The sequence below is a fragment of the Coffea arabica genome, chromosome 2e, assembly GCF_036785885.1.
Source record: "Coffea arabica cultivar ET-39 chromosome 2e, Coffea Arabica ET-39 HiFi, whole genome shotgun sequence".
Lineage (NCBI taxonomy): Eukaryota > Viridiplantae > Streptophyta > Magnoliopsida > Gentianales > Rubiaceae > Coffea > Coffea arabica.
The window spans coordinates 3917936-4057035 of record NC_092313.1 but is presented as its reverse complement, the minus strand read 5'-3'; the positions used below and the strand labels follow the sequence as shown (position 1 = coordinate 4057035).

The 139100-nt window shown below is 38.7% G+C and overlaps 14 protein-coding genes and 4 non-coding genes across 34 annotated transcripts; 14 read left to right on the top strand and 4 right to left on the bottom strand.

Annotated features, from left to right (window-relative positions):
- Positions 1–55903: 55903 nt before the first annotated feature.
- LOC113721067 (pectinesterase 1-like) lies at positions 55904–57662 on the top strand. The gene is made up of 4 exons (XM_027245523.2): positions 55904–56527; positions 56633–56839; positions 56957–57198; positions 57384–57662. Exons 1-4 carry the CDS (start codon positions 56042–56044, stop codon positions 57550–57552), a joined length of 1104 nt encoding a protein of 367 aa, XP_027101324.2. The 5' UTR covers positions 55904–56041; the 3' UTR covers positions 57553–57662.
- A 6999-nt stretch (positions 57663–64661) lies between these two features.
- Positions 64662–67938, top strand: LOC113727355 (uncharacterized). Its single transcript, XM_027251479.2, has 3 exons — positions 64662–64928; positions 65077–66277; positions 67179–67938. The coding sequence occupies exons 2-3, from the start codon at positions 65082–65084 to the stop codon at positions 67291–67293; spliced, it is 1311 nt and encodes a 436-aa protein (XP_027107280.1). The 5' UTR covers positions 64662–64928; positions 65077–65081; the 3' UTR covers positions 67294–67938.
- Positions 67939–70143: 2205 nt separating this feature from the next.
- On the top strand, positions 70144–74239 carry LOC113727356 (polyadenylate-binding protein 1). Its single transcript, XM_027251480.2, has 6 exons — positions 70144–70409; positions 70618–70723; positions 72015–72097; positions 73209–73400; positions 73480–73589; positions 73742–74239. The coding sequence occupies exons 1-6, from the start codon at positions 70284–70286 to the stop codon at positions 73785–73787; spliced, it is 663 nt and encodes a 220-aa protein (XP_027107281.1). The 5' UTR covers positions 70144–70283; the 3' UTR covers positions 73788–74239.
- A 937-nt stretch (positions 74240–75176) lies between these two features.
- LOC113727334 (mediator of RNA polymerase II transcription subunit 31-like) lies at positions 75177–79387 on the top strand. Of its 5 annotated transcripts, none has more exons than XM_027251432.2 (8): positions 75190–75486; positions 75609–75709; positions 76026–76122; positions 76231–76309; positions 77641–77924; positions 78072–78136; positions 78415–78644; positions 79111–79387. In XM_027251432.2, exons 1-6 carry the CDS (start codon positions 75440–75442, stop codon positions 78082–78084), a joined length of 621 nt encoding a protein of 206 aa, XP_027107233.1. In that variant the 5' UTR covers positions 75190–75439; the 3' UTR covers positions 78085–78136; positions 78415–78644; positions 79111–79387. The 5 variants fall into 5 exon arrangements, with proteins under 5 accessions (XP_027107230.1, XP_027107233.1, XP_071934343.1 ...); XM_072078242.1 differs by having other exon boundaries at positions 78401–78644; XM_027251429.2 differs by lacking the exon at positions 78415–78644 and having other exon boundaries at positions 75177–75486.
- A 2735-nt stretch (positions 79388–82122) lies between these two features.
- On the top strand, positions 82123–86223 carry LOC113727351 (glutamate dehydrogenase A). Its single transcript, XM_027251473.2, has 9 exons — positions 82123–82342; positions 82451–82564; positions 83630–83851; positions 84029–84103; positions 84219–84335; positions 84437–84687; positions 85176–85251; positions 85333–85419; positions 85831–86223. The coding sequence occupies exons 1-9, from the start codon at positions 82235–82237 to the stop codon at positions 86014–86016; spliced, it is 1236 nt and encodes a 411-aa protein (XP_027107274.1). The 5' UTR covers positions 82123–82234; the 3' UTR covers positions 86017–86223.
- Positions 86224–86458: 235 nt separating this feature from the next.
- On the top strand, positions 86459–87240 carry LOC140037394 (uncharacterized). Its single transcript, XM_072081526.1, has 2 exons — positions 86459–86960; positions 87068–87240. The coding sequence occupies exons 1-2, from the start codon at positions 86459–86461 to the stop codon at positions 87238–87240; spliced, it is 675 nt and encodes a 224-aa protein (XP_071937627.1).
- Positions 87241–88320: 1080 nt separating this feature from the next.
- Positions 88321–93966, top strand: LOC113727350 (uncharacterized). Its single transcript, XM_027251472.2, has 8 exons — positions 88321–88953; positions 90588–90727; positions 90894–90993; positions 91274–91372; positions 91724–92071; positions 92511–92603; positions 92686–92892; positions 93326–93966. Exons 1-8 carry the CDS (start codon positions 88615–88617, stop codon positions 93605–93607), a joined length of 1608 nt encoding a protein of 535 aa, XP_027107273.1. The 5' UTR covers positions 88321–88614; the 3' UTR covers positions 93608–93966.
- A 2802-nt stretch (positions 93967–96768) lies between these two features.
- On the bottom strand, positions 96769–98832 carry LOC113727349 (uncharacterized). Of its 6 annotated transcripts, XM_027251471.2 has the most exons (7): positions 98429–98832; positions 98214–98306; positions 98039–98119; positions 97839–97941; positions 97645–97746; positions 97213–97315; positions 96769–97081 (listed from the first exon to the last, which is right to left on the bottom strand). In XM_027251471.2, the coding sequence occupies exons 1-7, from the start codon at positions 98598–98600 to the stop codon at positions 96881–96883; spliced, it is 855 nt and encodes a 284-aa protein (XP_027107272.1). In that variant the 5' UTR covers positions 98601–98832; the 3' UTR covers positions 96769–96880. The 6 variants fall into 6 exon arrangements, 5 of the variants coding, with proteins under 5 accessions (XP_027107272.1, XP_027107267.1, XP_027107269.1 ...); XM_027251466.2 differs by having other exon boundaries at positions 97839–98119; positions 98429–98829; XM_027251468.2 differs by having other exon boundaries at positions 97213–97278; positions 97650–97746; positions 97839–98119; positions 98429–98826.
- Positions 98833–100007: 1175 nt separating this feature from the next.
- On the top strand, positions 100008–114251 carry LOC113727346 (ATP-dependent DNA helicase SRS2-like protein At4g25120). Of its 4 annotated transcripts, XM_027251462.2 has the most exons (29): positions 100008–100429; positions 100795–101566; positions 101645–101686; positions 101827–101990; positions 102944–103139; positions 103765–103821; positions 103923–104028; positions 104108–104241; positions 104367–104441; positions 104591–104716; positions 104795–104926; positions 105005–105088; positions 105473–105586; positions 105691–105791; positions 106404–106470; positions 106787–106837; positions 108300–108377; positions 108538–108747; positions 108876–108914; positions 109567–109638; positions 109728–109814; positions 109892–109948; positions 110880–111085; positions 111184–111277; positions 112305–112355; positions 112890–112952; positions 113057–113116; positions 113721–113783; positions 113866–114251. In XM_027251462.2, the coding sequence occupies exons 1-29, from the start codon at positions 100263–100265 to the stop codon at positions 113953–113955; spliced, it is 3558 nt and encodes a 1185-aa protein (XP_027107263.1). In that variant the 5' UTR covers positions 100008–100262; the 3' UTR covers positions 113956–114251. The 4 variants fall into 4 exon arrangements, with proteins under 4 accessions (XP_027107263.1, XP_027107265.1, XP_071934340.1 ...); XM_027251464.2 differs by lacking the exon at positions 105005–105088; XM_072078239.1 differs by lacking the exon at positions 108300–108377.
- A 56-nt stretch (positions 114252–114307) lies between these two features.
- On the bottom strand, positions 114308–118102 carry LOC113727348 (protein ORANGE, chloroplastic). 2 transcript variants are annotated; one of them, XM_027251465.2, is made up of 8 exons: positions 117687–118099; positions 117491–117605; positions 117081–117197; positions 116790–116876; positions 116440–116516; positions 116197–116324; positions 115577–115713; positions 114308–114679 (listed from the first exon to the last, which is right to left on the bottom strand). In XM_027251465.2, the coding sequence occupies exons 1-8, from the start codon at positions 117905–117907 to the stop codon at positions 114602–114604; spliced, it is 960 nt and encodes a 319-aa protein (XP_027107266.1). In that variant the 5' UTR covers positions 117908–118099; the 3' UTR covers positions 114308–114601. The 2 variants fall into 2 exon arrangements, with proteins under 2 accessions (XP_027107266.1, XP_071934341.1); XM_072078240.1 differs by lacking the exon at positions 116790–116876 and having other exon boundaries at positions 117687–118102.
- A 1598-nt stretch (positions 118103–119700) lies between these two features.
- LOC113727345 (uncharacterized) lies at positions 119701–123602 on the top strand. The gene has a single exon (XM_027251461.2). It carries the CDS (start codon positions 122913–122915, stop codon positions 123408–123410), a length of 498 nt encoding a protein of 165 aa, XP_027107262.1. The 5' UTR covers positions 119701–122912; the 3' UTR covers positions 123411–123602.
- On the top strand, positions 119991–120100 carry LOC113728311 (small nucleolar RNA Z107/R87). Its single transcript, XR_003458039.1, has one exon. It is a non-coding gene; the product is annotated as a small nucleolar RNA Z107/R87 (small nucleolar RNA).
- Positions 120177–120278, top strand: LOC113728336 (small nucleolar RNA R30/Z108). Its single transcript, XR_003458060.1, has one exon. It is a non-coding gene; the product is annotated as a small nucleolar RNA R30/Z108 (small nucleolar RNA).
- LOC113728322 (small nucleolar RNA snoR31) lies at positions 120395–120489 on the top strand. Its single transcript, XR_003458050.1, has one exon. It is a non-coding gene; the product is annotated as a small nucleolar RNA snoR31 (small nucleolar RNA).
- LOC113728309 (small nucleolar RNA snoR31/Z110/Z27) lies at positions 120717–120811 on the top strand. The gene has a single exon (XR_003458037.1). It is a non-coding gene; the product is annotated as a small nucleolar RNA snoR31/Z110/Z27 (small nucleolar RNA).
- Positions 123603–125409: 1807 nt separating the features above from the next.
- Positions 125410–127785, bottom strand: LOC113723376 (cyclin-U4-1-like). Its single transcript, XM_027246486.2, has 2 exons — positions 127311–127785; positions 125410–125950 (listed from the first exon to the last, which is right to left on the bottom strand). The coding sequence occupies exons 1-2, from the start codon at positions 127643–127645 to the stop codon at positions 125680–125682; spliced, it is 606 nt and encodes a 201-aa protein (XP_027102287.1). The 5' UTR covers positions 127646–127785; the 3' UTR covers positions 125410–125679.
- Positions 127786–130093: 2308 nt separating this feature from the next.
- On the top strand, positions 130094–133644 carry LOC113727342 (GCN5-related N-acetyltransferase 3, chloroplastic-like). 4 transcript variants are annotated; one of them, XM_027251455.2, is made up of 5 exons: positions 130095–130729; positions 130838–130896; positions 131342–131398; positions 131621–132862; positions 133105–133644. In XM_027251455.2, exons 1-4 carry the CDS (start codon positions 130271–130273, stop codon positions 131766–131768), a joined length of 723 nt encoding a protein of 240 aa, XP_027107256.2. In that variant the 5' UTR covers positions 130095–130270; the 3' UTR covers positions 131769–132862; positions 133105–133644. The 4 variants fall into 4 exon arrangements, with proteins under 4 accessions (XP_071934338.1, XP_071934337.1, XP_027107256.2 ...); XM_072078237.1 differs by lacking the exon at positions 133105–133644 and having other exon boundaries at positions 130094–130729; positions 131342–131539; positions 131621–131651; XM_072078236.1 differs by lacking the exon at positions 133105–133644 and having other exon boundaries at positions 130094–130729; positions 131342–131543; positions 131621–131651.
- Positions 133645–133850: 206 nt separating this feature from the next.
- On the bottom strand, positions 133851–137933 carry LOC113727341 (uncharacterized). The gene is made up of 6 exons (XM_027251448.2): positions 137746–137933; positions 136176–136668; positions 135425–135764; positions 134911–135009; positions 134661–134781; positions 133851–134205 (listed from the first exon to the last, which is right to left on the bottom strand). The coding sequence occupies exons 1-6, from the start codon at positions 137837–137839 to the stop codon at positions 133991–133993; spliced, it is 1362 nt and encodes a 453-aa protein (XP_027107249.1). The 5' UTR covers positions 137840–137933; the 3' UTR covers positions 133851–133990.
- Positions 137934–139100: the final 1167 nt, after the last annotated feature.

Here is a 139100-nt window from a genome sequence, read left to right as displayed (position 1 = left end):
TCTGTTTACATGTATGACAACCGAGAGAGAAATTGGATGAATTCATAGTAAGATGGTGATTTTTGATGGCATTCGAACTTAGTTATGGACCCAATTTGCTAAATAGCCTTTTATTTGGTGTTGCATGTGAACCTTATGGCCAAGATTTCGATTGCATGGCTGGAAATTTCTACTAGAAGTTGCTGGACTGCTTAATCAATTTTCCAGTTTGCCGATGGAATTGTTTTGGGAGTTGTATGGATATTTTAGTATGAATTTACTGGAAAATGCTTGATCCTCACTTGGTTGTGTGTTTAGCTAACTAAATACTGGATGATTAAGCCCTGCATGAGATTAATTGGCTGTGTGTAAACCAGAAATTTGAGTGAAACAAAAATCTGCTGCATGCATGTCATCTGCGAATAGTTGAATTAATTCTGGAATTTTGGGATCAATGTTGCTGGTGTCTGACCCCGTTTTGGACTAGAATTGATAATAACTTCATTTAGTAGCTATGCATGTTACCTTTGAGTACATAACTCAGTGATTTGGCCGAGGAAAACCCGGATAAATGATTGACCAAAGCTGCTGGAATTTTTCCAGTGTAGCCGAGTGAAGAAGAAAAGAATTTTCCAGATTGCTTTTGCGAATTCTGGGTTCTTATTCATGTTTGGATGTCGAATTCCTGCGTTTTGATTGCTAGAATAGAGTTTGATGCTTGCTTGGAGCTTGGTTCCCTCTGTTTGACATGAAACCCAGAAATTTGCAGCTTAAGAAACCAGCGAAAGAAAAGGAGGTTTCTGCTAAGAATGTATGAACTGCCGAACCTTTTGCCTAGAATTCTCCAGCCTTTGCATGATTTTTCTTCTATGTTTTGGTTGGTTTGAATGATAAAATGGTTGTTATGAGGCTTGGATTGGTTTTGAGTGTTTGTGTCTAAACATACTTGAGCTGGAATTGAATCTTGCTAGCCAAAAGTTTCTTGGAGCTGCAAAAGTTGTCGAATGAAAAGTGCAGCAGAAAACAAGAAAATTCTGAATTTTCTTTGTATGTAGCATTGCCGGAACTTGTAGGATTGCATTTTAGTTATGGGCCTTGTTGCTTAGTTTCACGACATTATTTTGATCAAAAATTGTGTTTTCAGAGCAAGCTGCGTTTGAAATTTGTTTTGGCTGCTGAAATCTTAAGGGCAAAGTGTTGAAGAAATCTGTTTTTCTTTGTGGATAGCATGAAGTTGCATTAGCTTTCATGTCTTTGATTCATGTAACAGGCCACAAGAACCTGGTTTTTATTCATCCAATTTGCTAGTTAAATCTTGTGCAAAATGATTGATGAAGTTGCATGTTTTGATCCAAAGCATCAAGGAAAATGGCGGCAAAGCTGCAACTGGAAAATTGCGGCACTTTATTCCTTTCTTTGGTTGATATTTCTTGTATCTCTGGTAGCCACCGATCCAGATTTTCTGTTTTGGTCTTGTAATGAAACTGTCACTCGAATTGGTTGATGATTAGGAGTGATGTTTTGTGGTTGTTGATGTTTGTTTGGTGATGCATTTGGTTAATAATGAAATACAGCATATCATATAGGAAAGGAAACCAGAATTGCAGAAGGCCTTCTACGTGGTTGCATGGTTTTTGCATGAAGCTAACTTCAAAAATTGCACTTTGACCCCCTAAGTTCCCCTTTGTTGCACTGTGACCCAATTATGCTTTAATTTCTTGCAATTGAGTCCTAAAGTATTTGCAATCTGAACCATGACTTGACCTTTTCATCACTCTTGAACCTTTAAAGTTCTTAAATGTTCTAATTGGGCTCACATGACTGATTAACGTTTGCAATTGGATCCCTTTTATGTGATTTTACCTTGATATTTTTTTTTTACATAAATTGTGAACAATCTTAATAGATTTCTAGGATAAAATCATGAAAGCTTAATAACTTGGAGGCATTTATGGTCTTGGTTTCGTTTGATTTAAGTTTTTGCTTAGATAATATTGTTTTTTAACTTTGATAAATAATTTGCCATTTCTTTTTTTCATGATTTTTGCATTTTGACTGTGAGGAATTCCACCTTAGACCATCCATTTTAGCACTCCACTTCAGATTCTTGGGACTTTTTTTTATTTGAGATCGAGTTTTGCTTGCACGTGCATGATCTATTCCATACTTGATTTTCGTTTCGTGATTAATTTTCATTTTTGTGTTTAATGGTTGTTTCATGTGATCATTTGATAATTTAAGTGGTACCTTGACCCGTTTATTATTTTGGAGGGTAAATTAGTAATTTCACTTCATTAGGGCGTCAATTCAAGGGAGGTACACTCTATCCCTCATTTGCACTTCATTTGACCCTACGTGCTCCTACGTGTTATGTGAATATGCATGTCTATTTCGCTTTTCCTTCTTTTTCCTTAATTCCTTGCATTTATTTCGTTTACTTTTACTTTTATTCAAGTATTCTTTTAATGGGGTATGTGTACACCTCTTGGCTTGTAATAGTTAGGGATTTAATCATTTTATTCCTTTTCCCCCTTTTAGATTGTAGTAGGGTTTCCCTAATGTAATAGATAAGTCTTGGAGGAGCATTCAATGAAGATCTATCGAAGACATGTGCCTAGCTAGCAAATGTAATAGTTAGGGCTTTAATTGTCTCATTTGTCTTGCATGCTTACGTGCTACGTGTTAATTTACTTTATTAGGGCCTTGCATCTAGTCGAGCATGCTAAGTGTTATGTGCTATGTGTTTACGAGTGTTTGGCATGTCTACTCGCTTTCCATGGCCATGAACGAATGTGATGGATGAATGTACGTTTCCACTAGTCCAACGCTAGTCGGAATTCATAGAATGGGCTAGTCCAACGCTAGACCCTTAGGGATTTCCCCTCGTTTGTACATGTTTGCATGTTCATTACATGTCATGCATTTTTCTTAGTTTTATCATTTTGCATGCCCCTCTAATCCCTTCCCTCTCAATTTAGGTTTTTGCATTTCATGCTAGTTTATAGGGGTTCATTTGCTTGAGAGTCCCCTTAAATATGGGATATAGACGAGTGTGGCTTTTTATAAGCCTTAGCAAGCTTGTATTCCCTCTATAAAAGGGCAAATTGAGTCATGATTTAGGTCTCTCCGTACCCAATGTGCATGAATTCCCTAGGCTCATGCATTTTTAAATCCACTCTACCATTTTATACCCTCATCACACTTTCATTTTTCCTCCCATTTTGCACACGAGCACCTTTGTGTTTCTTCACTTGCACACGAACACTTTTATCATCACTTGCACACATGCACTTCATATTATCATTTCACATACCGTACCTTGCCCACTCACGTGCACATTTTCCTTTACATTTTTATTGTTTATTATTACTTTTTCAAACTCATGTCCTCACATTGCATACATGCATTCCATTCATTTGCATCCCACTCGCATTATTCGTGACTTCTTCAAAGGATCGTTATTGGGCTTCACAATTAATGTGATTGGTACCACTCAACCTTTGAAGAGAAATTTCCCCCAATACCCCTAGGTCTAGGGTTTGCATTCATGTAGTGCATCTAAATGTAATAAATTCTTTGGTTAAAACAGAAAAATCTTTGATTAAATCATGCAACTAGCCTTGGTTAGGTCAAAGGGGTGCCTTGGATTTTATCCTTGCCTTCCCCTTTGTCAAATGTGACTCCCGAACCTTTTTCTTTGGTTTACGTAGACTAGGAGTCGTTTAAAAAGGGTTTCTCACTACTTTTTCCTATTTTTTTAAAAATACATTTTTTAGGTGACTTGGTACACCTTAACTCATTACCAAGTGGCGACTCCGTATTTAGTTTTAATAACCCTTTTTAAACTATAATTTTGGGTCAAATCGTCGCATTCTCAAACCCCCATTTAGACCCATTTTTCTTTTAAATCACAATTCATTTTCCAATCACAAATTGCCTCGAAAAATACATTTTTTAAATCATTTATTCATTTTATCAAAAAATGGGGCGCGACAGTTGGCGACTCCACTGGGGACATTCGAGAGTCCGAGCAAATTTGATTTAATCAACCTTTTTCTTCTTTTAATCTTTTCATATATCACATTTGGGTGTTTAGGATTGCATTTTTTCTTTTATTAGGATTTTTGCATTTCACGCGTATCCAACTACTCCCTCGCTCGTGAATGTATGATTGGTTGATTGGATGTATGTTTATTTACTTATCTCGCGCTTTGCATTGCATTTGGGTGGGGGGACATACCCTAGAGCCTCGCGTTGGTTCTTGATCCCTCCCCTCCAAACGAGCACTAGCATACGTGCATACGCTTTATTTACTTATCCCTCCTTTATTTTTCTTTTAGTGGCTTGTCACGCCACTCCACCCTATTAGGATTTTAGGCGACCCACTTGGACGTGTGATCGTGACACGACGTGTGCGTAGCACGATCCGAGGGGTCACTCAATCTTCCACTTTAGATTTTGGGTTGATAGCCTTTAGCTTCTAGTCGAAGGTTGAGGATTTTGTATAGATTCACTCAGACATGTAGCCGTGACACGACGTGTGCGTAGCAATGTCTGGGGAATCGCTCGAGCCACCGACAAGGAACCTTGGGATTGATGACCCTTGGTTTCCAAGTCTGAAGGCTCGGGGACCTAAAACCTATTGAGTCTAGCTGCATTAGTGAGCCAATACCTCATGCATCCATGATAGTTTACCTAAGGTAGAGTCTGCCTTACCCTGTTAGGGACACGATTCACGAGGGGAGGGATCCAACCCCTCTTTCCCTTTTATTGCTTTATTTCTTTGTATTGATTTCGTTGCTACAATGTGTTATGTGTATTTATCTGGCTGAACTAACTTTTCTTGGTTTTTGTCTCCATTGCATTCATTAGCCCTAGGAAATAAGAGTCCTGGCATGGCACTCTCTAGAAATCTACCCCGTTTGATGTGACACGTTTAAATTTAATGTTTCGCATGCGTAATATGAACACATTTCATTTTAGGCTCACCCCGGCATACAAAAGGGGGTCCTTTAGGTCATCTTTCTTTTCAATTGCATATTTTACCGCTTTAATAAACTGGCATCACGCATAAACCATAGAAAGGGAATGCCATTTAGGGAATCCTACATTAGGGATAAGCCAACCCTGTGTTCCCGTGGGTATCTAACCCTATCTTGGGAATTGCACGTTTAAATTCATGATTAACCAGAGAAATGGGACCCGTAGGTAAGGTATTTGACACCGGGTTTTGTTTCTAGATGGAAAGTCCTCGCCGAGTCCAACAGATGTTAGTAGTACCGCCGGAGGTACAAAGATGGCCCACATTGCTTTCACCCAGTGAGATTAACCAAGTAGCCATTCGATTAGGGCACATCGGGGATTTCGGGAACATTAAGTCCGACGGTTACTTGGTGGAAGCTTTGGTGCATCTATGGGACCCCGCTTGTTCTGTTTTTGGACTAGGAAAGAGGGAAATGATCATAACAATTGAGGAGATCGCTGGATTTCTCAATTTGCCGATTCAAGGAACTGCCGTGATATTTCCATTAGTGTCTGACAAGGCCGAATTCTGTCGCTTCACCGGTTTAAAAGAGTCAGCAATACGAGGGTCGGATCAAAATATAGAGGCAAAGTTCTTATTTGACCGATTCGCGTTAAGGGATGGGTTTGAGATGCACCTAGGAGATTTCTCGTTCACCTCCAAGGAAATTTGGGAACGAAAGAGAGTATGGGTGTACAGTTTGGTTATGGCTGGAACTTATTTTTTCCCTAGAAAAGACAAAAAGATAGCCTTTAATCTCACTAAAACCTTGTACGACCTGTTCCTAGGAGTGAAAGACAAACAGTATTCTATTGTACCGACCGTTTTGGCAGATATCTTCATAGCCTGCACTACTTGTCAGAGAGGGAGAAAGTTCTTTTGTGGTTCAAACTGGATTTTACATGTATGGGGTATGGAGCACTTCATGAGACGACCGTCTATCCCCGAGAGTCTACCCATGACTGCGTACGACTGGATAGCCACACATTATAAGAGGGTCAAGAGAGAGGATCTGCCATGTGATGCATCCGAGTTTGTGGATTTCTTGAAGAATATGACTGATCAAAGTATTAGATGGGTATTGGATTGGACCAATTGTATGAAACCCGTTCTTCGCACCCAAACATCCGAGTTTGTTCTCTTACTGGGCACCCAAGGAGTCACCGCATACGTACCAAAGAGGTTTCTTAGACAGTTAGGACGTACCCAAGAAGTGCCGCCTGCATTTGATGTGAGTGAGTTTACCATCATTTTCAATGGAGAAACGTGCCCAAGCCAACTCCTTATGAAAGATCGGGTTATTGAGGCCTGGGTGACGCTATCTGATGACGAGAGCTTTAGATACATCCCGGAGCTTAAGCAGGGGGGATTGACCACTCCGCAATACGAAGACTGGGTAAGAGGATCCGCTGCGCAAGAAATTCAAGATGAGCCATCTGAGGAGGTGAAAAGGTTGAAAGCCATTGTCGAAGCAAAGGATAGGGAAATTCTGCAGTTAAGTAAGTCTGCCGAAGCATACAAAGGGATGGCGGAGCAAAACAAGCAATTGTATGAAAATGAACGAGAAAAGCGTCAGGAGCTGAAAAGGAAGTGCGGAGAATTATATGATCAAGCTGAACGCGTTAGAATTCCATATGCTAGAGAAACAAAGGACTCTGTATTAGATAGGCTTAGAAGTTTTGGCAATCTTGTACGGAGTCGTCTTCGTGACATGATGTAAATATTGGCAAGTTTATCAATGAAAGCGATTTTCCTTTTGAACTCATTTGGTATTATTGTCAAAAACAGGTTTGTGGTACGGGTCCCATTTCGAAGGTGTTGCATCATGCTAGGCCTACCCTTGGCACAAAAGGGCCCCCCGATAGGACATGCATCCGAATTTTTGGAATATCTACTAACTCTTGTCTTTTTCTTTCTCTTTGTTTTATTTTTGTTAAAAAAGCTAAGCCAGGGGTAAATCTAAAAGCGAGCCATTTCATGTTTTCAGGTAATATTTAAACATAGCTTCTCGTCGAAGCCCCATTATCACGCGATCCCGAAGTAAAGCCCAAAGGAATCGTGTAGACATGAGTACTCAACCGGAATCGTCTGACAAGACCGCTGCAACTATCCAGCCGGAAGTCACAAGTCCCGGGGTTCAGTTGACTGAATTGTTTACAAAATTTGGGGAAATGGCATCTGAAATGGCCGCTCAAAAGAAGTTGATCGACGAGCTCGTTAGTAGCGGAGTGCAACCTGAACCTGTGCCTGCCACACAACCACAATCCGAACCATTTGTTATTCCGCCAATTCAAACCACGTTACCATTTGTTATTCCTCCAATTCAAACCACGTTTGAGGGAATTGTCAACCCGCAATATGCTTATACTCAAAATCCTCCGTTCTATCCTCTCTATGGACAGGGATTTCATCCTCAGGGTGGTCAAGGTGGTCCAAGCATGCCTCCAGATCCACACATTTTTTATCAGACTACTGCAGAGCCTTTTGTGCCGGAGAACATTGTTCAAACCAAGCCGGAAGTGGGGGAGTCATCTGTCCCAATTGATCTAAAGTTACTTAAGCGGTTGGACCGTTTCGATGAGTTCATCCGGAAAAGCCAAGGTTTAAGCAAGCAAGGGGTGCTAGACTACGATGATTTGTGCCTGTTTCCAAATGTACAGCTGCCAGTGGGATTCAAGACCCCGAAGTTCAACAAATATGATTGTACGGGCAACCTGAAGACACACTTGCGTTTGTTTGCCAACAAGTTGGGTAGACCAGTGGATGACGAGAACTTGCCGTTAAGGTTATTCCCGGAAAGTCTAGAAGGCGACGCCCTTGATTGGTATTCGAATTTAAAGCCGGAGGAGGTGAAGACCTGGGTTGATCTGTCCAATGCTTTCATCAGGCAGTACGAGTATAACTGCGAGTTGGCTCCGACACGAACTACGTTGGAAGGGACGAAAAGAAAACCCTCCGAGGATCACAAGACTTATGCCAAGAGGTGGAGAAAAGTAGCTGCAAAAGTCGAGCCACCAATGACCGAGGACGAAATCATACGTACTTTCATAAAAGCACATGATCCGCCGTACTTTGAAGAGATTTTCCGTATGACCGGATGTTCGTTTGCTGCAATTGTAAATAAACTTGAGGAGTTTGATGACTTCGTAAGAGCTGGGAAGATTGTTAATGTCTCTGCTCTCAAATCCCAGTTGGATGCTTTACAAGGGCAAGGAAGCAATGTGAAAAAACCACAGTTCAAAAAGAAGGAGGGGGATGCAGCCTTTATCTGGAACCAAAACCCTTCACCCCGACCCCGATACCAACACAATCCAACCTACCAACCACATTACCCTTACTACTCAGACCCGCACCATGTATATACTACCAATATCCACCACCCTCGACCTCGCCCGAGCTATCTTAACTCACCTGTAGCCCCTTTTCAAATCACTCAACCAAGTCCACCCCAAAATCGACCTCGCCCTCCATATAACCCAAGATTTCCTCCCCCAAATAGACCTGTTTACAACCATACTCAACCTCCTGAACCTTACAACCGACCCCCTAGCCGTACATTTACCAATTTAGGCAGGCCTTTAGACCAACTGTATGACCAGTTAAAGGCCGCCGGGAAAATTGGTATGGTACCCCCTCCTACCTATCCATATGGTATGCCCGCTTGGTATAACCCGCAAGCTGTCTGTGCTTATCACTCGGGGGCACCCGGACATTCCACTTTGGACTGCAAGGCTCTTAAGCATAAAGTTCAAGATATGATTGAATCTGGAGAAATTGTAATTAGAAAGAGGGAGGCACAAGGGCCGAATGTAAATAGGAACCCCTTGCCGGAACACGTTAATACCATTGGGGTCATTCTGGATGACACGGAGTACGTGGAACAAGTCAAAGAGATGGCTAGGGAAGCTGAGGTGTTTGGGATCACAGACCAGCCATTTGTCATAGAGTTGCCATCCGAAGAAGATAAAAAGCCTTTTATCTTGGATCTCACACCAACTGAGAGTGAGGCTTTAGAGCCAGTATTCATCGAATTCCCGAAGCAAGAACCTGTTTTAAGTCTGCAGCAAGTGCCATGGAATTACGATGAACCTGTCATACAGATTGGGGAGAAGTCAATTGCAAAGAAGGAAGTGTCAGTGGTTACCAGATCGGGGAAGACTGCCAGTCCGTTTGAAACTGCCATTCCGATTCCAGCAAATAACTCCGAGCCGCCCGTTAAACCAACAATCACCGAGAGAGAAGCCTTGGATTTCCTTAAGAGACTTCAGAGAAGTGAGTACAATGTAGTTGAAAAGCTGAGCAAGTCGCCTGCCCAGATATCCATGTTAGATTTACTCTTTTCTTCAGATAGGCATAGAGACGCGCTGATCGAGGTGTTGACCAAAGCTCAAATCCCTAAGGACATTTCAGTTGATAATTTCTCACATGTGGTTGGGAACGTATTATTCACCAAACAAATCACTTTCTCTGACGAGGAATTGCCGGCGGAAGGCATTGGACATAACAAGGCCCTGTACATAGTTGTGAGGTGCAACGGAAAAATGCTGCCGAAGGTATTGATTGACAATGGATCCGCTCTTAATATCTGTCCCTGGAGCACCTTGGAAAAGCTAGGATTGCAAGACGTCAAGCTGAGGCCTTCAGGGACCATAGTCCGAGGTTTTGATGGAGCGCAAAGAGAGCCAATAGGAGAAATTGATTTAGTAGTTGAAATGGGGCCCGCCCAGTTTCAAATAACCTGCCAAGTCATGCACTTTCTTAGTGTTTACAATGTTCTACTTGGAAGGCCGTGGATTCATAAGTCTGGGGCTGTGCCTTCTTCATTACATCAGTTGCTGAAGTTTGTAGTAAATGACAAGCTGATAACTATATTTGCCGAAGAGGATTGCCTTGTAATCACCGATTCTGGGTCAAAAGAGGATGGAAGCCGCAATGTCACCATGACTCCTCATAGCACGGCTGACATCGTCTCTGTAAGTTGGATCACAAACGAGGAGCGAGCTTTACCAAAGGCCAGTGTCATGATGGCCAAAGAAATGATCCGTGGAGGCTATGAATTTGACAAAGGGCTGGGACGAGATTTGCAAGGAATTCTGAAGCCAGTGGAGATTGTGGAGAAAAAGGATTCATTTGGTTTGGGTTTCCGACCGACTGCCAAGGACATCAGAGAGATGAAGGAACGCAAGAAAGCGGAGAAAGAAGGAAGGCAAGGGGCTCTTGACATTCCACCACTGCATTATACTTTCCCACGACCAGCCGAGGTGATCATGTCGGAAATTAACCCAGTTGATGAAATTGAAGCTAGTTTGGCCCAATTGTTCGTTGGGGCAACATTTGAAGATAGTTTTCCAGACAAAGCTGAATTTCCTGACATCCCCGAAGGGTCAATTCCCAATTGGACAGCCGAGTTTCTGCCCGTTCGGAAGGAGTTTCGGTAAACTGAAAGGGGTTTATCATTCATGTGAATTCATGAAAATACTTTTGCATCTGTAAATAGCCAATGAAAACAATTTTACTTTTGACTAACATTTGCACATGTAAATATTGTTAAGTTTTCATTTCCATTTGCTTTCAATCAAAGGCTTTATAGAAAGTGCACAAGTTTTTCTTGTCATGTTGTGTTGTTTATTCGCTTGTTTATATTTATATTGCTTGTTCATTTGTTTGTTGTATACTTATCTGCTTATTATCCCACATTCGTTAATTCTTTCAGAAGGCCAAAAATAAAATTATTTGACCCTTTGGATATCACAATTCTGGAATTCAATAACGGCCATCTCTATATCACTCATGACTTGGAGGTCTGTGAATCCGAACTCCAAAGCGAGAGTGATAATGAGGAGGTATTCGATTCTTTTGCAAAGGACCTTGAACAATATGAGGAAAAACCAAAACCGAACCTGGAAGAAACAGAAAAGGTTAACATTGGCACTGAGGATGAAGTTAAGGAGGTGCAAATTAGTATTCATTTGAGTGAAAGACAGAAAAATGAGATGCTTGAATTCTTGACCATGTTCCAGGATGTATTTGCGTGGTCCTATGATGATATGACTGGCATTTCAACTGATGTGGTAGTGCATAGGTTACCCACAGACCCTTCTTTTCCACCCGTAAAGCAAAAACCCAGAAAATTCAAACCAGATATGAGTCTCAAAATAAAAGAGCAAATTGAAAAACAACTCAAAACCAACATTATCATTGTTTCCCATTACCCAATTTGGCTTTCGAATCCAGTCCCTGTTCCAAAAAAGAATGGAGAGGTGCGAGTTTGCGTTGATTATAGAGACCTTAATAAAGCCAGTCCTAAAGATGATTTCCCTCTACCAAACATTCACATTCTCTTAGACAATACTGCCGGACATGAGATTGAATCCTTTTGCGATTGTTTTGCTGGCTACCACCAAATTTTGATGGCAGAAGAGGATAGGGAGAAAACTGCTTTCATTACCCCTTGGGGTACCTTTTGCTACCGAGTCATGCCTTTCGGTTTAAAGAATGCAGGAGCAACGTATCAGAGGACCATGACAACCTTATTTCATGATATGATCCACCGGGAGATGGAGGTCTACGTGGATGACATCATAATCAAGTCTAAAAGGACGGAGGACCACTTGGATGATTTGAGGAAGCTATTTGAAAGGCTGCGAAAATACAATTTGAAGTTAAATCCTGCGAAATGCGCCTTTGGGGCACCAGCTGGTAAATTGTTGGGTTTCATCGTGAGCAAGAGAGGCATAGAGATAGATCCAGCAAAAATCAAGGCGATTCGAGATATGCCAGTGCCAAAGACTCAGAAAGACGTGAAAAGCTTCTTAGGAAAGATCAACTTTATTGGGAGGTTCATTGCCCAATTAACGGCCACATGTGAGTCGTTGTTCAAATTATTAAGAAAGAATGTGCCGTTGTACTGGAATGAGGAGTGTCAACAGGCTTTCGACAAGATTAAAGATTATTTGCTGCAGCCTCCGGTCCTGGTGCCACCCAAACCGGGCCGACCATTGATCATGTACTTGTCTGTACTCGATGGAGCAGTAGGGTGTGTTCTAGGTCAGCACGATGACTTTGGAAGGAAAGAACAAGCCATTTACTATCTAAGCAAGAAGTTCACGTAGTATGAGGCTAATTATTCATTCATTGAGAAAAGCTGTTGTGCATTGGCCTGGGCATCCCAAAAATTGAGACACTACCTGTTGAGCCATACCATTTATCTTATTTCCCGATCTGATCCTTTGAAGTATCTTTTGGAGAAACCGATGTTAACCGGACGCCTGGCCAAATGGCAGATAATTCTCTCAGAGTTTGATATTGTTTTCACTTCATAAAAGGCGGTCAAGGGGCAAGCTATAGCGGATCATTTGGCGGAAAATCCAAGGGATGATGATTATCAGCCACTTCATACGTATTTCCCTGATGAGAAAGTTTTATTCGTAGGCGCTACAGATGATATAAGTGAACAAAGCCCTGAATGGAGGCTTTTCTTCGATGGAGCTTCGAATTCCCTCGGAGCTGGAATTGGAGCCGTTCTGGTTTCACCCGAAGGGAAGCACTATCCTGCCGCTGCCAAATTGCAATTTGCTTGCACAAACAACATGACTGAGTATGAAGCTTGCATTTTTTGTCTCAAAATGGCTTTAGAAATGGAAATCAAAGAGTTGATAGCTTTTAGTGACTCAGATTTGCTCGTGCACCAAACCTTGAAGCAGTGGATAACCAAAGATTCAAAAATTCTGCCCTACCATTGTAGTCTGCTCACTCTGGCCAAACAATTTCAAAACTTGGAGTTCAGACATCTCCCGCGAGCCCGAAACGCATTTGCTGACGCTTTGGCCACCTTGGCTTCTATGATCCAGTATCCAGATGAGTTGAAGATCGAACCGATCCAGATTCAATTTCAAGACAAGCCTGCCCACTGTTGGGTTGTAGACAAGTCCTCGGACAATATTCCTTGGTATAATGATATTAAGGAATTTCTTAAAACTGGGTCTTACCCTCTGCATGCTAGTACCAAGGACAAGAGCTTTCTGCGTAGAATGGTTTCAAAATTCTTCTTGAGTGGAGAAGTTTTGTATAAAAGAACCTCAGATTTGAACCTTTTAAGGTGCATCGATGAAGATGAAGCTCAGTATATGATGAAAGAAGTGCATAGTGGCGTCTGTGGACCTCACATGAATGGCCATTTGCTAGCGAAGAAAATCATGAGAACCGAATATTTCTGGCTTACTATGGAGCATGATTGTATAGACTTTGTCCGGAGATGTATAAAATGTCAAATGCACGGTGATGTAATACACACTCCACCCACTGAGTTGCATAGTATGATCGCCCCGTGGCCCTGTTCAATGTGGGGTATGGACGTGATTGGTACAATCGATCCACCCGCTTCAAATGGACATCGATTTATATTGGTGGCAATTGAGTACTTTACCAAATGGATTGAAGCGGAGTCGTTTAAACATGTGACGAAGAAGGTAGTTGCCAATTTCTTGAGAGATCACATCATCTGTCGCTTTGGAGTGCCCGAAACGCTTATTACAGACAATGCCAAGAATCTGAACAATGACATGGTGGATGGATTATGCGAGCAGTTCAAGATCAGACACCGTAACTCCGCCATTTATAGGCCCCAGATGAATGGAGCTGTAGAAGCCGCAAATAAGAATCTGAAGAAAATTATCCGCAAAATGACAGAAAAGCATCGCGATTGGCATGAAAAGTTGCCTTATGCATTGATGGCATACCGGACTTCTATTCGGACATCGACTGGGGCAACGCCATATTCACTTATGTATGGGATGGAAGCTGTATTACCAGCTGAGGTTGAAATTCCGTCGCTACGAATCCTTATGGAAGTTAAATTGGAGGAGGCCGATTGGATCAAGCAGCGCCATGAGCAATTGACTTTGATAGATGAGAAGCGATTCAATGCTATCTGTCATGTGCAATGCTATCAAAAACGTGTGGCCCGAGCTTACAACAAAAAAGTCCATCGGCGGGCATTTGAAGAAGGTGATAAGGTACTGAAGCGAATTTTGTCAATGCAAGATGAAGCTAAAGGCAAGTTCGCTCCAAATTGGCAAGGGCCGTTCATTATCCAAAAGGTATTACCTGGCGGAGCTCTTATTTTGGCGGAAATGGATGGACGGGTTTTCCCTCAACCCATCAACTCAGATATGTGCAAAAAGTTTTTCATTTGATCATGCAAATTTTCTTTAGAAATTCATGCAAATGGCGAAATGCAAGTCAGGCCATCTTCTTTTACACTAAAAAAACATTTTATCTCTACTTGTCCCCTTTGAGCCATCAGAATTGACAAATTTCGTTTGATAACCCTTGAGAATTGCAAACCCCACACTGGGGCAAATTTGTTTCGAAAAAAAAAAAAAACCCTACACTGGGGCAAATTTAGTTTTCAAAGAAAAATGCAAAAAGTGAGGAAAATACAATGAAAAATGCAAAGAGAGAAAATTTGATCAAACTGGGGCAAATTTTCCTCAGTTTCGGAGTTGTTCTCAAAAGGGTGCAATCTCAAGTTATTTCACCCCCCGTATCAAATCTGCTTTCAAGCCTCAACCTTTCTTGAAAAACATCCCACCGGACCTCATTACAAAAGCCCAAAGTCCTGATTTTCGTCACTTGCTGCATTTCTATTAGGAAATTTGTTAATCAACTGGCAGGTGATGTCTATAATGCTTTCGCCTAATCTCACAAGGGAAATGCATTCTACTGATGCCAGAAATCTTCAATTCATATTTCTGAGTCGATAATGGTCGAGATATTTCATGGTTCTCTAGGTGAAAACCCGAAAGGGCGCCTCGAAAAAAAAAAAAAAGAAAAAAAAACACCAAAAAGGGTGGGGGCAACCTTGGTGAAAACCCGAAAGGGCGCCAAGATAGGTTTTCTCAACAGACAAGCTCAAGAAGGAACAGCCGGTGACCTGGTTCATTTGGGGTTTTCCTCATATTTGTGATACTTCTGCCAATATCGGATTCCGAAGAGAAAATATCCAAAGTTTTGAATATGATATTCGTTGGTTAAATTTGTATTTGTTCTTTACAAATATTCTTTTGCAAAATGTATCTTTATAAACCTCTTGGTTATTCTCAAATTATTTGTGTATGAATGCTTATGATTGTCTACATTCTTTTGCATGCTCATCTTTGCCTAACATAGGAAATCATCTTGCATATACATTGATTTTTATATGACTAATTTTCATGCATCATTCTTTCACCATTAAATTCAAATGAATGATAAACCCTGAGGTTTGTGCAAAGATAGGGGATTCAATCATCAGTTACAGGGAGTAACATACAACAAAGCTACCACCTGGATTGGGTGACGTGGTAAATCTGCATTTTATCAGTCTCAGAAATTGAAAGGTTTAAGGCAGACGCCGCCGAGCCGAAATAAAAGCATCATAAGACTCATGTTTACACGACTCTCAAGGCAAACCGGATCAAATAATGGTGGCAAGCCCATTATTTCTTCTTTTCTTGCAGGAATGTTGCATTTACAAACAAAAGCAGCCACTCTCTTTTTGGCACCTAAACCGATGTCAGACAAAGCTTCCCAGTAAACAAGGATCGATGTTATTTGCAAGACTCGATCATAAGAAACAGCATCAGCTATCGTTTCAGTCACAGAAATCCAAATTTCCCTCTTGGTACAAAAGTTGAACTATTCTCAGGTAAAAAAAAAAAAAAAAAAAAAAACTTAATTCATTGTTTAAACTTCCCCAGTGAAATTCCGTTTTAAATTCCTGTTCGGGTCAGTCCCGTTTTAAATTCCTGTTCGGGCCAGTCCCGTTTTAAATCCTTATTCGGGTCAGTCCCGTTTTAAATTCCTGTTCGGGTCAGTCCCGTTTTAAATTCCTGTTCGGGCCAGTCCCGTTTTAAATTTCTGTTCGGGCCAGTCCTGTTTTAAATTCCTGTTCGGGCCAGTCCCGTTTTAAATTCCGTTTTAAATTCCTGTTCGGGCCAGTCCCGTTTTAAATCCTTATTCGGGTCAGTCCCGTTTTAAATTCCTGTTCGGGTCAGTCCCGTTTTAAATCCTTATTCGGGTCAGTCCCGTTTTAAATTCCTGTTCGGGCCAGTCCCGTTTTAAATTCCGTTTTAAATTCCTGTTCGGGTCAGTCCCGTTTTAAATTCCTTGTTCGGGTCAGTCCCGTTTTTAAAATTCCTGTCCGTTCAAATCATTTTGCAGCCGAATAACACAGGTAAGTATCTGGTGTCTACTTCTTTGTCCCAAGTTTTTTCAAAACTCAAACAAAGAGGGGCAAACTGTAGACACCAAATTTTTAAATAATTTGTATGTTGCATCTAATTCATGATTTTGTTTTAGATTGTCTGCATTTTAGTTGTTACCTTTTTATTTGTCTTTTATTTGCTAATTATTTGTCATTTTAATTTTGTTCACGTTTTAGTTTTAGTTTTAGTTTTAAGTTTTAATGTAAAATTTGTAAAAAAAAAAAAAGAGAAAAGAGGAAATTGATGAAAAATGGAAAATTGTGCTTTGTTGTTTTTGTTGTTCGTTATCTATTTTTATTATCAGTTTTATTTAATTAATTTCAAAAAAAAAAAAAAAAAAAACATCTCCATTTCTGCCGGAGTGCCGACCAGCTCCACTCACAACACCTCAATATATACATTTCACCTCCCTCATCCGAGCTGAGCTTTCCATTTCAGCAACCCCAACACTCCACAACATCATTCCGTTTCACTTCACTTTCTGCCTTGGTATCATCGACGAGAGAAATCAGAGAGAGAGCCGTGCGAGCTTCGGTACTTGAACTGTCCGAGGGAGGGTGAGAGCAGGAGACAATTGCGTGAGCTTCATCACTTTCTCCATCATCCGAGAGCTGCCATTTTATTCTTCACCTCAACCAGCCGTGCTCAATTCAACCACAATCACTACAACTGCAACCACTGAACTCAGACCAACCAACCCTGCGTGCGTGAGCAGAGCCGAGAGGAGGAAAATTTTGCAGCTGTTTGTCGTGTGAGCTAAGTCTTAAGCTGAGGTAAATTTCTGGACTTAAACTAGTTGAATATGGGTTGATAAAGCTGATCAGAGGCATGCATGAGAGGGTTGTGTGGTTAGATGATGAACTAAGTTACAAGAAAATCTGATTTTGAAGGAATTGGGTCTGTCCGAGAGCTTGAGCTGGAAATTTCAGCCTTAAATTGCTAACTTGTGATGATCTGAGCTCAGTTGTATGTTTAGCTAATTAGCAGCTGGATGATTGAGCTTTGCATGAAGTTAATCAACATGTTTAAGCAAGAAAATTGAGGGAATATAAAATCTGTTTACATGTATGACAACCGAGAGAGAAATTGGATGAATTCATAGTAAGATGGTGATTTTTGATGGCATTCGAACTTAGTTATGGACCCAATTTGCTAAATAGCCTTTTATTTGGTGTTGCATGTGAACCTTATGGCCAAGATTTCGATTGCATGGCTGGAAATTTCTACTAGAAGTTGCTGGACTGCTTAATCAATTTTCCAGTTTGCCGATGGAATTGTTTTGGGAGTTGTATGGATATTTTAGTATGAATTTACTGGAAAATGCTTGATCCTCACTTGGTTGTGTGTTTAGCTAACTAAATACTGGATGATTAAGCCCTGCATGAGATTAATTGGCTGTGTGTAAACCAGAAATTTGAGTGAAACAAAAATCTGCTGCATGCATGTCATCTGCGAATAGTTGAATTAATTCTGGAATTTTGGGATCAATGTTGCTGGTGTCTGACCCCGTTTTGGACTAGAATTGATAATAACTTCATTTAGTAGCTATGCATGTTACCTTTGAGTACATAACTCAGTGATTTGGCCGAGGAAAACCCGGATAAATGATTGACCAAAGCTGCTGGAATTTTTCCAGTGTAGCCGAGTGAAGAAGAAAAGAATTTTCCAGATTGCTTTTGCGAATTCTGGGTTCTTATTCATGTTTGGATGTCGAATTCCTGCGTTTTGATTGCTAGAATAGAGTTTGATGCTTGCTTGGAGCTTGGTTCCCTCTGTTTGACATGAAACCCAGAAATTTGCAGCTTAAGAAACCAGCGAAAGAAAAGGAGGTTTCTGCTAAGAATGTATGAACTGCCGAACCTTTTGCCTAGAATTCTCCAGCCTTTGCATGATTTTTCTTCTATGTTTTGGTTGGTTTGAATGATAAAATGGTTGTTATGAGGCTTGGATTGGTTTTGAGTGTTTGTGTCTAAACATACTTGAGCTGGAATTGAATCTTGCTAGCCAAAAGTTTCTTGGAGCTGCAAAAGTTGTCGAATGAAAAGTGCAGCAGAAAACAAGAAAATTCTGAATTTTCTTTGTATGTAGCATTGCCGGAACTTGTAGGATTGCATTTTAGTTATGGGCCTTGTTGCTTAGTTTCACGACATTATTTTGATCAAAAATTGTGTTTTCAGAGCAAGCTGCGTTTGAAATTTGTTTTGGCTGCTGAAATCTTAAGGGCAAAGTGTTGAAGAAATCTGTTTTTCTTTGTGGATAGCATGAAGTTGCATTAGCTTTCATGTCTTTGATTCATGTAACAGGCCACAAGAACCTGGTTTTTATTCATCCAATTTGCTAGTTAAATCTTGTGCAAAATGATTGATGAAGTTGCATGTTTTGATCCAAAGCATCAAGGAAAATGGCGGCAAAGCTGCAACTGGAAAATTGCGGCACTTTATTCCTTTCTTTGGTTGATATTTCTTGTATCTCTGGTAGCCACCGATCCAGATTTTCTGTTTTGGTCTTGTAATGAAACTGTCACTCGAATTGGTTGATGATTAGGAGTGATGTTTTGTGGTTGTTGATGTTTGTTTGGTGATGCATTTGGTTAATAATGAAATACAGCATATCATATAGGAAAGGAAACCAGAATTGCAGAAGGCCTTCTACGTGGTTGCATGGTTTTTGCATGAAGCTAACTTCAAAAATTGCACTTTGACCCCCTAAGTTCCCCTTTGTTGCACTGTGACCCAATTATGCTTTAATTTCTTGCAATTGAGTCCTAAAGTATTTGCAATCTGAACCATGACTTGACCTTTTCATCACTCTTGAACCTTTAAAGTTCTTAAATGTTCTAATTGGGCTCACATGACTGATTAACGTTTGCAATTGGATCCCTTTTATGTGATTTTACCTTGATATTTTTTTTTTACATAAATTGTGAACAATCTTAATAGATTTCTAGGATAAAATCATGAAAGCTTAATAACTTGGAGGCATTTATGGTCTTGGTTTCGTTTGATTTAAGTTTTTGCTTAGATAATATTGTTTTTTAACTTTGATAAATAATTTGCCATTTCTTTTTTTCATGATTTTTGCATTTTGACTGTGAGGAATTCCACCTTAGACCATCCATTTTAGCACTCCACTTCAGATTCTTGGGACTTTTTTTTATTTGAGATCGAGTTTTGCTTGCACGTGCATGATCTATTCCATACTTGATTTTCGTTTCGTGATTAATTTTCATTTTTGTGTTTAATGGTTGTTTCATGTGATCATTTGATAATTTAAGTGGTACCTTGACCCGTTTATTATTTTGGAGGGTAAATTAGTAATTTCACTTCATTAGGGCGTCAATTCAAGGGAGGTACACTCTATCCCTCATTTGCACTTCATTTGACCCTACGTGCTCCTACGTGTTATGTGAATATGCATGTCTATTTCGCTTTTCCTTCTTTTTCCTTAATTCCTTGCATTTATTTCGTTTACTTTTACTTTTATTCAAGTATTCTTTTAATGGGGTATGTGTACACCTCTTGGCTTGTAATAGTTAGGGATTTAATCATTTTATTCCTTTTCCCCCTTTTAGATTGTAGTAGGGTTTCCCTAATGTAATAGATAAGTCTTGGAGGAGCATTCAATGAAGATCTATCGAAGACATGTGCCTAGCTAGCAAATGTAATAGTTAGGGCTTTAATTGTCTCATTTGTCTTGCATGCTTACGTGCTACGTGTTAATTTACTTTATTAGGGCCTTGCATCTAGTCGAGCATGCTAAGTGTTATGTGCTATGTGTTTACGAGTGTTTGGCATGTCTACTCGCTTTCCATGGCCATGAACGAATGTGATGGATGAATGTACGTTTCCACTAGTCCAACGCTAGTCGGAATTCATAGAATGGGCTAGTCCAACGCTAGACCCTTAGGGATTTCCCCTCGTTTGTACATGTTTGCATGTTCATTACATGTCATGCATTTTTCTTAGTTTTATCATTTTGCATGCCCCTCTAATCCCTTCCCTCTCAATTTAGGTTTTTGCATTTCATGCTAGTTTATAGGGGTTCATTTGCTTGAGAGTCCCCTTAAATATGGGATATAGACGAGTGTGGCTTTTTATAAGCCTTAGCAAGCTTGTATTCCCTCTATAAAAGGGCAAATTGAGTCATGATTTAGGTCTCTCCGTACCCAATGTGCATGAATTCCCTAGGCTCATGCATTTTTAAATCCACTCTACCATTTTATACCCTCATCACACTTTCATTTTTCCTCCCATTTTGCACACGAGCACCTTTGTGTTTCTTCACTTGCACACGAACACTTTTATCATCACTTGCACACATGCACTTCATATTATCATTTCACATACCGTACCTTGCCCACTCACGTGCACATTTTCCTTTACATTTTTATTGTTTATTATTACTTTTTCAAACTCATGTCCTCACATTGCATACATGCATTCCATTCATTTGCATCCCACTCGCATTATTCGTGACTTCTTCAAAGGATCGTTATTGGGCTTCACAATTAATGTGATTGGTACCACTCAACCTTTGAAGAGAAATTTCCCCCAATACCCCTAGGTCTAGGGTTTGCATTCATGTAGTGCATCTAAATGTAATAAATTCTTTGGTTAAAACAGAAAAATCTTTGATTAAATCATGCAACTAGCCTTGGTTAGGTCAAAGGGGTGCCTTGGATTTTATCCTTGCCTTCCCCTTTGTCAAATGTGACTCCCGAACCTTTTTCTTTGGTTTACGTAGACTAGGAGTCGTTTAAAAAGGGTTTCTCACTACTTTTTCCTATTTTTTTAAAAATACATTTTTTAGGTGACTTGGTACACCTTAACTCATTACCAAGTGGCGACTCCGTATTTAGTTTTAATAACCCTTTTTAAACTATAATTTTGGGTCAAATCGTCGCATTCTCAAACCCCCATTTAGACCCATTTTTCTTTTAAATCACAATTCATTTTCCAATCACAAATTGCCTCGAAAAATACATTTTTTAAATCATTTATTCATTTTATCAAAAAATGGGGCGCGACAGTTGGCGACTCCACTGGGGACATTCGAGAGTCCGAGCAAATTTGATTTAATCAACCTTTTTCTTCTTTTAATCTTTTCATATATCACATTTGGGTGTTTAGGATTGCATTTTTTCTTTTATTAGGATTTTTGCATTTCACGCGTATCCAACTACTCCCTCGCTCGTGAATGTATGATTGGTTGATTGGATGTATGTTTATTTACTTATCTCGCGCTTTGCATTGCATTTGGGTGGGGGGACATACCCTAGAGCCTCGCGTTGGTTCTTGATCCCTCCCCTCCAAACGAGCACTAGCATACGTGCATACGCTTTATTTACTTATCCCTCCTTTATTTTTCTTTTAGTGGCTTGTCACGCCACTCCACCCTATTAGGATTTTAGGCGACCCACTTGGACGTGTGATCGTGACACGACGTGTGCGTAGCACGATCCGAGGGGTCACTCAATCTTCCACTTTAGATTTTGGGTTGATAGCCTTTAGCTTCTAGTCGAAGGTTGAGGATTTTGTATAGATTCACTCAGACATGTAGCCGTGACACGACGTGTGCGTAGCAATGTCTGGGGAATCGCTCGAGCCACCGACAAGGAACCTTGGGATTGATGACCCTTGGTTTCCAAGTCTGAAGGCTCGGGGACCTAAAACCTATTGAGTCTAGCTGCATTAGTGAGCCAATACCTCATGCATCCATGATAGTTTACCTAAGGTAGAGTCTGCCTTACCCTGTTAGGGACACGATTCACGAGGGGAGGGATCCAACCCCTCTTTCCCTTTTATTGCTTTATTTCTTTGTATTGATTTCGTTGCTACAATGTGTTATGTGTATTTATCTGGCTGAACTAACTTTTCTTGGTTTTTGTCTCCATTGCATTCATTAGCCCTAGGAAATAAGAGTCCTGGCATGGCACTCTCTAGAAATCTACCCCGTTTGATGTGACACGTTTAAATTTAATGTTTCGCATGCGTAATATGAACACATTTCATTTTAGTCTCACCCCGGCATACAAAAGGGGGTCCTTTAGGTCATCTTTCTTTTCAATTGCATATTTTACCGCTTTAATAAACTGGCATCACGCATAAACCATAGAAAGGGAATGCCATTTAGGGAATCCTACATTAGGGATAAGCCAACCCTGTGTTCCCGTGGGTATCTAACCCTATCTTGGGAATTGCACGTTTAAATTCATGATTAACCAGAGAAATGGGACCCGTAGGTAAGGTATTTGACACCGGGTTTTGTTTCTAGATGGAAAGTCCTCGCCGAGTCCAACAGATGTTAGTAGTACCGCCGGAGGTACAAAGATGGCCCACATTGCTTTCACCCAGTGAGATTAACCAAGTAGCCATTCGATTAGGGCACATCGGGGATTTCGGGAACATTAAGTCCGACGGTTACTTGGTGGAAGCTTTGGTGCATCTATGGGACCCCGCTTGTTCTGTTTTTGGACTAGGAAAGAGGGAAATGATCATAACAATTGAGGAGATCGCTGGATTTCTCAATTTGCCGATTCAAGGAACTGCCGTGATATTTCCATTAGTGTCTGACAAGGCCGAATTCTGTCGCTTCACCGGTTTAAAAGAGTCAGCAATACGAGGGTCGGATCAAAATATAGAGGCAAAGTTCTTATTTGACCGATTCGCGTTAAGGGATGGGTTTGAGATGCACATAGGAGATTTCTCGTTCACCTCCAAGGAAATTTGGGAACGAAAGAGAGTATGGGTGTACAGTTTGGTTATGGCTGGAACTTATTTTTTCCCTAGAAAAGACAAAAAGATAGCCTTTAATCTCACTAAAACCTTGTACGACCTGTTCCTAGGAGTGAAAGACAAACAGTATTCTATTGTACCGACCGTTTTGGCAGATATCTTCATAGCCTGCACTACTTGTCAGAGAGGGAGAAAGTTCTTTTGTGGTTCAAACTGGATTTTACATGTATGGGGTATGGAGCACTTCATGAGACGACCGTCTATCCCCGAGAGTCTACCCATGACTGCGTACGACTGGATAGCCACACATTATAAGAGGGTCAAGAGAGAGGATCTGCCATGTGATGCATCCGAGTTTGTGGATTTCTTGAAGAATATGACTGATCAAAGTATTAGATGGGTATTGGATTGGACCAATTGTATGAAACCCGTTCTTCGCACCCAAACATCCGAGTTTGTTCTCTTACTGGGCACCCAAGGAGTCACCGCATACGTACCAAAGAGGTTTCTTAGACAGTTAGGACGTACCCAAGAAGTGCCGCCTGCATTTGATGTGAGTGAGTTTACCATCATTTTCAATGGAGAAACGTGCCCAAGCCAACTCCTTATGAAAGATCGGGTTATTGAGGCCTGGGTGACGCTATCTGATGACGAGAGCTTTAGATACATCCCGGAGCTTAAGCAGGGGGGATTGACCACTCCGCAATACGAAGACTGGGTAAGAGGATCCGCTGCGCAAGAAATTCAAGATGAGCCATCTGAGGAGGTGAAAAGGTTGAAAGCCATTGTCGAAGCAAAGGATAGGGAAATTCTGCAGTTAAGTAAGTCTGCCGAAGCATACAAAGGGATGGCGGAGCAAAACAAGCAATTGTATGAAAATGAACGAGAAAAGCGTCAGGAGCTGAAAAGGAAGTGCGGAGAATTATATGATCAAGCTGAACGCGTTAGAATTCCATATGCTAGAGAAACAAAGGACTCTGTATTAGATAGGCTTAGAAGTTTTGGCAATCTTGTACGGAGTCGTCTTCGTGACATGATGTAAATATTGGCAAGTTTATCAATGAAAGCGATTTTCCTTTTGAACTCATTTGGTATTATTGTCAAAAACAGGTTTGTGGTACGGGTCCCATTTCGAAGGTGTTGCATCATGCTAGGCCTACCCTTGGCACAAAAGGGCCCCCCGATAGGACATGCATCCGAATTTTTGGAATATCTACTAACTCTTGTCTTTTTCTTTCTCTTTGTTTTATTTTTGTTAAAAAAGCTAAGCCAGGGGTAAATCTAAAAGCGAGCCATTTCATGTTTTCAGGTAATATTTAAACATAGCTTCTCGTCGAAGCCCCATTATCACGCGATCCCGAAGTAAAGCCCAAAGGAATCGTGTAGACATGAGTACTCAACCGGAATCGTCTGACAAGACCGCTGCAACTATCCAGCCGGAAGTCACAAGTCCCGGGGTTCAGTTGACTGAATTGTTTACAAAATTTGGGGAAATGGCATCTGAAATGGCCGCTCAAAAGAAGTTGATCGACGAGCTCGTTAGTAGCGGAGTGCAACCTGAACCTGTGCCTGCCACACAACCACAATCCGAACCATTTGTTATTCCGCCAATTCAAACCACGTTACCATTTGTTATTCCTCCAATTCAAACCACGTTTGAGGGAATTGTCAACCCGCAATATGCTTATACTCAAAATCCTCCGTTCTATCCTCTCTATGGACAGGGATTTCATCCTCAGGGTGGTCAAGGTGGTCCAAGCATGCCTCCAGATCCACACATTTTTTATCAGACTACTGCAGAGCCTTTTGTGCCGGAGAACATTGTTCAAACCAAGCCGGAAGTGGGGGAGTCATCTGTCCCAATTGATCTAAAGTTACTTAAGCGGTTGGACCGTTTCGATGAGTTCATCCGGAAAAGCCAAGGTTTAAGCAAGCAAGGGGTGCTAGACTACGATGATTTGTGCCTGTTTCCAAATGTACAGCTGCCAGTGGGATTCAAGACCCCGAAGTTCAACAAATATGATTGTACGGGCAACCTGAAGACACACTTGCGTTTGTTTGCCAACAAGTTGGGTAGACCAGTGGATGACGAGAACTTGCCGTTAAGGTTATTCCCGGAAAGTCTAGAAGGCGACGCCCTTGATTGGTATTCGAATTTAAAGCCGGAGGAGGTGAAGACCTGGGTTGATCTGTCCAATGCTTTCATCAGGCAGTACGAGTATAACTGCGAGTTGGCTCCGACACGAACTACGTTGGAAGGGACGAAAAGAAAACCCTCCGAGGATCACAAGACTTATGCCAAGAGGTGGAGAAAAGTAGCTGCAAAAGTCGAGCCACCAATGACCGAGGACGAAATCATACGTACTTTCATAAAAGCACATGATCCGCCGTACTTTGAAGAGATTTTCCGTATGACCGGATGTTCGTTTGCTGCAATTGTAAATAAACTTGAGGAGTTTGATGACTTCGTAAGAGCTGGGAAGATTGTTAATGTCTCTGCTCTCAAATCCCAGTTGGATGCTTTACAAGGGCAAGGAAGCAATGTGAAAAAACCACAGTTCAAAAAGAAGGAGGGGGATGCAGCCTTTATCTGGAACCAAAACCCTTCACCCCGACCCCGATACCAACACAATCCAACCTACCAACCACATTACCCTTACTACTCAGACCCGCACCATGTATATACTACCAATATCCACCACCCTCGACCTCGCCCGAGCTATCTTAACTCACCTGTAGCCCCTTTTCAAATCACTCAACCAAGTCCACCCCAAAATCGACCTCGCCCTCCATATAACCCAAGATTTCCTCCCCCAAATAGACCTGTTTACAACCATACTCAACCTCCTGAACCTTACAACCGACCCCCTAGCCGTACATTTACCAATTTAGGCAGGCCTTTAGACCAACTGTATGACCAGTTAAAGGCCGCCGGGAAAATTGGTATGGTACCCCCTCCTACCTATCCATATGGTATGCCCGCTTGGTATAACCCGCAAGCTGTCTGTGCTTATCACTCGGGGGCACCCGGACATTCCACTTTGGACTGCAAGGCTCTTAAGCATAAAGTTCAAGATATGATTGAATCTGGAGAAATTGTAATTAGAAAGAGGGAGGCACAAGGGCCGAATGTAAATAGGAACCCCTTGCCGGAACACGTTAATACCATTGGGGTCATTCTGGATGACACGGAGTACGTGGAACAAGTCAAAGAGATGGCTAGGGAAGCTGAGGTGTTTGGGATCACAGACCAGCCATTTGTCATAGAGTTGCCATCCGAAGAAGATAAAAAGCCTTTTATCTTGGATCTCACACCAACTGAGAGTGAGGCTTTAGAGCCAGTATTCATCGAATTCCCGAAGCAAGAACCTGTTTTAAGTCTGCAGCAAGTGCCATGGAATTACGATGAACCTGTCATACAGATTGGGGAGAAGTCAATTGCAAAGAAGGAAGTGTCAGTGGTTACCAGATCGGGGAAGACTGCCAGTCCGTTTGAAACTGCCATTCCGATTCCAGCAAATAACTCCGAGCCGCCCGTTAAACCAACAATCACCGAGAGAGAAGCCTTGGATTTCCTTAAGAGACTTCAGAGAAGTGAGTACAATGTAGTTGAAAAGCTGAGCAAGTCGCCTGCCCAGATATCCATGTTAGATTTACTCTTTTCTTCAGATAGGCATAGAGACGCGCTGATCGAGGTGTTGACCAAAGCTCAAATCCCTAAGGACATTTCAGTTGATAATTTCTCACATGTGGTTGGGAACGTATTATTCACCAAACAAATCACTTTCTCTGACGAGGAATTGCCGGCGGAAGGCATTGGACATAACAAGGCCCTGTACATAGTTGTGAGGTGCAACGGAAAAATGCTGCCGAAGGTATTGATTGACAATGGATCCGCTCTTAATATCTGTCCCTGGAGCACCTTGGAAAAGCTAGGATTGCAAGACGTCAAGCTGAGGCCTTCAGGGACCATAGTCCGAGGTTTTGATGGAGCGCAAAGAGAGCCAATAGGAGAAATTGATTTAGTAGTTGAAATGGGGCCCGCCCAGTTTCAAATAACCTGCCAAGTCATGCACTTTCTTAGTGTTTACAATGTTCTACTTGGAAGGCCGTGGATTCATAAGTCTGGGGCTGTGCCTTCTTCATTACATCAGTTGCTGAAGTTTGTAGTAAATGACAAGCTGATAACTATATTTGCCGAAGAGGATTGCCTTGTAATCACCGATTCTGGGTCAAAAGAGGATGGAAGCCGCAATGTCACCATGACTCCTCATAGCACGGCTGACATCGTCTCTGTAAGTTGGATCACAAACGAGGAGCGAGCTTTACCAAAGGCCAGTGTCATGATGGCCAAAGAAATGATCCGTGGAGGCTATGAATTTGACAAAGGGCTGGGACGAGATTTGCAAGGAATTCTGAAGCCAGTGGAGATTGTGGAGAAAAAGGATTCATTTGGTTTGGGTTTCCGACCGACTGCCAAGGACATCAGAGAGATGAAGGAACGCAAGAAAGCGGAGAAAGAAGGAAGGCAAGGGGCTCTTGACATTCCACCACTGCATTATACTTTCCCACGACCAGCCGAGGTGATCATGTCGGAAATTAACCCAGTTGATGAAATTGAAGCTAGTTTGGCCCAATTGTTCGTTGGGGCAACATTTGAAGATAGTTTTCCAGACAAAGCTGAATTTCCTGACATCCCCGAAGGGTCAATTCCCAATTGGACAGCCGAGTTTCTGCCCGTTCGGAAGGAGTTTCGGTAAACTGAAAGGGGTTTATCATTCATGTGAATTCATGAAAATACTTTTGCATCTGTAAATAGCCAATGAAAACAATTTTACTTTTGACTAACATTTGCACATGTAAATATTGTTAAGTTTTCATTTCCATTTGCTTTCAATCAAAGGCTTTATAGAAAGTGCACAAGTTTTTCTTGTCATGTTGTGTTGTTTATTCGCTTGTTTATATTTATATTGCTTGTTCATTTGTTTGTTGTATACTTATCTGCTTATTATCCCACATTCGTTAATTCTTTCAGAAGGCCAAAAATAAAATTATTTGACCCTTTGGATATCACAATTCTGGAATTCAATAACGGCCATCTCTATATCACTCATGACTTGGAGGTCTGTGAATCCGAACTCCAAAGCGAGAGTGATAATGAGGAGGTATTCGATTCTTTTGCAAAGGACCTTGAACAATATGAGGAAAAACCAAAACCGAACCTGGAAGAAACAGAAAAGGTTAACATTGGCACTGAGGATGAAGTTAAGGAGGTGCAAATTAGTATTCATTTGAGTGAAAGACAGAAAAATGAGATGCTTGAATTCTTGACCATGTTCCAGGATGTATTTGCGTGGTCCTATGATGATATGACTGGCATTTCAACTGATGTGGTAGTGCATAGGTTACCCACAGACCCTTCTTTTCCACCCGTAAAGCAAAAACCCAGAAAATTCAAACCAGATATGAGTCTCAAAATAAAAGAGCAAATTGAAAAACAACTCAAAACCAACATTATCATTGTTTCCCATTACCCAATTTGGCTTTCGAATCCAGTCCCTGTTCCAAAAAAGAATGGAGAGGTGCGAGTTTGCGTTGATTATAGAGACCTTAATAAAGCCAGTCCTAAAGATGATTTCCCTCTACCAAACATTCACATTCTCTTAGACAATACTGCCGGACATGAGATTGAATCCTTTTGCGATTGTTTTGCTGGCTACCACCAAATTTTGATGGCAGAAGAGGATAGGGAGAAAACTGCTTTCATTACCCCTTGGGGTACCTTTTGCTACCGAGTCATGCCTTTCGGTTTAAAGAATGCAGGAGCAACGTATCAGAGGACCATGACAACCTTATTTCATGATATGATCCACCGGGAGATGGAGGTCTACGTGGATGACATCATAATCAAGTCTAAAAGGACGGAGGACCACTTGGATGATTTGAGGAAGCTATTTGAAAGGCTGCGAAAATACAATTTGAAGTTAAATCCTGCGAAATGCGCCTTTGGGGCACCAGCTGGTAAATTGTTGGGTTTCATCGTGAGCAAGAGAGGCATAGAGATAGATCCAGCAAAAATCAAGGCGATTCGAGATATGCCAGTGCCAAAGACTCAGAAAGACGTGAAAAGCTTCTTAGGAAAGATCAACTTTATTGGGAGGTTCATTGCCCAATTAACGGCCACATGTGAGTCGTTGTTCAAATTATTAAGAAAGAATGTGCCGTTGTACTGGAATGAGGAGTGTCAACAGGCTTTCGACAAGATTAAAGATTATTTGCTGCAGCCTCCGGTCCTGGTGCCACCCAAACCGGGCCGACCATTGATCATGTACTTGTCTGTACTCGATGGAGCAGTAGGGTGTGTTCTAGGTCAGCACGATGACTTTGGAAGGAAAGAACAAGCCATTTACTATCTAAGCAAGAAGTTCACGTAGTATGAGGCTAATTATTCATTCATTGAGAAAAGCTGTTGTGCATTGGCCTGGGCATCCCAAAAATTGAGACACTACCTGTTGAGCCATACCATTTATCTTATTTCCCGATCTGATCCTTTGAAGTATCTTTTGGAGAAACCGATGTTAACCGGACGCCTGGCCAAATGGCAGATAATTCTCTCAGAGTTTGATATTGTTTTCACTTCATAAAAGGCGGTCAAGGGGCAAGCTATAGCGGATCATTTGGCGGAAAATCCAAGGGATGATGATTATCAGCCACTTCATACGTATTTCCCTGATGAGAAAGTTTTATTCGTAGGCGCTACAGATGATATAAGTGAACAAAGCCCTGAATGGAGGCTTTTCTTCGATGGAGCTTCGAATTCCCTCGGAGCTGGAATTGGAGCCGTTCTGGTTTCACCCGAAGGGAAGCACTATCCTGCCGCTGCCAAATTGCAATTTGCTTGCACAAACAACATGACTGAGTATGAAGCTTGCATTTTTTGTCTCAAAATGGCTTTAGAAATGGAAATCAAAGAGTTGATAGCTTTTAGTGACTCAGATTTGCTCGTGCACCAAACCTTGAAGCAGTGGATAACCAAAGATTCAAAAATTCTGCCCTACCATTGTAGTCTGCTCACTCTGGCCAAACAATTTCAAAACTTGGAGTTCAGACATCTCCCGCGAGCCCGAAACGCATTTGCTGACGCTTTGGCCACCTTGGCTTCTATGATCCAGTATCCAGATGAGTTGAAGATCGAACCGATCCAGATTCAATTTCAAGACAAGCCTGCCCACTGTTGGGTTGTAGACAAGTCCTCGGACAATATTCCTTGGTATAATGATATTAAGGAATTTCTTAAAACTGGGTCTTACCCTCTGCATGCTAGTACCAAGGACAAGAGCTTTCTGCGTAGAATGGTTTCAAAATTCTTCTTGAGTGGAGAAGTTTTGTATAAAAGAACCTCAGATTTGAACCTTTTAAGGTGCATCGATGAAGATGAAGCTCAGTATATGATGAAAGAAGTGCATAGTGGCGTCTGTGGACCTCACATGAATGGCCATTTGCTAGCGAAGAAAATCATGAGAACCGAATATTTCTGGCTTACTATGGAGCATGATTGTATAGACTTTGTCCGGAGATGTATAAAATGTCAAATGCACGGTGATGTAATACACACTCCACCCACTGAGTTGCATAGTATGATCGCCCCGTGGCCCTGTTCAATGTGGGGTATGGACGTGATTGGTACAATCGATCCACCCGCTTCAAATGGACATCGATTTATATTGGTGGCAATTGAGTACTTTACCAAATGGATTGAAGCGGAGTCGTTTAAACATGTGACGAAGAAGGTAGTTGCCAATTTCTTGAGAGATCACATCATCTGTCGCTTTGGAGTGCCCGAAACGCTTATTACAGACAATGCCAAGAATCTGAACAATGACATGGTGGATGGATTATGCGAGCAGTTCAAGATCAGACACCGTAACTCCGCCATTTATAGGCCCCAGATGAATGGAGCTGTAGAAGCCGCAAATAAGAATCTGAAGAAAATTATCCGCAAAATGACAGAAAAGCATCGCGATTGGCATGAAAAGTTGCCTTATGCATTGATGGCATACCGGACTTCTATTCGGACATCGACTGGGGCAACGCCATATTCACTTATGTATGGGATGGAAGCTGTATTACCAGCTGAGGTTGAAATTCCGTCGCTACGAATCCTTATGGAAGTTAAATTGGAGGAGGCCGATTGGATCAAGCAGCGCCATGAGCAATTGACTTTGATAGATGAGAAGCGATTCAATGCTATCTGTCATGTGCAATGCTATCAAAAACGTGTGGCCCGAGCTTACAACAAAAAAGTCCATCGGCGGGCATTTGAAGAAGGTGATAAGGTACTGAAGCGAATTTTGTCAATGCAAGATGAAGCTAAAGGCAAGTTCGCTCCAAATTGGCAAGGGCCGTTCATTATCCAAAAGGTATTACCTGGCGGAGCTCTTATTTTGGCGGAAATGGATGGACGGGTTTTCCCTCAACCCATCAACTCAGATATGTGCAAAAAGTTTTTCATTTGATCATGCAAATTTTCTTTAGAAATTCATGCAAATGGCGAAATGCAAGTCAGGCCATCTTCTTTTACACTAAAAAAACATTTTATCTCTACTTGTCCCCTTTGAGCCATCAGAATTGACAAATTTCGTTTGATAACCCTTGAGAATTGCAAACCCCACACTGGGGCAAATTTGTTTCGAAAAAAAAAAAAAACCCTACACTGGGGCAAATTTAGTTTTCAAAGAAAAATGCAAAAAGTGAGGAAAATACAATGAAAAATGCAAAGAGAGAAAATTTGATCAAACTGGGGCAAATTTTCCTCAGTTTCGGAGTTGTTCTCAAAAGGGTGCAATCTCAAGTTATTTCACCCCCCGTATCAAATCTGCTTTCAAGCCTCAACCTTTCTTGAAAAACATCCCACCGGACCTCATTACAAAAGCCCAAAGTCCTGATTTTCGTCACTTGCTGCATTTCTATTAGGAAATTTGTTAATCAACTGGCAGGTGATGTCTATAATGCTTTCGCCTAATCTCACAAGGGAAATGCATTCTACTGATGCCAGAAATCTTCAATTCATATTTCTGAGTCGATAATGGTCGAGATATTTCATGGTTCTCTAGGTGAAAACCCGAAAGGGCGCCTCGAAAAAAAAAAAAAAGAAAAAAAAACACCAAAAAGGGTGGGGGCAACCTTGGTGAAAACCCGAAAGGGCGCCAAGATAGGTTTTCTCAACAGACAAGCTCAAGAAGGAACAGCCGGTGACCTGGTTCATTTGGGGTTTTCCTCATATTTGTGATACTTCTGCCAATATCGGATTCCGAAGAGAAAATATCCAAAGTTTTGAATATGATATTCGTTGGTTAAATTTGTATTTGTTCTTTACAAATATTCTTTTGCAAAATGTATCTTTATAAACCTCTTGGTTATTCTCAAATTATTTGTGTATGAATGCTTATGATTGTCTACATTCTTTTGCATGCTCATCTTTGCCTAACATAGGAAATCATCTTGCATATACATTGATTTTTATATGACTAATTTTCATGCATCATTCTTTCACCATTAAATTCAAATGAATGATAAACCCTGAGGTTTGTGCAAAGATAGGGGATTCAATCATCAGTTACAGGGAGTAACATACAACAAAGCTACCACCTGGATTGGGTGACGTGGTAAATCTGCATTTTATCAGTCTCAGAAATTGAAAGGTTTAAGGCAGACGCCGCCGAGCCGAAATAAAAGCATCATAAGACTCATGTTTACACGACTCTCAAGGCAAACCGGATCAAATAATGGTGGCAAGCCCATTATTTCTTCTTTTCTTGCAGGAATGTTGCATTTACAAACAAAAGCAGCCACTCTCTTTTTGGCACCTAAACCGATGTCAGACAAAGCTTCCCAGTAAACAAGGATCGATGTTATTTGCAAGACTCGATCATAAGAAACAGCATCAGCTATCGTTTCAGTCACAGAAATCCAAATTTCCCTCTTGGTACAAAAGTTGAACTATTCAAAAAAAAAAAAAAAAAAAAAAAAAACTTAATTCATTGTTTAAACTTCCCCAGTGAAATTCCGTTTTAAATTCCTGTTCGGGTCAGTCCCGTTTTAAATTCCTGTTCGGGCCAGTCCCGTTTTAAATCCTTATTCGGGTCAGTCCCGTTTTAAATTCCTGTTCGGGTCAGTCCCGTTTTAAATTCCTGTTCGGGCCAGTCCCGTTTTAAATTTCTGTTCGGGCCAGTCCTGTTTTAAATTCCTGTTCGGGCCAGTCCCGTTTTAAATTCCGTTTTAAATTCCTGTTCGGGCCAGTCCCGTTTTAAATCCTTATTCGGGTCAGTCCCGTTTTAAATTCCTGTTCGGGTCAGTCCCGTTTTAAATCCTTATTCGGGTCAGTCCCGTTTTAAATTCCTGTTCGGGCCAGTCCCGTTTTAAATTCCGTTTTAAATTCCTGTTCGGGTCAGTCCCGTTTTAAATTCCTTGTTCGGGTCAGTCCCGTTTTTAAAATTCCTGTCCGTTCAAATCATTTTGCAGCCGAATAACACAGGTAAGTATCTGGTGTCTACTTCTTTGTCTCAAGTTTTTTCAAAACTCAAACAAAGAGGGGCAAACTGTAGACACCAAATTTTTAAATAATTTGTATGTTGCATCTAATTCATGATTTTGTTTTAGATTGTCTGCATTTTAGTTGTTACCTTTTTATTTGTCTTTTATTTGCTAATTATTTGTCATTTTAATTTTGTTCACGTTTTAGTTTTAGTTTTAGTTTTAAGTTTTAATGTAAAATTTGTAAAAAAAAAAAAAGAGAAAAGAGGAAATTGATGAAAAATGGAAAATTGTGCTTTGTTGTTTTTGTTGTTCGTTATCTATTTTTATTATCAGTTTTATTTAATTAATTTCAAAAAAAAAAAAAAAAAAAACATCTCCATTTCTGCCGGAGTGCCGACCAGCTCCACTCACAACACCTCAATATATACATTTCACCTCCCTCATCCGAGCTGAGCTTTCCATTTCAGCAACCCCAACACTCCACAACATCATTCCGTTTCACTTCACTTTCTGCCTTGGTATCATCGACGAGAGAAATCAGAGAGAGAGCCGTGCGAGCTTCGGTACTTGAACTGTCCGAGGGAGGGTGAGAGCAGGAGACAATTGCGTGAGCTTCATCACTTTCTCCATCATCCGAGAGCTGCCATTTTATTCTTCACCTCAACCAGCCGTGCTCAATTCAACCACAATCACTACAACTGCAACCACTGAACTCAGACCAACCAACCCTGCGTGCGTGAGCAGAGCCGAGAGGAGGAAAATTTTGCAGCTGTTTGTCGTGTGAGCTAAGTCTTAAGCTGAGGTAAATTTCTGGACTTAAACTAGTTGAATATGGGTTGATAAAGCTGATCAGAGGCATGCATGAGAGGGTTGTGTGGTTAGATGATGAACTAAGTTACAAGAAAATCTGATTTTGAAGGAATTGGGTCTGTCCGAGAGCTTGAGCTGGAAATTTCAGCCTTAAATTGCTAACTTGTGATGATCTGAGCTCAGTTGTATGTTTAGCTAATTAGCAGCTGGATGATTGAGCTTTGCATGAAGTTAATCAACATGTTTAAGCAAGAAAATTGAGGGAATATAAAATCTGTTTACATGTATGACAACCGAGAGAGAAATTGGATGAATTCATAGTAAGATGGTGATTTTTGATGGCATTCGAACTTAGTTATGGACCCAATTTGCTAAATAGCCTTTTATTTGGTGTTGCATGTGAACCTTATGGCCAAGATTTCGATTGCATGGCTGGAAATTTCTACTAGAAGTTGCTGGACTGCTTAATCAATTTTCCAGTTTGCCGATGGAATTGTTTTGGGAGTTGTATGGATATTTTAGTATGAATTTACTGGAAAATGCTTGATCCTCACTTGGTTGTGTGTTTAGCTAACTAAATACTGGATGATTAAGCCCTGCATGAGATTAATTGGCTGTGTGTAAACCAGAAATTTGAGTGAAACAAAAATCTGCTGCATGCATGTCATCTGCGAATAGTTGAATTAATTCTGGAATTTTGGGATCAATGTTGCTGGTGTCTGACCCCGTTTTGGACTAGAATTGATAATAACTTCATTTAGTAGCTATGCATGTTACCTTTGAGTACATAACTCAGTGATTTGGCCGAGGAAAACCCGGATAAATGATTGACCAAAGCTGCTGGAATTTTTCCAGTGTAGCCGAGTGAAGAAGAAAAGAATTTTCCAGATTGCTTTTGCGAATTCTGGGTTCTTATTCATGTTTGGATGTCGAATTCCTGCGTTTTGATTGCTAGAATAGAGTTTGATGCTTGCTTGGAGCTTGGTTCCCTCTGTTTGACATGAAACCCAGAAATTTGCAGCTTAAGAAACCAGCGAAAGAAAAGGAGGTTTCTGCTAAGAATGTATGAACTGCCGAACCTTTTGCCTAGAATTCTCCAGCCTTTGCATGATTTTTCTTCTATGTTTTGGTTGGTTTGAATGATAAAATGGTTGTTATGAGGCTTGGATTGGTTTTGAGTGTTTGTGTCTAAACATACTTGAGCTGGAATTGAATCTTGCTAGCCAAAAGTTTCTTGGAGCTGCAAAAGTTGTCGAATGAAAAGTGCAGCAGAAAACAAGAAAATTCTGAATTTTCTTTGTATGTAGCATTGCCGGAACTTGTAGGATTGCATTTTAGTTATGGGCCTTGTTGCTTAGTTTCACGACATTATTTTGATCAAAAATTGTGTTTTCAGAGCAAGCTGCGTTTGAAATTTGTTTTGGCTGCTGAAATCTTAAGGGCAAAGTGTTGAAGAAATCTGTTTTTCTTTGTGGATAGCATGAAGTTGCATTAGCTTTCATGTCTTTGATTCATGTAACAGGCCACAAGAACCTGGTTTTTATTCATCCAATTTGCTAGTTAAATCTTGTGCAAAATGATTGATGAAGTTGCATGTTTTGATCCAAAGCATCAAGGAAAATGGCGGCAAAGCTGCAACTGGAAAATTGCGGCACTTTATTCCTTTCTTTGGTTGATATTTCTTGTATCTCTGGTAGCCACCGATCCAGATTTTCTGTTTTGGTCTTGTAATGAAACTGTCACTCGAATTGGTTGATGATTAGGAGTGATGTTTTGTGGTTGTTGATGTTTGTTTGGTGATGCATTTGGTTAATAATGAAATACAGCATATCATATAGGAAAGGAAACCAGAATTGCAGAAGGCCTTCTACGTGGTTGCATGGTTTTTGCATGAAGCTAACTTCAAAAATTGCACTTTGACCCCCTAAGTTCCCCTTTGTTGCACTGTGACCCAATTATGCTTTAATTTCTTGCAATTGAGTCCTAAAGTATTTGCAATCTGAACCATGACTTGACCTTTTCATCACTCTTGAACCTTTAAAGTTCTTAAATGTTCTAATTGGGCTCACATGACTGATTAACGTTTGCAATTGGATCCCTTTTATGTGATTTTACCTTGATATTTTTTTTTTACATAAATTGTGAACAATCTTAATAGATTTCTAGGATAAAATCATGAAAGCTTAATAACTTGGAGGCATTTATGGTCTTGGTTTCGTTTGATTTAAGTTTTTGCTTAGATAATATTGTTTTTTAACTTTGATAAATAATTTGCCATTTCTTTTTTTCATGATTTTTGCATTTTGACTGTGAGGAATTCCACCTTAGACCATCCATTTTAGCACTCCACTTCAGATTCTTGGGACTTTTTTTTATTTGAGATCGAGTTTTGCTTGCACGTGCATGATCTATTCCATACTTGATTTTCGTTTCGTGATTAATTTTCATTTTTGTGTTTAATGGTTGTTTCATGTGATCATTTGATAATTTAAGTGGTACCTTGACCCGTTTATTATTTTGGAGGGTAAATTAGTAATTTCACTTCATTAGGGCGTCAATTCAAGGGAGGTACACTCTATCCCTCATTTGCACTTCATTTGACCCTACGTGCTCCTACGTGTTATGTGAATATGCATGTCTATTTCGCTTTTCCTTCTTTTTCCTTAATTCCTTGCATTTATTTCGTTTACTTTTACTTTTATTCAAGTATTCTTTTAATGGGGTATGTGTACACCTCTTGGCTTGTAATAGTTAGGGATTTAATCATTTTATTCCTTTTCCCCCTTTTAGATTGTAGTAGGGTTTCCCTAATGTAATAGATAAGTCTTGGAGGAGCATTCAATGAAGATCTATCGAAGACATGTGCCTAGCTAGCAAATGTAATAGTTAGGGCTTTAATTGTCTCATTTGTCTTGCATGCTTACGTGCTACGTGTTAATTTACTTTATTAGGGCCTTGCATCTAGTCGAGCATGCTAAGTGTTATGTGCTATGTGTTTACGAGTGTTTGGCATGTCTACTCGCTTTCCATGGCCATGAACGAATGTGATGGATGAATGTACGTTTCCACTAGTCCAACGCTAGTCGGAATTCATAGAATGGGCTAGTCCAACGCTAGACCCTTAGGGATTTCCCCTCGTTTGTACATGTTTGCATGTTCATTACATGTCATGCATTTTTCTTAGTTTTATCATTTTGCATGCCCCTCTAATCCCTTCCCTCTCAATTTAGGTTTTTGCATTTCATGCTAGTTTATAGGGGTTCATTTGCTTGAGAGTCCCCTTAAATATGGGATATAGACGAGTGTGGCTTTTTATAAGCCTTAGCAAGCTTGTATTCCCTCTATAAAAGGGCAAATTGAGTCATGATTTAGGTCTCTCCGTACCCAATGTGCATGAATTCCCTAGGCTCATGCATTTTTAAATCCACTCTACCATTTTATACCCTCATCACACTTTCATTTTTCCTCCCATTTTGCACACGAGCACCTTTGTGTTTCTTCACTTGCACACGAACACTTTTATCATCACTTGCACACATGCACTTCATATTATCATTTCACATACCGTACCTTGCCCACTCACGTGCACATTTTCCTTTACATTTTTATTGTTTATTATTACTTTTTCAAACTCATGTCCTCACATTGCATACATGCATTCCATTCATTTGCATCCCACTCGCATTATTCGTGACTTCTTCAAAGGATCGTTATTGGGCTTCACAATTAATGTGATTGGTACCACTCAACCTTTGAAGAGAAATTTCCCCCAATACCCCTAGGTCTAGGGTTTGCATTCATGTAGTGCATCTAAATGTAATAAATTCTTTGGTTAAAACAGAAAAATCTTTGATTAAATCATGCAACTAGCCTTGGTTAGGTCAAAGGGGTGCCTTGGATTTTATCCTTGCCTTCCCCTTTGTCAAATGTGACTCCCGAACCTTTTTCTTTGGTTTACGTAGACTAGGAGTCGTTTAAAAAGGGTTTCTCACTACTTTTTCCTATTTTTTTAAAAATACATTTTTTAGGTGACTTGGTACACCTTAACTCATTACCAAGTGGCGACTCCGTATTTAGTTTTAATAACCCTTTTTAAACTATAATTTTGGGTCAAATCGTCGCATTCTCAAACCCCCATTTAGACCCATTTTTCTTTTAAATCACAATTCATTTTCCAATCACAAATTGCCTCGAAAAATACATTTTTTAAATCATTTATTCATTTTATCAAAAAATGGGGCGCGACAGTTGGCGACTCCACTGGGGACATTCGAGAGTCCGAGCAAATTTGATTTAATCAACCTTTTTCTTCTTTTAATCTTTTCATATATCACATTTGGGTGTTTAGGATTGCATTTTTTCTTTTATTAGGATTTTTGCATTTCACGCGTATCCAACTACTCCCTCGCTCGTGAATGTATGATTGGTTGATTGGATGTATGTTTATTTACTTATCTCGCGCTTTGCATTGCATTTGGGTGGGGGGACATACCCTAGAGCCTCGCGTTGGTTCTTGATCCCTCCCCTCCAAACGAGCACTAGCATACGTGCATACGCTTTATTTACTTATCCCTCCTTTATTTTTCTTTTAGTGGCTTGTCACGCCACTCCACCCTATTAGGATTTTAGGCGACCCACTTGGACGTGTGATCGTGACACGACGTGTGCGTAGCACGATCCGAGGGGTCACTCAATCTTCCACTTTAGATTTTGGGTTGATAGCCTTTAGCTTCTAGTCGAAGGTTGAGGATTTTGTATAGATTCACTCAGACATGTAGCCGTGACACGACGTGTGCGTAGCAATGTCTGGGGAATCGCTCGAGCCACCGACAAGGAACCTTGGGATTGATGACCCTTGGTTTCCAAGTCTGAAGGCTCGGGGACCTAAAACCTATTGAGTCTAGCTGCATTAGTGAGCCAATACCTCATGCATCCATGATAGTTTACCTAAGGTAGAGTCTGCCTTACCCTGTTAGGGACACGATTCACGAGGGGAGGGATCCAACCCCTCTTTCCCTTTTATTGCTTTATTTCTTTGTATTGATTTCGTTGCTACAATGTGTTATGTGTATTTATCTGGCTGAACTAACTTTTCTTGGTTTTTGTCTCCATTGCATTCATTAGCCCTAGGAAATAAGAGTCCTGGCATGGCACTCTCTAGAAATCTACCCCGTTTGATGTGACACGTTTAAATTTAATGTTTCGCATGCGTAATATGAACACATTTCATTTTAGTCTCACCCCGGCATACAAAAGGGGGTCCTTTAGGTCATCTTTCTTTTCAATTGCATATTTTACCGCTTTAATAAACTGGCATCACGCATAAACCATAGAAAGGGAATGCCATTTAGGGAATCCTACATTAGGGATAAGCCAACCCTGTGTTCCCGTGGGTATCTAACCCTATCTTGGGAATTGCACGTTTAAATTCATGATTAACCAGAGAAATGGGACCCGTAGGTAAGGTATTTGACACCGGGTTTTGTTTCTAGATGGAAAGTCCTCGCCGAGTCCAACAGATGTTAGTAGTACCGCCGGAGGTACAAAGATGGCCCACATTGCTTTCACCCAGTGAGATTAACCAAGTAGCCATTCGATTAGGGCACATCGGGGATTTCGGGAACATTAAGTCCGACGGTTACTTGGTGGAAGCTTTGGTGCATCTATGGGACCCCGCTTGTTCTGTTTTTGGACTAGGAAAGAGGGAAATGATCATAACAATTGAGGAGATCGCTGGATTTCTCAATTTGCCGATTCAAGGAACTGCCGTGATATTTCCATTAGTGTCTGACAAGGCCGAATTCTGTCGCTTCACCGGTTTAAAAGAGTCAGCAATACGAGGGTCGGATCAAAATATAGAGGCAAAGTTCTTATTTGACCGATTCGCGTTAAGGGATGGGTTTGAGATGCACATAGGAGATTTCTCGTTCACCTCCAAGGAAATTTGGGAACGAAAGAGAGTATGGGTGTACAGTTTGGTTATGGCTGGAACTTATTTTTTCCCTAGAAAAGACAAAAAGATAGCCTTTAATCTCACTAAAACCTTGTACGACCTGTTCCTAGGAGTGAAAGACAAACAGTATTCTATTGTACCGACCGTTTTGGCAGATATCTTCATAGCCTGCACTACTTGTCAGAGAGGGAGAAAGTTCTTTTGTGGTTCAAACTGGATTTTACATGTATGGGGTATGGAGCACTTCATGAGACGACCGTCTATCCCCGAGAGTCTACCCATGACTGCGTACGACTGGATAGCCACACATTATAAGAGGGTCAAGAGAGAGGATCTGCCATGTGATGCATCCGAGTTTGTGGATTTCTTGAAGAATATGACTGATCAAAGTATTAGATGGGTATTGGATTGGACCAATTGTATGAAACCCGTTCTTCGCACCCAAACATCCGAGTTTGTTCTCTTACTGGGCACCCAAGGAGTCACCGCATACGTACCAAAGAGGTTTCTTAGACAGTTAGGACGTACCCAAGAAGTGCCGCCTGCATTTGATGTGAGTGAGTTTACCATCATTTTCAATGGAGAAACGTGCCCAAGCCAACTCCTTATGAAAGATCGGGTTATTGAGGCCTGGGTGACGCTATCTGATGACGAGAGCTTTAGATACATCCCGGAGCTTAAGCAGGGGGGATTGACCACTCCGCAATACGAAGACTGGGTAAGAGGATCCGCTGCGCAAGAAATTCAAGATGAGCCATCTGAGGAGGTGAAAAGGTTGAAAGCCATTGTCGAAGCAAAGGATAGGGAAATTCTGCAGTTAAGTAAGTCTGCCGAAGCATACAAAGGGATGGCGGAGCAAAACAAGCAATTGTATGAAAATGAACGAGAAAAGCGTCAGGAGCTGAAAAGGAAGTGCGGAGAATTATATGATCAAGCTGAACGCGTTAGAATTCCATATGCTAGAGAAACAAAGGACTCTGTATTAGATAGGCTTAGAAGTTTTGGCAATCTTGTACGGAGTCGTCTTCGTGACATGATGTAAATATTGGCAAGTTTATCAATGAAAGCGATTTTCCTTTTGAACTCATTTGGTATTATTGTCAAAAACAGGTTTGTGGTACGGGTCCCATTTCGAAGGTGTTGCATCATGCTAGGCCTACCCTTGGCACAAAAGGGCCCCCCGATAGGACATGCATCCGAATTTTTGGAATATCTACTAACTCTTGTCTTTTTCTTTCTCTTTGTTTTATTTTTGTTAAAAAAGCTAAGCCAGGGGTAAATCTAAAAGCGAGCCATTTCATGTTTTCAGGTAATATTTAAACATAGCTTCTCGTCGAAGCCCCATTATCACGCGATCCCGAAGTAAAGCCCAAAGGAATCGTGTAGACATGAGTACTCAACCGGAATCGTCTGACAAGACCGCTGCAACTATCCAGCCGGAAGTCACAAGTCCCGGGGTTCAGTTGACTGAATTGTTTACAAAATTTGGGGAAATGGCATCTGAAATGGCCGCTCAAAAGAAGTTGATCGACGAGCTCGTTAGTAGCGGAGTGCAACCTGAACCTGTGCCTGCCACACAACCACAATCCGAACCATTTGTTATTCCGCCAATTCAAACCACGTTACCATTTGTTATTCCTCCAATTCAAACCACGTTTGAGGGAATTGTCAACCCGCAATATGCTTATACTCAAAATCCTCCGTTCTATCCTCTCTATGGACAGGGATTTCATCCTCAGGGTGGTCAAGGTGGTCCAAGCATGCCTCCAGATCCACACATTTTTTATCAGACTACTGCAGAGCCTTTTGTGCCGGAGAACATTGTTCAAACCAAGCCGGAAGTGGGGGAGTCATCTGTCCCAATTGATCTAAAGTTACTTAAGCGGTTGGACCGTTTCGATGAGTTCATCCGGAAAAGCCAAGGTTTAAGCAAGCAAGGGGTGCTAGACTACGATGATTTGTGCCTGTTTCCAAATGTACAGCTGCCAGTGGGATTCAAGACCCCGAAGTTCAACAAATATGATTGTACGGGCAACCTGAAGACACACTTGCGTTTGTTTGCCAACAAGTTGGGTAGACCAGTGGATGACGAGAACTTGCCGTTAAGGTTATTCCCGGAAAGTCTAGAAGGCGACGCCCTTGATTGGTATTCGAATTTAAAGCCGGAGGAGGTGAAGACCTGGGTTGATCTGTCCAATGCTTTCATCAGGCAGTACGAGTATAACTGCGAGTTGGCTCCGACACGAACTACGTTGGAAGGGACGAAAAGAAAACCCTCCGAGGATCACAAGACTTATGCCAAGAGGTGGAGAAAAGTAGCTGCAAAAGTCGAGCCACCAATGACCGAGGACGAAATCATACGTACTTTCATAAAAGCACATGATCCGCCGTACTTTGAAGAGATTTTCCGTATGACCGGATGTTCGTTTGCTGCAATTGTAAATAAACTTGAGGAGTTTGATGACTTCGTAAGAGCTGGGAAGATTGTTAATGTCTCTGCTCTCAAATCCCAGTTGGATGCTTTACAAGGGCAAGGAAGCAATGTGAAAAAACCACAGTTCAAAAAGAAGGAGGGGGATGCAGCCTTTATCTGGAACCAAAACCCTTCACCCCGACCCCGATACCAACACAATCCAACCTACCAACCACATTACCCTTACTACTCAGACCCGCACCATGTATATACTACCAATATCCACCACCCTCGACCTCGCCCGAGCTATCTTAACTCACCTGTAGCCCCTTTTCAAATCACTCAACCAAGTCCACCCCAAAATCGACCTCGCCCTCCATATAACCCAAGATTTCCTCCCCCAAATAGACCTGTTTACAACCATACTCAACCTCCTGAACCTTACAACCGACCCCCTAGCCGTACATTTACCAATTTAGGCAGGCCTTTAGACCAACTGTATGACCAGTTAAAGGCCGCCGGGAAAATTGGTATGGTACCCCCTCCTACCTATCCATATGGTATGCCCGCTTGGTATAACCCGCAAGCTGTCTGTGCTTATCACTCGGGGGCACCCGGACATTCCACTTTGGACTGCAAGGCTCTTAAGCATAAAGTTCAAGATATGATTGAATCTGGAGAAATTGTAATTAGAAAGAGGGAGGCACAAGGGCCGAATGTAAATAGGAACCCCTTGCCGGAACACGTTAATACCATTGGGGTCATTCTGGATGACACGGAGTACGTGGAACAAGTCAAAGAGATGGCTAGGGAAGCTGAGGTGTTTGGGATCACAGACCAGCCATTTGTCATAGAGTTGCCATCCGAAGAAGATAAAAAGCCTTTTATCTTGGATCTCACACCAACTGAGAGTGAGGCTTTAGAGCCAGTATTCATCGAATTCCCGAAGCAAGAACCTGTTTTAAGTCTGCAGCAAGTGCCATGGAATTACGATGAACCTGTCATACAGATTGGGGAGAAGTCAATTGCAAAGAAGGAAGTGTCAGTGGTTACCAGATCGGGGAAGACTGCCAGTCCGTTTGAAACTGCCATTCCGATTCCAGCAAATAACTCCGAGCCGCCCGTTAAACCAACAATCACCGAGAGAGAAGCCTTGGATTTCCTTAAGAGACTTCAGAGAAGTGAGTACAATGTAGTTGAAAAGCTGAGCAAGTCGCCTGCCCAGATATCCATGTTAGATTTACTCTTTTCTTCAGATAGGCATAGAGACGCGCTGATCGAGGTGTTGACCAAAGCTCAAATCCCTAAGGACATTTCAGTTGATAATTTCTCACATGTGGTTGGGAACGTATTATTCACCAAACAAATCACTTTCTCTGACGAGGAATTGCCGGCGGAAGGCATTGGACATAACAAGGCCCTGTACATAGTTGTGAGGTGCAACGGAAAAATGCTGCCGAAGGTATTGATTGACAATGGATCCGCTCTTAATATCTGTCCCTGGAGCACCTTGGAAAAGCTAGGATTGCAAGACGTCAAGCTGAGGCCTTCAGGGACCATAGTCCGAGGTTTTGATGGAGCGCAAAGAGAGCCAATAGGAGAAATTGATTTAGTAGTTGAAATGGGGCCCGCCCAGTTTCAAATAACCTGCCAAGTCATGCACTTTCTTAGTGTTTACAATGTTCTACTTGGAAGGCCGTGGATTCATAAGTCTGGGGCTGTGCCTTCTTCATTACATCAGTTGCTGAAGTTTGTAGTAAATGACAAGCTGATAACTATATTTGCCGAAGAGGATTGCCTTGTAATCACCGATTCTGGGTCAAAAGAGGATGGAAGCCGCAATGTCACCATGACTCCTCATAGCACGGCTGACATCGTCTCTGTAAGTTGGATCACAAACGAGGAGCGAGCTTTACCAAAGGCCAGTGTCATGATGGCCAAAGAAATGATCCGTGGAGGCTATGAATTTGACAAAGGGCTGGGACGAGATTTGCAAGGAATTCTGAAGCCAGTGGAGATTGTGGAGAAAAAGGATTCATTTGGTTTGGGTTTCCGACCGACTGCCAAGGACATCAGAGAGATGAAGGAACGCAAGAAAGCGGAGAAAGAAGGAAGGCAAGGGGCTCTTGACATTCCACCACTGCATTATACTTTCCCACGACCAGCCGAGGTGATCATGTCGGAAATTAACCCAGTTGATGAAATTGAAGCTAGTTTGGCCCAATTGTTCGTTGGGGCAACATTTGAAGATAGTTTTCCAGACAAAGCTGAATTTCCTGACATCCCCGAAGGGTCAATTCCCAATTGGACAGCCGAGTTTCTGCCCGTTCGGAAGGAGTTTCGGTAAACTGAAAGGGGTTTATCATTCATGTGAATTCATGAAAATACTTTTGCATCTGTAAATAGCCAATGAAAACAATTTTACTTTTGACTAACATTTGCACATGTAAATATTGTTAAGTTTTCATTTCCATTTGCTTTCAATCAAAGGCTTTATAGAAAGTGCACAAGTTTTTCTTGTCATGTTGTGTTGTTTATTCGCTTGTTTATATTTATATTGCTTGTTCATTTGTTTGTTGTATACTTATCTGCTTATTATCCCACATTCGTTAATTCTTTCAGAAGGCCAAAAATAAAATTATTTGACCCTTTGGATATCACAATTCTGGAATTCAATAACGGCCATCTCTATATCACTCATGACTTGGAGGTCTGTGAATCCGAACTCCAAAGCGAGAGTGATAATGAGGAGGTATTCGATTCTTTTGCAAAGGACCTTGAACAATATGAGGAAAAACCAAAACCGAACCTGGAAGAAACAGAAAAGGTTAACATTGGCACTGAGGATGAAGTTAAGGAGGTGCAAATTAGTATTCATTTGAGTGAAAGACAGAAAAATGAGATGCTTGAATTCTTGACCATGTTCCAGGATGTATTTGCGTGGTCCTATGATGATATGACTGGCATTTCAACTGATGTGGTAGTGCATAGGTTACCCACAGACCCTTCTTTTCCACCCGTAAAGCAAAAACCCAGAAAATTCAAACCAGATATGAGTCTCAAAATAAAAGAGCAAATTGAAAAACAACTCAAAACCAACATTATCATTGTTTCCCATTACCCAATTTGGCTTTCGAATCCAGTCCCTGTTCCAAAAAAGAATGGAGAGGTGCGAGTTTGCGTTGATTATAGAGACCTTAATAAAGCCAGTCCTAAAGATGATTTCCCTCTACCAAACATTCACATTCTCTTAGACAATACTGCCGGACATGAGATTGAATCCTTTTGCGATTGTTTTGCTGGCTACCACCAAATTTTGATGGCAGAAGAGGATAGGGAGAAAACTGCTTTCATTACCCCTTGGGGTACCTTTTGCTACCGAGTCATGCCTTTCGGTTTAAAGAATGCAGGAGCAACGTATCAGAGGACCATGACAACCTTATTTCATGATATGATCCACCGGGAGATGGAGGTCTACGTGGATGACATCATAATCAAGTCTAAAAGGACGGAGGACCACTTGGATGATTTGAGGAAGCTATTTGAAAGGCTGCGAAAATACAATTTGAAGTTAAATCCTGCGAAATGCGCCTTTGGGGCACCAGCTGGTAAATTGTTGGGTTTCATCGTGAGCAAGAGAGGCATAGAGATAGATCCAGCAAAAATCAAGGCGATTCGAGATATGCCAGTGCCAAAGACTCAGAAAGACGTGAAAAGCTTCTTAGGAAAGATCAACTTTATTGGGAGGTTCATTGCCCAATTAACGGCCACATGTGAGTCGTTGTTCAAATTATTAAGAAAGAATGTGCCGTTGTACTGGAATGAGGAGTGTCAACAGGCTTTCGACAAGATTAAAGATTATTTGCTGCAGCCTCCGGTCCTGGTGCCACCCAAACCGGGCCGACCATTGATCATGTACTTGTCTGTACTCGATGGAGCAGTAGGGTGTGTTCTAGGTCAGCACGATGACTTTGGAAGGAAAGAACAAGCCATTTACTATCTAAGCAAGAAGTTCACGTAGTATGAGGCTAATTATTCATTCATTGAGAAAAGCTGTTGTGCATTGGCCTGGGCATCCCAAAAATTGAGACACTACCTGTTGAGCCATACCATTTATCTTATTTCCCGATCTGATCCTTTGAAGTATCTTTTGGAGAAACCGATGTTAACCGGACGCCTGGCCAAATGGCAGATAATTCTCTCAGAGTTTGATATTGTTTTCACTTCATAAAAGGCGGTCAAGGGGCAAGCTATAGCGGATCATTTGGCGGAAAATCCAAGGGATGATGATTATCAGCCACTTCATACGTATTTCCCTGATGAGAAAGTTTTATTCGTAGGCGCTACAGATGATATAAGTGAACAAAGCCCTGAATGGAGGCTTTTCTTCGATGGAGCTTCGAATTCCCTCGGAGCTGGAATTGGAGCCGTTCTGGTTTCACCCGAAGGGAAGCACTATCCTGCCGCTGCCAAATTGCAATTTGCTTGCACAAACAACATGACTGAGTATGAAGCTTGCATTTTTTGTCTCAAAATGGCTTTAGAAATGGAAATCAAAGAGTTGATAGCTTTTAGTGACTCAGATTTGCTCGTGCACCAAACCTTGAAGCAGTGGATAACCAAAGATTCAAAAATTCTGCCCTACCATTGTAGTCTGCTCACTCTGGCCAAACAATTTCAAAACTTGGAGTTCAGACATCTCCCGCGAGCCCGAAACGCATTTGCTGACGCTTTGGCCACCTTGGCTTCTATGATCCAGTATCCAGATGAGTTGAAGATCGAACCGATCCAGATTCAATTTCAAGACAAGCCTGCCCACTGTTGGGTTGTAGACAAGTCCTCGGACAATATTCCTTGGTATAATGATATTAAGGAATTTCTTAAAACTGGGTCTTACCCTCTGCATGCTAGTACCAAGGACAAGAGCTTTCTGCGTAGAATGGTTTCAAAATTCTTCTTGAGTGGAGAAGTTTTGTATAAAAGAACCTCAGATTTGAACCTTTTAAGGTGCATCGATGAAGATGAAGCTCAGTATATGATGAAAGAAGTGCATAGTGGCGTCTGTGGACCTCACATGAATGGCCATTTGCTAGCGAAGAAAATCATGAGAACCGAATATTTCTGGCTTACTATGGAGCATGATTGTATAGACTTTGTCCGGAGATGTATAAAATGTCAAATGCACGGTGATGTAATACACACTCCACCCACTGAGTTGCATAGTATGATCGCCCCGTGGCCCTGTTCAATGTGGGGTATGGACGTGATTGGTACAATCGATCCACCCGCTTCAAATGGACATCGATTTATATTGGTGGCAATTGAGTACTTTACCAAATGGATTGAAGCGGAGTCGTTTAAACATGTGACGAAGAAGGTAGTTGCCAATTTCTTGAGAGATCACATCATCTGTCGCTTTGGAGTGCCCGAAACGCTTATTACAGACAATGCCAAGAATCTGAACAATGACATGGTGGATGGATTATGCGAGCAGTTCAAGATCAGACACCGTAACTCCGCCATTTATAGGCCCCAGATGAATGGAGCTGTAGAAGCCGCAAATAAGAATCTGAAGAAAATTATCCGCAAAATGACAGAAAAGCATCGCGATTGGCATGAAAAGTTGCCTTATGCATTGATGGCATACCGGACTTCTATTCGGACATCGACTGGGGCAACGCCATATTCACTTATGTATGGGATGGAAGCTGTATTACCAGCTGAGGTTGAAATTCCGTCGCTACGAATCCTTATGGAAGTTAAATTGGAGGAGGCCGATTGGATCAAGCAGCGCCATGAGCAATTGACTTTGATAGATGAGAAGCGATTCAATGCTATCTGTCATGTGCAATGCTATCAAAAACGTGTGGCCCGAGCTTACAACAAAAAAGTCCATCGGCGGGCATTTGAAGAAGGTGATAAGGTACTGAAGCGAATTTTGTCAATGCAAGATGAAGCTAAAGGCAAGTTCGCTCCAAATTGGCAAGGGCCGTTCATTATCCAAAAGGTATTACCTGGCGGAGCTCTTATTTTGGCGGAAATGGATGGACGGGTTTTCCCTCAACCCATCAACTCAGATATGTGCAAAAAGTTTTTCATTTGATCATGCAAATTTTCTTTAGAAATTCATGCAAATGGCGAAATGCAAGTCAGGCCATCTTCTTTTACACTAAAAAAACATTTTATCTCTACTTGTCCCCTTTGAGCCATCAGAATTGACAAATTTCGTTTGATAACCCTTGAGAATTGCAAACCCCACACTGGGGCAAATTTGTTTCGAAAAAAAAAAAAAACCCTACACTGGGGCAAATTTAGTTTTCAAAGAAAAATGCAAAAAGTGAGGAAAATACAATGAAAAATGCAAAGAGAGAAAATTTGATCAAACTGGGGCAAATTTTCCTCAGTTTCGGAGTTGTTCTCAAAAGGGTGCAATCTCAAGTTATTTCACCCCCCGTATCAAATCTGCTTTCAAGCCTCAACCTTTCTTGAAAAACATCCCACCGGACCTCATTACAAAAGCCCAAAGTCCTGATTTTCGTCACTTGCTGCATTTCTATTAGGAAATTTGTTAATCAACTGGCAGGTGATGTCTATAATGCTTTCGCCTAATCTCACAAGGGAAATGCATTCTACTGATGCCAGAAATCTTCAATTCATATTTCTGAGTCGATAATGGTCGAGATATTTCATGGTTCTCTAGGTGAAAACCCGAAAGGGCGCCTCGAAAAAAAAAAAAAAGAAAAAAAAACACCAAAAAGGGTGGGGGCAACCTTGGTGAAAACCCGAAAGGGCGCCAAGATAGGTTTTCTCAACAGACAAGCTCAAGAAGGAACAGCCGGTGACCTGGTTCATTTGGGGTTTTCCTCATATTTGTGATACTTCTGCCAATATCGGATTCCGAAGAGAAAATATCCAAAGTTTTGAATATGATATTCGTTGGTTAAATTTGTATTTGTTCTTTACAAATATTCTTTTGCAAAATGTATCTTTATAAACCTCTTGGTTATTCTCAAATTATTTGTGTATGAATGCTTATGATTGTCTACATTCTTTTGCATGCTCATCTTTGCCTAACATAGGAAATCATCTTGCATATACATTGATTTTTATATGACTAATTTTCATGCATCATTCTTTCACCATTAAATTCAAATGAATGATAAACCCTGAGGTTTGTGCAAAGATAGGGGATTCAATCATCAGTTACAGGGAGTAACATACAACAAAGCTACCACCTGGATTGGGTGACGTGGTAAATCTGCATTTTATCAGTCTCAGAAATTGAAAGGTTTAAGGCAGACGCCGCCGAGCCGAAATAAAAGCATCATAAGACTCATGTTTACACGACTCTCAAGGCAAACCGGATCAAATAATGGTGGCAAGCCCATTATTTCTTCTTTTCTTGCAGGAATGTTGCATTTACAAACAAAAGCAGCCACTCTCTTTTTGGCACCTAAACCGATGTCAGACAAAGCTTCCCAGTAAACAAGGATCGATGTTATTTGCAAGACTCGATCATAAGAAACAGCATCAGCTATCGTTTCAGTCACAGAAATCCAAATTTCCCTCTTGGTACAAAAGTTGAACTATTCAAAAAAAAAAAAAAAAAAAAAAAAAAACTTAATTCATTGTTTAAACTTCCCCAGTGAAATTCCGTTTTAAATTCCTGTTCGGGTCAGTCCCGTTTTAAATTCCTGTTCGGGCCAGTCCCGTTTTAAATCCTTATTCGGGTCAGTCCCGTTTTAAATTCCTGTTCGGGTCAGTCCCGTTTTAAATTCCTGTTCGGGCCAGTCCCGTTTTAAATTTCTGTTCGGGCCAGTCCTGTTTTAAATTCCTGTTCGGGCCAGTCCCGTTTTAAATTCCGTTTTAAATTCCTGTTCGGGCCAGTCCCGTTTTAAATCCTTATTCGGGTCAGTCCCGTTTTAAATTCCTGTTCGGGTCAGTCCCGTTTTAAATCCTTATTCGGGTCAGTCCCGTTTTAAATTCCTGTTCGGGCCAGTCCCGTTTTAAATTCCGTTTTAAATTCCTGTTCGGGTCAGTCCCGTTTTAAATTCCTTGTTCGGGTCAGTCCCGTTTTTAAAATTCCTGTCCGTTCAAATCATTTTGCAGCCGAATAACACAGGTAAGTATCTGGTGTCTACTTCTTTGTCTCAAGTTTTTTCAAAACTCAAACAAAGAGGGGCAAACTGTAGACACCAAATTTTTAAATAATTTGTATGTTGCATCTAATTCATGATTTTGTTTTAGATTGTCTGCATTTTAGTTGTTACCTTTTTATTTGTCTTTTATTTGCTAATTATTTGTCATTTTAATTTTGTTCACGTTTTAGTTTTAGTTTTAGTTTTAAGTTTTAATGTAAAATTTGTAAAAAAAAAAAAAGAGAAAAGAGGAAATTGATGAAAAATGGAAAATTGTGCTTTGTTGTTTTTGTTGTTCGTTATCTATTTTTATTATCAGTTTTATTTAATTAATTTCAAAAAAAAAAAAAAAAAAAACATCTCCATTTCTGCCGGAGTGCCGACCAGCTCCACTCACAACACCTCAATATATACATTTCACCTCCCTCATCCGAGCTGAGCTTTCCATTTCAGCAACCCCAACACTCCACAACATCATTCCGTTTCACTTCACTTTCTGCCTTGGTATCATCGACGAGAGAAATCAGAGAGAGAGCCGTGCGAGCTTCGGTACTTGAACTGTCCGAGGGAGGGTGAGAGCAGGAGACAATTGCGTGAGCTTCATCACTTTCTCCATCATCCGAGAGCTGCCATTTTATTCTTCACCTCAACCAGCCGTGCTCAATTCAACCACAATCACTACAACTGCAACCACTGAACTCAGACCAACCAACCCTGCGTGCGTGAGCAGAGCCGAGAGGAGGAAAATTTTGCAGCTGTTTGTCGTGTGAGCTAAGTCTTAAGCTGAGGTAAATTTCTGGACTTAAACTAGTTGAATATGGGTTGATAAAGCTGATCAGAGGCATGCATGAGAGGGTTGTGTGGTTAGATGATGAACTAAGTTACAAGAAAATCTGATTTTGAAGGAATTGGGTCTGTCCGAGAGCTTGAGCTGGAAATTTCAGCCTTAAATTGCTAACTTGTGATGATCTGAGCTCAGTTGTATGTTTAGCTAATTAGCAGCTGGATGATTGAGCTTTGCATGAAGTTAATCAACATGTTTAAGCAAGAAAATTGAGGGAATATAAAATCTGTTTACATGTATGACAACCGAGAGAGAAATTGGATGAATTCATAGTAAGATGGTGATTTTTGATGGCATTCGAACTTAGTTATGGACCCAATTTGCTAAATAGCCTTTTATTTGGTGTTGCATGTGAACCTTATGGCCAAGATTTCGATTGCATGGCTGGAAATTTCTACTAGAAGTTGCTGGACTGCTTAATCAATTTTCCAGTTTGCCGATGGAATTGTTTTGGGAGTTGTATGGATATTTTAGTATGAATTTACTGGAAAATGCTTGATCCTCACTTGGTTGTGTGTTTAGCTAACTAAATACTGGATGATTAAGCCCTGCATGAGATTAATTGGCTGTGTGTAAACCAGAAATTTGAGTGAAACAAAAATCTGCTGCATGCATGTCATCTGCGAATAGTTGAATTAATTCTGGAATTTTGGGATCAATGTTGCTGGTGTCTGACCCCGTTTTGGACTAGAATTGATAATAACTTCATTTAGTAGCTATGCATGTTACCTTTGAGTACATAACTCAGTGATTTGGCCGAGGAAAACCCGGATAAATGATTGACCAAAGCTGCTGGAATTTTTCCAGTGTAGCCGAGTGAAGAAGAAAAGAATTTTCCAGATTGCTTTTGCGAATTCTGGGTTCTTATTCATGTTTGGATGTCGAATTCCTGCGTTTTGATTGCTAGAATAGAGTTTGATGCTTGCTTGGAGCTTGGTTCCCTCTGTTTGACATGAAACCCAGAAATTTGCAGCTTAAGAAACCAGCGAAAGAAAAGGAGGTTTCTGCTAAGAATGTATGAACTGCCGAACCTTTTGCCTAGAATTCTCCAGCCTTTGCATGATTTTTCTTCTATGTTTTGGTTGGTTTGAATGATAAAATGGTTGTTATGAGGCTTGGATTGGTTTTGAGTGTTTGTGTCTAAACATACTTGAGCTGGAATTGAATCTTGCTAGCCAAAAGTTTCTTGGAGCTGCAAAAGTTGTCGAATGAAAAGTGCAGCAGAAAACAAGAAAATTCTGAATTTTCTTTGTATGTAGCATTGCCGGAACTTGTAGGATTGCATTTTAGTTATGGGCCTTGTTGCTTAGTTTCACGACATTATTTTGATCAAAAATTGTGTTTTCAGAGCAAGCTGCGTTTGAAATTTGTTTTGGCTGCTGAAATCTTAAGGGCAAAGTGTTGAAGAAATCTGTTTTTCTTTGTGGATAGCATGAAGTTGCATTAGCTTTCATGTCTTTGATTCATGTAACAGGTCACAAGAACCTGGTTTTTATTCATCCAATTTTCTAGTTAAATCTTGTGCAAAATGATTGATGAAGTTGCATGTTTTGATCCAAAGCATCAAGGAAAATGGCGGCAAAGCTGCAACTGGAAAATTGCGGCACTTTATTCCTTTCTTTGGTTGATATTTCTTGTATCTCTGGTAGCCACCGATCCAGATTTTCTGTTTTGGTCTTGTAATGAAACTGTCACTCGAATTGGTTGATGATTAGGAGTGATGTTTTGTGGTTGTTGATGTTTGTTTGGTGATGCATTTGGTTAATAATGAAATACAGCATATCATATAGGAAAGGAAACCAGAATTGCAGAAGGCCTTCTACGTGGTTGCATGGTTTTTGCATGAAGCTAACTTCAAAAATTGCACTTTGACCCCCTAAGTTCCCCTTTGTTGCACTGTGACCCAATTATGCTTTAATTTCTTGCAATTGAGTCCTAAAGTATTTGCAATCTGAACCATGACTTGACCTTTTCATCACTCTTGAACCTTTAAAGTTCTTAAATGTTCTAATTGGGCTCACATGACTGATTAACGTTTGCAATTGGATCCCTTTTATGTGATTTTACCTTGATATTTTTTTTTTACATAAATTGTGAACAATCTTAATAGATTTCTAGGATAAAATCATGAAAGCTTAATAACTTGGAGGCATTTATGGTCTTGGTTTCGTTTGATTTAAGTTTTTGCTTAGATAATATTGTTTTTTAACTTTGATAAATAATTTGCCATTTCTTTTTTTCATGATTTTTGCATTTTGACTGTGAGGAATTCCACCTTAGACCATCCATTTTAGCACTCCACTTCAGATTCTTGGGACTTTTTTTTATTTGAGATCGAGTTTTGCTTGCACGTGCATGATCTATTCCATACTTGATTTTCGTTTCGTGATTAATTTTCATTTTTGTGTTTAATGGTTGTTTCATGTGATCATTTGATAATTTAAGTGGTACCTTGACCCGTTTATTATTTTGGAGGGTAAATTAGTAATTTCACTTCATTAGGGCGTCAATTCAAGGGAGGTACACTCTATCCCTCATTTGCACTTCATTTGACCCTACGTGCTCCTACGTGTTATGTGAATATGCATGTCTATTTCGCTTTTCCTTCTTTTTCCTTAATTCCTTGCATTTATTTCGTTTACTTTTACTTTTATTCAAGTATTCTTTTAATGGGGTATGTGTACACCTCTTGGCTTGTAATAGTTAGGGATTTAATCATTTTATTCCTTTTCCCCCTTTTAGATTGTAGTAGGGTTTCCCTAATGTAATAGATAAGTCTTGGAGGAGCATTCAATGAAGATCTATCGAAGACATGTGCCTAGCTAGCAAATGTAATAGTTAGGGCTTTAATTGTCTCATTTGTCTTGCATGCTTACGTGCTACGTGTTAATTTACTTTATTAGGGCCTTGCATCTAGTCGAGCATGCTAAGTGTTATGTGCTATGTGTTTACGAGTGTTTGGCATGTCTACTCGCTTTCCATGGCCATGAACGAATGTGATGGATGAATGTACGTTTCCACTAGTCCAACGCTAGTCGGAATTCATAGAATGGGCTAGTCCAACGCTAGACCCTTAGGGATTTCCCCTCGTTAGTACATGTTTGCATGTTCATTACATGTCATGCATTTTTCTTAGTTTTATCATTTTGCATGCCCCTCTAATCCCTTCCCTCTCAATTTAGGTTTTTGCATTTCATGCTAGTTTATAGGGGTTCATTTGCTTGAGAGTCCCCTTAAATATGGGATATAGACGAGTGTGGCTTTTGCCTTGGATTTTATCCTTGTCTTCCCCTTTGTCAAATGTGACTCCCGAACCTTTTTCTTTGGTTTACGTAGACTAGGAGTCGTTTAAAAAGGGTTTCTCACTACTTTTTCCTATTTTTTTAAAAATACATTTTGTAGGTGACTTGGTACACCTTAACTCATTACCAAGTGGCGACTCCGTATTTAGTTTTAATAACCCTTTTTAAACTATAATTTTGGGTCAAATCGTCGCATTCTCAAACCCCCATTTAGACCCATTTTTCTTTTAAATCACAATTCATTTTCCAATCACAAATTGCCTCGAAAAATACATTTTTTAAATCATTTATTCATTTTATCAAAAAATGGGGCGCGACAGTTTATTTTTATTTTCTCATTTGAATTTATTTAATTATCGTCGTTCCTACAAAATCACCCCCTGTGTTACTTTGGATTTCTTAAGAAACAAATATACCCAGTCTCTGTGGATACGACCCTACTTGCCCTGTCTACAAATTCCTAATCATTTGTGAAAAGGAATAGTCATTCCATTCGGGTATATCGGATCAAGCACACTCTTCGGGAACAGGGTGAATCAAGTAACCCATTGCACACCTAGAGTCCCTGCTCCAGTACTTGGAATTGGGTTTTGGTCATTTTAACTGATAAATAGGTTTAACTTTATTATTGCACAGGCTTCGACAACCTGTCACTGAGGATATGTAATGCAAACACATAGCATTAAGACTTTCTCGGATAATGAGAAAGATACTGTTACTGGCAAACTACCTAAAGCACTGCGAAAAGCAGCTGGATGACCCCTCACCGCAAGAATTAGTATACGTGGAAAAATAAGGGAAACTAAATTAATTTTTTTCTAAAAAAAATACAGTTGGCATTTTTCCAGATTCATAAAAGGCGCCATCTTGCCATTACAAAAACTGATTCTAAGCCACAAAAAACACAACCACAATCTTTCCCGATGACTTCTCTCTGGCGCATGTTCATCTGTGTCTCTGGTTTCACGTCGCAGTCTATAAGAACAACCTGGTTTCCTCCATTTACCTTCGCCAATTGCTGGCTTCCAAGAAAGCATAATTAGCAAGTAAAAAACAAACCGACATGGGTAACATGGCCCTGAACAAAGCAATCCTTTTTTCAACCCTTCTCTTCATTCCTGTTGTTCTTTCAGATGATACTGTACCTGCCCCCGGTGATAAGGCTCAATTGAATAGCTGGTTTGAGCAAAATGTGCAGCCTTTGGCATCCCGGAAAGACACTTTGGACCCGGCACTAGTCACTGCAGAAGCCAATCCCAGAATCATCAAGCTCAAGAGCGACGGAAGCGGTGAGTTCAAGACTATAGCCGATGCCATCAATAGCATCCCAAATGACAATACCAACCGCATCATCATTTCACTTGGCCCCGGAAACTATACAGAGAAAATCAAGATTGAACGTAACAAGCCATTCATCTCAATAATTGGAGATCCAAACAATTTGCCTACTCTAGTGTTTGATGGTACAGCGGCCAAGTATGGAACCGTGGAAAGTGCCACCTTGATTGTTGAATCTGATTACTTCAACGCCGCTAACCTCATTCTTGCGGTAAGCGAACTATATATATAGCCAGCACGCATTGTTCTTGTTTCTTTTTCCTTGAAGGTCTTGTTTCTGATCGATCACATCTTGGGTTGCTTCGAATTGCTCAAGAACTTAGCACCAAGGCCAAACGGCGACGTGAAGGGTGCCCAGGCATTGGCTGTGAGAATTGGAGGGGATAAGGCTTCCTTTTACAACTGCAAATTCCTTGGTTTTCAAGACACCCTTTGCGACGACAAAGGAAAGCACTTGTTCAAGGATTGCTACATCGAAGGCACCGTAGATTTCATTTTTGGCAACGGAAAATCCATCTACTTGGTAAAATATTAGTAACAATAGAAGATCAATTCATCATCTTTTACTTCTTTTCTGATCATTTTCATGAAGAATGCGAACAAGCTGTGGATGAAATCTTGAATGTGATTCATATTGCAGAATGTTGAGATGCATGTTATCCCAGGCGACCAACAGGCATGGATCACCGCACAGGCGAGGCACACCGATGCTGAAGATACAGGATACTCATTTGTCCACTGCAAAGTCACTGGCACAGGTCGCACTGCTTACTTGGGCAGAACTTGGATGCCTTATGGCAAGGTCGTGTTTGCCTACACGGATATGAGCGACGCGGTAATCCCAGCAGGCTGGTCTAATAACTTCCATCCGGAGACTGAGAAGTAAGTTTTATTCATATTTAATGTATACGCCAGCGAACACGATTTTCAAGATTTATCAAGACAGCTCTTGTGCGTGTGTGTGTGTGTATATATATATTGTTGGCTGAGAGTTACTGATTAGTTATTCCTTTTCTTGTTTTTGTTTTCTTGGATATTTGTCTAATGGTGGCAATGGTGTATTGCAGGACGGTATTGTTCGGAGAATTCAGTTCCACCGGACCAGGTTCAGACACAAACAATAGCCGGGCTGCATTCACCAAGAAGCTTAGTGAAGCAGAAGTTAAACCCTTTCTGACTCTTGGATTCATCGAGGCTTCTAAGTGGTTGCTTCCTCCCACCCAAGTTCCAGCTTAAGCTTCTTAGCTCTGGAAAACAAATGGCTTATTCTTTTTGCCCTTTTCTTCATGTAATTTGTTCATCCGTATTCCCGAAATAAATATTTGGAGCACACCATAATTTTTACATTTAGAAATGCTTACGAAAACTATAAAGTTATAGACGACGTAATTTTGACACAAACCAGTTTTAATCATATTTCAGGAGAACTAAGTAACTTGTTCATTCAACCGCTGAGCTTGGCTAAGTGGTCACGGGAGGATCTTAAGTCCTTCCTTGGGTTGTAGGTGAAGGTTTAAATTCCACCTACAGTAAAAAAAATTCAAGGGTTATGCCAAATTACTTCTTTGGTCTAGTAAGGTTTGTGTACATGCTAGCCCGAAACACAGCCTGTTTAGGCTCTCGCGCTTCTTTCCTGTAGTTTAGGATAAATAAGTTATACAATAATCATCGTCTCCCTAAAAAAAAAAAAAAAACTTGGTCATTCTTTTTCTTTATTCTTGAATTTTAGGTATACTCGTCCCTCCCTCGGAGAAATTGGATGGAAGAGGTATTGCAGAGGAGTGTAATCCCTGTCTTATAAAAACTCAATATGAAGTAACGCTGTGAATTTTTGTACGTGTATATAGCTTCTAACGTGTGTGTGATTCTACTATTACTCTTTTCTTTTCTTTTTTTGATGATGGAAGGAAAATCTTCTTCGTGTTACTCTCACAATCACTAGGTAAAGACGTTCTTGAAATTTAATCTGCACTGTCATAGGATTAGTGTACATCAATAAGCAACTAATCACCGAAACAAAAAACACAAAAAAATTTTTTAAAAAAAAAAGAGAAAAGGAAAATGGATGCAGATAGATCTGTACTCAGAATGCGGCAAATGGGGATGACGCAGGGGGCTCGACGTCATGGGCCAAGGCGTAAACGCATTTGCTCCAAACAATAAAACTCGTTTTCAAAATATTGTCAGCATCACCTCTTGCGGGTTTGGGTTGAAGAAGCTGTACAGACGACAAAACAATAATTTCATGACGTTTTATTCCAATGCCCACTAGATTGTCACAACAACCGGTAGAAACAGTCCCATGATCTTTGAAGATTCCGAGGTAAATTTCTTACCCACATTATTCAGTGATATTCTTCCAACACTTGCCTACAAAATCCTGGGTGAGGCTCAGATGGCAAAGTGAAGTTGTCCGTCTCTTACCATTTGGTAACTGGCGAATGGCGATGCATCCTTTTCTACTGCAGCTGCAGGGGTAAGTGTAACCATGACAAACAGGCCTAGCACCCCTGCAGCTACACCAATGAATGAACAGATATATCATCGTCTTGTTGCTCATATTTACATATCAACAATCAAATTGTAGCCTTTTTCTTTTGGGAGTTGCTTTTGATTTTGGGGAAGGTAATGAGTAGTATTCTGCAACTTAGTAAAATATATTCTGCAACTAGATTTAATGATTTCATCCATAGGTTCCACTAGCATAAATAGTAGTCATTTGCTAAATCGTGAGGTATTTAACTCAATCTATCCGAACTCAGTTAGAATTCTCTGTATCACTGTTCGGTAACAAATTCAGTGTCAATCTCACTTATCACGTGACGATAGAAGAAATTTAAATAAATAGCACACGACAAATTATATAAACATGATACTTGACATAAATACAGAAATGGTACTAAATTATCACTGAAAAAGTGGCATTGAGGATCCCCTGTGATCGAAATGACCCTGGGAGAGAAAGCCTTGGCCTACTTTTTATTGTGGTTGCAAGCGAGTTGATATCGCATTCGATTTTGGCTCAACTTGCAAGATCTCGCCTGCACAGTAAGTACGATTTATCCATGGGAGTTTCAATTTTTTACTCCATTTCCTTTCAATTGAATTTTAGGCATGGCTGCACGTGTATAGCCAATACCAATGTATGTGTCCCTTCTGATAATGAATTGCGGTTGACGAGCCTCAAAATAAGAGAGATAATGTCCAATTTGCACAATAGGAAAATGATTAAATTTGTTTGAACATGAGGATGGTAATAAAAGTGGGTGTCCGCGATTGTCCACGTCACGGGAGAGTAAAAGGCAAGGGGACGGAGCAGGAGACAGGGAGGATACTCCAACCTCGTCCCTGCTTCAAATTAGTATTTTATTACATGTATATTGCATATATATTACTTATTACTACTTATATCCTAAGCTTCCTAAATTAATTTAATCAAAGAGAAAAAAAGGTCTTATTTCGAGTAACTACTAAATGTCCACTTCATCTAATACACTATCACCCACAAATCTATTGCAATATAATGTCTCATTTAATTTGATACATTAATGACTAAGAATTCTATTGCAGTGCTAAGGGCTAAAGCCTCGTTTAATTTGGTACATTAATGACTAACAATTTTATCACAATACTAAGAGCTAGAAGAACCCGCGTAAAAAGTGATAAACATTGGTTGACAATGGACTGCCTTAGGCCAAAAGAATTCTGGTAATTAGCAAAACACACATTAATACACTCAAACATACACCATCTTTTTGTAATTATGCCCACGTTTCTGTAAATTTTGTTTGTCAACAAAAAAAGGAGTCTTGGAAAATGCACTGAAGAATTCTGAGACTTTAAAAATGAAGATATACATATATATATTTTTTAACGCTTTATAATATGTCATAAACTTTTGTAAGTTAAAATTCATACCAGTGGATAGGGTGAGAGTGGAGATGACAACGAAAATAGGTTCAATATGGGGAGTGGGGGAAGCGAGGTTTGATTTCTCCCCCAGCTTTAAATAGGATACCCCCGCCCCACCCTCCTTAAATTTAATATTTTATATATAATATAAAATTCATAATATATAATATGTAATATATATATAATATACAATATAAAATTCATGATATAATCTACATATGTGTATATATATATCAAATACAAATTTCATAATATAATATAATTATATATATGTAATATGAAATGAATAATATGATATTTTCTTTTGATAATATAGTATAAATTTTTTGTTAATAATTTGTAATAAAATGATAATTTTGTCAATAATTACTCTTTTTTTGTTATGGAATGTTGTTTATAAAAAATAATGATACTTGATTCAGAATTTATGTAAAATCAAATATAGAGCAACGGATTCACAAGATCAAAATAATTTTTAAACTTTATCTCATGTTAAATTTTTTTACTAAAAATTCAAAAGAACGATTAGTAAATTTATTATTAGTGTTTTATATATATAGCGAAAAGAGATAGGGATGCCTGTACGAGTAACGAGACGAAGGGCAGGGCGTGGCGAAGATAACAAGAATGGGACGGTAGACAGGAGGAACTTTTAAGCAAGGTTTGTAAAATCGGGATCCTACGTAGGATCGATTTTAGTTTCACAGGATCGGATCGTAGAATCGTAAGATCCTACCAAAAGCTCTTAATTGCAATTAAAGGTTGCAATTCTTTGATAAATTACAAATATACCACAAATATTTTCATTTATTTGCAAAATGGAGCTTCGTATTTCACAAATTTACAAAAAAATGTAGGATCGTACGATCCTACCGATCCTACGATCCTACGATCCTACACGATCCTGCTACGATCCTACACGATCCTGCTACGATTCTATGCGATCCTGCAAAAATTAATATGATTTGCGACTCTGCATCCGATCCGGATCGATTTTGGTTATCCGGATCGTAGGATCGTACGATCCTACGATCCGGATCGCGATTTTGACAACTATGCTTTTAAGTGACAGGGCGAAGAGCGGGGAATCTCTCCCCCGCCTCAAACCCTTTCCATTGCCAATCCTAGGCAAGGACGTGGGCCAGAGGACGATTTGGTAAGGGATAGGTTCACTGGTTCCGGGGCGAGATCAGGAGAAAGTTCAAATCAAATTTCTTTTGATTCATTTGTCTATTTATTTCATTTCCTTAACAGAAAGGCACCGTTTGTTTTAAAATGAATTGAAGAGAAATGAGAGGAAAGGCAATGTAGAGTTAAAATTTTTTCTGTTTAATTTGATTTTTATGAAAGGAGGATTAGATCTATATATTACAATGACATGTTTACAATGAGATAAATGGGAGGGAACGAGACAAGATTAATGAAGGAATTTTATATTTCCTAAAAGAATTCTTTTCTTATTTACAATTAATTTCTTCAATAAAATATCCACATCATCATCAAACCTAATTTCTTCGTTAGTAAGGTTGTGTTTGGATTGCATTTTCCGTCATTTTTCATGGAAAAATTACTGTAGCGATTTGATATATGTGAGGGAAAAAGGTGATAGGGAAATGTGATCACGGAAAACGATAATATTTTCCGACGAAAACCTTCAATCCAAGCAAGGCTTTTGAACTTATCAATATTAAATAGTTCTTGTAAATTCAAATATTAATGTCTTATTGATTTTTAACACGTAATAAAAAAAAGGATGAATACCACCAAACAGAATAGAAAAGAAAAAAAAGAATCATAAGGGTTAAAATATGATCACAAATTAGACTTTGTAGTTCAGACATTCAATTACAAATTCAAATACCTTTAAAGTAATCCAATTAATTTATAAATATTTAAGAGAATTTCAAAATTTTCATCAAAATTCCTCAATCAAAATACGATCTAATAGAATCTTGAACTACCCAAATTATGTTCTACAGCAGGTATTAAAGTTTGCAAACAAAAATTTTGTCAGACTCACACAATTCTTTTAGCTAATAACCTGTTCCATATTAGCTTTCAAAATTTTTAAATTGATCATTGTCACATCATGCCATAGATATTATTGCCTAGAACAAAGAACTCAATTAATTATAGATCAAAACTGCTAAATACATAAATAAACAAACAAAAAGTTATCTTTAGCGTGGCTAAGAACCCTAAAAATTATAAAGTATCGTACACTTATTTTAAACAAAAAAAGAACCGAGCAGGTATATTTTGAGTAAGGAAGAAATGAATAGGTATATTTCATAGATATGACACAAGTATAGCAATTTGGATTGGCTTGACGAATTAATGAGTTGAATGTAGAAATATTCGACTCGACTCAAGTGACTCACCAAGTCAACTTGAGCTCAAAATTAATCGAATTCGAATTGAATTTTGATCGAACAGACTAACAAGCACTCACAAAATAGCTCCATTTGTTTGCAGCATAGGCTCAAACATACAGTAACTTGGATTATTTCTTTATCTATTTTAATCCATTTTTCCATTTTTTATCTTTTATATTTTTAAAGCTTGTTTCTATCTAGGGATAATTGTAAAAACCTTCTCTAAGTTTTCTAACAGTTGCACTCACTTCCCCTGAAGTTTCTAAAATAGCATTGACCTCCCCTACCATGAATTTGGGCCTATAATTGACATAAGATAGGATGAATTTACTTTTATACCCTATGAGTCTAAGGTTATTAGTAAACAAATTTGGAACAAAAAAGTAATAAACAAATTTAGGATAACTAATTAAACAAGTTAATAGTTATTTCTTATCTGATTAGGCACCGTAAGTGCACTTACAAAATGGCACCACAAAATAGTGCTAATTGATGCTTCAACATAGCATCATTTTGTGATTGACAACACTTGAGATGACAATCCAAATCGTATATTATATACACAGAAGATAAGCAGAAGCAAAGGGCAAGAAACCTCAAAGTTAAGCTCCATAAGAAAATAAGTTCTGGTGGTTTTGATTAAACTCATTTCATCTTAAGTATTCATGAAAACAAAAGTAGAAAGAATGTAGAAATCAAGGCAAATGTTGAGAAATTTCCTATTCAAAATTTGTGGCAATTAGAAGATAATACATAAATAATCCTTTGTAGTTTCAATTTAATACACAGAGTTTCTATGCGCATTAGTGAATGAGAGTTTTTTAAGTTGGTTGTATACATTCTATGCTTTAGAACCTTAGATTTCTGAACGTATGTTCATTTTTTCTTCTGGTTGTTACTGTTGCACTTGTTCTCTTTGCATTTATATGAGTTTCACTAATTGTTTCCAACTTTTAATTTTATTCATTCTTTTAGTAATTCAATATCACAAGAGGCAAAAGGAGTACAAATGGAACAAAATTATTATCCCTCTTCTCAAAAATCTTTTTTAATGCAACTTTATCTAACATGGGCTGAATATGCTATCAAAATCTTAAATTCACATGAGATTAGTGCTATTTTCAAAATCTTAGAGAAGGTGAGTGCAACAATAAAAAATTTCACGGGAGGTTTCTGCAATTATCCCTTCTATCTAATACGATCCTAATTTTAATTCTAATGAGATAAAATATTGGACATCATGAAATTTTGGAAATTCACATGTACTAAAAATAAATTGATCCACGAGAAACGACCTTCTTTCCCATTAGATTCTAAAGTTAAGGGACTAAATTAGTCATGATGATCGATGAGGGACTAAAATGATTAAGACTCCACAGATGAGGGACTCAAACAGCATTTTCGCTTTTAACAAACAAAAACAAGTAATTTGTCAAATATCGAGGGGTGGTTTCCATAAATTTTCCGGTAAATTTTTTTGGACCCGATAAAAATTTTCAGGTTTAGATTGAAAAATAATTTCAATACCCGGATTCGGATCTAGATCCGGATCCGTTTATTCTAACAAAAAAAGTGGTTAAATACGAAATATAGAATTTCGAACCGTATCTGACTCGAATCCAAATAATATATTAATAATTATAAAGTATAAATATTTTTAAATATTTTCTTTTACCAAATTAATAATTTAATAATGACTTTGTAGATTGATTTGTTATTTGTTTTGGATTGACTATTGTAATTTATTTGTGATTTAATTTTGTAATTTGATTTATTTAAATTTGAAAATTAAATTTATGATTGATTTTGAATTTAATTTTGAAATATTTAAATTTGAACATTTTCTTTTTGAATAGATCCAGATTCAATATGGGATCATGTTCCAAAACCCTAAAGTCAAGACTTATCGGATATACAGATCGAATCCCGATCTATTACATAAAACGGATCCGAATCCGAAAATTTCAATTCTGACCCAAATCCGACCCGTTGACACTGCCCAATCCTCCAACACCTTCCAAGTTCCAAATTAAACCCCCTCTGGAGCATGTAAAAGACGTTTCTATTTTGTGCCGGCGCCGATGAACCCCAATTTTCTCCGGAAAAGTGGAATTAGATAAATTGGTCGACAAGAGATAACCTTTATCCTCACCGTGCTGCTGTCTCCTTGTCTTCGAAGGGCTCGGTTAAATCAAGAAATAATCTTTTATCCTAGCCTTGAAGGTTAGGGTTTGATCGGGTTCGTGCTACCTCTGTCCCCATTCTTTACCGTCAACGAACGGATTGACGCCATCCTAGCCTCATTCAGCGGCTCCTGTTCCCCAGGTATCTTCCGCCATCATCCCCAAAGTTAGGGTATTCCTCGAAGCTTGGGGTAGGATTTTTTGTTTAGCCGTATTTGTTAGAGCTCATACATAGAATAAGATTAAGCGAGAGTTTTTTTCCTTTGGGTTTTCCCTATATTATTTGGCAGGAATCATGTCTGTAACAGCAGGGGTTAGGGACACAGTAATTGCAATTAGGGATAAACTTAGAGGTAAAATTGGGCAAACCAAAGTTAAAAGGTACTGGCCTGGAAAAGCGCCTGAGTGGGCTGATGATAATGATGAGGATGGAGACATTAGGATGTCAAGGGCAGATGCCCTTGAAAAAGCTTTCCCTAAGCATGAAGACTCATTGGATGCTGTTAGAAAAGATGACCCTAGGTTGCGGCGTTTGGCTGAGAGTAGGATTGATAATCGTGAGGAGATTAGGGCTGATCATAGACGTATCCGTCAAGCTGAGATTGTTTCGACGATTGAGGAGGAGGAGAATAGGAGACAAGATTGGATGGACGTAGAAGAAGAAGATGAAGATGCATTAGAGGAGAGGAGGAGGAGAATTAGGGAAAAGTTACTGCTGAGGCAGCAAGAAGAAGCTGCACTCCTTCCAGAGGAAGAGGAGGAGGAAGCAGAGGAGGAAGAAGAGGAGGAGGAGTCTGAGTACGAGACAGACTCTGAAGAAGAACAACCAGGTATTGCAATGGTGAAGCCAGTGTTTGTTCCTAAGTCGGAAAGAGATACTATTGCTGAGCGTGAGAGGCTTGAGGAGGAAGAGAGGGCCCTTGAGGAGTTGGTAAAGAGGAGGAGGGAAGAGAGGAAAGTTGAAACAAAGCAAATTGTAGTTGAGAAGATTCGGGAGGACGAAGAGATTCAGAAGAACATGGAATTGGAGGCTAATGTTGCTGATGTGGATACGGATGATGAAATGAATGAGGCAGAGGAATACGAGGCCTGGAAGGCTAGAGAGATTGCGAGGATCAAGAGAGATAGAGATGACAGGGAGGCAGTATTGAAGGAGAGGGAGGAGATTGAGAAGGTGAGAAACATGACCGAAGAGGAGAGGAGGGAGTGGGAGAGGAAAAATCCAAAACCTGCTAAACCAGGAAAGCCTAAATGGAGATTCATGCAGAAATACTACCACAAGGGTGCTTTCTTCCAGTCAAATGCTGATGATCGTGCTGGAACTGCTGGCTCGGACGGTATCTTCACTCGTGATTTCTCTGCTCCAACTGGAGAGGATAAGATGGATAAGACTATCCTACCTAAAGTTATGCAAGTCAAGCACTTTGGTCGGAGTGGAAGGACTAAATGGACACATCTTGTCAATGAGGATACAACTGATTGGAACAATCCGTACGTACTTCTTCTTGCAAATTGCATTAACTGCTGATATTGGAATCTTTACTTGAATCCAGATAGAAATGAATGCTTGATGTGGTTTAATTCGACTAAATCCTAGTTTTCCACTACTGGAAACTGGAATAAGTAGCCCATTAAGAAAGTTAGCATAAAATATTTTTCCTTTCTAGTTTAAAGTAAGCAAGCAAAATTTTACTTTATACAGAACAGGCTAACTTTAACTTCTCTCTGATAGGTTGTATATATTTATAGTTTTGTTACCTTTTTTTTTTTTTTTTTTGGCAAAATTGCATTATGATAATTGCTTGCTATCATGTGTCAACAAATGTTAATCCTAGTTTTCTTTTGCTATACATCTCAACCGTTATATTATGCTAGATTTCTCCTTGCTTGGTTCTAGAAAAAGGTTCTAGTAAATGTAACTTTGCAGGTAAATTATGTGTTTATGATGGTAAATGAAGATAGAGTGAGAACCTATTTGTGTCTCTCTGCAAATGGGTAATTTTGAAACAAATTATGTATTCTAAACAGTTCAATGATTGCATTCATACTTAGTTCAATCCTGACAATTTGGACTGAGACACTGAGATGTGCATATTGTTTTCTTCATCCGAAGAAGCAACCACACAAGAGGTTTTTAAGTATGTTACTTTTACAAGTAAATATCTGACGAAATACTAGATGGTTGATTTTGAACACCTGTTGGTGAATTGATTTTGACCTTTCGTCGTGAATTATGTTTTTCTGCTGCTTGATGTCTTGATTCTGAGTGCAGATGTAATTATTTGTGTTATGTTCTTTGTTGCAACCATTATGACATGTGCTTGGAAGTTGGATTGCCATTGGAGTATTCTGATTTCCATGACGGACTAATAGTTATCTTGTATCTGTGCAGGTGGACTTTCAATGATGCCATGCGGATCAAGTACGATGCAAAGATGGCTGGAATGAATGCACCTATAGCAAAACCTAAAGGAAGTAAGAAGCTAAAGGATTGGGAGTCTAAGTGATGCTGCATGTCAAACTTGTTGTGCAGACATATCAGGACGCATCTCTGTAGGTTATCTGATTATTACGTGAAGGTTTCAACCAGTATATTGATGGCTCTGCTATTGTAGCCAAAAGTAGTGCTTCTCAGTGTGGTGCCTTTTCCTGTAATGAGTTGTCTTTTTAGACTACTCTCACCCCATCACAAATCACCCAGTCCCAAAATGAACTCTTGTTATACTCATGGTCCTTCTAGTTGCCTGTATTTCACAATGATATTCTCTTACCCTCTCTAGGCGCCCAAATGGCATGGATTGGAATCATGCATTTTGTACACCTGTCTTTAATCTAGGCGCCCAAAGAGGATTTACTGACTCTTGACTGCATCCGGCTGATGGCATTCAATCCTTCGGAAAGTTGCAGTTTAGCGTTTTCGTCTTTGGTCACCCTTTTTTGAATTGGGAAACATTTGTATTGTGCTTCGTCTGAGTTTGAGAACCTTGCGCTCTCATTAAACGGCTTTGCTGATGGATGCTTGTAGTTGATGGGTGTGCCTCCCAGAGACGGCAAAACTGAGATTGCTCTCATTTATGATGTAACGCTTCTCTTCTGTTTTATTCGTTATAGATACAGCTTTGATTCGAACTTCTCAATCCAGAGAAGATCAACCTGGGATCAACTTTTACACCTTTATGTGTTGATTCCAGGCCACAACAATCTAAAACCACATTATGTTCAAGGATCTTCATGGTCTTGTTTGGATTGTGGTGTTTTACAGAAAAATTTTTATGTTTATTGTAAATATAATTATTTTTTTATTTTACATATATCAAATTGTTACGGTGGAAGTTGCATGGTAATAAATAATTATCTTGAGATTAGTAGGATTTTTTCCTTCCCAACTTTCTTCATGCGCTACGCATGCCCGTCTTATCGTTGGGACTTAGGAGTGAAAGTGTGAGGGTTGTCTCAACCTTTTTTTTTTTTTGGAGCTAGGACGGTCGTGGCTCACTTAAAGTGGTCGGATTGTTACCAGTTCAATTGGTGATAGGATCAACCGCTAGACACCTGATTAATCGAACCTTATAATTCGGTGTCTGTCGCAAAGAAGACAGCTGCCGAGCCGAGTCGACAGCACAAGTTCATCTGTAAAAATACAAGAGTGGTTGGGGTTTTGTCTACAGTCTCACTCCTATGTTGAAGTTAGTTATAGATCGAGGGTTAAAGGTACAAGTAGTTGGATGGTTCGTAATGTGTACCTGACTTGTAGATAATGATGAGTAGTTATAAGGGAAAATTCAATAGCCAGGATTTGATACCTACGCCTGATTAATGATTAGATGACAAGCTATAGCGGCAGATTCAAACATAACTCTGATCATTAGGACGGTGGGCGGTCACATCAACCTGTCAATCATTAGTCATCTCATTTATCAATGTGTTAGGTGTTGGAGTCTATAACCGTGCTCAAGAGAATAGTGAAGTTGGGTCAATTAACCGAGATGGTCCTTCATCTCGGGACGGCGAAAACGAGATTGTTGAAGAAACTAAAGAGGCGAGATAATCATATTGGTATTGAATAGCTGAGGTGGTGACCATACTTCTCGCTTATAATTTGCTCTGCGATGCAACTACTTGTAAAACAAAACCCAAGACAAATCCTAATCAAAATTCATATCTCACTAGATTGAACTAGAAAAACCCTGACCCCTTTAGATATTTTTATTTTGATAGAAAGAAAATGGAGAGAAGTTTAGGGGGAAATTCATTTCATTTCAAATATGTAGGCTACCATGCATTTTTAGTTACTGTTTTGTACAACTCTCCTTTAAGTAGCATGACCAAATCAATCCTACTAGTCGAGCCGCCCATCGAAATCGATTTAAACACGAATAGTGGAAGGGGGGATAAGAGAAGAACTCATCAAACCAACCCAAAGTGAAGAAAGGGAGTAAACCGGGTTGAGTCAAGTCACGGATAACTCAAACGTAAAAACCATTAGAAAATATTTTGAGATAATTTCAAAACCCCTTCTAAGCTTTCTCCTAATATCACTTAGCACCTTTGAGATTTTTAAAATTTCATTTACCTCCTCTATCTACTTGACAAGATTAGATGTCCTTTTTAATAGTCACAAATTAATGCCATTACCCTTACATTTTTAATAATTATTTAACAAAAAGTTCCCAAACAAAAAGAGATTTTTTAACCCCAAAAATAACCAAATAACAATCCAATATTAGTCCGTATTTCTATGTATCTAGATGGTGGTAGATTAGCAAAGGAGGTGATTAAGTTAAATTTAGTAACATCAATCACTTAAAAAGATTTTTTGATAAATAATTTACACCTTAAAAAATTTTGTGGGACGATCTTAAGGACTTCAAGCAAATACACAATGTAATTCAAGTTGTATTCGAAATTAAAATAAACTTTTTTATACATGTAGTCTGCATGTAAAGCCTACTTATAGAAAAAAATTTATAAATAAGCCATTTCAAAAATATTAATCAAAAAATGATCTCATGATAAAATATCAAAAAATTGCCTATACTTTTTTTTAGGTGAAAACAACATGGGCAATTTCTAGGTATTTTTAGTTTTACTTTCTAGTCTTATTTTAATTTTTATTGTTGATGTAAGTTTCATAAATAAGACAACATTACCTTAGTATTGGAAGTAGAATTTTTTCTCTCTTTGCTTTCTCCTAAAGGGCCTAGAATGTTACCAAAAAAAAAAATGTAAATTCAAGGGGTAAACTAGGACTGTAATTGAAATTTGACTTTCTCCGCTCCATCCATCACCGACCCTAGTGAAACAACATCCTCTACTGAAGAAAAATCCAATTATTTTCCGCCCCTCGCCCTCTATTTAATCCATATCTCAGTTCCTCGATCATTTCTCTCACGCCTGCTAATATATACCTAAAGAAACTCATTTTTCCATACCGATAACCTGCATTCATATATACATAACTCATTCTTGGGAAGTGAAGTCAAAGAAGCCTTCGACGATGGAACCTGACTACTTCCGGGATGAGCAAGACGAGAAAGACTTTGAAGCTGAAATCCCCCTCGATGAGGAAGAGGAAGAGGAAGCACAGAGGACTACTGTTTCTGAAAATCTAAGCACAGAAGAGGTTTCTTTCTCTCTTTTTTTTTCTTGCTTCACTTCACTATAGTTCGGTTCTGCATATGTCTATTTTCCTATCTCTATCGTATGCTGCGCTTTGAAGTATATAATTAGTGTTCGAGTACATGTTTTTTTTATGTATATCAGGGCAAATATACTTAGCCCTAGTTCTTTTTCTGTTTTTTTTCCTTTTTCCGTTTTGGGCGTCTGATCAGGAGCTGGAGAACGTGAAGAAGAAGCTTAAGGAGATTGAAGAAGAGACTGGCAACCTCCGCCAAAAGAGTGCCCTAATTGAGAAGGAAATTGGGGGTGCTGCTGAAGGTGAGATTTACTTCAATCATACACATGCAATCACAAAAACACAGACACCGACAGCCAATATTTGTATACATTTTAACATTCACTGGGCAAAATGTTAGTCGGATCATATTCCTGCAAAAACACATCGGTGCGCACACAATGTATTTACAGAAGTGCATATTGAAACCAAATATTTGATGTCATAATAATACATTTCCGGGGTTTTTTTTTTGGCAATCTTTACTTGTGTTTCATCATTTCCAACAAGCTTCTGTAAATTTATGGTAAAAGCTATAAAGGGAAAGTAATGAGCGGCAGCCCTCTTGCTTGGGTGCATCTTAATAGAAAATAAGATATGATGACAAACAGAGTTTTGCAACATGTTAAAATGACACTTGGTATGGTCATTACTTGACAGCAATGAACTGTTATAAGTTATTACTTCATATGTAATTTCATTTATGAAGATAGTGATGGTTGTTTTGCTGGTATGGATATAAAGTAGGAAAGCATAGTGTGATATCCGGAAACATTTACAGCAATGGCAAATGGTTGTGGTTGGGCCCCTGGAAGTCAAAGTTATGCTATTTATGTTTTTGTGCCACGTGAAACATGTGTCAAAAACAAATGACACATCTTGGGTAATTTGAATACTCAGTCATCGTATCGATGAATGGAGAATGTTTCCGATTCATGTAGGATATACGAGCAAACAATTTTTGGGCCTTGGAACCAGATCAAGTAAATACCCTAGGGATGGTTTGGAATATCTTTAACTGATTCATGTGTGGATAATGATCATTTGAGATATTAGTTCAGATTTTCTATTCTGTAAATAGAGCCATGGATGATATCTTTAGAAAAGAGCATGAAAGAAGGATGGATTTTTTTGGGTATTAATGCCAATGTTAATAGAGGAAGAAGAGATGAAAAGCAAAGTGAAATTAGGAAGGGAATAAAATGCCAAATGTAGACAGATAAATGGTGGTAGCTGTTAGATTCATTTGAACAAGGGTTATGCTTATAGTCTAATTCATTGGAATCCGAGACTAGTATTGCTTAATGCGTGTCTTTATTTTCTAGATTGGCTTCCTTCTGCTAACCACTTCTCAACGTTGAGGATGAATAAATATTGTTGCTTTATATGTGGATATACATATTTAATTCGTTTGAACATCTGTAGACAATCTACAAATTCCAGATGATTAATGTTTTGTCCCTTCTCTAGTTCTCTTAGACGTCTTGCTATGTTGCAATTCTGCTGGGTATTAATCTGGTTACTTATCATGAAAGATTTATATACATTTGCTAGGTCATGAAAATTCAACTGGTGCTTCTGATGATGGTCAGTCTGAAAAAGAGGAGGTGGATTCCCGTTCAATCTATGTTGGAAATGTGAGGCTCAAACCCCATCTTACATAAGTTGCTTATAAACATTTGTTTGCCACGGTAAAGTTTTGTCAATACTGTAGCACAGAAATTAACTGGTTTTATGATTGGTTGGAAGGAGATGTGCCACACTGAAATTTCATCCTTTTAACATCTTAAAATTCATTCATTCTGTGTTTGAATGGAATCTTCTTAGAATCTAAATGTGATGGTTTCATCTTATTGCGGTGGAAGTGCTATAAACTATTGTTTCCTCAAGAATTTCTGGGTTGCATTGAAAGTAAGTAGTATAAGGTGGTGAGATCATCTCTTTTCTTGTTGACATGATCTAACCCATGACAACTAACTTGTGGGAAATCTTTACATCTCTGTCACTTTCAAGTATCTAAAATAAGCAGTTAGTCCTAGCCCCCAACACAGACACACATACACAAAAACAAAAGGGGAAAAGAAACAACGCATGCTTTGTCTCAGATTCTTAATAGATTTTAACATGTTGCATAAACTCTTGAAAAATTTCTAATGTGTTTAAACACAGAAGAAAATTGCAGCAATCAAGAGCAGCTTATAGCTCTGACTTTCGCTTTATAGTAGATTGTTTTTCCTCTTGAATGTGATCTCTAAGTCATTTAGCACAATTCCTAGAATTGCTTGAAGTCACCATAATTACTATCCGTTATGTATTGATGACAAAGAGGCCTCCGTCACAGAACAGCTTTTCCAAGCCTTATGCCATATTGCATGTTTGGCAACATTCAGTATTGTCTTCTAGATGTTAAACTTTTACATCTAGTTTGCTACGTTTCATTAGTCTTTGTTTCAGGAGGAGGGTGTGTTGGTTCATTATAACGCATCCTTATGTCCCAAGGGTTGCCGACTTCATGCCTCTAATTTTGGTTGTGGTGCTTTATATCAAAAGTATCACCACTGATAGGAAGGATATTGCTCAATGTCAACATAGCTGGAATGTACAAGTTCACAGTTCGATGACATTGTATGCCATGAGAACTTAATTGGTCTTGCAACTGAGATTGCCTTGTTTGTGTTCCCTCTTAGGCTATATTGACTGGGATTTCGTTGTCAACTTTGTTTTTTAATTGCCCTCTTCACTTGTTAGGTGGACTATGAATGTACTCCTGAGGAAGTCCAGCAACATTTCCTGTCCTGTGGTACAGTGAATCGTGTGACAATACTGACAGATCAATTTGGTCAACCCAAAGGATTTGCTTATGTGGAGTTTGTCGAAACTGAAGCTGTTCAAAATGCTCTCATGCTAAATGAATCAGAGTTGCATGGTCGTCCAATTAAGGTTTTGAACGTCTCCTGCTTGAAGACTTATAATCTTAACCTCCGGTTTTCACTTAGACAACATTCATGATTTCCTACAGGTAATGCGTAAGCGGACTAATATCCCTGGAATGAAACAGCACAGAGGAAGGCCGTCATTCAGGAGGGGTTTCACGCCAGGCCCACTTTCCCACCAGTCATATAGTTATGGGTAAATATTGCCTGTTGGATTGTGCTTTTGTTATCAAAGTATTGGCTGCAATCATTTTCTGGTTTAAGAATTTAGGTTTTCATACTTTTGTTGAAGGAAAAGAAAATCCTGCAGTAGCTGGGATTCTCTTCTAAACTTTGTTTTGCATGCAGGAGGGTTCCGAGGTATAGGCGTCCAACGCGCTATAGTCCATACTGATGGACGTCCCCGAATTGATGACATGCTTTTTTACCGGGCCTTGATTGAAAGAAGCATTGACAATTTCTGGCTCATGGCGGTCACAATTTTGTATTTCTTATGCAGGACTTCGTTTTTAGTGACATCTAGCAGCATGCAATGGTAGCAGGGAAACTTCAATTAATATCTGAAACATACATGTAGCTCGCAGATTGTTTTGGTGTTATGTAGGTGACAAATTATAGGACAACAATAGTATGTTGTAATCAACTGATAAAAATGTTGTTTCAAGTTAGTCCGAGGTGACCTCAGGCCTCGTACTAGCAACTTTCGAGCCCTTGTTTGTACTTTGTAGGCATTGTTCAAATTGACTCTATTGGAGATGCTTTAGACTAGCTGTGGGTTAATTCCATAATCCCATTAGGGCTTTGAAGGAAATATTTGAATGATTACTCTGCAGTTATTTCTGGTTACATGCTTTGATCTCTCTTTTCAAGTCAGCTTACGGCCGGAATTGATAACACAACCCAAGAAAGAAGGGGCTCAGGTATGATGTAATTGGGATTTCCATTCCGCAGTCAGTCCCTAGCTGATAGGCCTATGGTCCTCCTTTGTACCGGAAAAGATTAACACTACAAAATCTGGTGTTTAATGGTCTGCGAAATGGACAAGTTGGTGAATGAATGCGAATCTTTTGCTTGGGATCAAAGGAGGCCTGTGTTTGTTTAGAAAAAGCAAATTTCTAAAGCAGACATTCTAATCGGCTTCGAGTGGGTAAGTAATTTGGAAAAGTTATGAAATGCTCATGGAAGAACTAACTGCATTTAGGACTTTAGGTGCAATAGGAGCGAGTCTGCTGAAAGGGAGCCGATCTGAGGAGCTGTTTGAAACTGTTACGGACGGTTTACAATAAAATATCTTTCGGCAAATCAAGGTCGTACAGTTGCAAATCAAATTGAAGATTTTTTTTTTTAAAATAAAAATTTTGTATTGTTGACTGTATTGTTCTGTAGGATGTACGTAAGAAAAAGAAATGTTGTTAGAACAATTTTTTTTTTTTGAAAACAAAATAGTTATAACAATTTTGACTCCGTTTGAATTAACTATTTTTAAAATTTTTTACTATAGTAGAGCTTTTAGAGTACATTTTGAGATATTTTTAACAATATTTTAAAATATTTAAGAGTAGTAGATTTTAAAAATGTATTTTGGGATATTTTTTAAATATTAAAAAAATTTAAATTATTTTTTAGACTATTTTTTAGTGTGCTTTTTAAAAATTTTTATAATATTTAAAAAATTAAATTTTGAAAAACTGAAGAAGCCAACGAGTACAGGACTATTACCTCAGGTAAGGGATTGCATTTGGTAAATTGGTAAAGGTGCCAACAGGCCTTGACCTACGATTCAGAAGCTATCTAAAGAACATTACAATATATTTATATTGAAAACCCACGACTGTATGTAATTGTGAAAAAGGGAAACAAAATTAACGACGTTTAAAACCTGAAAAAAATGTTTTGATTAAGAATTTGCTTCACCAACGGGGTAATTAATCGACTCAAATAGTTGTCTAACGAATACCGTTTCGACTCCCCTTCTCCAGAAAAAAGGTCTCGAAACGAGAGTATGCAATTTAGGGCTTTAGTTTAGCCACAAGAAGAAACCCACTAATGGCTTCCAATAATGATGCCAACGACTCTGAAAAGCCACCTTCCTCGTAAGATAACCCATTCTGCGAGAATAATGCGTCCCAATCTGAATTACCCAAATTTTAAGATTGTTTTTTAAAAGATTTTTTTTTTGCTCTTTGTAAATGAAAATATAAATCCGTGGTTTCAGGCCGAAGAAGAATGTATATAAAGATCCAGATGATGGTCGGCAACGCTTCTTACTTGAATTGGAATTCGTTCAATGCCTCGCTAATCCCACTTACATCCACTGTATCGTCTTCTTCTTCTTCCTCCCATTACTTTTCACTTTTATTATCCGTAATTCGATCATAAAATCGTCCTTTCTTTTTTTAAAATTTTTAGCACTAGTTAAACTGTCTAGTTTGCTAGTATGTTGCAAAAATGATAGTTCTGTTACTTTCCGGTAGAGCTAAGAACTATGGAAGGAGAATGCTATGGGCTTGGATTTTACGTGGTTTACTGTGCTTATTATGGAGTATACTATGCTACTAGTAGTTTTTAATTAGTATGTATTTGTGTTGAAGTTGTGTGGTGTGCTCAGTTCAATTTGAAAATTCTGCTATAGATTTAGCGCAGAATCGATATTTTGAAGATGAAGCATTTATTGGGTATTTGAAGTATCTCCAGTATTGGCAACTCCCGGAGTACATTAAGTTTATCATGTGAGTTTAGAAGTTCTGTTGCTTTTTTTATGGAGCTCCCCTGCTAATTTCCTGTAGGCTTTATACTTTGGCTGTATGAGTGCTCATTTTTTTGGGAATTGTCTTTAGGTATCCACATTGCCTTTTCTTTCTCGAGCTTCTCCAAAATCCCAACTTTCGGAATGCAATGGCCCATCCTGCCAACAAGGTCTGGATTTTCAAGACCTATTTGTGTATTCCATATCTCCTTTTTCCTTATGTTTATGTTGTGTGGGCTGTAATAGTAGGAGTCTGTCTAATTTCCTATGCCCTTGCTTTCTGCTTCTTCTCCAAGCGCATTTATTGTTGAAAAGAAAGAAATGCAAGGCATTGTCATCTTTTACTGCGATTGAATTAATGGTATGACAAAAAATTGATGCTAATTACTGTCATTTTTTGTTTAGTTTTTTTTTTTTTTTGGGGGGGGGGGGGCTTCTTCATATAGCTCCTCCAGTCACTCCAGTGCTTTCTCATAATTAATCCATAAATCATATGCAAGGAACTTATAACCAAAAAAATGAGAATAAATAGAGCTCTGGGTTAGACTCTTGTTTTCTCGATTAATTGAATATCTTAATCTTGATTGTCCTCATTCGACGTCAATTTTATGGTGATTTTGAGTAAAATATCAATGAACATGTCCTGGAAATGATGTTGCATTCAAATTATAGCTGCCTGCGTTCAAACAATTTCATTCTGGTTTTAATTGAACCTTGACTTCTGCATTATACAACCCTTCTTTGGGTGTTTGGAACTAGATCTTTTGGATGAGTGGTATGTATTTGGATTTGAACTCTTCAAGTCTTCCAGCATTTCTTTTACTTTGGTAAGGCCAATTCTTAATAGATGAAAAGTAATCATTAATAGATGAGGTGACGTGTAAAAGAAGATGATTGTTCCATCATCCTTCATTAAGATGGATTTTTTTGGATTATAAAAAGAAATGTTGCTACTTGGTTGAATTTCTGAGGATTAATCTCTTGTATTCTTTCTTATTATGAAAGCAAGTTTTTGAAATTTTATATTCACTCTAGTTGACTCTGTTGGTTAGAAGAAGCATGTTTAGTACATTTGTGGATACTGCTCGGAAGGAGCCTCAGTCAGGGGATGGAAAAGTTTTGTCAAGGTTGCTAAATTAGGTAGAAAGTAAAAATGCTCTGGAATTTTCTTGATGAATGGCCTACATCTAGCTTGCTGGGATTGTAGACCCATATTATGGATGCTATGATTGAGGAACATTTCTTGCTGTATATGGTAATTTGGCTTTAAAGTCTTGAAGAGATTGGGAAAGCCAAAACAATTGATCCTTAGTTATTAGGTTGATATAGGCTTTTTGTTAAAAATGTAGTTGTCTCCAACATGATTGCAAAAGCCAAAATTGTATGAGAACAAGGAAACTCAGTAAAATTATATAGAATTCTATTCCTCTTTTGTGTTCATTGAAATGCTATGCTTTGGTTCCTCAACGTATCTTTTTGGTGTACACTCTGGACATTGTAGGAATTGGCACATAGGCAGCAGTTCTATTTTTGGAAGAACTATCGAAACAACCGATTGAAGCATATCCTTCCAAGGCCTCTTCCTGAACCTAGTGCTGCTCCATCTATTCCCACTCCAGTTCCACCTCCACCTGGACCGCCTACAACTTTATCTGCTCCTTCTCCTGGTCCTGTACCTTCTCCAGCAGCTTCAGCACTCTCTCCAATGCAATATGCCATTCCCTCTGGATCTGCTTTTCCGAAGAATGATCCCAGAAACAGTGGGGTTGATCGAAGAAAGAGAAAGTATAATCTTGTCATTTCTATTGTTGCTTTATCTTTGACTTCGAACATTTATCCAACTGAGTCCTTTTAGCCGCATACGTATTAAGCAACTTACTACACAAGGCACTTAACAACTCATCTTATCTAAACAATTTTTATTTTTGGCAGGAAAGATGGATGACACTACATTCATCTCTGAGCAACTGTGTTGTGCATGGGATAAACTATTGAAGGTACTGCTATCTTTACACTCTTGGGCTTCACTAGATTGAGGTACAGTGCGTGTCCAGATAATTTCTTCATCAGTTCTGAAATTTCAGTAGGGTTCGTGCAATGAATATGTTGTGATGGTTATGTATTTTTCGGGTTTCACATTTGTGTACATCTCTACTGGCTGGAGAGAAAGAACTAAAGAATATTATTTGTTATTCCCATCTGTTCTCCATGCTTGTTCATGTCTCTCAGCGTCATTCTGTTTTGTTTCCCAAAACTGTTAGTGCTTCTGCTGCAGATCCAAAAGTTGATGGTGAAATATGCCAAATAAATTTTTGTCAATGATGATAAATGCTGCTTCATATCACCTCTCAAATGAGTACTGAGTGCAATTTGTTGTTTGAGTGAGCAAATATCTGAGCTGCTTGGTTGGACATTGCTCATACAGAAATCTGGTAATGCACCCAACTTTAGTCCATTTAACAGCATAATACCGAGAAAGCATGATTGTACAGAGAATGGAAACGAGTACGTCAGTTATTTCATCATTGTTGGTAAATATTCGGATTTATAAGTTTTCTTTAAATTTGATTTTTATTGATGATTGTCTGTTTTTGAAGTTATATTAGAAAACAGTAAGTATTGACTGCTCAATTAAGTTTCAATGGTTGCTACATCGCACTTTCAGTTGGCATGTTTCCTCTAATAAGAGTTTCATTAAGGTCTGAGTGCTCGTAAATAGATTCCATTTTGTTTTTCTTGATCGTTTAGGTTGCTTAGAACTCAAGATGTAATTGTTGATTTGTCGTTGAGAACTTTCCACGTGATATGTTAAAAAACAAGTGTTTTGTACCTGCAGGTTACTTTTGAGACAATACTACTACTAGAGCGAAATAGTACTGTGTCTTTTCACCTTAATAGTTGAACAAGAATTGTAATATTTGTGTACGCGAGAAGGCTAAAGTTGCCTTGTGCTCCTGTATTTACGTTGCAGGTGAATATGAATGGATGCAGCACTCTCTTCCTATTGCTTCTGAAAGCTTGTTAGCTTTTAGGATCCTGGTTGGAGAGACAAGATTATTCAAATGTGCTGCAAATATAAATTGCCTTCTTGAAACTGGACTCAGGCAAACTTCTGGTTGTGCTTATTCTCCCTACTTTTTTGGCTTTCCAGTTGTACAGACGTAACAGAGCTGGAGCTAGTGTAACCTTACTCCTATTTGAAATCTTTAATTTTCTCGATTCTGATTTATGGTTTCATGATTTATTAACACCATGTGTTACACTTGTGTTACATTCCTTCCATCATCATCAGTACTCAAGGAAAGCCACGAATAATGAACAGAAGTTGACCTGAGATTTGAACAAATTATAGAGAGAACTTTTACAAAGTTGCCTAAATTTTCCAATTATTATTATTATTTTTTGGTCAATCTCAGCATCATGGTCTTCCTTCAAAAAAATCTCTGACTCCAGCGAGTCTCCACGTACTACTCGATGGCCTTATCCATGTCCTTCTCCTCCGTTGACCAAATCTGCGCTAACTAATTCCCAGAAATTGTTAATCAATTATTGGTCCAGCCTAGCACTAGCTTCCGGTGTTAGGTGAGATGAGAACGTCGGTGGCTCGCAGCGTCCAACCGCAATGCCACGTGCTCTCTTCTTTTTGTTTATATATGGAGATGGAGATGGAGTATTTTTATTTTATTAATTTTTTTTTTTGGGGGTTAAATTACTAGTATCAATCAATCTCGTAATGGAAAACGATTTTCCTTCCTAGTAAGATCCACGTCATCCAGTGCGTTGGCGCTGCGCGGCGTCTTCGTTGGTGGGCTCCGTCCATGAATCTGTATCAGGGGTGGCAAAAATCGTCATTCGTGATTCATGTAAAGCTGCCGGCGGATAACCTTCCCGCAGCCCCAACAGGTGGCTACGGTCCAAATATGAATGCGAGGTGTCCCGTTCAGAGTAGGATTGAATTGAGTAAAATATTTGAAAAATCATACAACTGTGAAAAATAAGGCAATAACAAACACGTGTGATTGAAATAATCAAAGCAGCTAGATGATAATCTAGGCCAGTAGTATGTAAATCAAACATTAATTTGTGGCACTTGGATTTAACTACTACAGCTGTGCGATGAAGTCTGAACGTTTTCCCTATATTTTGGAGGATAGAGTTATGAACAAGTATAATTAGCAATTTATCTTCTTTTTTTTTTGTTTTTCCTAGTGTCTTTTTTATGTTCGAGATGACGCTGTAAAATTTGTTATCAACTAATCGAGTATTAGAGCTTTGATTAGACTGTATTCCTAACGTGTTAATTGTTTACACGTATATGCAGTTGAATCCGCGTGGTGCGCGAGTTTAGATTATCAGCCAAATTTAATCCATCAAAGACACATTGGTCTCCGGTTGTTTTAATGTCTTCATCCTCCAAGATCACTTTCCGTGCCAAATTATGCTTTCAACCGAATAGTCCTTTTTGTTAATTGCGACACAGTTTAATAAATCCCCTCCGTCCTGCTTTGATAGTTTTTGTTTTCTTTTTAATACAGTTTGAGAAAAATTAGTTAACTTATTCTTTTATTTTTCTAAAATATCCTTACATTAATAGTAGCAAGAGTTTGACTAATTACTATATATTTACATTAATTGCAATAACAATACTATGAAAAGTTGCACCATTCAAGGCTCGAATCAAAACAATTAATGAATAAGGTAGGTTATCAGCCAAATTTAATCCATCAAAGGCACACTGGTCTACGGCTGTTATCCTTACATTAATAGTAGCAAAAGTATGACTAATTAAGAGTATACATTTACATTAATTACAATAACAATATGATGGAAAGTTACACCATTCAAGACATGATTCAAAGCAATTAATGAATAAGGTAAGTTATAGACAAATTTAATCCATCAAAGGCACACTGGTCTACGGTTGTTTTAATGTCTTCATCCTTCAAAATCACTTTCCTTGCCAAATTATGCTTTCAACCGAATAGTCTTTTTTGTTACTTGCGACACACGTTAATAATCTCCTCTATCCTACTTTAATAGTTTTTGTTTTCTTTTTCACACAGTTTGAAAAAAATTAGTTAACTTTATTGGAAGAGTAAATCTAATCTACTATTTTCTAAAATATTCTTACATTAATATTATCAAGTGTATGACTAATTACTATGTATTTACATTAATTACAATAACAATAGTATGGTAAGTTGCATCATTCAAGACATGAATCCAAGCAATTAATGAATAATATAGATTATACGCACTAATAACAAAGTACATTAAATAAGGGTATTTTAGAAAATTTATAAGTTAATTATATTTTTTAATTGAAAAGTGGATTGTAATTTGAGAAGAATGAATAAAAAAAAATACTATTAAAATGGGACGGAGGGAATAATTTGTTTAAGCGCCATATCTTCGATTCCACTATAACTTCAAGATGTACTATTGTATTTTTATTTTTTAATTTTTGTTGGCGGTTTTCTATTAAAGATTTGGAGGGAGTTTGCTAATAGATAAATGTTCAATGGAAATTCTAAAGTACCATAAGATTTTGTTGAATATATAATCATAATCATACCCTGGAGATAGAGTATTCATTTTAACAATCGTATTCAACTAATGACATAGTGATTAGTGCCTTAACGGCTCTGTCGAATCTCCCGTTTATTACACGAAAAGGGGCATCTCCGGAATTCCAGAAAAAGTGAGGTTGGTCGCCCAGACCTGCTTAGTGGTTACGTTTTTTTTTTTTTTTTTTAAATATATTTTTTCCTGCCAAATTTCCTCGTGCGTTTCCCTTAAACCAATTGACTTCCCTTAAAACAGCTATGTGACTGCTGGGATCGTCCAATCTGACTCCCGTCCCAGTCAACATTTATCCCCATCCGGTAACCCCGGCCAAATCCCTGCCCTCCCCAGCATCTCCCAAAAGTCAAAAGTACTCCGTGTATATATACATATACATATATATATATATATAGACATATATTTATGGGTATGCTTGGCCTTGAGTAGAGAGTGTAGATTGAATAGTATAGCTAAACTGCCAGAACATTTGCTCTTTTTCAGTTTTCTGTTTCATTTTTATAGGAGCAGCCATGAATGCACTTGCAGCCACCAATCGTAACTTTCGCCAAGCGGCCCGTATTCTTGGCCTTGATTCAAAGATTGAGAAAAGTCTTTTGATTCCATTCAGGGAAATCAAGGTAACACTCGAAAGAATTTTTGCCTTTTGAATCATGTTGTTCTTTTTTTTTGTCTTTTTTTTTCGGAGGGGGTGGCTTAAGAACGTTTCTTTGGTGGGGTGTGATCAGGTTGAGTGTACCATTCCAAAAGATGATGGAGGTCTGGTGTCTTTTGTTGGATTCAGAGTGCAACATGATAATTCTCGTGGACCCATGAAGGGAGGCATCAGATACCATCCTGAGGTGATCTTTTTCTCTTCATTTTTTATTTCCCAAAATCTAAGCTTTTACAAGATCGGCGTTTGTTTTTCTCTTCTTGTTTGGTCGTTCATGTCTTTGTTTCATGGTTCGGCATTCACCCACTTGAATCATGCATGTGTTTCATTGCAGCTGAAATTGATTATACGATCACGGGATATGGTTTTAGGATCCTTAAATGTTTGTGGTTCACCTGAGATCTGTTTAGTATCGCTAGCCAGCAGCATGACACCTTATTCAAATTTATTCTGTTATATTGTACTGGGTTCTTGGGGTTGGGGTGCGGAGGTCGGGGTACAGTGTTGTGTTGATTGTTTGATCGAAATGAGAAGTTACAAATTTGAGAAAATGCTTTAAACCTCTCTCCTCCTGGAAGTGGTTGGAGGCCTTTTAGCAAAAGCTGAACAATGGAGCCCCTATGAGTAAGGATTGTGAGTTGTAATGTACTTTGTAAGAAAGAGATCCTATGCAGGATTTATGCATACACTGATGTGAATTTGAAAGAAAGAAAAGTTTAGTATGTGGTTTTGTATCATCTGTTACTGTTGTTGTTTTTAGCATCACCGAAACAGGATGTCATGCTCAGATGTAGTGTAACATTCCAATTAGTCCCAGTTTGTATCCATTCATTATGCTTGGAGTTGGGCGTGAGCATTTGGCAAATCCAACTACCCAACTAGGTGATACATGATGAACTGTTCGCCTTTATTGCATAGATGGGCTGTTTCAACTTGATAATCATTCATGCACTTCTGTTTCTGTCTTCAGAAAATTGTCTTTGAGATTGTAATCCTTCCCCATCCTGCTTGAGTGCCTCTAGTTTTGCTTTTGGGTAGTTAAAATTGAATCTCATATGAATGATTATAAGTTTTCATAGTATTTGTTTGCAGAGAAAACATTACAGTTTGCTCGTTTGAGTTAAGTTTAAAGTATGTTTTAACGAAGATTTATCTTTGATGTGCTGGTAAAGCGAGAAAAGCGCTAAATAGTGTATTGAATTCTGGACAATAGACTTTGTTTCTTATGCATTTATTGATGTGCTTCTGCTAGGTGGATCCTGATGAAGTCAATGCTCTTGCTCAATTAATGACTTGGAAGACTGCTGTAGCTGACATTCCATATGGCGGAGCTAAAGGTGGGATTGGGTGCACTCCTAAGGAATTAAGTACGAGTGAGTTGGAGCGCCTTACACGGGTCTTCACACAGAAGATTCACGATCTTATTGGAATTAATACTGATGTTCCTGCACCAGACATGGGCACTAATGCCCAGGTATAGAAATTTCTACTACCCATTAATACATAGATTGCTTTTACAGAAGTGGTTAACTATTCTTATTTCTTGGATCTCAATTATATATATATGTATATATCCTTATATGCTTCTTTTTTGGATCTGGATTATATATATCCTTGGATGCTTTACAATTTTAAAAATTTGAATGATCAGACAATGGCATGGATTTTGGATGAGTATTCGAAGTTTCACGGTCATTCACCTGCTATTGTAACAGGAAAGCCCATCGTAAGTACTTTGGTATTAAAAAGCATGCGCAGACTATGTCTAGTTAGATCATGAGGATGTTTTATGATTTGCCATATAACTAAGGGATGAATTAAATTCATGTTTGTTATGCTAGGATCTTGGTGGATCTTTAGGTAGGGAGGCTGCAACTGGGCGTGGTGTTGTGTTTGCCACTGAAGCATTACTTGCTGAATATGGGAAGTCAATTAAAGACATGACATTTGCCATTCAAGTACTAATTCAGTCCTTAAGTTATATCATCATGTACATCAACTATACATTGTACAAATTCTCATGCAAGCTGAGCTGGTAATGAAACCATGTGTTGCTTAGGGGTTTGGCAATGTTGGATCTTGGGCTGCAAAGCTTATTCATGAGAAAGGTGGGAAAGTTGTTGCAGTGAGCGATATAACAGGAGGACTTAAGAACCCCAACGGGATTGATATTCCAGGACTGCTAACTCATAAAGATACAACTGGAAAGCTAGCTAATTTCAGCGGTGGAGATGCCTTGGATCCAAATGATTTGCTTGTACATGAATGTGATGTTTTGATCCCATGTGCTCTTGGTGGAGTTCTGAACAGGTTTGCCACTAAGACTTGTCATCATGTGCATATGCTTTCTCCATCTTCTTTTCTAACCCACTTTTAACATTTCCTGTTTGATTGAATCTCCCTAAGAATCTTTGATGAAGTGCATGTCACATACACCTTTTCTCAATTTGTTTTCTACACCTAAAATAGCTTTTCCTTTGACGTACTTTAGCTGAGAGAAGTATATCTTTTTTGTCCATTGTAAGTACATATGTGCATGGTACTCTATGCTGTCTCAGCGTAGAAACCTTTTGGTGTTGTTTTCAGAGTTCAAAAAAAATTAATGTTGCTTAAAAATGCTTTTCATGAGGCTCTTTTGAAGTATCTGAACCCTGCTGGTTTCTTTTCTGATACAAGGGGATTCCTCTTTGTTTTGTTTATTTAGTCTTTTATAAATTAGAACACCTTTAGAAGGAATAAAGAAAATGGCTCTGTATAGCATCTAACTTTTGTATTTGTTGAACTTTTCGCGACTGAAGGGAAAATGCAGACCATGTCAAGGCTAAATTTGTTATAGAAGCTGCCAACCATCCTACTGATCCAGAAGCTGATGAGGTGCCACTTTTGCCAGGTCTTTTTTTGGTTTATTGAGCAAGTATAGTGCAATATATCTAAAAACATGCAATGAACTTGCAGATTTTGTCCAAGAAAGGGGTCATCATTCTTCCTGATATATATGCTAATGCTGGAGGTGTAACTGTCAGTTATTTTGAGTGGGTTCAGGTACAGTTATTGGTTGAATTCTGCAATTTAGGATTGTATACTTCATTTCTTACCATAAATTCAGTTTTATAGCTTTTCTTCTTTCAAGCACCGCTCGAGCATATTCAGGCATCGTTTATCAAAAACCATTTTTCATAATCATCCACACATGTTTTTGTTTAAGTCCCATTTCACATAAATGGCACTGGGGCTTGTAAAGTATACTTCCTGAAATTAAAAACTGGTTAGTCCAGTATTTGTGTCTAGTTTGCTTCGAAACAAGAATTATTTGTGTACAAGGAGTTTGACTTTATGTGTTAGGCTTTCAGTGTGATGTATGGAAGATTTATATATAGAGAACGCATAGTAAGCTGTCTGAGCTTTCTTGCAGACTGGCTAATAGGAGCTGATAGAATTGACCTTGTTTTGCAGAATATACAAGGTTTCATGTGGGATGAAGATAAAGTAAACAATGAGCTTAAGAAATACATGACAAGATCCTTTCACAACATCAAGAACATGTGCCAGACACACAATTGCAACCTCCGCATGGGTGCATTCACACTAGGAGTGAATCGTGTCGCCCGTGCTACCCTGTTAAGGGGTTGGGAAGCATAATTTAACCTCTTCGTGGTTGCCTACTTTAGTCGCCGAAATTCACAGGAAGACGGCAAATTGAATTGAATCTCAATAGCTCGTGGCCCTGTTGAGCTGGCTGCATTATGTTGCTTAATCTCAATGGTTCATATATTAAGCTATAGAGACTTCTGAATTATCATTCTTTTTTGTTTGAAGAACAGCATTATGTTTTGGAAATGCAGAAAAGCATTGATTAATGAACTTGGGAAGTGTATAAATTTTACAATCTCAATTTAATGAAAAAGAATTGCTTATTGTCATTTTTGGTTTCGTTGCCTCAAAGCATAAAGCGCCGGTGGGTTTCTAGAACTTAAAACGGCATTTACGGTGTTGCTTTTGAAATGAAAATATCCGGGAGATTTGCCCCTATTTGTCATGTACCAATAGAAGCAGGTGCAGAGCATGGGGTTTTGAAGTGCCCATGATGTTGCTGAAGCAAGGCACTGGCTGGAGGATAAGGTTATATATTCCTACTAAGGCATGGCTTGGCTTGTTTACTAGCTTTGCCCTCTCCAAATTTCAGTCAATTACACAGGATTGTAAGAAAGGGACGACAGAAGCTCGGCACCCGTGGCATCAATCGGCCTCAATACCAAGATCTCGCACCTCCCAGTGTTTTACCAAGAAACAATCGCCTGGAGGCACACGAATAAAAAGGGCAAGCTCTTTAGGCGCACAGCAGGAGACGCATACAATCACCTCGAATTCTGAAGAAGGCCATAAACGCATTACTTTAACTCAAACAGGAAACTATCCTCTTGTCTTAACTCCGGTATTAAAGCGGGCCAAGGATGGAAAACAACCAACAGAAGCGGATTCTTCCGCTCCAAAATTTTTTGATAAAAGATGGAAGAATGGGACGTGGGATCTCAACATGTTCGTTAAGCGTGGCAAAATGGATTGGCATGCTGTGATTTTTGCAGGTGTAAAAGTTATTACCCGTATTTGTTTCGAACCAATACACGTTATCAATGTTGGGATTTTTCATGTCCTATATGGTGGATGCCTTGGCGAGGGCTCATTGTGTTAGGCCAAACTGGCAGTGTTGCGTGCAAGGCTGCCCTCTTCATCACAGTCATCGGTGTGGTCTTTTTCAGACGGAAAGAAGACCTACAAAGGCTTGCAGAAGAGGCCACATTCTCCGACAAGCAATGGCAAGCATCATGGCAAGATCAAAACGATCGTAGTGGTGCTTCAGATTAGCGTGCGTTAGTTTAATCTCATCAAAAGAAGAAGTTCTTGGATTGATGTGCATGCAAATGCGTACGAGTAATTTTCAATGAGAGTGCGTGCTGGTGACTTTCACAAGCTGTATATCATCCGTGTCTTAGCTTCTTGATCCGATATCTTTCTGCAGTGCAATAAGAATTGCGATTTCCAAGCTGAAATTATGGCATGTAATAGTCGAACACGACAAATGTCAAACTGACCCTGAATCATGGACAGGAATTTGGCATATGGTCGGCATTTGGTGCAAACCAGAACAGCCTCAAACGGAAGACTTCTTCGAACACGCGAAGTGCATGATCAATTGTAGGCTGTTATTTCTGTTTGCATACGTTGTAGTAGCATATCGTTCTTCCGTTTCCATTGGGATACAACAAAACTGCTGGTAGGCATTTGTACAATAAGCTGTCTACTTCCAACTCTCTAATTACTATGAAATACTGATAATAGTGTACTAATGCTGGTGTTTCTTTTCTTTTCTCTTCTTTTGTTGGTGACTTCTCAAATAGAACATAAGTCATAGTTGCGCTCGTCGGACAACAACGTGGGCTAGGGAATGGATATAGGTTGTTTTCCCTGCTTATCCATTTATTGTTATCATTATTATTATTACGAGTAAATCTTATATATATACACTGACAGTGCATGTACGTATTGTCTCGATGGATTAGATAGATCAGTTATCATATATTATCAAATAATAACGGTATATATATATATTATATTATGAGTATGTAAAAGATTAATCATATTATTATAAAAAGTATATCCTTTTGTTTGAGGCAACCAACACATACATATTATTGCAATTAAAAGTAGCAATGCTCTTAAAATAGAACTAGTTTTGTTATGGAAAAAAAATTTTGTTCATTGTAAAGGTTGTGAAGCCCTCCTCCTGTCCTCCATACTAATCAATGTATAACAATTTAGAGAGTAATAATGACGCAAGAAAAGTAGGACTCCTATTTTACAAGACACGTTGAGACTATACGTCAATTTGAGATGAACTGAAAAGGTCGGAAGGATATCCTTTCTTGTCTTGTCTTGAATAGCCAGTCAATCTTTTTCAGAAAAAAAAAATAGGCAGTCAAAGCCGTATAGTACCGTTCCGTCTCTCTCACGGCGGCGGCACACATTAACCCCATCCCGTTTACGCGACCCAATTCACATCAAAACGGTCGCCACCTTTTTCATTTTGCTTCTCCAACACCGTCATCTCAGCCGTTTGATGATTCCGAAATTTCCACGTCTGGAACATCGATGATTAATTTCTTTCTCTTTCTCTTGAAGAACACTCAAATGCTGCTGTGATGCAGAAAGCCAGAAACCCCCAAATTGTCTCGTACCAAAATGCGTTCTCCGTCCTCTTCCTCTTCCTCTTCTCCGCTTCACCCGCCCCAAAAGCACGCGTCTGAGTCCTTCGCCGGTGGAGCTGTAGCTGAGCGCCGCCTGCGTGAGGCCGAAGAGCGCTTGAGAGATGCAATCGAGGAGCTTCAACGGCGGCAACGCTCAGCGCGTGGGCTTCACCCGCCATGCGACCATGCGGATGAGTCTTGTGTCACCAACGCCATCGGTAACCTCTGTCAGAGCTTCCTGCTCTCCTATGGCGTTCGCGTCGGCATTGGAATCCTCCTCCGCGCCTTCAAGCTCGTTCGCCGTCAGTCCTATTCTTCTCTACTTGATCTCAAGGTTCATCTCCTGCCTGCTCTATGTTTTATCAATTCTGTTTGCTTGTGGATTTTGCTAAACTAACTAGATCAGAATAATTTTGTTCATCTTAATTCATCACTACCTCGTTTTAGTGGCGGATTTTCTGCAACCTTAATTCATCTCAATTCCAGGATTTATACGTTGATTTTATTTATTTATTTATTTTTGCAGATTTCACTTGTCAATGAGCTGAAGTTAACAACAGTTTTCTTTTTGCATTGCAGTTGACAACTCTAGTGACTATGATCTTAAATTATTCAAATTACTTTTGCTTTTATGTGTATTTCTGATCAAGTGGGATACTGAGTTGGTTTCACTTTGATTGGTATATTAGCTTATGGAGACTGATTTTGCCTATAAATAGTAAGAAGTGGCGATTTTGGAATCTTTGGTTGAGTGAAAAATAGATAATTAGGATAGAAATTTTTTTTTAAAAAAAAGTTGTTGAATCAAGGCATGATCAGTTAAATGGAGGAATGTATTCTTAGTATGATGCAGGCCTATTGAACTGCTATGCTTAGTGCGTCAAGATATTCAGGGTGCTAGTAAATGTCTATTTTTAAGTAGCATTATTAGAAGAGCTTAGTTTGGAGATGTGATGAGACGAGACAAGATGTTTTGAGAATGTTCAATGGAGGTCATAGTTACTGCTGCCAAAGTAAAGGCATATAAGTCCATGCTGGGGAAGAGGAAGCTGAGTACCACTTCAAGTTTTGCCATGAAGAAAGTCAAATCTGGGGTTAACAACTATACATTATTTGCATATAGCAGATGGGAAAAGATGTTTAGCTTTTAGAACAGCATAGTAAAAGAATTTTCTTAATGTAGTATTCCAAGCCTTGGATGTTTGGTCTTCTGGAGTATGGTCTGGAATAAAGTTTCTAATTGTTCTTGAGGAGATGTAAACTTTGCATGACCTTTAAAATCTCATTACGATCTCTTCTTGTCTGTCTCGCAATATATACTTATAAAGAGATTTTTTAAAAGTTGTTTTAATGTCTTTCCATTGTGCATGCGCGCTTTGCACAGCCCACGTCAACTGCCGGAGAAAGAAATTATGTTCACTACCTATTGTCCACTAACATTCCTGCTTAATCTCTTCTATTAAGGGTTAGATTTCATCTCTAACTACACTCAGAATGAATTAAGTGCTTTTGGATACTAGATAATCCTTATGGGCATTAATTTACATGATGGATTCCTATCGGCTTTTACCGAACAAATTGTCTGCTTTTATAACTCTTTGTAAGTCACTCAAATAACAAGAGACACAGCATTTATTCGGTTCAGCAATTATATCCAGTCATATTTCAAGCATGAGATTGTAGACCATAATTCATTGTCTTCAAGATTTATGGATTAATATGACATAGATGACAGTTTGTTGTGGCCTTCAAGAGTTTAAAGATTTCTGCTTTATGATTTTTTATGAGCAGATTAGATGAGTGGTTTATTTTTATGAATCCAGTCCATTATTATGCTGCTGTAATAGTCTTGTGGTTTTTGTCAACATGGTGGAATTTTGCAATACTACATGATAATATTTTATTGTTTTGTATGCCCATTTAAGGATTTCTTATTAGCTTATTATTAGTCATAAATCTTGATTGCAGCAACTTGTCTCAGAGAAAGATCTTATTGTAAGAGAAGAAGCATGCCGAATTGGTTTGCTTTTTGGTGGATTTACCGGTTCCTATCATGCTCTTAGGTGTTTGTTAAGAAAGTTGAGGAAGAAAGAGACCCCAATGAATGCGTAAGTTTACCTTCTCAAACCTTTTTTTAATGCTGTTTTAGACTTAAACCTCTCCCTATATCTTGTCTTGTATCCTTTTCTTGGCAAATGAATATTAAAGTTAACTTGAATGCATGAAGTATCATATTCCACATACGTGGCATTAACAAAGGGGGTGATGGAGCAGAATTTTAGCAGGTTCAATAGCAGGTTTGTCCATATTAGCATTAGATGATTCCAGTCGGAGGCGAACACTTGCCTTGTATCTTTTGGCTAGAGTTGCGCAGGTATAAACATGCTAAATCTTGTTTTCCTACACTCGCTTCCACCCCCCCCCCCCACCCCCAAAAAAAAAAAAAAACCACCCACTCCTCAAAACCAAAAGGAAAAAAAAGAGATAAAGAAACAAAAAATAGAAAAAGGAGAAGTTTTCCTTGCCCTTCTCCTGAGAAGCAATATTCAGGATTGCAATTAGCTGTTGTATAGATAATTGGACCATTTGATTGAATCTTTTGTTCATCTTTTATTTGTCTGTGGGCAGTGTAATTAGTTTGTTTATTTTCTCAGTGTGCGTATAACTCTGCAAAATCCAACAACAAGTTCCACCTCTGGGGGAGCCATTGGGGTCATGGAGATTCTTTACTCTTTTCTATTGCTTGTGCTCAGGTGATTTATAGTCTCCATCCTTAAATAATGATTTCACATATCATAATTAGATCTACGGAATCCATTTTGTAACTGATAAAGCGCTGTGGCATCCTCCAGCTCTGTTGTCCCATTAAGACCCCTTTGTGGGCATCAAACTTCTCATGGATTGCCTTGTGCTTCTTGTTTGTTACTGGATAAAAAGAAAAGTTTTTGTAAAAGGAATTTCCAAGACAACTTAATCAAACAAGGGATTAAATGATGCTGTTGTAAAGACTTCAATTTCTGGTTACTTTTTCCTGGAGGTATTAATTAGCTGTGTTATTGAAATCATCCATGTGTATGGTTCTTAAGCACAACTTCATATTCCAGGTTATGTATGCTTTTGTAATGCGTCCTGAGAGCCTGCCGAAATCATACCAAGATTTTATTCAGAAAACTGGGCCGGTTGCACATCCTGTGTACAAAGCTGTTAGGGAATGCTGTCGAGGTTCTCCAGTAGATGTTGCGTCGTTGTCTTCTTACTTATCCAGGCGAAGGGGCTCCAACATTTTGAAGTTGGAAGAATATCCGTCTATCATACCCTGCTCTATAATTCATCCAGATACAAACTCATGTTTAAAGCACAATACCAAAGCATTGACGGATACTTTCAGGAAAACATTTCCTTTGTACTTCTCTTTGACTTTTGTGCCATTTGTTGTCCTACGCCTACAAAAGGTACATAACCTTTAAATCTTGAACATGATTTATCAGTTTGATGTACTAACTTGTCAAATTGATTCTCAAGTTAAAACATATAAAATACTCTGCCTTCATCACCCCTACCTGTATTCCCTTGCATTCTTTTGGAAAGTTGAGAGTTGAGGTTGGGATTAGCATTTTTAGGCTGTACTAAGTGAGATTGCATGTAAAGATGGTATCACGTAACAACAATTAGGTGATCTGCCATAATATTTTTTTTTTTTTTGATGAAGCAGATTGTACTTACCATATTTTACACCAGCATTTTAGGACATCATATAGATATACCTTTATTCTCAAAATTTCACCCATTTAGGCATTTCTTGAAGAGATGATGCAGTTTAAATAAATTCTTTTTATGTATAATGATCTCAATGTTTTAAGTACATATATTTTGTATGTGCATTCTTCTCAGTTTATGGATGCCCCAATTCGAACCTGTTGGCATGCTGTTACAGGAGCTGTCCGCTCAACAACTTTCTTGTCTGCTTTTGTGGGAATCTTCCAGGTAGCTTGTTTACCTCATATTAACTTTGTAGTTTAAACAGCTCTGGTGGGTTTGTTAATTGGTTTCTCCTTTCCTGTTGAAGGCTGTCATATGTTTGCACAGAAAAGTGGCAGTGAAGGACCACAAGCTTGTTTATTGGTTTGCAGGTTTGATGTCTGGCCTTTCTGTTCTGCTGGAGAAGAAAGCTAGACGTGGAGAACTTGCATTGTATGTTCTTCCACGAGCTGGGGATTCTTTGTGGTATATTTTAGTGAACCGACATTTGCTGCCTTACCTAAAGAATGCTGAGGTATTGCCTTTGATCTGGATGTAGCGGTAGCCCAAACTGCAATGGTCCCTACCCTCTTCCCCCTCACAATCATACGCCCATCCTCCCTCCTAAGCATATCTTCTTGGATAGTTTTTCCATCTACTTTCATTTCCACATCTTTTATGCTTGCTTTTTTTGTTTTTATAATTTGTCCATGTTGTCTTTATTGTCTCTGGATATCATGTGCCCTCATTTTATATTTGAAACATTTATTGGGATATCAAGATCTATGTGATTAGGTTTGATAAATCACTTATAGAACAGGAGTTTTGATACTCTATTGAATAAATGTTTTATCAACCAAAATAAGTTCGCTATTATGATTAGATAAATCACAGATTAGATAATTCTTAGACCAGCAAGAATTAGTAGGAGAAATAGTTTCATCATTATTGCACTCAACTGTTTGCAGGTAGCTCTCTTCTGTTTATGTATGGGTGGAATAATGTACTACCTAGAACATGAACCAGACACCATGGCTCCGTTCCTCAGGGGTTTGATTCGGCGTTTCCTTGCCAGCAGAATCAGCAACCCAGGTCCCTCATCAAATCGCAGTGCTTCTTATAACTACTTGCAAAGTCTTGATGCCATGAATAAGCCAAAAGTGCTTGAGAATCACGAGGCTGAAACTTCGACATCAACTTCACTTCCTGCTTCAGAGAAATACAATCTGGAATCTATACCTGGACTCTGAGTTTAATTTAAATTGCTCATGCAATACCTATAGCTAAAGCTCAACTTTGCCTATTGATTCATTGGATTTTTTTATTTAAAACCCGCATGGTTCTGCTCATTCTGTGTTCAGCCTGTAGGGGGAATCAATGGTGTTCTTTATCCTTCTCTTCTATTAGGTAATTTGACAATTGAAGATCCTCATCCAAGAATTCTCGAAGGTTTCTTCGCTTCATATTCGTCCAGTACTAGCTGCGGCTGAAGTCATAAAGATAATTTGCACGAGAACTTTTGAGCGTGTAAGTAAAAATACAGCCTGTTGTGGAGATTATGATCTCAAATATTTTGATTCCAATATGCCGAGACATTTGTTCCGTTGCTCTTCCTAATTTTTTGGACAAAGTATTGCTTCCAATCATATGTAAGCAGACGCGCATGGTAAATGGTCAATATCAGAATTTCGACAGAAGGGTTGAAGTCACAACACTTTAAAACTGACAGAACGGTTAAGGCTATAACACTTTAAAACACTGTCTGCTATGGTGAATGTCAGAATTACAACAGAAAAGGGTTGAAGTTAAAACACTTGGGGTCCGTTTGGAGGGGAGCAAAATATTTTTCTTCGGAAAAAGCCTTTCATGGAAAATCTTTGATAGGAAAATAGCCATAACCAACTTTCACCCAAATGTACAGGACAACAGCCCGAAATAATCAACATATACTCGTAAATATATCATCCAATTTCATGGTGATTCCACTATGGATCTCGAACAGCCCTTTGAATCTAGATTAGTTAATCTCCTCAGATTTGAGTCTGCCCGAGTTTTTTTGTCTTAGCGTATGTCTCTGTGTGTGTGATTGCTTAGCTTCGGTGTTTCCATTTCTTTAAGATAGGGAAAATAACTTTAGTTTCTTTTTCGTGGAAGTTATTTTACATCATCTAGATTCTAGAATTTTTTTAAAAGAAAATATTTTCCTATGTTATAAATAAACCACCAAACACTTTAAAATCAGGAGAACATTTTCCAAAAAATGTTTTCAGTCCCAACAAAACAGACCCTTCAACTGGCTGTTCTTGCCCAACTCCTCTCGTCCCAGTGCTGTGAAAGCCAGCAAACAAAAAATTGTATTATGCAAACAAAATAATTGGGCGGGATGAAATAAATCTTTCACTTGAACGAACAAAGGACAGCAGACTGCTCGCTGTCCATTCATGGTCTTATATATTCACATGGATCACATTCTCAATACAACATATACGTTACATTCCCCATCAGGGTCTTATTTTTTGTTACATGATTTACATTCTACGTATTCATATAAACGTACGTACTTGTACAAGTCTTCACAACATTACGATTGTTGATTTTGACGAATCTAGAAGGCCATTTCTTCTCTGTGCTCCAAGCACGAACACGACTCCACGGCCAATGAAAGCTACAGCAGAAACCCAGACACAGAGAGCCACTGAGATTTGAGACGATCCAACGATTACACAGAAATGTGGCATCCTCTTCTCCACCAGTATCATGAAAACAATATAAGGAATAAAATTGCACCCATGCTGGCCATGAACCCCGCAATATTGAACACCATGAAATAGAAGAAGTTTGTTCCAAGTCCAGGACCACGGTGGAAGAGCATATCCAAGATATAGAAAGGTGCATTGTTCCATGGGATCTCGTTTTCAAAAATAAATTTGGTGGTGGAGAGCAAGCCGCTGTAGAGGTTAATGTAGCAATCATGACGAACTCAATTGGGGAAAGATTGCTTTCGCTTAGGCGCAGAAATCGCGCATCTCTGGCACCAGCCTCAACAAGGATTTGCTATAAAACCTCTCCCATTCACCGAATTGACATCCACTATGATTCCACTTGCCGAATTCCTTGATAGCAGTAGATCTAGAATCTGTGCAGTACTTAATTTCCCATTATTGCGTAAAAGGAAGAAGGGAATGCACTGAGTCACTTGTGATGATTCTTCAGGGCAAGGTGAAGAGCAGTCTCCCCCCTGAGAAGTCACTTTTCGAAGAGTCTTCGGATAGGCAAATTAAGACCCTCACCACATTATCTTTCCCTCCCATTGCAGCTATGTGGATTGTGGAGAGGAATGTTTGAATTCAGGTCCTCCGCCAGGCAGAGCGTGGGATCAAACTCTTCCAAGGCTTGCACATGGGGCTGGAACCAGCCCCAATTTGGCATTTCTTGCTAGCCAATTCAGGACTAATCTCGATGACTTCTTTCGCTAATTGAAATTGTAGGCTTCCATACTCAACAAGCAACGTGTAAAGGATTTTCTTCCCACGACCAAAAATAGCCAAGAAACAGATACGGTTCCTGAGTCTGTATTGTTTTCTTCGGCGGCTCCAAGCAATCATGTGCATGGTGTTATGCAGTCAGAGTGCAAAGACATCTATAGATTTAATTAGTCAAGAAGGATCAGAAGCTGCATTGATGATTATGATGAAGGAGACTAAACCTTTTCTTCTTGATGGGTGCATTATATTTGTCTGAACAACTCTAATTAGAGCCACTTCCCTTATGGTCGCATATTTTCACCGTCACATACGATACGACACATTCTCGTAATTTTGGGACCAGAGGTAATTTGCACGCAGTATGAAAACGTCCTGAAATTCCAATTTGAATAATCGGGGGATCTTTTCCCGTTCTCTTTTGTTGCAATAGTGATAATATCATTAATATGATCTAGTTGCCTGTAACTCCAATGCGATTCAACTTTGGCTTGCCGGTCTGGTCAAGATGATATTTTCAATGCAGTTTACCGCCCAGAAGCTTTCAGTTCCTCTTCTCTCAGTGGTTAAGTGCAGTTTGGAATTGTGGGGCTTATTAAAAAGCACGTCACGTAATATAATTTTTTTTCTCCAAAAGTATACTATTGTTTTTCATGAATTTTTATTTTTATTTTTCTGTCAATTGTTATTTAGTCAATTGTTTTTGTAATCTACCCTATAAGTAAGAATTGGACTAATTACTAGAATTAAATGGCATGTTCATGAAGGATATATGGTGATTTGATAGATGTTAAGACAAAAAATGGTACAGCAGGCGAGACAAAAAATCTTTTGTAAATCTGAAACCATGCTTCACATAAACTCAACACGATATGTATGACTGAGGAAGAGCTCATAAACTTCACCTTGTGTTATATGCAGTCATGAAGAGCCCCCAAAATTTATATATATATATATATACAGCAGGCATAACATCAATTTTAAATCCACACAGAATTTAAAGGCAATATATTAACTCTCTGAAGTTTATCATTTAATTTGCTATAACTCCTGAAATTTGCAAATCTCATAGGTTCGATTACCTATTCTGCACTTAACACCACCAAATTTGCAGGTAAAAATATGCTTCCTTGATGAACCTCCAGTCAAACTGAATCTCTTCATTTCTTCCTCTACAACTCCCGTCATGAAATCACCAACATCACCTGATGCCCAGGCCACAGATATATGAGGGCGTGGATCCTGTAACCAAGACCATTGAGCTATGTAAACAATATCACTTTTTGCAAGAAGAAAAATAATAATAACTACAAAGTTAGCCCTTTTGCAAGGCGCGACATAGAAAAGGAAAAAGTATCTTCCATAAGCCTAACCTTGTAAAATTCTGGAAGATTGTGAAGCCTGTATACCTCATTAACAGCATCAATTTGTTTTGTTATCTGATGGGAGGGAAAAAGTCCAAATGAGTTGTTCATCCTATTGAAAACAAATAGAAGCATATCAAGTGCAATCTTCTTTGTATCTTTCTCTACAAATAGAAGCATATCAAAGTTTGTTGACTATTCGAGATGCCAACCACATCTCTACAATCAGAAGGCCTAAACTGCCATTCTTTGCATCTTTCTCCCCTTACTTAATGCACACGTCGATATTGCTAGGACTATTTTGTAATCTTTGTGCGTCAAGCTGACTGCAACAAAACATTAGATAATTCCACTGGAAAATTTCCAGCAATAGCCACAGCTATCAAGGATTTGATTTAATAGCTTGACAATAAATAAAACAGCTGAAGGCAAGAATGGCACCTTACCTCAGCCAAGCCTCCTGCAATAACTTCCATGGAGAGAAAAGAGCGGGTGAAATCATCATTAACAAATACCACCCATTTGGCAAAATCAATCCAATACCTACATCCGATTTAAAACATAAGTGGCTAACCAAGCGGAATTCATGGAATGCAACAGCAGTAAAGATAATATCATGCAAGTTACAGAATTACATCTTCTGAAACTGAAGCTTCTGGCGAAGCATTGTCAGCACAGAGTCTCTCTGGTGCACCCGTATCGGAACAGTTCTTCCGAGACTAATATGAAATTCCCTTCCTAGAACAACTTGTTCAAATTTGTTATCATCCTTAAGCAAACTAGTTAACGGGACATCTATGTCAACAGCATGAAGACCGGGTACAAGATCAGTAACCTTTCTCAAAAACTGAACCAGCTCCTTCCTGGGCGAAGATGGTATATGAACTGCAGGAAGATGGTAGATAGCAGCTGTCAACTGAACCAGCACAGGCATTGCATTCTTTAAATAGTACACCGCACTAAATAAGAACACAAGTGATTGCAAGGACTTGAAAGGAAGAAAAAATTACCAGGAATATAGACGTGCAAAGCGTAATTTCCTTGGACATGAGGGAAGCTTCGAACTCGAGTGGGTTGCTCAGTTTGTAAATAATCAAATGCACCTTAAGAGTTCAAACATCAAACACTTGGCATGCAATAAATACAAGAAATTGTTACTAAATCCAGCTGCACACTCCATTTGTATGGAGTGATATATGTAGTATATTAAAACTAGAGAATGTACCGAAAGAATCGGGTGAGTGGAGGAGAGCAAGAGGGGGTGGAGGCAGAGATGTTGATGTCTGGTGGGGATTGTAATTTGAGGTTGACGGTGGCGGTGATGATACTGGTGAAATAGTCGGGCTGGAGTCGGAATCGGAAGAAGCGCCGCCATAGGAAGCTCTCAAGGCGTCCATCGGCTTTTGTCTGGAGTCCGTCTCTGCCTCCGCGGAAGCCCGCTCATGAGAAGGACCGTTAAGCCTCCTACGAGTTAAAAGGCTAGTCCTAAACAAGACCCTTCTGGCTTTCGATTCAGAAACATAAATGCATTCATTAAGAATTACGGCGTAATAGAAAGCCCCTGAAACCTGAAAGGTCTTTTGATTCTTAAGATTAATATGACATTTACCTCTCTTGTAGTTTAGTCAAAATACGATTTGAACCCTAAGGTCTGACCATATCAGTCTAGCCCCTTGCCAGCAACTTTCTACAAAACTCCGTTAACAGTTGTCGTGACAATGACAAAACTATCCTGATTTAAAAGTTAAAAAAGTTAAACAAAAACATCTACAAACCAATCAAACGGGAAAAATTAACAAACTCTCTTGCCATTTTTGCCTTTGCAAATTCTTTTCTTCTATAATCATTTGCCTTTCAAATTTTTTCTTGTTCCCTACCATATTTTACCCTTACCGTCGTCTTATTCTATCACTAGTGTGACGCTTTTACTAAACTTACAAATATGATAGAAAAGTTTCTTCTTTATCAAGTCTTTTCTTGCTTTTCTAATCTATAAACATACAACAGAGTTCTATAAAAACTATATGAAATCTACATTGTCAAATAACTCAACTGAATTTCGAAAAGTATTCAAGAGCCCATTACAAAAAGGAGCAAAATCAATTAACAATATATTTAATTTTTGGACAAGTCTGGTTTGATGTAGCCATGATATCTTGAATCCAATTTTCAAGTTGATTATTGGCATTTAAGATTTCTTCTAGCACGTAAGAGTTTTATTGATTTCACAATTAGATCGCTTGTAAAGAAGTTGGGCATGTATCAGTTGGTAAAAGAAGAATATCAAACTTCGGCAATGGTTAGAAATTTCTTTTTTAGTTGTGTTTTTGGATCATTGATGTTGTTAACATCAAAGTATTCTAAGGTTTCAATTGATCTATAAGTGTAGTTTTAATTGAATTAGAGATATAAATTTAATGGTAATAATTTGGTTTTTGCAACTTTTGTTGCTAGAGTAAGTGGGACTAAAGTTCCGTTTGGAAGGAAGTGAAAGAAAAATGAGGAATTATAATAAGAGGTTAGTTGTTGATGGCATATTGGAACATCTAGTTCATATTTTCTTTAAGTGTTTTTGTTTAGTATCTTCTTAACTTAGTTAATTTCTAAACCGTCAACTCAGATTGATTAACAGCAAGGACTGCTTGGTAAATATTTTCACAATCCAAGGACTGTTTGGTAATACGGTCAAACATCAGGTTTGGATTCGTAATTTAGCTAAACTACAAGGGCGGTAAATGTAATTAATCCATTTTATTACCACGGTTGTTCAGTCAAAAGCCGTTCCGCCCTTTCAAGCTATCTTGCCACCGCCATGACTTGCGTCAATACGACGCCGAAGGTTGCCAAAAGTTCGATTGCGTAGTGAATACGACGTCGTCATCATATTTGAAAAAAAGTGAGTCCCGCTCGTTCGCTCTCCTCAGTCTCTCCAACGCCCTCTCCCGGGCACAACTGCCGCATTCCCCTGCTTGCTTGCTGTCTCCCTCACAATATACGAATGCGCCGCTTTTTTGGTCGGCGTATATCTATCATAATGTGAAAGCCGGATTTCATAGAAGATGACGAGTAACAAGGAGAATCTGGTGGTCGACCGGGGCGAAGGTGGTTTATCGGCGGAACAGCGGTCTCGTATTTCTCAAAATTTCAGAGCTGCCAAGGCGCTCCTTGCTCGCAAGCGACCTCGCCAAACCGAACCCTTCAATCTCTCTTCTCCATATCCCCGCAAGTAAGCTCTTCGACTTATGCTTACTCTGATGTTAGGGTTTCTGCTTTACACTTAACGTCGTTAGCACTAGTCGAATGGATTCTGATTTATTTTCACATTTATTTTCTTCTTGTGTACATTTACCCTGGAAATACAACAAGTCAATTATTATGTGCTTGGAAATTAAAGACAAAAGAAATCAATATCAAAAAAACGGAGGACGGAACTCTCTTAAACAATTTAAGGTTGTCTTCCCCATTCCAAAAAAAAAACATAAAGTTTACGATTAATTTTGATAACATAGAAAGGAGTTTGAGCGTGAATTCTGATTTTCTGATATCATCTGTCCTAACGTGCTTTCTTCTCATGGTATATCTTTTTCGTAGAGATGGGGTCGGATGGGAAAATGAGTCTCCTGCTCAGGTGGTGGGTATTAAAAGACTTCCCCTTTCTGAGATACCTATGAACGCGCCATCCTCTGAAACTATCAACTTGAGAATCCGCAATTATAATACTGATTCATGCCCCAGGGTTCCAGCTAAGGTTAATGTTGATATTTGCGCAACTGCAGACACCAAGAATGTAATTAATATAAGTTCGTTAAAAACTCCTATAGAACAATCAGAGTGTTGCGTGAATCTCTCAAGTAGTAATGATGTTGATCTAAATGCAAGGCAAAGAGATGTTTTCCTGAAAGATGGGATTGGGTCGGATTCATTTGTCACTCCTGTGAGGCAAACTAGCTGCTCTAGCTTGAGTGAACCCTTATCTTTCTCTACTGTTTTAGATGATGATTTTGATGAATCCATTCTGGAGGAAATTGACGCTTTATGTAACAAGTCAGCAGCAAAATCTGAAATAGAGGTGTCAAACAGTATTCCGTTGGAGATTCAGCATGTTAGCAACAGGAGTGGGAAGGAGAACACTTTCATTAATCTTGTCCTTTCAGATAAGAAGTTCAATACTGAAAGTGCATTGAACTCCAGTAGCAGCCAGGAATGTGTATCGGAAGTGTTAAGAAATTCTGACACACAGGTACAGAGCATGCCTGAAGAGTATGCTAAATATATCATGTCTCTAAATGAGAGGCAGCGGGAAGCAGCTTGTAGTGACATTTCAATTCCTTTGGTGATTGTTGCTGGACCAGGAAGTGGAAAGGTTAGTAGCATCCGCTAGTTCTGAATTTGAAAATTATTTTCTTCTCTGGTCATAGCTTACTTTTGCTGTAAATGACAGACTTCTACAATGGTTGGGCGCGTTATCATGCTGCTGAACCAGGTAAATCATTTTTTTCAGTACTGTGATTGGTTGTTGTCCTTTGCTTTTAGCACAGTTCTGTAGAATTCTACAGTTGGCGTCAATTCTTTGGGGCTTTTAGATTCATTGATCAGTTAATTCCAACACTTAATCACATATAGGGAATTTGTCCGTCCCACATTTTGGCAATGACATTTACTACAGCAGCTGCATCTGAAATGAGAGAGCGTATTGGAGCTGTGGCAGGGAAAGCAAAAGCCAAAGAGCTCACAATCAGCACATTTCACTCATTTTCGCTACAACTTTGTCGTTTGCATGCTGAGAAGTATGATACTTTTACTTTGTTCTTTGTCCTCGAAGTTTAGACCATGGTGTCTTTTGTTCTTACATTTATTGTTCTTAAAAAACCGTGATAGGCATCTTCCTAAATGAGTCATTGGTAAGTGTAATGGTCCTGCTGAAGTTGATTTGCTGCTTGCAATCTAATTCAGGAACTCACCTGATAAAAATTATTCATGACTGTAACTTGTAAGACATAAAGCTGCAAGAATAGTAGGAAGATTTTTTGTTAACATCTCAATGTATTGTTTGCCCCAGGGTTTGATTTGAGGGTGTAATATCATTGACTATTCTATTTGCAATTTTCGTATTTTGAGTAGAACCGCAAACCAACTATATGCTACCTAATAGATTGTTAGTGCGTCCCTTTCAGTTGAAGTTGACTTTTAATACAATTTGTGGATTGTATTTGTTGCTGCTCTCATTTGATTCCCTACTATTGACAATTTCTGAGTACATAAGTGCTTTCTATCTGGTATTCTCTGACTATATGATACTTTCGGAATACACAATCTTATCTACCCTATGTGATATTTTCCAAACAAAGTCTAATTGCTGTGTAAAACTGAACCTGAAATCCCAAGAGCATGTTCTAGTCAAATTTGACGTCATTTTGACTATGTGACTGTTTACCTGTCCTGGTGTTTGTGTCACGTGTGCTGTTTTTTCTTTGTCCCTATTATATCTAAAGCATGCTGGTTCATTTAGATAATTTGCTCTTCCTAAAATGAGTTAAACGGCTTCCTTTTATTTGTGTTGGAGTAACTACAAAATTTTTAATTTTCAGAATTGAAAGTATCAACTATAACATGGTCGACTCAATTCTGAAGATTTTTCTGAAGCAGCAATTTGTGTACTGATAAAGTTTAATTTCATTCTAATATTTAGCTGTAGCATTCAACTTTTATTAGATTGCTAATTTATTAGCTTGTGAAATAGGTTAGTTCGAACACCTGAGTTTTTGGTATATGGACATGGACAACAGAGAAGAGCTGTCATCGAGGCTATCCGCTTATCGGAGAATGGGAAGAAAAAGTCAAATTATAAACTTCAACAGGCAGACGAAGTGTCTGGTGTGAGTTCCCCACAGTATTTCAAAGATGAATCAAAGAAGTGGCTGAAATACGTTACCAAGGTAAGTGGTCAATTTAGTTATTTGACTTTCAGTTACGTGCATTCTATAGGGACTGAATGTGTAGCTTCTAAGTTGCTTTTTTCCTCCCCAAGTGTACAAGTAGATGAATAATAGGAGTTGGCAGTATGTGCCTTGAGAAAGGACACTTGCCCTCATTGCCTGCTATGGGGTGGTATGAATTCTTGGCTTGTTTAAGAGAACTAGCAGATTGAATCAGAAACAGATGGTGTGATGGGCATATTTCTTTGTTCAATCTTTAGCATGGTCAGAATTGGTTATTTTGAAGGAACTGTATAGTTGGACTCGACCTAAAAATGAGATGCCGAGAGTACTGCAGGCTAAGAAATACTATGGGTTTGTTTGGATGATTTATTTGAGATAATTACTGTAGCACTTTTTGTGATGTGATGTATGTGAGATGAAAAGGTGATTGGGAAGATAAAAAAGTGATTGAAATTTGTGAAGTAAATTATTTTATTTGAAATCATCTCAATCCAGACAAACCCTATGACACTTCACTTCCACTATGCTAATTTTATCTGGCAACGTAGTTTTCAGGAGTGAATGATTTGTACTTGGTTCATCCAGTCTAGAAGTAATAACATCCAAGAGTAATATGTTTCAGGCAAAAGCAGCAGGCAGGACTCCTGAAGATTGCTGCAGAATAGGTGATGAGAGAGGAGTAAGCTTAAATCTCTTTCCATTAAGTTGGTGTGCGCCACGGCAAAGTCATTTATGGTCCTACTCATTTGTGCTTGACTGTTCTATTGGAATCTGTAATAGGCTGATATTCTACGGAACTACGAAGAAATACTGAAATCTTGTAATGCTTTGGACTACCATGACCTAATCAGCTGTTCTGTGAAGTTGCTGAATGAGTTTCCTGCAGGTTTGCATCATATAAACATAATAAGTAGCATAACACAGCTAACAAAAATTCTTATTTTGTAACATTATTCTGCCTGAAGTATTCAAGGAGTGCCAGGAGTCATGGAAAGCAATTGTTATTGATGAGTTTCAAGACACAAGTTCCATGCAGTACAGTCTGTTGTGCATTCTTGCATCCCATAAACGCATAACTATTGTTGGTGATGAAGATCAGGTTCATTTCATCTTTTAAAACACTATTTCATTTTTTTCTTTTAATTTGTTTGTCACTTTCTTAGAGATGATTTTTTGGTGCCTTTTCTGAATTTTTTGGTTAAATGGATGTCATTTGTCATGCAGTCTATCTTTGGTTTTAATGGTGCTGATGTTTCTGGATTCCATTCATTTCGAAAAGATTTTCCTATGCACAAAGAGGTCCGCCTAATCTGCTTTTCTTACTGTGCTATTAGTGCTTCTTTGTCTTGGTTCCATATTTTATTCTCAATTGCTTCAGCTTTTTGAATTTCGTGGTGTTTCCTAACAGCAAGTTTTCTCAATCTGTATGCATCCGTCCTCCCATCCAGGTTAGACTGAACAAAAACTACAGATCCACTCGTTGTATTGTTGAAGCTGCATCATCTCTTATTCGAAATAATTTGGAACGATGCGAATCAAAAGATGTTCTCACAGATAATTCTTCTGGTTCTAAGGTAACAATTGTCAAACAAGAATTTTGGTTTTAGCTTGCTTCTAGTTACCAATTTGTGTTTTTGAACTAAATTTTCCAGATAACAGTAAAAGAATGTAGCAATGAAAATTCACAGTGCGCATTTGTGGTTGATAAAATCTTAGAAATTACTTCTGATGGTTCAGCTGCAAAGTGCAACTTTGGCAACATTGCTGTGCTTTACCGGAGACAGGTGAATTTTGTTGTGTCCGTAATTTAGTTAGATTAGAGGTGTAGCTGCACTTCCTGAACTTCTATGGAGTGGTGACAGGTGTTAGGGAAGATTTTCCAAACAACCTTCCGCAATCGAAGTATTCCATTCAACATTCATGGGGTAGCTTTCTACAGGAAAAAGGTTTTAGTATGCATGTTTTGTTATCTGGATTGTCTCGTGTCAGTTTCTCTTGACCGCATTCAACATCACTCTTAGTACCACAAATTCAGGAACAGGACTTTATATTGCAATTCAATTGATTTGCATTGCATTTTCAGTCAACATTTTATACAATTGTTAAGATCCCCTTAATGTGGTCAAACTTGTTATATCTTACCTTTTTCTTTCCTCCCAGTAACCTGATATATTCAGAGTAGAGGATAGGAACATGAATGTCTTACTGGTTTTAGGGGGCATTCCTAAACGATAAATGGTTTATAAAGAAAAAGTAATATGGGGTGAAGTTCTGCTATCTTTTGAAGACACTGCACTTAGTTATTGACCATATTTAAATCCTTTGTTTAGGTAGTGAGAGCTATTATTGCTATGCTTAGAACAGCATTGCCTGCTTGTGATGATGCACCATATCGCAAAGTATTCAAAGCTTTGCTACCATTTGAGAAAGAGGAAAAGAACAAGGTATATTCATTGTTGGTTTTTTTCATCATGATCACTTACATTAGTCTGCTTCATGTTGATTTCATTTTCTCTGGCCATTGTCCTCTTGCTTTCTTCTTTTTCAGGTAATTGAACATATAGATAAAGTGTCAACCGTAAGGAAATGTAGCTTTATATCTGCAGCTACCGACATATTTAGTGCAAAGATATCTGGCACCTTCAAGAGGTATGTTGTCCTTTTTCCTGCTGGGAAAAAGTATGAGTATCTAGTTGTAGGAAAGGAAATGTTTCAATATTTTTATTCTGATATTCTGTAGCACATCTAGTTGTAGGGAAGAAAAAGTTTCAATAGTTTTTATTCTGATATTTTGTAGCAGGTCAATGTTACTTATTTTATCAAGCTTTTAGCTATTGCTAGTGGGATATTTAGGTCGAAAGTTTATAATGGATTGCAATTGTCTTGTGGTCTATTTTGGTCATTCATACTAAGCTCATGTAAGTGTCGTAAGGTGCTCTATGTACCATTGATTTTAATCTCTTTGATGCTTATCTCATACCAGTCTTGCAACATTTTCCTTTTCAAATCATTATACCTTCTATTTTTGTTCCTATTCCTCTTTTATGTTCTGGTGCATAAATAATTCTTCTAGTGCCTTCTGTGATATTAGAGAGTTCAGGAGGACATGGATTTTCCAAATAAGAAGCAAACTTACTGTAGTACATTTTGTTCACAGAGTACTATTGTGTGTGCAGTTTAAAGGGTTTTGCAGTTGTTGTATTTGAACAAGTGGAAAATTTTGCTGATGCGCAATACACTTACACTTTATGTTGATTATAGGACTCAACTTACTCAGGGACGAAAGGTGTTGCTCACTCTAGACATGATATCAAAACTTATTCATACGGTAAGTGCACTTGTTCAACTGTGGCATATGTGAGTATCAGTTTTGTGTTAATCATTTAATGCAAATATTGGTACACTTGTGGAAAAAAGACATAAACTGCTTACTCATAGGGTCAGGATAGGGTTCATTGGATGTTGGAACCATTTTTTAAGGCTAATTCTGTTATATGGAAAGTGGAAAAATCTCCATTGGAGCCATTTTGGTGTTAAATCTTTTCTGATCAAGGCTTGTAGAATTGTTTTTATTTTTGGTTCTGGAATCCGTTACCTAAATGATACCTTTAATTCGACAATTTGAATTTTTCTGATGCTGACAGGAACAGTCAATTTCAGCTGTTATAACATCTGTGTCAAACATGATACCTCAGGTTTGTCTCTTTTTAACCTTGTTTATTTTCTTATTCTGCACTAAATGAGGTTAAACAATGTACAGACACAAAGTAGATTTTGTTTGGCAGTAGTAGGACCGCTTATGAATTGCCTATCATTCGCGCATTTTTTTTAATTTATTCCCAAGTGGCTCTGACACTTTTGAGGACTCATGTTACTTTCTTTGTTGAAGATCAAGAAAGAACTCTTAAGGTTTTCCTTAGGCACTCTTGCACTTCTCTATCGACTTTATATATTAAGAGGTTCAAGGTGCCATTCTTTTGTAGTATGCCATATTGGATTTATTTTCTTCGAATTGGACTAGTAGGCATATTCCTGAATTTGGAGCCAACAATGACAAATGGTGTCCCAACTACAACTTCAGCCTCTAATCCAACAACCTCAGGCATCCTTTTGCTAGAGGCGTTTGATTTGCTCAGAATAAAGGGCTTGTGGACATGCAAAGTCACAGAGGGAGAATTGCAAGTAACCTCCTTGGGAACAAAATGCTCCCTCTCTTGGTGTATTCTCTTCTTCTTTAGGAGAAGATAGTGAAAATCAAGTTATAGTTGGCGTATCCTGTATATTATCTGGAACTATTTTTAGGTAAAAAATTGACCATGACGTCTTGAAATGCTGCAACTTATTAAGAAAGAACATGCTTCCGAGGAATTTGCGTCCAAAGCATATTCTATTGTTCCATATATATATATATATACATCTACCCATTTATGCACTATTCAAATTGAATCTATTGATGAAGATGTTTTCAAATCCACATGTAGACAGTGACTCGGTTAACAATCAAATAGTGGGACATTGTGCTGCTGTTCATATGGGCACCATGCATGTCCTTGCCTTTAATATCTCATGTATAGAACCCGTGATTATGACATTCTTTTGCCAGGCAAGAGGCACGATCTTGGACTATAATTCATTTAGTTCCAACATCTGATATCTAACTTGATGCTTATTCCAGAGGCTTCTGTTGCTAACATAAGTTGAGATGATGGTCCTGTCAGATAGGCTAAAGTTATGAGGAGAAGTGTTAAGCTGACATAGTGTTTCTTTAAAATGTTCTAATTAGATTGTGAACTTAGATCTCCTCTCTCTAAAAAAACTTTTTCTGTATGTCTAGCTATCATCTTGCTTGGCATACTTTAATATGAATAGCGACTCATCAACTCATGACCATCTTATTTAGAGTTACTTTGCCTTCAAGTGCTCTCTTTATATGTTTAAAAGCACTGTCCCACTGAAATTATTCTTGAGACTTCTTGGCTTTTTGTTTGGTAAGGTTTTGCAAATTGCTTTTTGACAGAATTGGATGCATTCTCAATGAAGTGTATCATTCATGCATTCAGATAGCCTTGCCAAATCTAAATTTGGTTAAGGTATTCGTGATATTACATGCAAAGTTATTACCTATTAAAAACACCACATCATTCTTTTGTTCTTCAGAGATACCTTCTCGAACAACGGGCAGTTGTTGATGTAGATGGAGGAAAATTGCTAAATGAAGACAATGACCTTAGATCTGTAAGAATGGATGTTTTTCCTTAGCCATATTATGTCATATCTTTTCAGGTGAAACGTTCTAGGCACTTTGAATTCTGGACTATCTACAGTTTTGCATATTGTGGCATACTGAAGTTGATGCTTGAACAAGTTTGGAACTTAAGTCAGTTCATATATGCAGGTGCTCCAATATTTATTGGATGATGTCTCTGATTTTTTGACGATGCAAGGTGCTACAGTTGAAGTGAAGACTGATGATGGTGCAGAAGGGAAAGGTTGTCCGGCACTGCTCAAAGCTTTTATTGACTATGTATCTGAACGGGAGAGAGAAAACTTCCATTTTAGAAGACAGGATAACAAAGACTCTGTTACCCTTACTACCATTCACCAGGTTTTCTCACCCACTAAATGTTAGAGTTTCTTCTCTTTGTTAAGGTTCAGTGTTACATGTTGTTTCGATTTTAGGATATTCCTGACGTCTTATTTTGCTTTTCTTCATGTTAATGTCTCCTTGTGCAGTCGAAAGGCTTGGAATGGGATGTTGTTTTCATTATAAAGGTAGCATATGAAACTGCAACTTGCAATTAAAGTCCATTTTATACATGGAAGGACAATAGATTTTATCCCTGATATCTTGTGGGCGAACTTCAGATGATGTCCGCTCCATATCTGGGAATGCTGGCCTACTTGACCCCAACTTTGAAGATTAATGATACCAAATCATTTTTCAGAGTGAAATTGCAGTCCATACTTCAGTAAAAAAGGAAACTCATTTGCATTAAAGAAACTGGGGAGGGTTGGGAAGAGGAAAGGAAGGGAGATTATTTAACTGCATGATTCATTTCTTTTTTCTGGGGTTAGCTCTATCTTAAAGTTGCATTGATTTGGCTAAATATCCTTGGCATTCTATGCTTGAACAATACTTCCATCAAATAGAAACATACGATGTTTTTGCTGCACCGCCAGCATAGATGATAATGTAAATAAATTCCAGCTGTAATCAACTTGATGGCCATTTTATTGCAGTTCTTAGTTTTGATGTTAAACCATCTGACCAGTGGCATCAACATTTGTATAAGATGATTGAATGCTTTGACGTTTAGCCATTCAAGACAAAGACAGGGGAATGCATGCTTTTTCTTTGCTTATGTTGGGAACACTCTTATTCAAATTTATTGAGTTCAACCTGTTGCATGGATCAATCACCCAGGTTAATGAGACTGAGATTCCCCTGCTGCATGAATCGAATGGTGTGACAAATGAAAAGGGTTCCTCAGTTGAGGTTAGTGTATCCATGGATAGAAATTTTGTGCTTGCTGGTGGAGCTTCTTTATTTTTCAGAAGTTACAGATTCTTATTTTACAATTTTAGGAGGAAAGACGCTTGTTGTATGTCGCGATGACAAGAGCTCGGAAAAAACTTTTCATCCTATATCTGATTATGGATTCAAATTGGCAGGTTGTGTCCATCTAGAATTTCTTGGTCATCCATTGGTCATTTCACATTCTTATTTGTATTTTAATGCAACTGTCCAGATTCTTCAACCTTCTCGATTTTTGAGAGAAATTCCACGTCATCTTCAAGAGGTCCAAGTAAGCTTCCGTTGGAATTTAAGTCTTATGTTTTTTAAGTTTGGGTTATTCCTTATATTGCTGTCACTAATCTTGACCTCTGTTTTCTGGATATGAATGCTCTGATTCTAGCTTTGATAAATCTTTGTTAGGCAGTAGAAATTGTCTAAAACTATTGAGTATAACATTATTTTTTTAAGTCTATTACATTGTGAGCTGGTAGACTAAAATGACAAACTCAACGCCTCTAATGTGCTTGTGTTTAACAGTCTCAAAGGGCAAGATACTTGCATGTGCAGGAAACAATTAGTATGTACATCTGACATGTTGAAAAATCAAGACATACCAAAAGGAAGTAGTGCAATAGAAATTCATATCAGCTTTCTTTAATTCTTTTTTGTTCATAAAGTTTGCGGTCTATATGGTGGCATTAAATGGCAGATTCAGTCTTTGTAAGAAGCTGAACTTTATCATCGACGTATATTTTTGAAGTGAATGTTTTAAGCATAATTCATAGACTGTATGATTCGAGTTTATGGTGGTCATCGTTCTTTGATTATTAGGGTACATCTGCCATGAAGCAGCAATGCAACATAAGCAAGAAACATTGGGTTTTGATTTGATGGTGGCACAAATGAGGATATTTTAAGAGGGGTCAAGTTTGGCTATTTGTTAAGGATCTTATAAACAGTACATCCAGCAACTAATTACCGAGAAGAAAGATTTTTGTAGTAGCTAAAATGCGACCACATTGTCTGTTGGTTTTAGAAGTTCAATAATTTTGTTTTCACCTTTTTCACTGATTTGTTGTATCAATTATTTTGCTGTTAAAATGGCGTCAATAATCTGTTTTGGTACAAAATTTCTTTCTAATTATTTCTGGTTTTTCTTCATATATAATTGGTCTTCTTTATTTTTTTATTATTTTCTTTTTTCAATTTCTTGCTTGCAGGATGAGCCGAGTGTACAAAGTTTGCAGGAAAATAACCAGCAACTTTCTCGACAAACTCTAGAAATTGCTACTAGTGCACAAACCAAAACAGAATTAGTTGAAGTCAATAGTAAACCAAGTGGCTCTATCTGTGAAGCCTGTGATGAAGTGTCCAATGAATCAAATGAATTTTTAGAGCGCTGTAATGCTAATAGTTTTTTGCGAAGGTTCTCTTTTGAAATTGTTCCTTGAGTGGATTTTAAGAGTAAAATGGGATACTGCTATTCTATAAATCACTCAAGTTTTTAACTTAATCTTTTTGTAGATTCCATGTGGATGATCGAGGTGCTGTTTCCCAGCTATTCCATCAATGGGCTAAAAAGCCAGCATTTCAAGACCCAAAGAGGTTACTCAACAAGGTTACTCTTTTCATACCTCCTTCCTGTTTCTTTCTTGTAGTTATAGTGATATTTAAGCTTCAGCCGTGGTTGTTAATTAATTGAAGGCAAGTTCAAGGACTCCTTTTTTTGTGCACCTGTGAAATTGTCTTTGTCACGTTCCGCTCCTTTGATACAGAAAATGACCACAATAATAAACAGAAGGAGAGGTGTCCTGGTTCTTAGCTCTTGTTTCTTCCTTCCTTTTTGTCCACTTTTTGGATCTACCATCTGGCACAATAGTGGAATTAAAATATAGACCCTATATGTGTCTTGTTAGAGATTAAAGGAGTAATTTGCATGGTGAGTATCTCTCATAAATCTTCATTGTTATCCACATGAAAGAAATTTTGACTTCTATGAGGGTCCAAGTTAGGTGCAAGAGAAGCTTTCATGCCTATCTTTTTTTTATCAAGTAACCTAATGTTGGACTTAAGACTTAATTGTTCATGTTGACATATATAAATTTCTTGATTTATGGTGGATTCAAATGGTGAACTAATTGAAAGAAACGGACTTGATTATGATCAGCTTCTTGGCCTGTTTTTCAGTAGTTTTCCATGGTAAATATCTCTGGTACTTAAACTGGACATGTCCTCCCTATCTGAGAAGACAATGTTCTCTCTAAAAGTTTTAGATCTTAAATCTTGCTGGCTGAGTTCTTTTTAGTTATGATGTTAAATCAAAGTGCAGAAGTGTAAAACCGTTCCTGTTGCCTCTTAACGGCTTTCTAGTTTGCATCAGGGATAGAATATGAATATATTGTATGTTGATTATCTAATTTCTGTGCGCTGTCTCTCTCTCTCTCTCTCTCTCTCTCTCTCTCTCTCTCTCTCTCTCTCTCTCTCTCTCTCTCTATATATATATATATATATATATATATGTATTCAATGTCCACAACTAACCACTATGAGATTTGCTGGCAAGTTTCTGATACTTCTGGTTCTTATTTGATTTTGTTAATACCCATTTTGTTTAAAATGTGTCACATGAATTCATTGCATGGCAGGTTGGCTTCGTCATCGATGAACGTCTTAGAGCTAAGAAGAGCAACCGCAAGGTTGTTAAAGCTTTTTTAAGTTGTTTCTTATTATCGGGTTGCATGTCAGCTTCTCTCTTTCTATGTTGTGCCAGCTTTGTTGTTGCAGACTGATTGTCATTCAGCTTCTTTATGTGGAAAATCAAAAGTATTATTGTTGTCCCAAATTTTTTAAAACGACCAGTTACATTCTGTTTAGGTGGTGCATTTGACCCTTGTAATTTTAATTTTTGTCGTTAAATGCAGTGCATTAGTCATGCTAGTTCTATTCTTGATTTGACCGTTGATTTACAAATAGCAAAGATATTTCTACTTTCTCACCATACAGAAAATTGATTCTTCAGATCATGCTTTAGAAAATTAAAAATTAAACACAATTTATAGGGGAAAAACATCTTATCATCTCAAGCACATGGATTGCAGATATATCTAGGCAAATGCATTTCCATCCAGACTTTTCTTTCCAGAGGATATTTAACACAAATATCTTACTTCTCGCTGAAGTGTGTTTCGATACCCACATATTTGGAATATTGACTTTTGATTAACTCCTAGGATGTCTTGCGCACATTGAAGTCTTGCTTACATTCTGATGAAGCTTTTCATTTCGCAATATCTGTAAGTCGTTATGTTATGGATTGGAATTACTTTGAGTCTTTGATACTAAAAAATGTGACAAGAAAACAATTGTCGTATGAATGTAAAGATCTCTTTGTAATTAGGTTCTGAAGTGGGAGCAAATTCCTGCTGACAAGCGAGCTCAGTTAATGAGAGAGAAGCAGGTATTGCTTTTATTGACTTTTAGTTTCTTTAGTACATGGCTTCTGCATGCAGCTGTTTAGTCCAATTGGATAGTGAAAGTATCTTTTTTGACAGAAGAATGTTACTAACATAAACAAATTCATCTGCTTTTTATCTGTATTTGATTCTGCAAGCGCATATCTGCTCTTTACTTCATAGTAAAAACTAGAGCTCTCTTTTGCACGGTACACTAGTTTTCACTCTGGGTCTTGCACATTTAGGCATGGATTTATGTTAATTCGGCTTGGTCATGTTTTGGCTTTTAGTATCCTCTCTAAAAGCTTATGGTCAAATTTCTTTTTCCATCTCCCCTCTGGGGGAAGTATTTTAGTTTCACGCTTAGGACCAAAAATTGTCCTCAGTTGTACTCCATGATTTATCTGCACATGCCTCGATCGTGGTGCAATCTCTAAGTCCCTAAATAGGGAGTTAATCCATTAGTTGTTAGGCACAGAAGATATTTGTGCATACCTACCTCAAACAGTGTAATTTTTGTTTCAGCGTATAATTCCTCGCTTTGGCACTATATTTTATATAATCCAACTTAATCTTTTTCCCTATCATGTTTTACTTTTTCTCGTCCAGGAACATTTTCAAAAACAACGAATTGAGAGTGCAATGAATTCATCAAAAGCCACTTCTAAGCAGGTGAGTGATAGTTTCTTGTGGTGAGTGACTTTTTCATTCCTTTTATTTCAACATGAATATATCATGTTTTCCTTGATTGCAGATTGCGTATCTGCAGAATTTAGGATGCACTGTGGCCCCTACGTCCCGTCTTCATGCTTCTCGTTTGATAGAGCAATACAAATCTTTATAGGATACATGGAGTTGTACCTTTCTTTTCGTATCCTTACACCAACCACATCTTCTGATTCCAGAAATCACATGGAACTTCTTGTGAGATAAACTAATTAATTTTTGCAACGGATATGCACATGTACAATGATTGCAACGCACTATTTATAGGTTAGTGGAATTTGGAAGTGTTGTATGAAAAACCAAAACTGAGGTGCATATCATGTACTAACAGGATTTTGTTATTGGCTTGGTTGGACAACATTGTATTTAGATTTTGTGTATTGAGAATGCTTTTAGTGCAAGCATTTTCCAGAATTCCAGAATGTGGATGAACAATCTCTTGATAACAAGTTTGAAAAGAGAGAGAGACATTGAGAAATTCCTTCCAATATAAGGTGGTATATACGGTCCCCTGGTAACTCACATTGAGTTCTTAAGAAGATCCTACGAGCCAACATGTCCAATTGGCAAAAACAATTGGAAGGAAAAAAAATGAGAAAAAGGTGAAATCTTGCTATAGTCGTAACAATCAGTCTTAAGGGCTGCGCAATCGAGGAAATACATACAAGACTACGCTCGAGGTACAGTTTCTATGTACAGAAGACGTTCAATATCGTGTAACACCCGAGAGTAAAAATCTACATTTTAAGAAGAAGAAGTCATCGTCAATCAAAAGGGTCAATTCGAGGGTCGTGTTCGCTTGCCATAGCCATTCCCGTACACAGACAAGTGGGGCACATCACCTGCAGAGAGAAAACAAATCAAGATGTTTTGATATCCGGTGAAGCTAGCAGTAACATTCAACATGTTACACGACGAGCACACTTAAAAATAGCATGTTGACGACGTACCAAAATTGACAGGAGCAAAATAGCCAAGTAATATTTTTTCTCTAGACTAAATAACTCACCACATTGTAAAAAAGGCTCACCCACATTCAACAAGAAAGTATTATCCAAAGAGAGTAGGTACTTGACCCCAGATAAATGTAGCAGTCCACATGCAAGGGTCAAAAGATGGTATTGTCCAAAAAGACGATGTTTTGACCCCAAAGAAATGTAGCAATCCACATAAAAGGAACAAAGTGAAATGTTCTAAATTTCATGAAACCTCAAAATTTGGTGTATTTCAAGGACAGGAAAGAAGGGGGAGAAAAGGGGGGGGTGGGGTGGGGGGAAGGTCTTCATATAAGTAGAGATCCACCATGGAAGCAGGCATATACAGAGCTAACAAGTGTCACAATCTGCAACTTAGGCAAGGATCCATCAGAACATCAAAATTCCAAAAATAAAAATAAAAAAAGGATGGAGGGAGGGAGGGAGAGAATGTCTGAAGTTCACTATGTGAAAGAAACACTTGATTTTACAAAGAAGAATGCCAAATCATTTCAAACTAAAATGGTGGTGGTACTTACCAAAAGAAAATTAAGGTAGATATCAGATTACGTTAATGATTGCCTTTGAACCAAGTACAAACCATTTAAGGTTGTAAATTCAACACATTTCGAGCACAACTTAATTAATCCAGGCAGATCCTAAACTTCTTATTGACTTGTCATGTTCATCAGTCCATTCAATCCATCTAAGTACAGTAGCATACAGGAGGAAGATGAACAAGTAAACACTAGACGTGGATCATACCTTTCCAGCACCAGAACAATTTGGGCATCTTTCTGTTTTAGGTGGAGAAAGAGGCTGATCCCCGCCATTGAGTGTCGAAACTGGTTCAATAAGGACGAGGGCTCCAGTGCTTGAACAGCGAGCACAAGCAAGATATCCTGCATTAATTAAATTCAATAAACAAATATTAATACACCAACCACATTCGAGGACAAGCGTCCCCCATATATTTGAGCAATTTATTTAAAGAACAGTTATCCAAATACTGTAGAAAAAAGACTATAGATATAAGCTGAAGTGCTCAAGAGAGTAGATTTCTGGGGGTAAGAATACCAAGGAATGTAGACTGAACCAAATGTGGATACAGAAAGGTCAGCAAAATGCCTACTGTAAAATTGATTTCCTCAAGCAAAGCATTTAGGTGCATGTATTGGGGGTAAAGGATGTAATAAAGCTCTTGAAAAGGTGATGCATGGATCGCAAAACCAATACAACTAACCTTAAAAGCTGGATCAATCTAAGAAACTATAATAGATTATCTGCTCCAACTAGAATGAAGTTGTTCCAGGACATCAGCAAAGATCAAGATGAAAGACAAAAAAGATTGTCTCAGGGTGGAAAACCTCAGAAGAGGTGCCCACCTGTGCCAAGGCAGTACTTGCACCTCTTGTCCTCCTGCTGTTTTACATTGTTTATTTCAACTACCATCAAGGCAGAAATGACTCCAACTGCTCCTCCCGAGAATGAGGCCACAATTGGATCAACCTGACTATAATTCTCAAAAACTATATAGAATCACTACCATGAAAGAAATAGAAAACTTCACAGCCAAATTATCAGGCACAAACCAAAATAGAGATTGAACCACTGCTGCATTGGCATACCTCAATTGCATAGGCAGATGCATGCTACGAATAAAATCAGCATACGATGTACCTCCTAATCCCAACTTTAGCTCCAACTGAATAAAACATAGGACAATCATGTTTAGAGCCTGTAGCAGCTGTAAAGGAAGGAAAACTGGATATATCTTACCAATTCTTTGACTAACTATGCAACTTTTACACACGTTGATAATTAAGTATGTAACTTATACACATTGAAAAAACCAGGGAAAATCCGGCCGATTTACTGAATTTTTAGCTCGTCTTTGTGCTTGTCATAAAAAAGACGTCCCAATGTATTTGTTCAAATTTCCTCTCTGAGAGTAATGGAACAGCAGCAAAGAACTTACAGTCGGGGCTAAAAGTCCACCAAAAATCATGATTCCAGCAATAAGAGAGAAACATGAAGCGTAGTAAAGCCTTAAATTAGAGGAGTTCTGCATACAACATATACAGCCGTGTGTTAGGGTCGATACATGAAGAATTGTATAAGTTATACAAGTAACCTAATTCAGAAATATAGTTGTGACTCTGGACAAGAAAAAACAAAATTACAATTCCATTGGTCCATTTAGCAACCTGGTGAATCTTGAATTGCTTATTACAAGAAGAACACTAGCATGTGACAGAAGAAATCTAACCAGAGGAGGCAAAAATGGAATGAACGATGGAAAATTAGGAAGTTCAGTTTCTTGTTCTTCCTTTAGAATTCCAAGCTCAGCACTTTTTATTCTCTGCTGTATCCTCAGGCGGCGAACCTACAATATTTTGACAACAGCGCCAAGCATGAAACGTAATGATATCATAGAAGGGGAAAATGAAGGTGGAAAGATCCACTAGAATCTGTTAACGTAGAAAACAAACCAATTCGTATTAAGACCTGGAATTGAGGCTAAACAAGTGAAGCATACGAATTATTAACCCCAAGAGCATTTATTGTCCTCGATAAGCCCTAAATACAGCAGAAATAATTACGCTAAACGAACTACTCGCACTTGCCAGAATTTATTAAGCAGAAGGTATAGAATAAGTTGAGCAAAATTTAACCGACCTCTTCCATTTGCAGAAAGATTTTATTCCGGCGACTTCGAATATTATCCTGAATTTCCTGCAGCTCCATTTTGGCAAAGTCCTGAACTGTCTCCGGACCTTCAATGATACAAAACCTATATCCAAAATAGGTGGAAAATGATGAATAAGATCTTTGACACCATGAAATTAATAGATACTGCGTAAGCAAAACCTACCCGGCGGCGTTTGTATCAGATGCTGAGGATTCAGAATCGATAGAAGGCGCGAATGAAGAGGCATCGGAGTCGGAGGCCGTGCACCGCCATTTAAGATTCGGTTTTAGCTTTCCCGAAGAATATCTTCCGGAGAGCATAAACGGCGTAGTAGTAGTAACAGAGTAAGGAAGGCACGGCGTCCTCGAATTCGATGCCGCCAATATGCGACCCGTACAAAGCATCTCTCTCTCTCTCTCTCTCTCCCAAGCTGATTGATTGCCGCCCCTCTCTTCCGCCTGCCTCCTCCTTGTTTGAGAAACACACGCTACACCCACGCAGTAGAACAACAGAGGGGAAAAACAAATGGTGGGGGTTTAGATACTAGATAGAGACGAGACAGAGTGCGATTATAATTTGTGAGAAGTGGAAATGGAGGTGAAGGGAAAACTTTTGGTGGGAAAATTTATGTGGGATTGCAACGTGGCATCAGGGCATTGGGTAGCTATTCAAGTTTTAATTATTAGTATGCAACATACGAGTAGTAGATGTTTCACATTATTTGTTTTATGTCTGAGACATATTGGGGAAATTAAAAACAGAAAAATGTTTTTGCTCTAAAAATAGGAAAATGGTGCAATCGATTATTGAGTGGAGGTAGGGTTCCAACTTCCAAGGTGGCGTGGCTCCTCCCAAATTGTCCAAAATGCACTTAATGTGATTGCTTCCTTCAACTCTATCCGACGGCATAATTCTTTGTCGTGTGAAAAACAGGCGATGGAAGATCCAGCATCCACCTTCCTCCATGAATTGATTGGGTGCTTGCTTGCTTGCTTCTACTATACATACCGGAGTAAGCAAAGCAAGAACAATTTCAGAGGTGAAAAAATAAGAAGTAAGGAACTTATATAACGAGCTTTTCATAATTGCAATAGAAAAGGTCAGTGAGGAGACCATTCCGCTGCTGCCCTTTCGTCCCTGTACATGGTATGTTGTACGTACTCCTCCCTTCATTGCATTGCATCTCTCTCTCTCTCTCTCTTTTTTCTTTTGATTTTCTTCATCACACCTTCATTTCTTGCTCACCAGGAGTTTGTCTATAAATCACTAAACTTTGGTTCAGAGGTCACAAAAAAGGATTAAATCCTTCCTTGAGTTGTAGGTCAGTGGTTAGAATTTCACCTACAGTAAAAAAAATTCAAAGGAGACGTCAGAATATCCCTTTAATTTAATCAGGTTCTTATACCTACTAGTCTCTTATACACAGTTTCTTTAGATTCTCCTCTATGTAGATTAAAATAGATTAAATTATAAAAATATTATCGTTAACGTAAAGAACAAAAAATGGAGTTGAGTATCTATGGACTTCTAGGCTTGTTTGACTATGGTTCTGATCTTGGGCTTCTTATGAAAGTTCTACTAGGCCCATTGGGTTGAGATCCACCCCATTTTTGGTTTGATATTAGAGAGGAGATTATTCGAAATAACATCATTTGCAAAATTACCTTTTATGATTCGATGTATGCGAGATATAAAAAAGTTAAAAAAAAATAAAAAAGTTGATTGAATTGTAAATAATTTTTATCCAAACACACTCATTAATTTCTTTAATAGAGTTTTGAATTTTATATTTACTTTAATGGATTCTTTCTTCCTAACATCATATGCTCTCTTTTAAACACAATAACTATATAAGATGTAAGCTATACTCATAGTAAAAGCGTACTGGGATGTAATTCTTCTTTTTAAAATAATTGAATTATGGTACATCATAAAGAAACAGAAGTGATTAACAGATGGGCCAGTTTAATTTGCCCGAATAACGGAATTAAACGGTTGAAGATAACTTTTAACAACTCAAAGGGCCTATTAGACGTTTACCAAAATTACGTGGGAGTCAATTGAAATTAACCCAAACTGCAAACATTAGGAAATCCACAATTGTCAATAAGTTGAAGGGGGAATGTGGAAATAAGCTCCCCTGATTGTAGCAAAACCCTAGCCAAATCTTCCTATAAATATGCAGCCAGAGCGTAGCACACACACTGTTTCTACGCTGCTGCGACTCTCTTTGGTTTCCTTTCACTAGCTTAAAACTGCCGATTAGGGCTTTCAGTTTCATCATTCCTGCCTCCAAATTACTGTTTTTGTGAATTAGAGCTTTCGGTTTCATCACCACTGCCTCCAAATTACGGTTTTTCTCTGGTTATATTGGTGTTTTGGTTTTGATTTCAGTTTTTTTTCTATCTACTACGAGTTTTCGATTCAATGATATCAGCAATATAAGAGTAATTTTTCGATTGCATGATGTCAACAGTACAAAGATTAGATCGCTGTGACGACTCACAAATTTTCAAGCTCAACAGACCGGAAAGCGGGTTTCTTTATATTTCTATGGAGATTCTCGCGTGTCGATAACCCCGCTGAACCGAGCGATCTCTACGTTTTTTTTTAACAACTCTAGTGATGACTTTTTTATGTTCTATTCTTTTTCTGAATTTAGTTTGGGAAATGAAAGGATGCGATGAGGATAGCAAAGCTCCCTCTTCTGATTAAAAGTTGAGGACACTGCTGGCAGAATCGAACCAATCACTAAACATTGCCATCACTGAGTAATCCTTTTTCTCCCCAAATTTTTGTTCTTTTAAAAAAAATTTCCAGAAGAGTCCTTGTAAAAAATATTTCCTCCTATTTATTTTGTGTACTTCATATTGTGATGTTAATATTTTGATGAGATGAGGATGAAGCAGTAATTTAACATTCCAACACTTGGACTGAGAAATCAGTATTTCGAGTGATGTACTCAACTTTATGCTTCTGAATCACATTTATCGATCGAGTTCATTTTGTATCTTTTGTTCTTGTTTTTGCTTTTTTTCAAAAAAAATCATTTCAATCTGCGTAGGAATACATTTTTTTCTCTTAAGCTTTCTTGATTTGCCAAAAATCTTTTACATTTGATATCCTTTTCATTGTTTGTGATGATCCTGGCTATTGCTAGTGTCGGCAGGTTTTGCTCTTTTACATTTTGTATGTTCAGTATATTGTGGGAAGATCATCAAAGGACGATATACAAGTAAATCTTAGGACACCATTGGACACAACCCTTTGTTGGTTGTGGATGAGAAAACCATTTTTCTGATGATGATCGGAATAATTCAAGTTTGAGATTATATTTGGGAATGTTTTCTGGCCTAGTGACCTTCATGGCAGGATTGTAGCCTTTAAAATACTATCAATTTATTATCATCTTCATTTTTTGCTCCAAAAGCTTCGAACAAGTGATTGTGAGAATTTTGACTTGCGAAAAGGCAGGAGGTCAAAGATAGGCGTAAGTGATAACCAAGAAATTGTTGGCGTATTCTTGACCTCTCAGTACTGGGCTCAGCGGTAACTTGCGGACAATGATATGAATTGTGGACTGCAAATTGCAGTCTCAGTTTAGCTGTCCGCGAATTTTTATTTTTATTTTTATTTTTATTTTTTTACACTTTTTTAGTTACTTTCTACTTTGCATGCATTACACTCTAAAAAAGTGTTACAATAATTCTTCAAAAATTCTTGGAAGATTGCTAAACAAGTGATGTTAATTGTCTTATCTTAACGATAAATCTTATACCCTGTATGATGAAATTTCTGAACCCTTTGTTGTTTCCCTAAAGAGGACCAATGCCTTTAAGGAAATTCTTGATGGCAGCGAATTGATGATCCTTCTACGTACGACAAACGCAAATCTGTCGTCCTTCCCTCCCTCCCTCCCTCCCTCCTCCGGGTTCTTTTTGCTCCAAGCATACTCTCTGTCCCTGGTGGAGGGTGGAAACTGGAAAATGAGCCACAATTCTTCCGAGCCTGCCTGCACTTAAGAACTCAATTCTTTTAAGCGTTTCACATCTTGTTCAGACTTCAGAAATGGTAGCGCCTTATCCTTGTTGGAAAAGTTTTTAAAAAGAATTTTTCCAAATAATCTTATGTCCAAACACAATATGTGATTGTTTAGATTTCAGAAACAGAAACAGGCTTTTATCTTAATTGGAAAAAAATAGGTACATCTAAACTGTTAAAATGATCCTGTAATGCAAAAGCTCTTGTAATGGGATCCAGGAAATGGATGAAAACGAACGCAAACATATCAATATAGTGGGATTATTTTGGGTTTGCGTGTCAGCATTCAGCATATACAAATGTGCTGTTATCTGTCTGTGCCAATCAAGGTTCTGTCAAAATCCAAGCAGCTACCAATCCATTTTCAATATATAACTTCTTAATTCAGCCGACTTTTATCATAGTGCGATAGAAAGTGATGTGCATAATTAGTTCTGCTGTTCCTCGTGTTTTTCTTGCGGTGCCACGTGTACACGGTGTTATAGAGCTGGACGGTTAAAAGTTGCAGGCCCCATCAGCCCATTACAGTTCGAAAGTTTCCTCCCATGTTTTCCTCCTCGATTTATTTATTGAGCACCTCATACCCTTGTGTGAAAAATTAATGTGCGTCTTCGAACAGTAAATGACCAAGATGCCCCTCTAAGGTGCGCCCATCTATTCTTCTTCGGGTTCTGAATGAGTGACGGGGAGTTGTAGTCTGCGCTGAGGATAGACTGACTGCTAAATGGGGATGAGAACAAATAAATTTGCATTCTTACGGTTTGGTTTTACACTAAAACGAGGCTGCTCATATGCAAAAGAGACTGGATGAAATTTTTATTCTTTTGAAGAGATACTAGACGCAGAAGAAGAATTCACAGTTACTTTACTGTTGGCCTGCTGCAATGCAATTTGAAAATAGAGATATGATTATACGGTGAAATTTCTGTTTTAAAATCTAAAAATGCATGACTCTTTATAGTTAAGTTGGCAGACTCGGGCGAAACAAAGTGAGGTGCAGAGAATTCAAACTTTCTAGCAGAAGAGTATCGGACGTCGACAAGTGGCCCAGGGGCTGGCTCTAGGCTCTAGCATCACCACGATCACGGGAGCGATTGAAGGTTCATGTCAACTGTCTACAGTCCCTACACCAAAAATCCCAACACAAATACCCCACTGGCTGGCTCTAGCATTCACGGGAGTGTTAGAAGGTTGATGTCAGTTGTCAACACCAAGAATCCAACACAGATACCCCACTCTAGTCCTCCTAATGCACTATAAAAGGCCGCAATCAACTGCATGCCACCCAAAATTAGATAAAAAGTCAGCTATCTTTCCACACTTTGTAGCAAGAAAGAAACCCGATTTTACTTGTCACAGACCAAAAAAATGAAATCGATCGTTTTCCAATTTGCTCTGGTTCTTCTCTTCTCCATCTCATGCCACTCTTGGGCGTTCAGTACAGGTGGTAAAGCAGGAGACGAGAAGCCACACCCTGCCGAAGTCGTCGCTAGTAGTCCTAGCAGCAGTGGCGGTCCAAGCTCAACGGAGAGTCCATCAGGAGCAACAGGCTCGGGTCATGGCTCAAACTGGGACTACAACTGGGGATGGGGTTCCAGCCCTGGAGCTGGATGGGGTTATGGCTCTGGTTCAGGGCGTTCGCCCAATGGGTTTGGCAGGGGTTCCGGCTTTGGTTGGGGTTCAGGCAGCGGTTCAGGATCTGGATACGGCTATGGTTTCGGTGGAGGCGGTGCCGTTGGAGGTGGAGGTGGATATGGTTATGGCGCTGGAGGTGGTGCCGGTGGCCATGCAACAGGTAGCGACAGCTCAGGGGCTTCTGAGGTTCGATCGCCATCTACTTCTAGGCAAAAAAACACCCATGCGTAAAGAAATCGTTCTGGGGTCTGCGTCTACAAATTTCTCCAGGACCATAATGGTTCAATTGTGTGTGTGTGTAATGCATCTACGGTGTGAGAACTGTATTCACGTGCAACGGTCTGTCTGCATCCTTTGTGCTCAAGTGACTGTCTTAATAGTGTGAACTATCGGTGTTAAAGATTATCTACATATTTGTCTGAATTCTTCCCTCTCTGTTCCTGTGTTATGTTGACACCTACGGTGGATGTGGTATGTGTTTTAAAATTGTGTATTAGTGTACTTCTTTGGACACCCAGAGCCCTATTTTGTGTCAGCCTTCCAAGTCCCTTGGTAAAAACAAAGAGAGAGAGATGCAGTTTTATTCCCTAATATTTAGGGCACAACCGATCTTCTATCCCACACACCCTGTGCCACTCTATGTCTCATTTTTTATTATATTGCTATTTCTCCTATATAAACATCACATTTTAGTTCTTTTTTTGTTTACTTAAGATCCAATAACTATTAATTGAGTAAAATATAAATACAGTAGCTTCAAAAAAGTAATATATAATAGAAAATTAAAAAATACAGCAGAAAATTCATAAAAAATCTCATTTTTATGCATTTTGGTTTTTTGAGTTTGTTAAATATTGTGTATTACTCAATTAATAGTTATTGGATCTTAAGCAAACAAAAAAGAACTAAAATGTGATGTTTATATAGGAGAAATAGCAATATAATAAAAAATGGGAGATAGAGTGGCACAGGGTGTGGGACAGAAGATCCGTTGCGTATTTAGGGGCACCAATGCTCCTAATCTTTAAAGTTTGGAAAAAAGTAAATGTAGTTACAAATGTTCCCATCTCTAAGTATATTTAATTGCCTTGACTAATTTTTATCAATTACTATTGGAACCCGATTGTGAAGAGTGTTTGGATTGGAGATTATTTGAAATAATTACTATAACAGTTTTTGTGATGTGATTATGTGAGTTAAAAAGATGATTGAACAGATAAGAAGGTGCGTTAGAAATTGTATTTGTAATACAAGCAAATAATTTTTGACCAGATTATGACAATCCAAACACACTTACGTACCTGCAACCAAATTTTAAAAAAAATTAAATAAATATTATTGAACATAATTTGTAGTAAAAGACGACTAATTACTTGCATGCCAATTACGTGAGCAATTAGACTTTAGTCCAGAAATACAAGACTTTAGTTGGCAAAAAAAAAATTTAGGTTAAAGACTAATTATTCACGTTACCAACATATGAGTAATTAGTTTGTTCTATTATAAACTATAGCTACCAATTTTTTTTATTGAATTTTTAATTTTTTTTAAAAAAAATTAGTTGTTGGCGCATTACTAGATTCAGGTAGTAATTGGTAAAAATCAGTCATTATGATTAAATGTGCATAAAAATCGAAACATTTAGGATTATATTTGTTTTCCTCCATACTTTAGGTACTAAAAACTCCTAAAACTCCAAACAGTTGGGATCAAAAGCCTTTTACAATTTTACCTTATTTATTACCAAGAATATCTAAATGTAGGCACAAATTGCACTACTAGCCCTAGACAATAACATTAGGCTAGCCAATAACACCTTACACGTCAAAGATTAATGATCGGCTGGGGGGTATGGTCAATTTGAAGGTTGACTACTTTATGGCTGATTCCGAAATTGAAATTCTACTAGCACAATCTCACTTAGCAGCTAGCCATGCATGATATGCTATCTTTGACTCGGGTTAATTGCACATTGCATCAGATTGAGATACAGTTTTTCCAGCTGAGTTTGACGCCAACTTCTCTACAGAATGCAAATGATCTTTCTACTGCATCCCATGAAAAACATTAGGACCCTTCATTTTTATGTTTGAATTTTTTCGCTCATGATCCTACACTGCAAATTCAGAAAAATACTACTGCTGTAACTTGTACTCCGACTGATTAACTTGGTCTGTTCCATTCTTCTTTATCTCTTATATATTTACGCATGCCAATGAAATCAAATCTATTTTCGGTAAAAGGAGCAGCTGATTGAAGTGAGTGTATGTACATTGAGAAAACAAAATTATAAATCCCCGAGAGCCAATAAGACAGCACAAAAACTGCAGAGTATCAGACATGATTAATTCACAACCTAGAACCAAAATGACGAGAGTCTTTCCAGTAGAAAAGAAAACAGTAGAGATTCGAGAATTTTCATCTCTGGTGCCTTGGAAATTCGATTTCTGGTCGTCCGGTGGTGGGTAGATCCAAAATATTTTGTCTCTCGAATTATTGATCAAACGGTTAACTGTTGTTGTCGGTGAGCAGAACTGACGCAACGATGGAGACTTGGCGGCGTCGAACTGTTGGGCGTTGAAGGTTGTAGTCGTGATAGAGGAGGACAGGCAAGCCAACTCTGTCTTTGGATAAAAGAGGAGTAGGTGTAGAATGTGGTGGGCGTCACGTTTAACTGGAAGCCCAGCCCAAACAAGAAGTCCATCTCCAGGAGGTTCATCTCCATTGCGCTAATTCCTCCCACTTTTGCATAGAAAGCATTGTTGTAAAATCTGCAACCAAAAAAAAAAAAAAAAAAGAGTTTCAGGACAGCAAGAATACGGTGAGTTAATTAGCAGTAGTACTAGTTAGTGTATTTTTTGGTCTTTTTTTTATTAGCCCGAGCTGTAAAGTGTTACTTAGAGCAAATTTTTGAATTGTTAATTTAAGGTTCACAGCAATGCTCCAACCGGAACTTTGTTAAGTGCGGGGATGCGAAAGGGGTGTGGAGATGGGCGAAAGATTAAAAAGAAAAAATTAGCATAAAGGACAGTGACGGAAATGGGGCAGGAACGGTTGTCATGGTATCTGACAACCTGACAACCGTTCCTGGTAGTTGACGGCCATGATTTGGGCAAAAAATTTTATGCGGCTCAAATCACATCTTGTAATTCGATTTTCACGCCATGTGTGAGACTTACAAAAATTTGTTCTAAAGTTACGTCGTGTGCAAAGAAAGTTACACCATGTGCAATCAAAGTTACGCACAATGAAAAATACACACAACCGACAGAAACGGTTGCACCTGCAATCATTTGTGCCCCTTGTCCGACAGCGACATTGGAGGGGTTCCCGAGTCTCACCTGATGAGCTGGCTATATTAACGTCCAGTCCCAAAATAAAGGATGGTAATGAATTGTTACTAGAGACAAATTTGAAAAAAAAGGGGATGGCGGTGGTCCAATATTGAAAGCGTTTTAATTGTGATTTTATAGAAATCACCGGAAATGTTTGGAATTGAGGAGGACGTCCAAATCTGAGGTGGCTCCCGTTTGCCTACGGTGGAAATCGGTGCTTTGTCATCAGCATTTTCTTTCGCAATATTATGGGTAATCGAGACAAATTTGGCCGCAATTCGCCAGCGGGACTCCATTACCCATTATTTAGTCTGAGCATCCTAGTTAAGTTCGCTAAACAATAATAATGATTACAGGTCCAAGTAAAATTACATCGGTTCAAAGTCTCATACTTAATTATTATATTTAAGCAAGCATGCATTCATTATTTCGTCTACAGTATCATTTTTCTTCTTTCGGACACAAACCAAAAACAATTTTGGTAAATACAAAAAAGCAAAAGACTTAAATAAAGAGTGAGTGCGAAGAAATTCTGAAACTTTTTTTAAAAAAAAAAAAAAAATTGCATTATAAACGCAAAAAGTGTCAAACACGCTCGTGATTATTAGGCAACCATGAATTCACAAGGACTCATTCATCAACGAGGGAGGAAGGTTGGGTGGCGTGATGCTAGTGAACCAAAAGGACCAAATTACCCCGACAGGGAAGAAAATATTAAGATCGATTGAATATTTGAATGTCGGGAAGAGAATTTTGAGTATGTAAAAGAGGAATTATTGAAGAAGAGGGAGCTTACATGTCATCCATGAACTTGGCGGAGACCAATACGCTGGTAATAAGCAAGCGATGCACGCTCAAGGAGGTGATGGGCAGGAGCGGCTGCTTCTGCGAAAAGCGATCGAGATAAATGTAAGCTACGATCAAGCACGAAGGGCTGCAATTGGCATACTTGAAGATCCTCTCCAGGTAGCTTTCAATTGAAATGGTTGGTCTAGTTAGGCCGTGAAACGCTGAAATTCTCTGAGGACCAAATCTTGCATTCACATCATTTGCCTCCGCCACTCTCTCAAGAACGCCGGAGACCAGACCTATGACTTTAGGCATCACCCCTGGATTCTCAAGTTCCGCCATTGATGTTGCAGGCTTCCACTACCTAGCTAGTAAAGAGGCTTAAATCTTAGCGACCGGTTGGCCGGTTAAAACTAACTCTTTTCCCTTTTCTTTTTGCTGATTGTAAAACTTATTTGGTAATGCTGGTGATGTATATATATATGTATATGCTGGATCTATCTTCTATCATCTATAAATGTGGGGGAATTTGGCATGTACCTCCACGCGGAGGTTGGGGTGTGCATGAGCTGGTTCATTGACCAGCCGGGTTACACTCTTTTAACTCTTTTCTATCTGGATTCTGGATTTTGTTTCATGAAGAAAAAAAAAACTTGATATTTAACTGTACTTATAATAAGATTTGCACAAGTTATTGCGGATGTGGGGTGGGGGGGGGGGTAAGGTTTTACCGTTTTAGAAAATTAATCCGTACGTAAATTACTAGCTTAGTTTTAGAAAAATGTCGTCCGCCGCATTATAAAATTTGCTAACACACCTTAGGTCGTGATGACAAAATTTGGTTGTCCATAATCATACTCCAATCAGAGTATGGTTAAAGCTTGAATCAGGACTTGTCTTCTAAAAGAAGAAAAGAGGTCAGTCAATCGTCTAGAACAAATTTAAGCAATGATATTTTGCGTGGAAATGACCATCACAATGATATTTATGTCCTACTTCTGTTCTGTTCGTGTTCGTGTGGTGCACTTCTTGAGCTTGTAAACAACAAACTAATAATGTGCAGGAAACACTGCTGATTCCACCAGCAAATTTTAGCCATTTTCAATCAAGATTTGAAGTTGTTTAAATCGAAAACAAACTTCCCAAACTCTAAGAGTCACCATACCCTCCCCGATGTTGCAATTAGGATGACAATTGATGCACTATTCTATAGTGCATAAAGGAAAACTAAGAATAGGGATCATGATATGCACAGCATGAGATGTCAAATTATTTACTCAAAGGTAAGACGCATCGTAGGAGCAAGACGATGATGACGACGAAAATCGTCTCTGTTTGTTGATGTGTGTGTACACACACATATATATATACACACACACATTTGGTAAAAATATGGACGCTTAGCTCGTGCGCTCACCGTTTTCGCCATTGGATTTGCTTCAACCGCATGCCTACTTATGGTAGTAATATCTTCTGGGAGTTAGCTAGGCAGCCCATAGTTTTGAAGATCATTTGCAATCCGTTGATAGCTAGCTGCTGGTGTCGACTGTCAACCACATAAAAGCATATTTGAGAAATTATTTCCTAGAGTTGGATCTAGGTTGTCAACTGGCCCGGGTTTGGATTGGAATTGAAAATTTCGAACTCAAACCCGTATATCTGATGGGTCTGAGGTCAGGTCCAGATCTATACACGGAAAGAAAAGGTCCAAAGTTAAACATTACAAAATTAAATCCAATCTCCAAACTTAAACAAATCAAATTACAAAGTTAAATTACAAATAACTTGCAATAGTCAACTAAAACTAACCACAAATCATCTACAAAATCATTACTAAATTGTTAATGTGGCAAAATAATTCATTTAGAAATATTTATATTTTATAATTATTAATATATTGTTCGGATCTAGATCGGATGCGAGTCGGAATCCTATTTTTCGTATCCAATCCTTTTTTTTAGAGTAAACGAGTTCGAACTCGGGTATCGAAATTATTTTTCAACTCAAATCCGAAAAAATTTATTTGATCCGAGTTGGGTCTGGGTCCAAACCCGACCCATTTGACACCTCTAGTTGGATAACCACAAAAAAATTAAAAAAAAAAAATCATCAAAGTAAAACTTCCTTCAGCTAAGTACATATCAAAGGAGCCGCCGCCACTTGCCTTTTTTTTTTTTTGGTTGCCGCCACTTGCCTTGACATACATACATTCGCATGCAATTTCGCATTCGTCACTATTAGAGCTGTCAAAACGGGTGATTCAATCGGTTTTGGATGGATTATAATTAGATAATGAGTATAATTGGATTAATATATTTAATAAATGGATATGAGTATACTCAATTACTCATTTATGAGCCATTTAAAATTTTGCTTATTTTTTTTATGTTTTCATATATTTTTTAACAAGAAATAACGGTATTTTATTGTTATTAGATTGGTAAAAAATTTAAATTTATTTACTTAACACTCACTAAAAATTGAGTTTAAATATATAATTATTTTTAAATTGATATAAATAGGTGAGCCGAGTCAATCCGTAATCCACCAATTAAATGGATTCAATTGAATATCCACTTAGACCCATTCAAAACTAGATATATTTATTTGTTGGTTTATTTTAAAAAAATTTCCTCTTAAAACAATTTCCAAATATTTTTTTATGATCGTACACATTACATATCAAAAACTGTTTCAGTATCTTTTTTCTTGTCACAAAAACGCTCAAAAATTGCAATTTCAAGTGGGCTCTAAATATTCATATAAATTTCACTCTATTTTGTATAACTTATATAGGTTGATGAAATGCACAGCACGCCACAGGAATATTTGCCTACAAGCAAACACCACTCCAATCCTTTGTCCTGGATCCGTGATTGCGTGAATAGAAAAGCAGCAACACAATAAGCAAAGACCAAAATTTAGTTTTTCATTTTTTTTGGTAGATAATAACGTGATTAAACGGATATGGCCGCCGTTGCAACCTCCGCTTACGGCAGTTGTATTCCCGCCAATTTCCTCCATTCCCCGCCAAAAATAACCAACCAGATTTCATCCCCGCCGCCATTGTACATCTCCACAAACCCATCCCACGTAAACCCAAGCCATCTCCAGCACCTCTACGCTCTCTGCAACCACTCCTGCCACCGCTTCCCTAACCTCGACTCGTACGGCCTCGTAGAGCTTATAGACGTCGGCAAACTCCGAACTGCTCTGTCCAATAGCTCCGTTGTCGTCTCAGTCTTCACGAAACCCGAATTAGCTAATGATTTATCGTCCACTGCTGAAGTCGGGACAAGATCGATGGGCATTGGTGGGAATTGGATTCAGCGAGTGATGCCGGTGACTCCAGATAACGGGAAGCTTGTGGGGTTTGGACGCGCTGTTTCTGATTTAGGGCTAACTGCTTCCATCTATGATGTCATGGTCGGAACACTTTTCCTTCTGAAAAAGTTAAATTTTTAGTAATTTTTTTTTGTATCCGCCTCCGACCCCCGCCCACTCACTAATGTAGTTGTTTTCAGTGCATTTCAGGTGATCCCTTCACTCCAGGGTAGGGGAATTGGGCGGAGGATGGTACAAAGAATTATAAGGTTGTAATGGGTCTAGATATTTTTAAGATTCTAGGGTTCTAGGCATTGCTTGGAATTTGGGAATCATTAAGGAAAATCTTTTGCTTATATTGTTTTGAAGGAGACGAAAGTTCAATTAACAAGTATACGCGAGGAACTGTTCAGCTTTTACCGATTGGTAATATTGAGTTAATCAGCCAAGTGTACTCACGGATTAGTTTAATTTGCTACCGTTATTCATTTTTGGCATGTTGTAATTGTGGTGTAGCATCGAGGAACCATTCTACCTAGTATTACCTGCAGGTTTTTCTCTATTCATTTACCATTTGCGGGGGGAATGTTTCGGGTTGCTGACTGTAGAGCTAAGCACAATGGGAAAAACATTTGCTACATAATGTGCTAGTTGTTCAAAACCTTTGGTAGTCAAGCTCTGAAAGATGTCTAAGCACTCCAATTTTTCTTGCAGAATGCTTACTGGCAAAGGGGTGTACGATATATCCGCCCTTTGCTCTGACAAAGAGGGGTAAAGTTTTAAGTTTCAGTAATGATTGATTGCTTTATTGTTTACTCTTATGCCTTTCTATAAATTAAGTAGCAACTGTTGTTTTGCAACCACCAATCCGATTCATCAATGTCTCATAGACTTCTCAAAGCTTTTATCAATGTAGGTAATGATCTTATTTCCTGCAATTTTTCCGAAAAGGATGTCTTTTGAAGCTAACATGGCCCTTGTATTCATCCACAGGCTATTCTTTAAAGCATGTGGATTTGGAGAAGATATTCTTGGTTCCACTACAATGATGTATACTGGGACATCTAGCTGTCCTGATGCACATCAGATTGCTATATATGCTGGCAGAAAGCTAATTTTAAGCCCCCCATCAAGACAATAGTAGAGTTTGTAATCTCTCTTTCCATGACCGTGCAGATGCAGAATGCTCTGTTCTTCAGATAATTGGATTGCAATCTACGTAGAACTTCTATTGACTGGCCTCAAAGTTGAAGGGTTCCATAGGCACTCTATTCCATTTACTGATTTACCGCACAGCACTTTTCAGGCAGTAAGTTAATGGAGTAGGACTTTGTGCTCCGTGTGAGCACTGGGTTAAAGTGTTTCCCTTCTTTAGACCAGCTGAAAGGGATGTGTTGCATAGCCAAACAATTTCATATACTATTCTAATAGGCTTTTAAGTTGTTCAGTTAACATGCTTTTTTTTTGTTGGATAAATTGCCGCATGAGTGGGCCATCCATCTATTTTTCTGCCACTTTATGCTGTACAAACTTTCGACTTTTGTTCTGATTCCTCTCCTCTTGGTATGGATTTACGAGTCATTTGCTCGACAAAAAGGTGACGGAGATTTAGAAAGTCGTGATGGATAAGGAATTCTCTTGGCCTGTGGGTAACATTAGTCTGGAATGGTACAAAGTTGTTAACTTTCTCTTTTCCTTATCAACTTGACAAGGGAAGAACTTTTCAGAAAACAGCTGCTCTTGCCGTTCTGTCTTCGTTTCACGATTGAATCTTGGCTGTGATGGGAAAACTATGGGTTGAGGCCTGCCTGATTTCTGCTAGGGGGCTCCGGCTAACATCTTCACTGTGGAAGCTCCAGTGGTTTGCCGTTGGGTGGATTGATACTAACAACAAATACTGCACCAGGATAGATGCTTCGGGAAATGCTAATCCGGTTTGGAAAACCAAATTCTCAACAGTGGTTGATCCTTCTGAACCTAACTTCCAAGATATGGCCCTCCATGTCGAGGTCTATAGCAGAGAACCCATCTTTCTTAGAGAAAGGCTCTTGGGAACGACAATGGTGATTCTTAAGGAATTTCTGGAGAAGTACTTGAAGAATTCTGAGGTTCCAAAACCGGTGGAAGAAGTAGGAAGTTTTCAGCTGAGAAAGAAGAATACAAACAAACCTCGAGGATTTGTCGATATCTCAATCCGAATATCAGAACAAAGGGAAGAGTCTAGCTCATACCGAGGTACAAATACGGACACCCTCATCATGACTTTCTTTTTTTTTTTTTCTCATAAGAGCCAACCTCACAGTCTCTTTGTTCGGATTCCTGCATTTTGCAATTTTCCTTCTTGCGCATGGGCTATGTCTATTATTGAACAGTAATAATGCTTTCCACACAATTTAAGGGTTCCGACGGTAGGATTCTTAGAATCAACGACTTTCGATGTATGTCCTCGTGAAATTTGTGAAATTTTGGTTTCTCAGGTGATGAGGAAGGATTTAAGCTCATGGATAACAGCATGGGAATTAACTTGGATTTTGGGCACGGACCTATGCATTCACAATTTCCTGCACCCTCACCGCTGCAGCCAGGAAGTCAGCCACAGACAAGCAGCCAGTATGCCCATCCACTTCCATTTCCGCGGAATTATTCCAATATACCAACTGGTCCAAGCTATGCACCAGCCGGTGGAACAAGCTATCAACCACCAAGAGCTCCACCCCCACCACCTCCACCCTCAAATGTCGGCTATATACCTACCTTTCTACCGAGGACAGATGATTTGCAGCCTAGTTACGTAAACGTGCGGACGCAGTAGGGGACCTGGTGTTGGGGTGGGACTAGCTGCTGGAGCCGTGATTTTTGGGGATGATTTTATGTCAGGTTTGGATTTTCCACGCAGTTTACAAGATGCTAGCCTGACAATATCAACTGATCCTCCTTTCTGAAAAGTGTAGAACATAATCTGCTGTTGTATGGCGAGGGACATTATTGTTGTTTTAAATCATTTCAGTGTTCAACAATTACTGCACCTGCACCCCGTAACAAACATGGGATATTTGTGATCACTGCTAGCCCTCTAAATCAAGAAGGAAGTTTGAATATTGGCAATGCATCATGCATGTTCAAGCTTCTGACACCAGTGCGTCGCAATCAACATATGCTAATTTAAAAAAAATGCTACTTATTGGCGGATACTATGAAGAGATACAAAACGGACAAAAAGAAATATTAAATGATGTTTATCCATCTTTTTTACTTTGACAATCAATGGGCAGAAATTCTTTCTGGAGTTTAATTATCTCTCCACATTTATTTTGAGGGTTCAATCCTCTCCACATTTGTCAATTGGTTTAAGAAGATCCAGGGTTAAGTCACTACTTGCAAACGCTGCTCCTGCGAAGCACCAAAAGTTCTCTGTAGAAATTTCTCAACAACCGATACAAACTCTTCAGCCGTTTCTTCAGGAGGCAAGTGGCCGCAATTCTTGATCACCTCAAGACGAGATCCTGGAATGAATTGTGAAAGCCTTCTAGAGTTCCAAGAGGGAGCAAGTCGATCACTATCACCAGTGACAATTAGGACTGTAATTTACATTTGCAATGTCAGCATATCCAGGCTTTCGGTTATACTGGATGATAAATTTGACTTCTTTTTTTTTTTTCAGACATTTAATGTCCAATTCAAGAAATTATGAAAAAGATATGGTCATCCAATAGTAGAGATGAATGCTACACCAACAGGACCCAAAACATGGAGGCAATAAACCTTTAGGACAAAATATAGGCTCAAGATGAAAATGTATGAGCATTCGGAGGGCCAATGATGACTAAGACTCTAACATAAGCACAAAAAATAGATAATCAGATTTCAGTATTTAGTCAATCGATTGGCATTAAATCCAACATTTAGGATCCACCAAACATTTTCTTGATTATATTTTCTGTTAAGTCTTCTAAGTTGATCAATGGTAGGAAAGGATTTTATCTTTCATGGAATTGTTTTTGATTGGCGACAATATTTAGGTAAATTTTGTAACCTGGACATGAGATTTCGCTCAATCTTTTGGAAAGCTGTGGCTTTGATTGAGAAGAAGAATCTGCAAGCATTGCTGCTGTAAATTCCGCAAGGGCCTTGTCCCAGCCTTTCACCTTCTGTGACTGCAATGGTAAAGTGGGTAGTTACAAAAATATACATAAATGGAGAAATTCTGTATGATTTGGAAAGCAACTTAGAATAATGCATCCAGAATTAGGGGAATCTGGAAAAGAAAGCTTTTCAAGAATCACCTTTGTATAACCTTGTAAGACATGATCAGTAAGTTGATTTGAATCATACCACGCATGTCGAAAAAGAGCCTTGCCAAATCTGGCAACTATCATTCTTACCTAAAAGCACGAGCGAGATAGCCGCATGCAACAAAGAAATAAACGTCAGATCTGTGCATTAAAACAAACAAGACGCAGGCTAACAAAAATTTCCCTCATCTAATGAAATTCCTCGGTCATCCCAAAAATTGTAAATAATGGCTATACTGTATAGTAAAATGCTCCACCCATTGAGTTAAGAAGCAGCATTTGGTGTCTCAGATGGTCGTTATCTTTCTCCATCAATAAATAGTGAGTGTTTCAAAATCCACTATGAAATAAACTTATCAACATAATCTGTAAAATTCTCAAACCAAAAGTTGAAAGATAAAGGATATTATAATTTAGTTACCAAAGGGCCTTAAGTATTGGAAACCATGAAAATAAATTTAAGCCAAGAGAATAATGAAAATTTATCCTGAAAAGAAATTAATACCAGCATTACACCAATGGCAGAGCGGAGGAGTGCAGACAAAGCCTTCTTGTACACATAATTTATCATATCTCCCATCCCTTTCAATATATTCATAATTGCCTGAGCAATATGTTTAGTTAACTTTGACAACATGCTGAGAATCCTGAGAATTGGATTCCGGTGACTGTCTGAATTTGAGTGCTCCTCTTGTTTCTTGTTGTTTTTACCTCTCTGATTATCTTTGGAAAAATCCTGTTTCAAAAGAGGTGCTAAAATTGGTGGAGCAACAAGAACCATTGCAGCAACTCGCTCAGGTGCCTCAAAATATGTATCAACCGCTACAAGGGAACCAGCTGAGTGCCTGGCATCCGTTAGCTCTTAGTAAGCATAAACAGAGATTTTCGCCATCAGAAAAGGGGCGATTGACAGAATGAGAGGGAAAGTACCAAAATATTGATCATAGGTGTGAAAAATGAAAATATTCTTCTCTGAAAAAATTAAATTTAACTCTCAATTGACAGTATGCCTTCCGAAGCAGAATACATCTAGTTTAGAGCATTGGCATTGACTATTTTTCTCCTTGTTACGATTCAGGTCAACATTTGAGGAGTTTGCGCTAATTTCCAGTGGTTTACTCCACAGAATGTGCGAGAGCGGAAACAGTATAGAAACCCTTACCAGTAAAACTTGATGATGAAATATTCAGAAACCAGAAAATGGGCACAATATGAGAAATAATCAAAAGAACAGAAGGTTAAATATATCACTTTACCCCACCAGAATTACTTTTTCAGCTGCTAAGACATCAATAAAGTACCGGGATGCCAGTACAGAGAACATAATCGAGTATGGATTTAGAGGTCTGGCATCTCCACTGCCAGTAGGTGAATGATTGGTTGGATCGACCCATGATGTCAACCCAAAGGCCGGTCTATCAAAGGCAAGAACTTTTGAACCAGTGACCTGCGCCAAAGGCTTCATGACTCGATGCCATGAGAATGTAGAAGCCATAAAACCATGCAACAGAATCATGGGAAAACCTAAACTTTTGGTGGTATCAGAATCTTGAGGAGTCGTAACCTCTTTTGACGAGTTTGGAGCCAATGATTCAGCATCATATATTTTGTAGTGTATCTGTACCCCTTTAAACTTACAAAAGCAACCCTCAGGATCAGCCAAAAGTTTTGGATCTTGTAATTCATCCTGATCTATGCCTGTTATTCTCTGCTTTTTCTGCTTGGGTTTGACTCCTCCCAAGAGTTGCTCTGTGCAGAATGGTCAATAATTAGCAGGAAGCATGTCAAGATATAGATAGCATTAGGAAGAGAAAGAGGATGACAATAGTTACTTTTCTCTCTGGTACAGCAATAGCTATTCTGTTCCCCGAGAGAACTCAAAAACATATATAGGAGTAAATCTTGTTGAATTTTCCCTTAGAACACTGATAAACAATGATAAATATTCCTTCCTTTTGATTAAAAATAAAAAAGATTGCTTCTACAATAGCATATTCAAAGACAGCTAATGAAACCATTTCCTTTACTAGGATTTTCTTGAATAGGGAAATTTGAGTAATCTTTAGAGATCTAGAAAAGAATTATGAAAGGGGGAAGCAATGACATGGGATTGTCGTTGCTTCAAAAAAAGAATCAATTAAGAGAACTGAATTTACTAACTTTACGCCTACATAGATGAAAGTGGTCCTAACACGGATGAACTGATCTCATAGAATGGCCATTTTGGGTTTTGAAGGTAAACCTAAATTGTATCATCATAAGAAACCACTGCACTGATAGGTAGTAGTAACAGCTGCGGTAAATAAGAAAAAGGGATACTTTTGGCAACCCTTTTTGATTCTGTAAAACTTGTATAAACTTTAACTCCAACTAAGATGATGGTTTGTGGTTGCTCCATCTTTATCAGTAAGCAAGCAAATTTAGCAGGTTCTTTTCTCTCTCACTCTAGCAAATGGGAAGCATTGTAACATGATAAACTGGTTTCTAACAATTTTACCTAGCTTTCTCCAACTTTAGGAATTACACCAACCTCCCTTGACATACTGACTTATAGAAAATGAAAATGATCTTCACTTTCTCGCCATTTCACATAAAAAGAACTTTTATTCTTAAAAGATAAAAAAAGAAAAAATATTGAAAAAAATTATTGGAACAATTTTTATTACATCTCAAAACAATTGCCAATTGGAAAACCTTATTTTAGTGAATAATGGACCGTAAGAAAATGAATGAACATGTACGGAGTTGGTTAATTAAGAACAATATTGATATTTGAATACAATTTGCTCTGATGGGATAATGGACCGTAAGGCTGGTTTGATTTACCAGAATATTCTGTAGGGGAAGAAGAAGAAGAAGAAGAAGCAGAGGCAGCGGCTCTAGGGACAAATTTGAAGGAGGCATCATGTTCCAGAGCCATTTGAGATTTCCGACAAGTTTTCAGTGCTGTTGAGAGGAGGCAGCTGCAGCTCCCTAACAACACTAACTGGTGACGACTTCACTGATATACTCCTTATATACGCATTTCTAGGTGTGTGGGCACACCAACAGCGACGGAGCCAGTTTTTTTTTCATAGGGCTTTCGATACACTCCATATTTCCATTTCCACGGTTTCGGATACACTCCACATTTCCTAGGATTTCCAAAGGAGTGTGGGCACACCAACAGTGACGTAGCCATGCAAACCACACCAACAGCGACGGAGCCGCAATTTTTCACCGTAGGATTTCTATACACTCCACGACAGTGACGGAGCCTAGTGACGTAGCCATCAACTCCACGCATCCTCCTAGGATTTCTCATACACTCCACGCATCCTAGGATTTCTCATGCACTCCACGCATCCTAGCATCTTTGGGGATGATTTCATGTCAGGTTCGTTCCACGCAGTTTACAAGACGCTAGCCTGACAATATCATCAACTGATCCTCCTTTCTGAATAAGTGTGGAACATAATCTGGTGTTGTATGGCGAGCGACATTATTATTGTTTCAAATCATTTCAGTGTTCAACATTACTGTAACATGGGACTTTAAAAGGAGACGAGCAGAATCGTCTGCACTGACGCTGCGATGGAGATTTGGTGGCGCCGAATTATTGGGCGTTGAGGGTTGTAGGCGGGATAGAGGAGGAAATACAAGCCAACTTTTTGTCTTTGGATAAAACTTAAAAGGGGAGTAGGTGTAGAATGTCGTGGGCGTCACGTTTAACTGGAAGCTCAGCCCAAACAAGAAGTCCATCTCCAGGAGGTTCATCTCCATTGCGCTAATTCCTCCCACTTTTGCATAGAAAGCATTGTTGTAAAATCTGCAACCAGAAAAAGAAAAAAAAAATTTCAAGACAACAAGGATCCGGTGTGTTAATTAGCAGTAGTAGTATTAATTAGTGTATATTTTGGTTTTTTTTTTTATTAGCCCGAGCTGTAAAGTGTTACTTAGAGTAAATTTTTCCGCACATGTTAATTAGAGTGAATTGTTAATTTAAGGTTCGTAGCAATACTCCAACCGGAACTTTGTTAGTACAAACACGCAAAGTATTGTGTCATTCCCTTAAGAGTTAAGCTACGCGTGCCTTGATCAATTAAAATTGTTATTAAAGACCAAACCGGCGCAAGTTTAGAATGTGGAATGTTAAGTAGTTTGCATAGATACCGTTGATCTTAATCTTATACACTACCGTC

Excerpts from the sequence above, each read along its gene's own strand:
- LOC113727334 (XM_027251429.2), top strand. The coding sequence starts at position 75,440 with ATGGCTTCCAATAATGATGCCAACGACTCTGAAAAGCCACCTTCCTC. Across the intron at positions 75,710-76,025 it reads TAATCCCACTTACATCCACT|ATTTAGCGCAGAATCGATAT; the intron begins GTATCGTCTTCT and ends ATTCTGCTATAG. Across the intron at positions 76,123-76,230 it reads GAGTACATTAAGTTTATCAT|GTATCCACATTGCCTTTTCT; the intron begins GTGAGTTTAGAA and ends AATTGTCTTTAG.
- LOC113727348 (XM_027251465.2), bottom strand. The coding sequence starts at position 117,907 with ATGCTTTGTACGGGTCGCATATTGGCGGCATCGAATTCGAGGACGCCG. Across the intron at positions 117,198-117,490 it reads TCTTTCTGCAAATGGAAGAG|GTTCGCCGCCTGAGGATACA; the intron begins GTCGGTTAAATT and ends AAAATATTGTAG. Across the intron at positions 114,680-115,576 it reads ATTGTTCTGGTGCTGGAAAG|GTGATGTGCCCCACTTGTCT; the intron begins GTATGATCCACG and ends TTCTCTCTGCAG.
- LOC140037394 (XM_072081526.1), top strand. The coding sequence starts at position 86,459 with ATGATGTTGCTGAAGCAAGGCACTGGCTGGAGGATAAGGTTATATATT. Across the intron at positions 86,961-87,067 it reads GCATGCTGTGATTTTTGCAG|GCCAAACTGGCAGTGTTGCG; the intron begins GTGTAAAAGTTA and ends TCATTGTGTTAG.
- LOC113727342 (XM_072078235.1), top strand. The coding sequence starts at position 132,409 with ATGGGAAAACTATGGGTTGAGGCCTGCCTGATTTCTGCTAGGGGGCTC. Across the intron at positions 132,863-133,104 it reads AGAGTCTAGCTCATACCGAG|GTGATGAGGAAGGATTTAAG; the intron begins GTACAAATACGG and ends TTGGTTTCTCAG.
- LOC113727341 (XM_027251448.2), bottom strand. The coding sequence starts at position 137,839 with ATGGCTCTGGAACATGATGCCTCCTTCAAATTTGTCCCTAGAGCCGCT. Across the intron at positions 135,010-135,424 it reads CTGCCATTGGTGTAATGCTG|GTAAGAATGATAGTTGCCAG; the intron begins GTATTAATTTCT and ends TCGTGCTTTTAG. Across the intron at positions 134,206-134,660 it reads GAGCGAAATCTCATGTCCAG|TCCTAATTGTCACTGGTGAT; the intron begins GTTACAAAATTT and ends TGTAAATTACAG.
- LOC113727351 (XM_027251473.2), top strand. The coding sequence starts at position 82,235 with ATGAATGCACTTGCAGCCACCAATCGTAACTTTCGCCAAGCGGCCCGT. Across the intron at positions 82,343-82,450 it reads TTCCATTCAGGGAAATCAAG|GTTGAGTGTACCATTCCAAA; the intron begins GTAACACTCGAA and ends GGGTGTGATCAG. Across the intron at positions 83,852-84,028 it reads ACATGGGCACTAATGCCCAG|ACAATGGCATGGATTTTGGA; the intron begins GTATAGAAATTT and ends TTGAATGATCAG.
- LOC113723376 (XM_027246486.2), bottom strand. The coding sequence starts at position 127,645 with ATGGCGGAACTTGAGAATCCAGGGGTGATGCCTAAAGTCATAGGTCTG. Across the intron at positions 125,951-127,310 it reads GCCAAGTTCATGGATGACAT|ATTTTACAACAATGCTTTCT; the intron begins GTAAGCTCCCTC and ends TTTTGGTTGCAG.
- LOC113727356 (XM_027251480.2), top strand. The coding sequence starts at position 70,284 with ATGGAACCTGACTACTTCCGGGATGAGCAAGACGAGAAAGACTTTGAA. Across the intron at positions 72,098-73,208 it reads GTTCAATCTATGTTGGAAAT|GTGGACTATGAATGTACTCC; the intron begins GTGAGGCTCAAA and ends TTCACTTGTTAG. Across the intron at positions 73,590-73,741 it reads CACCAGTCATATAGTTATGG|GAGGGTTCCGAGGTATAGGC; the intron begins GTAAATATTGCC and ends TTTTGCATGCAG.
- LOC113727346 (XM_027251462.2), top strand. The coding sequence starts at position 100,263 with ATGACGAGTAACAAGGAGAATCTGGTGGTCGACCGGGGCGAAGGTGGT. Across the intron at positions 105,587-105,690 it reads AGAAAGAGGAAAAGAACAAG|GTAATTGAACATATAGATAA; the intron begins GTATATTCATTG and ends CTTCTTTTTCAG. Across the intron at positions 108,915-109,566 it reads ATGTTGTTTTCATTATAAAG|GTTAATGAGACTGAGATTCC; the intron begins GTAGCATATGAA and ends TCAATCACCCAG.
- LOC113721067 (XM_027245523.2), top strand. The coding sequence starts at position 56,042 with ATGGGTAACATGGCCCTGAACAAAGCAATCCTTTTTTCAACCCTTCTC. Across the intron at positions 56,840-56,956 it reads ACGGAAAATCCATCTACTTG|AATGTTGAGATGCATGTTAT; the intron begins GTAAAATATTAG and ends TTCATATTGCAG. Across the intron at positions 57,199-57,383 it reads TTCCATCCGGAGACTGAGAA|GACGGTATTGTTCGGAGAAT; the intron begins GTAAGTTTTATT and ends GGTGTATTGCAG.
- LOC113727350 (XM_027251472.2), top strand. The coding sequence starts at position 88,615 with ATGCGTTCTCCGTCCTCTTCCTCTTCCTCTTCTCCGCTTCACCCGCCC. Across the intron at positions 90,994-91,273 it reads TTTTGGCTAGAGTTGCGCAG|TGTGCGTATAACTCTGCAAA; the intron begins GTATAAACATGC and ends TTATTTTCTCAG. Across the intron at positions 92,072-92,510 it reads TTGTCCTACGCCTACAAAAG|TTTATGGATGCCCCAATTCG; the intron begins GTACATAACCTT and ends CATTCTTCTCAG.
- LOC113727349 (XM_027251466.2), bottom strand. The coding sequence starts at position 98,578 with ATGGCGGCGCTTCTTCCGATTCCGACTCCAGCCCGACTATTTCACCAG. Across the intron at positions 98,307-98,428 it reads CCACTCACCCGATTCTTTCG|GTGCATTTGATTATTTACAA; the intron begins GTACATTCTCTA and ends TGAACTCTTAAG. Across the intron at positions 98,120-98,213 it reads TTTGCACGTCTATATTCCTG|TTGACAGCTGCTATCTACCA; the intron begins GTAATTTTTTCT and ends GTGCTGGTTCAG.
- LOC113727355 (XM_027251479.2), top strand. The coding sequence starts at position 65,082 with ATGTCTGTAACAGCAGGGGTTAGGGACACAGTAATTGCAATTAGGGAT. Across the intron at positions 66,278-67,178 it reads ACAACTGATTGGAACAATCC|GTGGACTTTCAATGATGCCA; the intron begins GTACGTACTTCT and ends GTATCTGTGCAG.
- LOC113727345 (XM_027251461.2), top strand. The coding sequence starts at position 122,913 with ATGAAATCGATCGTTTTCCAATTTGCTCTGGTTCTTCTCTTCTCCATC.